This window comes from Cibotium barometz, chromosome 53 (genome assembly GCF_041138505.1).
Source record: "Cibotium barometz isolate CiBa-2024 chromosome 53, ASM4113850v1, whole genome shotgun sequence".
NCBI classification, from domain to species: domain Eukaryota; kingdom Viridiplantae; phylum Streptophyta; class Polypodiopsida; order Cyatheales; family Cibotiaceae; genus Cibotium; species Cibotium barometz.
Window position 1 is genome coordinate 35904440 of NC_141098.1, and position 144179 is coordinate 36048618.

Genomic DNA, 144179 nt, shown 5'->3' on the forward strand with positions numbered 1-144179 from the left:
CTCCTGCCTGCTGTTGTTGGTAGCCAACTCCCATGTTTTGAATCCGAGAGATAAGTCTTGGGCACCAATGCATTCATTGTGGGATCCCCACCCTGCACACACACAAGATTTTTAGGTCTTGACACGATCTCATTTTAAGAAGAAAACATATATCTTACAAACAACAAAGAGCTTTTATGCACCTGTTACAAGAAAGTGTCCCCAGTGTCCTGTTCTCAAATGCCACCAATTGAGCTAGATATCAAGTTTTGCATTGCTCTTATCTATAGCTTTACCTATTTCCCACCAAGCACAAATTTTTATGAACTGTACAAGAGCATCATCTTTTGTCTTACATGTCCTCCACTTTTCACACATTGCAATGTGCACCTCTCTATATTGCAAGACAATATATTTATTAGTATGAACATTAAGGCTATCTCTCATGAAAAATGCATGAGCGTTCTTTTCCAACCATCTTTTTGCCATTGTTTTAAACCTTACGAATATCATTCCAATTGGCTCGTGCCTCATCAACCATAAATCCACAAAAATTTGCTAGCTGCTCAATCATAACTAAATTTAGATTCTCACAAAATAAGACCTGTGTCTCTCCATCTTCTTCCTTGAACTCACATGTGGAAATTGTTAAAAACTCTTGGATACTAAAAATAAAATTAAAATATGAGAGAAGTGTGCAAGGGAGCTATTTGGACACTGAAAACAAAATTAAAATATGAGAGAAGTGTGCAAGGAAACTATTGATCAGGGAAGGCTACTAAAAATGAAACTACTCAAAAGGGGTCATATACATGTGTGGCCATCGTATGCATATTAATCCAATTCTAGGATTAATGAGAGCTACCGTCATTATCTTACATCAAGGAGTCACGGTAGATACACCAAAGGGTCATACATTCGAGATATGAAGCAATAGTTTCCAAAGCTACAACTTGGATGGACGCTTGTAATGGTGTGACAGAGTACTTATTATAGCAATCCTACTTCAAGAGCATGTGGTAGCAAGATAGGATGAATTCCTAAGTGATATACTTCATGGATATATTATGAGAGTAGTCATTGTAATAGCATTAGGCCTCTTATGAGCCTAAAGTGCCCGGCCGACCATAGTTTAAGTGAGTGTGAGCACTTACGGCCATGTATATAAGTGAGTGTGAGCACTTACGGCCATGTATATAAGTGAATTTCTCCCATAATACAACATACTCGCCCATTGTGAAATTGAGTCTTGCTCTTGCTAATCCTCTTGCTAATCTCTCTCCCTAATGCATGCTAGTGAGTGTGTGTGAGTGAAGTGAGGTGAGAGGAGAGACGAGGACCCATAGTGCAACGCAGCCGTGTGACAACGCTTGGGGAGACGTGGTGGAATTTCTTCTCAAGGAGTTGTAGAGATTGGAGACCTCAAGGGTTACGAACTCGGCTATTGGAAAAATCCTCACGACAGTTGCGGTTCACCAGGTAATCTCTTTTTGGATGTGTTTCAAGGAGGGTTAAGGTGAGCCATAACATTTTTGGCGCTGCTGCGCCGCCGGGGAGCCATCCCTTGGCTTTTTCCATCATTTTGCCTCTAATCTATGCATAACCCATTGCCCATTATCTTGATTAATGGTTTCCCATCAAAAAAGATGTGGATTTGATAATGGACTGGTCTTTTTCATATGTTAATTGGGATTTTTGAGTGTTTTGAGAGCATCTAGATGCATCAAAACACCTAATCACATCAATTTTTTGATCAATTGAAGAAATTTGACTCTCTTTGCTTAATTTTACCTTAAAAAGAGGAGACTATAATTAAGAGTCTAATTAATCTTCTAATTTAGATTAATTTACACAATTGTTGATGTACAAAGATTAGTTTTTCCTTGCTCTATCCAATGATGTGCTCAATTGTGTGAATTAATTTTAGGCATTAATGGTTAATTAGAGTCCTTGATTAGTGTAAAAGAGGGAAAGATTAGTGAAAAGATTAATTCTTAATCATTTTTTTATATAACTTATTAAGGCTTCAATGAGTAGATGCTCATGAGTTGTCAATTTGTCCATTTTGGGGGTCATTTATGAAGGGTGTAAGATGTGTCATTAAAAGGTTGACTTTTTTGATTCCCACTTACCTTTTTGGGGAAATGCCCATATCCTTTTCATTTTAAATTCAAAAATATTTTTACCCAAAAAGGAAAATTCATATTTTCCACTAGACTAAAAAAAAGCGTGAAAAGCCAGGTCGTAAAAAGGTCCAGCGTGAAAGTGTAGGACGTGAACGGCTGGCATGTGAATGGTTGGGATGTGAACGGCTAGGACGTGAATGGCTTGGACGTGAACAGCTGGTACAACCCATCGCCTGGAATTTTCCTTTAAATTACAAACCTCTCCAAACAATGCCACAATCTTCACAACTCAATGATTTTCAATCCCTAGTGAAGATCTCTATATTAGCCTCACAAGCTGAAGTAATTCTTTCAATCCTCACCAACAAGTGGCTACTTCAACACAGAGCAATTAAATAAGAGTCTATATGACTCAATTCTTGTACTTCATGAAAATCTACTTCTAAGAGCACTTAAATATACATAAAAGCATCAAAAGCACATGGACGAAAGAAGACATGATCAGGTCCTACTCAACAACATTTGACAAGAATCCTGCCACACAAAGGGACATCATCACAAGCCAATTACTTCAAAGGATGAATGTCGCTTCAATGAGTCAAATGAGGAACTGAGAATCACCATCTCATTCTGCTGATTAAGTCTACGTTCCTCCGAATCCTTCTCTCTCTTCTCTCCCATTAGTAACATCTCTTAGTGTCCCCACTAACACAAATCACATGTAACCTTGTCAATGATTGCCAAAAACAAATTAAGTCCAAAAACAAGAAAAAATAAAAAAATGAAAAAGGGGGACTCACACAAATGTAAAAATGCAATCATTCGCAAAAAACCCCACCTCCCACTCCATTAAAAATTCCCAATAAACCACTAACCTCTTCATTCATTAACTAGCTTTTCTTATTTCCTCTCTGGAGGAACAAAGACCATTGAACGTCATTTAACATCAAAGCCATTGACAAAGCTTGTTCATTCTCCCCGCACAAAGGTCTTCAACGCGATCACACGGACATGATCGTCATTCAGGAAGGGGGGATGTTAATCCAATTCTAGGATTAACAAGAGCTACTGCCATTATCTTACATCAAGGAGTCACGGTAGATACACCAAAGGGTCATACATTCAAGATATGAAGCAATAGTGTCCAAAGCTACAACTTGGATGGGCGCCCATAATGGTGTGAGAGAGTATTTATGGCGATTCCTACTTCAAGAGCGTGTGGTAGAAAGATAGGATGAAGTCCTAAGTGATATACTTCATGGATATATTATGAGAGTAGTCATTATAATAGTATTAGGCCTCTTATGAGCCTAAAGTGCTCGGTCGACTATAGTTTAAGTGAGTGTGAACACTTATAGCCATGTATAAAAGTGAATTTCTCCCATAATACAACATACTCTCCCATTCTGCAATTGAGTCTTGCTCTTGCTAATCCTCTTGCTAATTTCTCTCCCTAATGCATGCTAGTGAGTGTGTGTAAGTGAAGTGAGGTGAGAGGAGGGACGAGTACCCGTAGTGCAATGCGGTGGTGTGACAACGCCTTGGGAGACACGGTGGAATCGCTTCTCAAGGAGTTGTAGAGCTTGGAGACCTCAAGGGTTACAAGCTTGGCCATTGGAAAGATCCTCACGACAGTTGCAGTTCACTAGGTAATCTCTTTTTGGATGTGTTTCAAGGAGGGTTAGGGTGAGCCATAACATTTTTGGCGCTGCTGTCGAGGATTTTTGAGTGTTTTGAGAGCATCTACAAAATTCAGGAATCATCATTTTTCAATCAGAATCCAAATCAGTTCATCAGTTCTCAACCAAAATTTTAAAATCATATCAACCACATTTGAATTCATCATTCGAAAGTAACAAATCTTGTGCAGGGCAGGGCCCCACACTTGGAGCCTCACCCACGGATATCCGGACAAGAGACTAATCCATCGGTTCTTCCAAAACCGAACCCGAAAAAACTTCCCTTGCCCAAAAAGCTCAGGCGATTCCTCCAAAATAAATTTTTCTCTAACGTAGTCAACTCACTAAACTGATCTGACCAAACCCGTAAGTCCCATAGTCAGATCAGGGAAAGATTGCACTTGGATCATAGAGACCAACGCTTTTTTCCTCATTGAGAGGCACAGACGTTGATTCTTTTCCATAGAACAATTTTTGTCAGGGATTTACTTCATCTAGCGTATCATAACAGAATTGAGTCTCAATTTAGGGATCCATCAGTCAAGCCTCTAACCCCATCCAATCCCATGGGTTAGCCAACCACCCAACCACTGTAGTGATGGGAATCCAATTAGAAATTTGGTTAGGTTTTGTCCTGGGTACCAGGGAAAAGAGTTCCCAGGGCCCCTAGCCAGATATTCATGCAAACTTAAAACTAGTCACACCACTTACACACCCAATATGAAATTACCTTTTTCACAGATTCAACTGTCTTTAAAACAATCATTTAATGAAATCATAGTTACTGATAATAATCCTCCAAAAAAATTTGGTTGAATTTTAATTTTCAATCATTCCTTCCCTAGTGTACCTATGGCATCATTGGCAACCAGAACGCTCACCACCTGTCCACTCAAGGGTCTTTTCGATGATTCCTAGCTCATAGTGCTCGGCAATATTCACATATCAAAATAGAATCTTCGTTGAAGATCAGCAAGATCAACCAACAGATCCATATAAAAGAACCATGGACTCATCCGTTGGAGGACTAGCAAGGTCAATCAACCAGATCCATGCCTGAATTTAGAAAACAACTCTTACTCCTTGTTCCAATATCTTCCACGACGCACGTGTGGGAATCGTCGGTGACCTAGAGCCCGAGCACCGTATGGTCAGCACCGTCTAGGATCCTTCGCAGGTGACCTAGCGCTTCACTCATAGGCCGCTTCCTTGGTCCCTCATCCACCATACCGGAAGCTCACCATTTTAATTGAACCGAGGCTGGTCAAGACCTCGGTCGACCTTGCTATGCGAGACATCCTCCAATGACTCTCCATCTGCTGTTGTAACTTTATCAGATTAGGTCTCCACGACCTTATTCATAAGATAGTCAAAATGCTTCTCTAGCATTCTTGACATAAAACAGTCATTTAAAAATAGGTCAAAAATACAGTTTCTATAACGAACTCTCATCTTTCCACATTGCTCCACATCAAACCACATTAATTAATTCTACAACCATTTCATAAGTATTCCTATTCTCATCCAACCACATTAATTAATTCCACAACCATTTCATAAGTACTCCTATTCTCATCCAACCACATCATTTTCATCTCATCACATCTTTCCTCAATTTATCTCATCCACTCGCATCTACCCATATCCACATCTCATCATATCACATTCATTCACATCTCATCCATTCTCAGACCACATCACATTCACTCACATCACATCTCATTAATTTTACCTCACATCTCACTCATTCACATCCTATCACATCACATTCATTCATATCCATCACATTCTCTTTCATTCATATCCATCACATTCATTCTCATCACCATTATATCACATCACTTCTATCCACTTCATATCTCATTCATACACATCTCATCTCATTCATACACATCTCATCTCATCTCATCTCATCACTTCTATCCACTTCATATCTCATTCATACACATCTCATCTCATTCATCCACATCTAATCTCATTCATACACATCTCATCTCATTCATACACATCTCATCTCATTCATCCACATCTAATCTCATTCATACACATCTCATCTCATTCATCCACATCCATCCAATCATTCACATCACCATTATATCACATCACTTCTATCCACATCATATCTCATTCATACACATCTTATCTCATTCATCCACATCCATCCAATCATTCACATGTACGACTACTCACATCTATCCATACATTCATATCTATCACTTCACATCCACATATATTCATGTCACATCTCATCTCTTTACATCACATCACATTCTTTTCACATACACATCTATATCCATTCTTTCACATACATCCACATCCACTCTTTCACATACTCATTCACATCCATTCTTCTCATACACATTCACATCCATTCTTCACATACACATCCTTATCCATTCTTTCACATACTCATTCACATCCATTCTTCACATACACATTCACTCACATCTCATATCTTTCATTTACATTCTGATTCACATGACATGACATCTCATCCATTCATTCACATTTTTTTGATTCACATCACATCTCATCACATCTATTCACCTCACATCTATTCACATCACATCTATTCACCTCACATCTCATCACCTCTATTCACATCACATCCATCCATCCATTCATTCCCATCTATCTGATTCACATCATTTCTCATCACATCTATTCACCTCACGTTCTCATCATCTCTATTCACATCACATCCATCCATTCATTCTTTCCCATCTATCTGATTCACCACATCTCACATCTATTCACCTCACATCTCATCACCTCTATTCACATCTCATCCATCCATTCACATCTATCTAATTCACATCACATCTCATCACATCTATTTACCTCTCATCTCATTACCTCTATTCACATCACACCCATCCATCCATTCATTCACATCTATGTAATTCACATCACATCCATCCATCCATTCGCATCTATCTAATTCACATCACATCCATCCATCCATTCACATCTATCTAATTCACATCACATTCTCATCATCTCTATTCACATCACATCCATCCATTCAATCATCATCTGATTCACATCTTATCTCATTCACATCTATGTAATTCACATCATATCCATCCATTCAATCATCATCTGATTCACATCTTATCTCATCACATCTATTCGCATCATCTGTGATGAGATAAAAATGTGAATGAATGGATGAGATGTGATGTCAAGTGAATCAGAATGTGAATGAAAGATATGAGATGTGAGTGAATCAGAATGTAAATAAAAGATATGAGATGTGAGTGAATCAGAATGTAAATGAAAGATATGAGATGTGAGTGAATGTGTATGTGAAGAATGGATGTGAATGAGTATGTGAAAGAATGGATAAGGATGTGTATGTGAAGAATAGATGTGAATGTGTATGAGAAGAATGGATGTGAATGAGTATGTGAAAGAGTGGATGTGGATGTATGTGAAAGAATGGATATAGATGTGTATGTGAAAGAATGTGATGTGATGTAAAGAGATGAGATGTGACATGAATATATGTGGATGTGAAGTGATAGATATGAATGTATGGATAGATGCGAGTAGTCGTACATGTGAACGATTGGATGGATGTGGAGGATGAATGAGATGAGATGTGTATGAATGAGATATGATGTGGATAGAAGTGATGTGATATAATGGTGATGAGAATGAATGTGATGGATATGAATGAAAGAGAATGTGATGGATATGAATGAAAGAGAATGTGATGGATATGAATGAATGTGATGTGATAGGATGTGAATTGGGATAGATGTGAATGAATGAGATGTGAGGTAAAATGAATGAGATGTGATGTGAGTGAATGTGATGTGGTCTGAATGGATGTGATATGGTGTGAATGTGATGTAGTCTGAATGGATGAGATGTGAATGAATGTGATGTGATGAGATGTGGATATGGGTAGATGCGAGTGGATGAGATCTGATGAGAGGATAAATTGAGGAAAGATGTGATGAGATGAAAATGATGTGGTTGGATGAGAATAGGAATACTTATGAAATGGTTATGAAATTAATTAATGTGGTTTGATGTGGAGCAATGTGGAAAGACGAGAGTTCGTTATAGAAACTGTATTTTTGAATCGTTTTTAAATGACTGTTTTATGTCAAGAATGCTAGAGAAGCATTTTGACCGTCTTGTGAATGAGGTCGTGGAGACCTAATCTGATAAAGTTGCAACACCTGATGGAGAGTCATTGGAGGATGTCTCGCGTAGCAAGGTTTTGGCCGAGGTCTTGACCAACCTCGATTCGATCAAAATGGTGAGCTTCCAGTACGGTGGATGAGGGATCAAGGAAGCGGCCTATGAGTGAAACGCTAGGTCACCTGCGAAGGATCTTAGAGGGTGCTAACCATACGGTGCTCAGGCTCTGGGTCGCCGACGATACCCACACGTGCGTTGTGGAAGATATTGGAACAAGGAGTAAGAGTTGTTTTCTAAATTCGGGCATGGATCTGGTTGACTGACCTTGCTGGTCCTCAATGGTACAACCATTAACATAAAACAGATAAGATAAGAGTACATTCTATAAGAGAAAGTACTCTCCTGTACAATGGTTGGTACATAGTGTGAACCCGACTATATGAGTTGGCATTATAACTCACAAGTGGTTGTTGTCACACAGTGTGTCATCCACTGGCAGCATATCATCGATACCAACCATGCCCAGTGGCAAAAGTATGGAAGCTATCATCAATGTCTACAGCACTAGTTGAGCTTGATATCTCAACACTCTCCCTCAAGCTTAACTCCACACATTGCATTCCAAGCAAGCTCCTAAACTAATGGAGCTTATCTGTACCCAATGCCTTTGTGAAGATGTTAGCCACCTAATCCTCTGTGCTGACATATACCAGATCTACATCACCTACTACTAGAACCTTCTCCCTCATAAAGTGATAATGCACCTCAATGTGCTTTGTTCTAGCATGGTAAATTGGGGACAATTGTATGCTACCATGTTGTCATAATAAATGATAATGGACCTATCCATAGGCTCACCCATATTACCATGTAGCTTATGAAACCAAGCTACCTCACAAGATTCCATAGTGGCACCCCTATACCATGCCTCTATACTCGACAAAGCATACTGTCGATTATTTCTTGCTACTCCAACTCACAGCAACACTCCCACACGAGAACATAGAGCCACTTGTAGATCGCTTGTATGCAACACTACCAACCCAATAATCAGCATCTGTGTACCAATGTAGCTATATCTCTATAAACCTCATAGAAAATTCCATAATTAACTATGGACTTTATGTATCTAAGAACCTGTCTAGTCACATCCAAGTGTGGCTTTCTGGGGGCTTGCATAAACTGACTCATAAGTTTAACAACATAGCTCAAGTCTGACCTAGTATGGTCATGTAGATCAAACTACCACTATGTGCCTGTACATAATGGGGTCCTCCAAAAGCTCACCTGTATCTACAAAAATCTTTGTGTTCTACTCCAATGGTAGTGAAATAGGCTTATAGCTTGTCATACGATACTTAGACAACATGTCCAAGCCATACTGCCTTTGTAATAACAAAATGCCATGAGGTGATCTCACCACCTCAATGCCCAAGAAATATTGTAGCTCACCTAAATCCTTCATCCCAAACTTCTACTTCAAAAGCCTCCTCACATCATGTATATTAGCATCACTATCACCAACTGATAATCAAGTCATCCACATAAATAACTAATAGCATCATCCCTCTATCTATCTTTTTTCATCAAGGTTCTACACGGAGCCATTAGAGTCACCATCCACATATAAGTGACCTGATGTTGTTTCTACTAATAGATCAAGCACAAAAGCAGTTGCTTTTGCTTCTACCCAAAAAATAATCTGGCATATTCTTTTCAAACATCAAGGCACGTGACACTTCTACAATGTGCCTATTTTTTCTTTCTGCACATCAAAGTGTACCTGCATGTAAATTGTCTCTTGATTCCCTGCTTTCTCAAGAAATCACTGAACTAATTGGAGAAATACTCTCCCCCACCATCTTATCTTAGAAATTTTGTTTTCATAACTTTTTCCTTCTTGACCAAGACTTTAAATCTCTGAAAGTGAGAAAATACCTCACTTTTCTTCTTCATAAAATAAATCCATACTTTCCTCATATGATTCATCAATAAATCCATACTTTCCTCATATGATTCATCAATGGAATAACATAATACTTGTAACTTACAATTGCTACAGTCTTGGTTGGCCCCCATATATCTCAATGTATAACATCCAATGGCCTTGCATTGATAGGATTTTCATGCGAGAAAGTTTGGCCTGCATGCCAAGCTAGCATGCTTCACATACTTCATGCATACCATCAACCTTAAACTTTGGTAAACTTGCAAAATAATATTTTGGGTCTACATAGACTTCAACCACCCATCTTCACCACTTCACATTCACATGACCAATGCACTTGTGCCATATATCAATATCTCAATCACACCTGTCCCATGCGCAAACACGGTTGCCTTTACCTCAAGCATGTTCACATCTAAAGTAAACATCATGCATGATTTTTGTTGCCCCCTGTGCAACCAAGTAACACTAGTTTTTTGAAGTCTTCCATAAAACATCCTTGAGGATCAAACCTCACTTTGTAGATGCTACTCAACTATCTATCCAATAGAAACTAGGGTCTTTTTGTAATATTTGGAACAACATGAAGTACATCTACCAAGAACTTCAATTTGCCATCTTGCATAGACAATGACACTTTACCAACATGCGCAATGGGATGCACATGTTTCTATATAACCCGGTTTTTCCTTTGTGTGCATGTCTCTAAATCACTCACCATAACTGGTCATGTGATTAAAGGCACCTAAATCCACATACCAAATATCTTCAGATTTTGATACATCTCCTGTGTGGAATTGAGCATATGCTGCATCACAAACAGCTCTCACTTCTATCATCACCACCCTATTTACTTGATGATGCATAGTTTCTTATTGCAACTTTTCACTTTTAATACCATTCTACTTTTTATAACATTCCTTTGCCATGTGCCCTAGTTTGTCACAATAATAGTACTCTATGATATTTGCACTCAGATTTCTTTGCCAACCATCTTGGCCCCTTTGACTCCCCTTACCTTTAGTGTTTTATTCCCTGGTCAATTGGGTGAAAAGCACCAACCCCATGTGTTCAAAATGTCAACAAAGGGTCCAGGTAGTAGTGGATTGGATTTGGTCAACTATATGCAACCTAGTGGGAATCTCCAAGATATGTGGATTCACTTTGATTATGTTCATAGGGTCTCGGGATGGCCAACAATGTCTGCACATATTTACGACCCATATGTCCGTGAACTTCTAACACTAGCCACCTACGAGTTCAAAGTGGAGGATAGACATGCCCAGATTGAATTTTGGAAGATGTTGAATGACGTTGTAATGAAACAAGGCTATGATAAATCAGAATTTAGAGGTTTCATGGGGGGCAGATGAGGCAAATGCAAACTAGATTGCTATGCGCACTATTTACTTTTGGGGGGGAAACAAAAAGGTGCCTAAGAAGGAGGGATCTTGTGTTTTCCATTGGGAACAAATCATGGTGCATTATACAAACAAGTGTATACAACCATCATACCAAGAGGATCATAAAGTGTTGTGTCAAAAATGGAAAAATGCACCATTAGAGAATGTCGTCAAGATATGCAAAAATGAAATTAGAAAATGCAGTACATAGAGAGATTTCGACCTTGGAGACTTGGTTGGCTTGGTGGGATGTAAGGGTGTCTCATTGGGGTGTGCGTGGTTCATGACTCAAGATGCTTCTAGTGTTTTTGTGCCAACCACAAACCTTACCGAAACTAAATGTGCAAGCATGGGAGCTTCTGTAGGGTACACGTCTCATATCTCATTGTATGAAGCTACGGATGCAGACATGGCATTGGCTGTGTTGCAGAGTGTTAAGCATAATTCATACCTTAAAGGGCTACAAACATCAACTGGACTAGGCATTCATGATTTGGTGGAGATATTTTTCAATCAAAATGTGGGAAGTTCATATGGCAAGAGATTAGTGGACATGACACATTCATCAATGCAGGAGATGGGCATCAATAGTCCAGAGATGAAACGTGCAAGAAAAGACCAATCTTTGCAAGAAAAGACCAAGCTTCATTGATCCTAGTGTGATCTTAGAAGATGATAGTCATAGACTAGAGTACGTGACAATAACAGTGTCCGAAAGGAATGAGGAAACAAGAATGTGCGAGGGATGAAAAAGAGACCTTCTAGCCCAAGACAAAGCTGGTGAAAACAATGTGGGCAATTCAAAGAACTAAGGCAAAGAAAAAAATGACTTGTTTTGGCAAATTGGGAGGGCAAAGTGAGAGATGTGGGAGATACATCAACAAGGATGTAGGTGGTGGTGATCAAGGAGTGGTTGCACCATGCTTTTGGGGCCGTAGAAAGTACCCAGCATCAGGCTCACACCGTGGCGAGGTGGTGGAAGGTTACATCTGGTTTGCAACACTTCAAATACGCATGCATGGGATGTTCATGATACTTTGGTTGGACCACTGGGCCCAGCACCAAGAGTGTGGCCAGTTGAAGAGGGGACGTATTTGCTGCCTTATGAAGTACAATTGTTGTTGCAAGGTAATAGTTTTGTGCTTCAGGGGGGTGGGACCCTTAAGCGGGCTAAGTAATGGGAGGTGGAAGCAAAGTTCTGAATGGTTTTCGTCCAAAGTACAAAGATGGAAAATTTTTCAAGAGGAGATCAAAGTTTACAAAGGAATTTCATGATAGAATTGAGAATGGAAGAACCATGCATGCACAAGTTATTTGTGACGCCATTGTACTAGGCAATGAGTCCCATATCTTCTATGTTAGTACATAGGGATACATTTCTAAGGGTGTGAACTATTCTGTGATAATATCAGATTTTCCACGATGTACCTACAAAGACTTTCAGAGGAGGGATAACAAACGCTTGACATATGCGCACATATGTGCCTTGTAAACATCTCTACTATGTGTTCTTACAAGTTTGGGGGTTGGATTCTGTTGCTCATGAATTCATACACCAGGCATCCCTCACCAATGTTGAATTGTACCAAGCCCTAAGTGGAGAAGATGCAATGTGCATGCATGACAGAGTTGATATGGGATTTGGCTATTGCTGTCAAGTAGATTTTGTTATGGCATGGCATAATCATATGCAGTAGTTTTGCTCAAAAGGCATGGTGGTATGGTTACTTCTTCTTTAGTTAACAACTCTGATGTTATACTAGGTGGAGTGTGCCTTTTGTGAGTGATGACATATCTTTTTTTGCATCGTCTATGTTATTTGTGTTTACTTTCTTTGCAACAATGTAATATTTTGATGAACTATTTTTTGTAATGCGTCTATGTCATATGTTGTCGACACTGTTAGATGAAAATCATTGTGATAAGGCTACAACTTCATCGTTTTGAATTCCAATGTTTTCTGAAATGAAATTATAACAAGTTTAATATTGGTAGAAAACCAAATTTCTCCTTTTGGTGTATTTTGGAATGTTTCGCTCGGAATTTTGGGTTCTCTCAAAAAATCTCGCTCGGGATTTCGCAATCCTCTAGGAGTACTGCACATCTCAAGGTGTATGTGCATGTCATTGGATTCCTTTGCATGTGACTTCATGTCATAAAAAATAACGAATGATACATAATATAGATAATTGTATTCCAAAAGAAATTACATCAAGATCACATACGGTTTCCTAAAAACAACAAACAACTTAAAATTTGACAAGGAAATTAATAAAAATGATAAGGCGAATTATAGTTAAAAGAAGAATTTATTCCGGAAAGGTTGTTACATCATCCTTGTTGCAAGTGAAGACTAAAGACAACATAATAACCTCATGTAACTACATAAGGGTTCCTACAACTAAGTATTGATAAGGGCTACAGCCTTAAATACTATTTACAAAAGACGACCTGCCACATAACTACATAAGGGTTCCTACACTTATTTGCTTTTATGGGCTACTCTATTCTTCAACTCCTCTCAAAGGGACTCCTCATTTTCTTCAGCAACGTACCCATAACTCCACCAAGAATCGATGGCACTGCCAATCTTCATATTCCAAACATATAGATCTCAAGAATCGATGGGCTAATCTACTAGAATCTTGCTCCAAAGATTAGGGGCCTCTATCGTGACTTTCAAATTTTCTTTTTCATCTTCATCTGACTTCGTGCACAAATCTTTACAAACATCAAGGGTATCCTTGAGAGTATAGTTGGGGCCATTTGAACAAGACATAATGAGATCGACAAAAATAGAGGATGATGGTGAGGGTTGGTGAGGTAGAGAATGATGATGAGGGAGAGTGAAGTGAAGAAGGACAGATAGGGAGAGAGAAATACAATAAGAGGGAGAGGGAGGAAATGAGACATGGGAGTGAGGGTTAGAGTAAGAGCCATGGGGGTCATATTTATAGATACATCGTGCTAAAAGCAAAGGTTAGAGTAAGAGCCATGGGGGTCATATTTATAGATACATCATGCTAAAAGCAAAAAGGAGTTTTGCATGGATATTTCCTAAATTTAGAAAAGCAAATGCATGGATAAGTGCTTAGTGTAGAAAAAGTAACTGCATGAATAAGTACTATATTTAAGAAAATTGATGCAGACATCAACGTTGAGAAGACCTTACAATAATAAATGAAGATTTTTCAACCATCAACATACAACCATATTGATTATCTTGCTAAGACATTTAAAAAACAGAAAGTAAATAGACCTTCAAAGAGAGTTGATAGAAACATGATATAAAGGATATTTTACTATCACAAAATGAAGGACATTTTTAAAACAACAGTACAATGTCATCAACAATACAATGTCATCAACAGTACAAGGTCCTTTTCAAATTGTTCTCTTGTTGAACATTCTCATTAGGTCCTCCTTTTTTTAGAGTGGGTTGATCTATAAACATATTATGGTTCGCATCTAACCCAAAAATATGCAAATACACAAAATAAGGATGCTTGCATGCACAATATGGTCTACTAGCCCCTACCCTAATTTGAAAATCAAAACATGTGCATGATGGATTCTTTCCCATAGTCACCCGGTATTTTTCATTGCATAGTAGTGATTCCTCAGTCTCAATTACAAACACTTCCATCTATCCGGCCTTAATGACCAAATTCTCTAAGACTATAGCTATGTTTAAAATTACCGAATCTATTCTCTTGGCTACCATATCTAATATGCCACTTGTCTACTTTGTTAACTGATGGGCTACATCATTTCCTTCTTGGCGTAGTCCCTTTTACAACATAAATCCACCAGCATCTAAATCTTGGATCTCATCCACACAATAAGATTTGTACCTCATCCTATTGACCATACAACCGGGGGTCTAGTAAATGATTAGTACTATAGTATTACATGCTCTCCAAGTATAATCCATGTAGTTGTTATATAAAACCACATGAACTAACACCTCTAGTCCCCTGACCACTGTCTCATACCATAGAAGATGGAGCTGGAACACCTTGCCTGAAGTTCTTGATGCTCTTCTTACACTTGCCATCTTGGCCACCTAACCATCCTTGGCAACAAGTGACCTTGTTGTGCAGTGGTGTTTGGCTCACATTGAGTTGCGTATGTCATTCTCCATAATTTTTTGCATCTTTGCTTCAGTTGCTAATCCTTCTACATTGTGTTGACCACCTTTTGTAGTAGCTGAAGGAATAGTGGGTGGAAAGTTTAATCTCCTACCTTGTTTCTTGTATGGCTTGTTTTCTATGACATACTTTGGACGATGTGATGAGTTATCTTCCTCAAGATTTATAACTTTGGATTTTCAACGTCGACTAACTGTAATGTTATCACCAATATAGTTTGGTTGCACATGCATTGGTGTGCCAATCACACTGCTTCCCCCACCAATCTACTCTAGTGGGTTGACGGACTTGGAGCTTTTGATATTCTAGCCTTCTCCACCATCAACTTTGTTACTGCTACTGTAGGGCCTACTCCATGATATTTACCTTGCATGAATGCATGCTTCTTTTTGGATTGCAAGAGGGAATTAGCGAGATCTGAAATAGCAACATCATATAAAGAGATGGTTCCCTTGAAACCCTCTCATGCTAACCAACTTGCATGTTTTGTTTTTGCTAGATTGGTAGTGGTTGGCATGTGTGACAAAGTGGCATCATCCACATCCTAATATGAGATTAAGTCAATTGATGAGAATCCAAGTTATAAACTCCAACCATCATTAGGACCTCAATGGAAGGCTTCTTGGACCCTTTTATTTGGCAGTTTAAGGGAGTCAAACCTTTTCTCTTAAGAAGAAACGTTTTCTAATTAGAAGCTTCAAAACGGCTACTTTATTCGAATTTGAATTTTGGGGGAAAAATGGAATTTAAAATCTAGCGGATAAAACCATATCATGTAACATATCTATGGAAAGCTCTTGATGCGTAGATCACGGATCTGTAATCTCCGCTCAAATCGGAGCTTGTATGTAGAAGTTATGGAGGTCCGAAAATTGTAAAATTACCCCCCCCCCCCCCCTTTGGGAGAAAAAGTGCACCCTTTGACCACTCTTACACCTCTCTTAAAACCCAACATTTCAGTCCACATGGCAACCCCCCATTTGGCTATTCCTTAATCACCTTGATTAGGCTTGGGCAAATTAAAGGGCCCAAGAAGACCCCATTCACTTCTTAATGATTCCATAACAAAAGATTAACTTAATAATTCGGATTCCAAATGCAAGCTATTGTTTTCAAAACCAAGAAAGTAATACTTACCCCTATAAGGTGCTTCCTCCAATGGGGATATCTAGTATGCCACCAACTAAACCAACGATCCATGGTGGCTGGTAAGTTTTCCGCAGCGACTTTACTATTCATCCACCATGATTTCATGTGTGTGTAATTCAAAAGTTCCTCTTCTTCACTCAATGCACATTGATGGCATAGTCTCTTGTGCTCTTCTTGAAAATTCCTGACTACATATTGTACTGTATGGATGTTCAAGCTTTGTTCCCAATGAAAAAGACAAACGCTCATGACCTTCCAATATATTATTTGGTCCATTGTTATAGATTGTCCTTATTGCCCTCTAGTTGGCTCCAGCCTCATCACAATGAAGCCAAAAAAATTTGGCTTGGGAAAGCCTTTGTGCATACAACATTATTAATCATCTTCTAGAATAGAGGTTGTGCCACTATGTCTTCCTCTTTCATCAATTGTCATACGTTCTTGCAAGCTGCATGCCATCATATAATAGTTGTAAAATATCTAAAACCAAGTTCAAAATTTTTAAGAATTTTACAAGACCAAACTATACCTTGGATCATATCATGTGTAGCCATTGTTGTCCATTCCTGCACCTTCTTGAGGTGATCAAAATAAATCCAAGCCCTTCTCAAATCACCATCTCCTGTTTGGTGCATACAGTTCACTAGATCTAAACCCAATTCACAATTTGACATTTTAAACATGTAACATCACTCTGACTCCAAAGCTTGCCTAGGAAAATGACTACCAACAGGGAAGAACTCAAAATCGCATTATCTCTTCAATTCTAGGATACTGGACTCTACAACTTGCACTGTACCATTGATTCTAGAAGCATGTACCATCCTCCTGAATCTATAAGAGAATTGGACAACTTAACAAACTATGTAAAATTAAGTTGATAAGAATAATAATAAAATTTAAAATCAATATGGAGTTAACATTACCTTTGACATTGAATTAGAGGATGCATGTGTTTTAATAATAGTGACAACTCATTGTTGCTAATATTTGATCCATCCTTCATATGCTTCCTAACAACAACTGCATCCAAATACAAGTTGTTTTTGGTGATATCCATTTGTATCTTCCTTGGACCACTTATTGTAGCCACCTCTGAAATAGCCTCTTGCACAAGTTCTCTTATCTTTTACAATGCTTGTCTTGATGTGCCCCTTGGCACCTCATGCAAATGTTCCCCTTGATGTATCATCAATCTGGTCATATGTGGGTCATCAGGCATACGATAGTACATTGTAGCACCACACATGCTTCTACATATAGGTTTGTTCTTGCAATAGAAACAAGCTAGAGAGCCATATATCCATCTGATGTTAAGCCCAGCGTGAGGGAAGCTTCTGCATAAGCTTACATTTTATTTTAAAATTTATAAATTCTCAATAAATACTCTTATTAATCAAGGTTCACTGAATTGAGCTAAGATAATAAGTTTTCCAATCCATGATGTATTCGGTGTGCCATTCAGAGTTCTACTTCCACACAAGGCATAAGTGCACTCAAACAAGCCTCCACGAGAACTCTTTCTGACTACTCCGGGAAACTTTATGTCTCTCCATAGGTTTCATCCAAAAATGACCATCATGTGCTTGCCCCATTCCTTGCATTGAAGAGGTTGAAGGATCGTGTACATTCGGTAACTCAAAAGCCACATTGCCATTATAAATTTGAGTAATCTCTTCCACCTTCTCAATATGTGTGCTTGCTAATAACATTCTATGAAGAACACCTACATGAGATTCCTTAGATAATAAGTATTTGACCACATTCTTCTAATGGGGTGTACCTGTGGGAGAATCTTCTATTATAAGGTCAATAATGACTTGCTTTGGTGTGCTTGATGTAGTGTTTCTTGACTCTCTTATTAACAACAAGGTATTCTGTTGTTATATCTTTATCAAGGATATAACATGGTTCCTCTTTAGTGGGTCTAGCTGACTGATAGATATGAGATGATCTACACCATCATCTTGTGATTTGATTGCAAAAATTTTCAATCTAGAATGCGTATATAGCATTTCAACATAATCATTAAGTTTAGTAATATAAAAATATCCATGCACAGTAACAATAGGATCTCTCTCTAAACGTCCTATAAAAATGTGAAAAGTTGTGTTCTCCATGTCAATAAAGAAAAACACGGACTAAAAGAAAATAGAAGAGAAAGAGATCTCTATTTGCAAAGTACTATATCTCACAAAAACAACTCACAAACACACAATAAACTAATGAAAATAAATTTGATTTTTAAAAACTAAATCTATACATATTAGAATAAAATTAAAAAAATATATTCATTTTTTAAAAAAAATATTATTTATGATAATCATAAAAACATTATTCAATCATTATAAATAGTACCATTAATATAAAAAATCTAAAATTAGTTTTCCATAATAATATTTAATAATAAATGCTTACATAACTAACTCCCATAAATAAGTATTTGTTTTGCTATCTTGGCATTTCATGACTACATGTAGTTTGAACGTGGTGGCCACATTGTTGTGATTAAAATCATAATTCTTGAACATGGAAAGTCCATTATTCTACTTAGTACATGGAATTTTGGGTGATGGAATGTCCTGTTTTATGATCTCTCTTAATGGATGCTTTGCGAGGCCTAGCATAAGAGTTTGATTTTCCTTGTTAGGCCTTGAGTTTAGATGCAACTATTCTTTAAATGCATTAACTTACTATAGAAATCACACTTGCTAATTAGGAAGTCATGTAACAAGTGTTAATAAATGTCCTCTCTTCACTCTCTAAGTGAAGATCTCTAAGTGAGGTGTCCTCTCTCTCTCTCTCTCTCTCTCTCTCTCTCTCTCTCTCTCTCTCTCTCTCTCTCTCTCTCTCTCTCTCTCTCTCCCTTCTCCTCTCATTTTCCCTCGTCCTCTCTCACCGGATCAATATCTCTCTCTTTCTCTCCTTGTATTTTTTATTTTAAACCATTTAAAATGAAACAAAAATCCGTTAAAAAAATGAATGCTACTCTTTCAAACAAAACAAAAACCCTTTTTTAATTTAAAACAAAGCAAAGAAAAAACTAGTTTTTATCAAAAAATAATACAAATCTTAAAAGATATAATAATTCTATATGTGTCACCCCCCTCACTAAGGGTGACATCGCCCTTAGTGGGGTGGTGTTTCCCCCCTCACTAAGGGTGATTGCCTCACTACACCTTCTCCTCTCCTCTCTCTCTCTCTCTCTCTCTCTCTCTCTCTCTCTCTCTCTCTTCTTCACCTCTCTCTCTCTCTCTCCCTCACTCGTGCGCACCTCTCCTCTTCCCCCTCCTCTCTTTCACCTCTGTTTCTCTCTCAAACTCCTCCCCCCTCTCTCTCTTTTGCCTCTCTCAAACACCCCCCTCTCTCTCAAACACCCCCCTCTCTTTTGCCTCTCTCAAACACCCCCCTCTCTCTCAAACGCCTCCCCCCCCCCCTCTCTCTCTCTCTCTCTCTCTCTCTCTCTCTCTCTCTCTCTCTCTCTCTCTCTCTCTCTCTCTCTCTCTCTCTCTCTCTCTCTCTCTCTCTCCAACCTCGTTACACATCAACTACCAATTTCCTCTCTCAAACCATGTGTAAGAGTCAAAGAAGAAAGCAAAAAAATAGCCGTGTTAAAGAAAGTAGTGTGTTGGAGTTTTCAACAGACAAAGCTTCTACATGACCCCACCTTTTGCCTAATTCCCATGCATGCCACCTGCAATGTATCCACCACGAGCTCTACATGAAATAGACACATAAGCATTGTTCTTTCACAGAGACCTATGTTGAGCCTCATCTCAACCACCGCCCATCAGTTACATTTCTGGATGGGGGGACCATGGCGAGACCAAGCTTGGCCCATGATACAACCCATTTCGTGGACCGTTCTACAATTAGCATGGCCCTTATGTGCCTCGTCTTCAACCACCCCACCCATTCAATGAACCCTACCTCTATCCCAAGTGCTCAACACCATTGAATCCCTCAAGCCATAGGGGCCACCTAGCTCCCTTCCAACAACAGTTATGGGCACCACCATGCACAAAAATCTGATGCCATGCCTCTAACAAGCTATTGATCTTGACTCCCAAGAAAAGGGATATCAAGTAAATAAGAAAGCAACAAAGAGTGTCAAAGAAGTAGTTGTGTTGGAGAAGGTTTTTTTTAGAAGTGCACCCACATGGTTACAACTTCTGCCCATTACCCATGTATGTCACTTGCATATTCATGATGAGCATCACATTTTTTTTCACTTCTCAAGTTTTATGACATGCACAAACACATGTACCTACAATTAACCTCATCAACGCCAATCCCCTAGGTATATCTTTGGATGGGGGGACCATGGTAGGCATAAGCCTAGCCCATGGTACGATGACCCATTGCCTAGAGAACCCTCAACCTTGCAAGTACCTCCCTCAAGCTTCCATGCATATGTCCTCTATTGTGACTCCAATTCACCACCAACAAAACCTCTCCATGTCCGATGTACTCGTTAAGTAAACACCCCATCTCTAGGCATCACGCTATGAGATACCCTGTCGCACCAAGAGGTTCTGAACCTCCATCGACACATGCCCATCATTTCTGGGGTCTTGACACTCATTCTGCCAAACATAGGGTGTGAACAACTTCTACCAACTACCTTATGTTAAAGGGTCTACACCATTTCCACAACTAATGGAGGCCTCCCTAAAAAAAACTCTACATCGCCTATCACTTTCCATACTGCAACAAGTTGCCTACTATCAGGGGGCTACCCAAAGTTTCCCATCACTATGCCTTAAATCTATGTATCTTTGACTATCCACACCATTCACTTCTCTATAGAGCAGTTTCACCACCAACTTGGGTGATGCAAGGATGTAGTCACCATTAGGAAGGGGGTATGTTAACCACTCCATTGGTTAACATGGTCTCGCTCATCTAACCTACCTAAGCTGTTTTTCCATCTTACCTATGGCTTATATCATGAGCTTAATCTCAAAAAAGGACACTTATCTATTGTAAGACGGTGCTAGAATATATATAACCACTCCATTGGTTAACATGGTCTCGCTCCCCCAACCTATCTAAGGCACTTTGCTATCTTACATGTGCTTTACCATGAGCTTAATATCAAATACGTAAAGGGCACTTATCTATTTGTAAGACGGTGCTAGAATATATAAAGAAACCTTGCCATAAGTTTTATATGAAATAGGTAGAATCTATGGAACTAGTGTATATAGTTGCTTAAGACTAGTACTATTGGCTAGACCACTTTTAAGTTTGGCAAACAGTGTGAAAACTAGTCACTTGTATATAACTTATTTTTTACAATAAGCAATACACAAGCATTCACTTGCAATAGTTTACTTGTGGGCTCTTCTTCTTTCCTCTTCTTGTGCTTTTGTGTTCTTACTTGCTTGATGGATGCTTGTTTGTATATAGGTGTGATTGTAGGTCTCCCTCTTGGATTACCTTCTTCTTCCTCTGCTTTTTGTATGAGGGAACCATCATGAAGAACCATCTCATCTTACCCCCATCTAGGCATTTGAGAGATCTCCCTTAACCCCTTTGGCAACAACAAGGATCATTCTAATGTGAAAATGGAGTGAGAACGTGATGATAAGGGAGATCATTCTAGTGCACCCATAATGGGAAGTTGCATTTGTAGTGCTCAAAAGGCAAAATCCAACAACACATGCTTTGATAAGGCTAAGGTAACTTCTTGACTTGAACACAAGCACATCGGTAAAGCCAACAATGATGGTATATCCAAGACCTAGATATTAAACCTTCAAGGGTCAATATTCAAGTGTTGGTGATGGGGTAGAAACACCAACAATAGCATAGATTTAATCGAGCAAGTCACAACTTGATGTCATATGAAACATGGGAAGCCCGAGGTAAGCCATACTTAGCACCAACTAATGCAAAGGCTTGTTATTTTCATGCTAGCTTTCATCGTGGATGGACAAATGGTTCCTTCACTCATTAAGCCCACACGATAAGTCGTAACCCACCTTAATGTAGTCCCTCCAACCAATTGTAGTATACCTGGTATTTGATTGTGTCTATAACCAAATTTTCATTACAATATAAGTGACAATGAAAATAATGTCTTTAACATTACCATTAATTCCTATAAAACCATAGCTATTACCACTGTTATAGAGCTGAGATTTTCCATATACTTTTCCACACATGGATGGATGTTACTATTAATAGCTGATATTCCTTGTCCTTATAAAAAATGGATGGATGCTACTATTGTTATATTTGAGACTTCCCTTTACACTTATCCTCATAAGACAAATGGATGCAAGCACCCTATAAGGAAAACGTTTGACCTCTATTTTGTGTGGTTTTGCAGCCCAATACATTATGTTGATTGTGCCTTGACCCTTAACTCTGATGCTTTCATATCTTTTTTTTAATTTATCAATATTATAAGTACCATATGGCCAAAGTTTTATTGACCACCTCAAATACCCATTTCTTACTTGCAAGTCCATCCTCCATTTATTAAAAACAATGTGGTCTTTTTATTGATTCAAGTGTGCATCCTTATTTATTGTTTGCGTTGGAAATTCAAGTATGTTAGAAAAAAAAATGACATGTTGCAAGTGCTTAATGGAGGAGTAATCATCAAGTGTCAACAAGTAATGCATGAGTATTGTTATGATGGATATTAATTGTGATACTTTGGGTAGGAAGTTCTAGCACATGTAGAAACTTGTGGATATTCTTACACTCTAGAGACTAAACCTTGATTAAAAGGTAATCATTGGAAAAGTAGTGTGATGAGTAGAAGTAAGGATCAATGTTTGGCAATGGGACGAACTCACTAGTAGAACTAAGGATCAATGTTTGGCAATGGGACGAACTCACTAGTAGTCATGTTGGTTCTTACTCGTACCATTAGACCGTTGAGGTATAATTAAGGTGATTACAAGATCTAGACTGATTGTTCAAGGTCATTTACAAGTGAATACCAAAAGATCAAAAAACATTGGCATGAAAACCTGAGTTTTTCTCGCAATGCAATCATGTCAAAATTATTTCATCTGTTTGGATTGCTACGATGACTAAAGTTCAGAGCTTAACTATTAAAGTCCATGGTAAATAAATTGCACTTAACGATCAAGTCCTTCTAACATGAAAAACCAAAGTTTTTCATGGTCATGAGATGACTATCTTAAGTTATTCACACCTCTTAGATACTCATGCGGTGGTTATCTTCTGGAATAGCTCAACTGCACTTAAAGATCAAGTCCTTCTAGCGTTAAAAACCAAACCAAAGTTTTTCATAGTCGTGATGAAGAGTCATGACTATCTCTAGTTATTCATGTGTCTCCTAGATATTCATGCAATGATTATCTTTTAGAATATCTTAATTATGGATGGTGCTTATTCTAATAAATTGTGGAAACAATACTAGTCCATGGAATCACCTTGAACTTGAAGGATAAGATAAATTTTTAGACATGAAAAACTAGAGGTATTCATGCCATGAATAACCGAGTGCTTAAGTAGCCAGAGGCTCATAAACAAAGAAAAGTTGGGTCCTGGTATTGAACTTTGGCCTAATATAACATCTTTACATGCACTTGAGATCCAAAAGTATTCTATGAGAAAAACTTTCTCCATAGAGTATAGCATCTAACTATCTAGAATCTTCCAACCAAAAAAGTGCAACCACTATCCATAGACTTGGTGGCATGACCAAGGGTTGAGTTGTTGCTTTCCTAGATTAGAAAGGCACATGAGAAACAGATGTTGGAATTAGGGTTGCAGGAAAGCACACAAAGCTTGGAGAAGAAGAAGCAATTATGCACACAACACAAAGTGTATTAGATTGTGTCAATGTACAAAAGATAAGTTAGCCCTAGAATGATGGGCGTATATACAAGCCGAGGGAAAAAATCTCCTAAAGAGGAAAAAAGTGCCCCGGCGGTCCTGAGTGTGTTCACACACATCACTGCCTATGTATATGGCAATAAATCCCCCCTGGGAGTGATGGTGTGAACGAGAGCTAGCACTCATGTATAGGGGAGTGCCATGCCCGAAGTAGATCAATCCACAAAGGGGAGCAAGCCCAAAGCTTTGCGGAAAGCTTCGAACTTCTCACGAGGAAGCGCCTTTGTGAAAAGATCGGCGAGGTTGTCCTGTGTTGGCATATAGGCCAAGCTGATCTCTCTTGCTAAGAGTCTCTCCCTGACATAGTGATAATGCACCTCAATGTGCTTTGTGCGAGCATGAAAAACTGGGTTTCTCGCAACTGCCAATGCGCTCTGACTATCAGTGTAGATAGAGGTGGCAGACTCCTGTCCAACACCCAAATCAGCCATAAGCCGTCTAAGCCACACACACTCAACCGTAGCTGTAAAAGCTTCCCTGTACTCAGCTTCACAACTAGAAGTGGCCACAGTAGGTTGCTTCTTGCTCAACCAAGATATGCATGAGCTACCGAGCATGAAACAAAAACCACTTGTGGACACTCTTGTGTCATAGCAACCAGCCCAATCTGAGTCCAAAAAGGCATGTAAATCTGGCGGCAATGATCCCCCCTTGGGATAAAACAACCCAAGATGTATGGTGCCACTCAAGTAGCGAAAGATGCGTTTAACTGCCTTCCAATGCTGAGACCCTGGGCTATGCATAAACCTGCTCACCTGTGAGACTGCAAACTGAATGTCCGGCCTCGTAATGCATACATAAATGCGGCAACCAACAGCTGTCTGATAGAGTGTGACATCAAAGTGATCTCCAGCATCATGAAGACTCAACTTCAAACCTATCTCCATTGGAGTAGCAATAGGCTTGCAGTCTTCAAGGCCAAATCTCCGCAACAATGTCTCAATATACTTTGTCTGACGCAAAGCAATACCTCCATCACACTGCTTAAATTGTATCCCCAAATAATGATTCAAATGCCCCAAATCTGACATCTCAAAAGAGGCATTCAAATCAGCCTTAAAATCAGCAATATGACTTTCATTTGGTCCTGTGAGCAGCATGTCATCGACATAGAGAGCAATGATTAGATGTACATCATCCACACGTTTAACATACAAAGTGCTTTCTGTTGGACTATTCTGAAAACCATGTGCAGTCAAATATGCATGTATCTTTTCATACGAAGCTCGTGGAGCTTGCTTTAAACCATATAAAGCCTTTTTCAACCTACACACTTTGTTTTCCTGCCCTCTTTGAACAAAACCACGAGGCTGCGATACATACACCTCCTCATGCAAATCTCCATTTAAGAACGCAGTCTTTATGTCCAACTGATGTACATTCCAACCATTATGAGCTGCACAAATGCTATGAATGGTAGTCATACGACAAGTGGGAGCAAAGGTCTCATCAAAATCAATGCCCTTTTCTTGAGAATAACCCTTTGCAACAAGTCTAGCCTTATAGCGATCAACACTACCATCTGGCTTTCGTTTTAACTTAAAAACCCACTTACATCCAATGGCCTTTTTACCAATAGGCAAATCACACAAAGACCATGTACCATTCTTCATTATAGCATCATATTCACTTTGCATTGCAGCCAACCAATTTTCTGATTTTTGTGCCTCATCAAATGAAAGAGGTTCTTCCTCTTCACACATACTAGACACAGCCAAAGCATAACAATCTGATGCATAAGAGGCATGCTGAAAACCTGAACGAGTATGACTAGATAGAGGTGCATCAATTTTGCTATCACGCAAGGTTTGCACCAGCCATTTAGGCATACCTCTAGCTTGCTCATTTTCAGCCCTATCCTCAGAAATTACATCCTATAAATCTGCATCAGAAATAGGCTGATCTATGATGTCGTTTGAAATCTGCATAGGCTGAATATTTACCTCATTAGGACTTACATTTGAATTTTCACCTGTAAACAGAGGCAACAATGTATCAAATACATCCCGTGAACTCACACCTATCTCTTTGGTACATGATAACAAAGGCTGCATAGCATCTTCTACAAAAACAACATCTCGACTAATCAAGATACGCTTTGATTGCGGATGATACAATCCGTAACCCTTGCTCTCAGCACTGTAGCCAACAAAAATGCATTTGACAGCTTTATCATCCAATTTTCTGCATTGTTGCACAGGCACTAAAGCATAGGCCAAGCAACCAAAGACACACAAGTGACCAATAGAAGGTTTCCTGCCATACCAAGCTTCATATGGGGGACATCTGTTGAGTACATATGCAACACACATGACAGCCTCAAGCCAAAACGCATGTGGCAAAGCTTGACTCTTGACCATACATCGTGCCATCTCCATAAGTGACACGTTTTTTCTCTCAGCAACACCATTTTGCTGAGGGGTATACGGCACTGTACATTGGTGTTTTATCCCACGACTAGCCAAAAATGCATCAAACTCTTTAGACATGTACTCCCCCCCTCGATCAAAACGGAGGGTGCCCACATTACAATTGGATACATTTTCAACCATAAGCAAAAACTGTTTGAAGCACAAAAATACTTCGAACTTTGCCTTTAGTGGATATACCCATGCATGCCTTGAGTAATCATCAATGAAAGTCACGAAGTACAAGTGTTTACCAAATGACGGAGTTTGCATAGGCCCACATACATCACTATATACAAGTTGCAATTTGCGAGTGGCCCGCATAGAACCATCCTTTGGAAACGTAGAACGCTGTATTTTGCCCAAAATACAGCCTTCACAAACATGTTTTAATGGTGCCTCAAGAGGGGGCAATGAAGCAACCATATCAAATTTCTGTAAACGTAGCAAACTAGCAAAGTTCAGATGACCAAAACGAGCATGCCATAGTTTTGCATCTGAAACTGCCTTTTCATCAGAAACTGCATTTGCTGAATCTTCCACACACTTGTCATAAGAATTGAGCCTACACAGCCCACGAAACAAGGTGCCAGATACAATAATCGTATCACTAGAAGTCAAATCATGAACAGTACATCTGTCATCCACAAATTTGACTACAAGTCCAAGTCTAGCAAGCGCAGAGATAGACAATAGATTCTTCTTTATCCCTGGCACATACAAAGCATCTGAAAGTGTGAAAGCGCTGCCATTTGCAGCCGTAAGCATAATTTTACCAATGCCCTTCACTGGGTAAGAAGCATTATTGGCACATGTGACAGTATTCCCATTAGGGACAGCCTCAAGAGAAGTGAACATATCACGATGTGAGGTAATGTGCTTTGTAGCACCACTGTCAAAATACCAAACATGAGAGTTAAAAAAAACTGCCAAACATGCATCATGTACAGATGGGTCATACTGGCAATACACGCTAAACGCCCATTCTGTATCCTGCACAACATTTGCAGAATCTGCATTTGTAGAAGCATCCGCTATTGTGGCTGCATTTGACTCTTTCTTCGTTGACTCTTTCTTCTTTGCCTCTTTAGCCTTTAGCTTAGGGCAATTCTTAATGACATGATCATTTACCTTACAATAGTTGCACCTGGTCTTTTTCTTGCCTTTATCAAGAGCCTTCTCAGACTTATTGTTGCTACCTGTGGAAGGAGAAGAAGTTGCAGACCTACTAATAGGAGAAGAAACAGTGGAAGGGGCTACCTTACCACTTCTTCTCTGCTGCTGGGCAGCAATAAATGCTTCATCAACTGCACGCTTGCCTGGCCGCCCTGTTTTGCCTGGACTGCACTTCTTGCAAGAGCTTGTTGACTAAAGTATCATACTTGACAGCATTAGGTCTATCCTCAGTAAGAAGTCTCCACGTAGAAGCAAAAGTTGGATATGTCTCAGGTAAAGCATCAAGAACAGTCTGCACAAGAGAATGATTAAGAATAATCTCACCTGTAGAAATCAACTGTTTCTTTAATCTCAGCAAGAAAAACATTCATGTCATCATCTTCCTGCATAATCTTCAATTCTAGCTCTTTACGCAGGTAAGCGATTTTTGCCTCGTTATTACGACTTGCATACAAACCAGCTAGAATATCCCAAGCCTGTTTTGCTGTTTTAGCTGAACGAATATGTGGAGTGATGTTATGTTTAACAGAAAGTGCAATCAAGGCATGAGCCTGCGCATCTTTACCATCCCAACGAGCTTGTTCAGCAGTGGGTAAAACAGCAGCAACAGTAGAGCTGTTAGAACCTACAACATCCTCAATAGATCCTACATCCACAAAACCTGGACATACATCCATACCCTGCACAATGTTCCACACTCCTTTTACAACCAAAACATGCTGCATCATGTATGCCCAAAGTGGGTAGTTGCTGTCTCCATCCAATTTGTCATCAGCAGATAACATGCGAAATACATCATTGTTGTTATCAGCCATGGCCACTGACTGAGACTGATGCAAAAGCTACCTGTAATGAAGCAAAGACTGAACAGAAAACAACTCGTGCTATGTAGCACAGTCCACAATAGAGTACGTATGCCTGTTTTGCAGAAAACTGCACTGTCAAAATTTCTGCAGAAAATGACGAAAACACCTGTGCAGAACTTGAAATGCAAAAACGGAGCCCGAAACGACCTCAGATGCGATTTCTGAGAACGCTAAGTCCTATGGGCTTATTTGCAGAGTATAGGGACGTGCAAGCACTCGTGAAAGCTCACCTCAATCGGAGAACGTGAGTCGGAGGGTGCTGGCGGCATAGCCCTGAGAGCTGATGCCTGCTCTGATACCAATTGTTGGAATTAGGGTTGCAGGAAAGCACACAAATCTTGGAGAAGAAGAAGCAAGAATGCACACAATACAAAGTGTATTAGATTGTGTCAATATACAAAAGATAAGTTAGCCCTAGAATGATGGGCGTATATACAAGTCGGGGAAAAAACCTCCTAAAGAGGAAAAAAGTGCCCCGGCGGTCCTAAGTGTGTTCACACACATCACTACCTATGTATATGGCAACAACAGAGTCTTGGCAAAAGCTATGAACGAGAAGCCGAGAGGATTTTGCCCCAAATAAAGATGATGTAATAGACTTAAGACTAGTCCTTGAACACTATAAATTGTATACATTGGGTGACTGAATAGTTGTTTGTCTCAGGGCTCAACAATCTAAGGAGAGATAAGAAGGTGTTTCATATGATGGGCCCACAGAAGTTAAGAAGGTAGACTTGGTTGAACCTAGGGAATATACCAACCAGTGTTTATTTCCAAGGATCTAATTTCAGATGATAAAAATGGAGCTAGTAGATTAGTTATAAGAGTTAAAGGATTGCTTTCTTTGAAAATACACGCGAGTACCACCCGAGGTGGTCCCTATCATAGAAGGATAAAGACCAACAAGGCAAAGAACTTACCTAACAAATCTCGAGTATTCAGCCATTGTAAAAGAAGAGATTGACAAAATTATTATTGTTGGATTCATTTATGAAATCGATCACATTGATTGGGTATCACCCTTTTTTTGTCATGAAGAAAAATGGAAAGATATGAGTGTCTGTGGACTTGAAAAAGTCATGAGGAAGCCCAGAGCTTCTTGGATGGTTTCTCTCAATACAACCAAGTTTTCATCCCACCTAAAGACTAGCACAAGACCCCATTCACCACTATAGACGGCATATTTGCCTTTCGAGCTCTGCACTTTTTCGACTAACCAATGTCTCCACAGCGTTCACGTGATCAACTTTTGCAGACTATTTGTAGAAGTGGTTGAAAGTTTTCATTGAAAATTTGTGTAAACATTCCAAGTGGAAAGATCACCTAGCTTGCTTAACAAAGGTATTAAGGTGTCAATTGTATCAAATATCCTTAATTTGAAATACCAATTTTGGATAAAGCATGGAATTATACAGGGACATGTATCTAAAAATGCTATCTCCATAGAGAAAAAAAAATTTAAATTGATTTTGGAATCACCTCCATCTACCACCTTCAAAGGAGTACAAAGGTTTTAGGACATGTTAGGTACTATAGAAGGTTCAATGTATTCTACACAAAAATTGCAAGGCCATTGTATAGACTACTAGCAGTCTTTAAATGGCCAAAGGAATGTCAAAAGGCATATGATAAACTAAAGAGAGCTTTGGCAAGTGCAATTACCTTGAGACCCCCAAACTGGGGCATAATATTCCATGTGCATATACTGATGCTTCAAATTTTACCATTGGTTTCATACTAGCACAAATAGACAACACAAATCGGACTACCCTAATTTTATTGTAGTAGGCAACTCAATGAAGCTGAGATGAATTACACAACCACAGAGAGAGAGGGGTTGGCCATGGTCTATGTCGTGAAGAAGTATAAACACTATCTTTTGGCCAATAAATCTGTATTCTATGTGGACCACAAAGCATTGTTTGGCACTCCATAATGGTTAGAGGCATCATGAAAGCGATTCAAAAGTATGATGCTCAAAAGTTTAATTGGTGTGAAAAGCCAATGGATATGGCCATTAGTATCTCGAGTCTTTCACACCTTAAAAAGTTATCGAAAAGGCAATGAAAATCATACCCAACCTATCCAAGGAATAACTTGAACCACAAGATAATCTCAAAAGAAGAAAAATAAAAAGTTTAATTGACGTGAAAAACCAATAAAAGTTCACGATTGTATCTTGAGTTTACCACGTCTAAAAAAATTTGGATCAAAACAATATGAATCATACCAAGGTCTTCACAATGATTAGGTGCTTTAGAAAATCAACTTAGAAATATGAAATTCAAAAGTTTTTTCGGCATGAAAAACAATAGATGTTCACATCCGTGAGAGTATCTCAAGTTTTTTGTGCCCAAAAAGGTGTTTCAATTCTATCAACTAAGGTGACAACAAGCTTCCACAAGGTGTGAGAAAGGCCTACCTCTAATCAAAATCACAAAACATCATACTTCTTTTTACGTGAATATCTAATTCATACATGAATATAATCAAATGATGACATGTCCCCCACCTTATAAATGAGTCAATCGCACATAACCTTCAATTAGTGAGCTCATTTATGCTATTCTCATTCTTTCTTTACTCTTATCTTTTGTCTTTGATTTCATCTTTTCTTTTGACTATTTCTTTGTCGCCCCGTCACCCCCTACATGCTTCATCACAATTACATCGCTTTTTTGAGCTTTGCCTCCTCTTACACACTCCCAATGGTTGGTCCACATCACTTGCAACACCAAGGCGGGGGGGCTCTTGGCTATTTTTTCCCCTTATGTCTGTTGGTTTCATCATCTTCTTGTATGGTCAATATGGTCTCACGCTATCACACAATCAACATGAACGTAAACAATGGCTTCCCATTAGTCAATGTATGCCATAAAAGTGCTCAAGCTCTCTCTTTCTCAGTCAGATTCTATCCTTCTTAGACCCCAAAACTATTTCTTGGTTGTACATATCAATATTTCATTGGATTCTACTTCGCTTATAAGGCAAGCCTTTTGGACCAAGTTTTTGTGAAAACAATCATTTTCTTCGTGGTTGGGTTTCCCATAGAAGTTACAAGCTTCCTTGAGAAATCCTTCTTCACTTGTGCTCCCCTGGTGAAAGTCTTGAACCCAACTTTCTTGAATGAACCACTTTTGTTCTAAAAAGCTCCTTCTTGGATGTTGTGGAGCTGCTTGATTTTCTTTTCTTCCTTTAAAAGTGAAACTTCTATCTCCACAAGCTTTGGAGAGAAGGATTTTTGGTGAGGGTGGTTACTATGTTTCCATAGTCTTCTTGTGGAAGACTCTTTAAGAGCATTGCAATGCATACATCCTCATCCATATTGATTTTTATGCTAGCGAGTTGAGTAAGTAAGCTTTTTATGCTATACCTAGAAGTCTGATGAACATAGCTCTAGGGCCTATTGGGAGTACCCTACCAAAGATGGCAGGAAACTACTCAGACAAAGGCTGAGAGACCACATAAGGGATTTATATTATTTACTTAGAGGCACATGACTACCCAACACATGAACACACTCAAGGATACAATGTTTAAAACAACCCAGCAGTGATAGATTTCTCAAGGAGTGAAAGAAGATGGAGTAGAAGTTAAGCCTAATCTGCATGCCAATGAGGGGATGCTACATCGTATATTTTCTTGGCAAATTGTAAATGTTTTTGGAATTTTTTCAATAATGTAAGTTTTAAAAAAAAGATATGATGAAATTTCTTACTATATAATGTAGCCATTTATATGATAGTGATGTATGGACGTAGGTTAATAATGGCTTGGGTAACTTTTTTCGTCCTTAGGAGGTTTTTTTTCCCTGAGCATGTGTATACACTCTTATGAGTGTGTAAATAACCTTATCATGGCACTTTATTATGGTTTGTTTCTACAACTCTCTCTCATTTATGCATATATTAAGACAAACAATAACGGTCGTGGGATTCTTACCTTGCTTCCGAGCCGAGGATCTCCAAGCTCCATCAGTGGTTTGCTAGCTCCAAGATTTCAAGTCTTCCTCTTACTTTCAACAAAAGGTCTGTTGCACAAGGACTCACTTCACTCTCTACACTCTCTCACACCAAGCATAGCAAGCACATGTGCTAGGAGCCTCTCAATTCTCTCTCTCTCTCTCTCTCTCTCTCTCTCTCTCTCTCTCTCTCTCTCTCAAGCAAGCATATCCTCTCAATTCTCTCTCTCTCTCTCTCTCTCTCTCTCTCTCTCTCTCTCTCTCTCTCTCTCTCTCTCTCTCTCTCTCTCTCTCTCTCTCTCTCACACAGACACACACACACACACACACACACACAAAAGTAAGAGCAAGGGGACAACAAGAGCTCACTTAACAGAAGTGGAGATTGTGTCATTTCATCATGAGAAAGTGTCTTATATACAAATGGTCCTTATTCACATTTGTTGCCCAAAACTTAAAACCTAACTATTAAGCTTAATCATTGGCTAGCTTTTCTCATAATCTTTATAACTTTTATAGTATCTTTTCATGACACTCATTGCTACTCTTGTGTGTAATAGAGAATGCTTTTGTTGATCCCAAAATGGTGCGGTTAACATCCTCCCCTACTTGATGTTAGTTTCGTCCTTGAAACTTTGTTATGGCTTGAAAGCCATATCCCCAAGCTTGAATGTGTATTGGTTCCTTTGTTATGGCTTGAAAGCCATATCCCCAAGCTTGAATGTGTATTGGTTCCTTTGTAATTGTAGCTTCCAAAATGTTCTTTAGAAACCACTTGCATGTGCCTTGTTGAGCTCTTCACGTTCTTCTTCCAAATGTGTTATGACTTTCTTTGAACCTCTTAGACCTTCTAAATCTAAGTCAGTTGCTCTTTGGCCTGTTTGTTGCTAACTTTAAATGCTTCCTCTGTTTGTTGTAGCCTGTCCTTCAGTTCATTAGCTTGGTCGGTCTCCACTTGTAGCCTCTTATCATACTCTTCCTTGGTCTCTTTTAGATTTTCTTCTTATTGGCTCACCTTTGCCAGATTCTTTAGATCATAACCGCAACTCCCTTTGGTTGGAGGTGTACCTTGAGGCTAATAAGTGCATGTTTACATTTAACTCATTCATCTCATCTTCATGCTACTCTCGTTGCTCCTTGAGTGCGTGTTCCGCGTTACTCCTCTTAGAACTCTCCACTATCAGTTTGTCATTTGTCGTCTATAACTTTTCTTCACACAACTTGAGCTCCTTATGGTGGAGATGTTGATTTTGTTCGAGGATGTAACTTGTCAAGATGTGAGAGTTGGAGATGTTGATTTTGGTCGAGGATGTAACTTGTCAAGATGTGAGAGTTGGAGATGTTGATTTTGGTCGAGGATGTAACTTGATAAGTTGTGATAGTTGGAGATAAGATCCTTGCTGACATTATCCTATTTGCTTGGATTTTAAATGTAAATCTTTGACTCGTGGTACCTTTTGGGCAATGCTCCATTGCCCACATGTGACTTACAAAATTCTCCTCAATACCAGTTGGCAATAGGAACAATAGATCCTTAAGGAATGATGAGGTTGGTGGGCCTTGGGCGTGCTTCTGCTTCTTCTACATCCTCACCCCTCTCACGCTTTCTAGATGGCTTTGCTAATTTAGCTCAGTGGGTGTAGGAGTTCTTGTGTTGGAATTCTTCTCCTCATCTTCTAGTAGTACTTCCTCTGCACCCTGTTGGTATCCTCCTTTTTCATCACTACCTTTTTTGGCCTTATCTTTTGTTTTTTATTCTTGTTATTATGGGGAAGGAACCTATGGCTCTATGGATTTCTGGCTATGTGGGCTCTTCTTCTAGAGTCTTTTCAGTGTGCCACTATGGTGAGGAGGGCTTTTGTATTAAACAACAATGTTTCCTGTTGTTGCATTTGTTGAGGTGTTCTAATTGGAGGTGTTTATATGTTCCTCACCTTCATCTTCTATTTCTTCATGTGCACCATGAATTTTATGAGGGGATGGCTTGATAGGGGTGGGGTCTTGGCCTTCTTTTATCTCTCTGTGCTAGCCAAAATCTCTTTGGGCAATGGCTATGAGAATATTTTCCTATTCTAAATCCTCCTGGTTGCAACATCTTAGAGGGTTCTATAACGACTTCTTTTGTAGGAAGTGGGGTGCCTGTGAGAAGACAAGGGTTTACCACCTTGTTTAACTGTTATTTGCGGCAATAGGTATGCATTGATCTTCTTGAAGGTAGTATGCCCAATCATGTATGAGGTTCATATGTATTTTCTAAAGCATATGGAGATCAACGCAGTTATACATATCAATGAGCTTGATTTGCATAATAATAGACATTTCCATGCTTGTAAGTTCATCATCATTTATTTCATGTTTCTGTATTCCATCCCATCATTGTTGTTGAACACTTTTTCCTTAAGCATTGTATTAAAAGGCAAGTCCTTATGCCCTATCCTATGCCCTATCCTATGTGTGTGCTTGTTGTCGGTGGTAGCCATATGGTTTGTCAAATATCATCCTACTTGATCATGACTTTTCTCTTGGTCCCATCCTGCAAGGTTACTTCTCATGTTCCTATTGTCATAGGACTTATAATCTATGTTGTACACTTGTGTGATGATTTGGAAGGGTTTCATTAGGCATGAAAAAGCAAATTGGTTTTTCATGGTCGTGAATATCTTGAGAAATTTACATCAAAAAATGCCATCATCTTGAAGCAAAAACATGAAACATGTTAGAATGGTTCACTAGTGCAAAAGAAGATGACATCAAAAACTAGACTGATTTTTCACAGCGTGTATATCTTTAGATATTGTCAAAAAAATGTTAGCATTCGAAGATAAAAATATGTTAGAATCGTCTAGTAGGTCAAAAGAAGATACAATTAGTGTGTAAGGTGTCATTACTGAACAATTTTTTGAACGTGAAAAATGAGATTTGTTTTTCATGGCATGAATTTTTTGTGATATTAACACCTTTTTTTTTTGTTTTGCCAATTTTTATGCAAGTTAGTAGTACAAATCAAGATGAGGAGAAGTTAGAAGAGCATGCAACTTTTAAGATTTTTGAGACATGAAAAATCAGGGTGGTGTGCATGCGCGACTTTTTTTAAAAAGAAATTCACGTCAACTAAAAATTAGTATTATGATGCAAAATGATGTTACATAGAGGTATTGAGGTTAGAGAAGATGAAAAGTTTGAGAATTGATTGTTGCCTCGAGACACAAACTTGGCATGAAAAACCCGTCTGATTTTTCATGGTAATATCCTAAGATATTGACACCAAAATTTTGATCACTAAAATAAATAAGTACATGGCTTGCTCAAGAAGATGTGAATGTGCAAGTACAAATGTTTCCCCCTTGATTGGAGAAGTTTATTTTGGCATAAAAACCAGATTGGTTTTTCACCAGTGACTTAGTTAACTTTATAGTTCTTTTGGGGATGTTGAAAATATCATAGGGCTAAGGGCATAAATAGCTTTTCTAGCTCTTTTCAAGCCTCAAATGAAGTGTTCTCACCATCGAAGTGATGGATGAATTAGTCATGCAATAATGGTGAGGGCTTTCTCATCTTTGGGAATCCAAAGTGCTTCAGCGTTCCTAGTGATAGGTTTCTTCTCCTTGACATTTTCTACACTCCACAAGCCCTTCTTCATTAAGATGAAATTGATTTTAGTTTGCCATGTGTGGAAGTTCATCCCATCAAACTTAAAATCCACTCATGTTCCCATGATATGTGAATGAAATAGGGTGGTCTTACCACTTGATCTAGTAGGCTAATGGCAGTGTGTCTAAACCATTTATAAATGGTTTTGATTAGTGCTAAATAAATATTAATCAATGAATATCAAACACACTCCCAAAAACCATAAAAACAAAGATTAGGTTAATTTGGAGTGAGTGTTAGGAGCACCAAATCAAAGGGATTTTGCAATGTGAAGGGATAAAAGACTCTAAAAGGTCCCCAATAATATGACTAAACCCTTAATGGTCCCGAATGACTAAGTTTGATAGCAATTAATCATTGATTGATGAAGCGTAATTTTTTAATAAGTTATAAAGCAGAGAAATAACCAAATTTGAGTAATCAAATTTATGCACAAAATAATGGAGTTCTTATGATTTGAAGGGATAGAGGATTGTAGCAGTACCTTATTTTGTAAGAATGCACCACCAATGGTGGGACAATACTAATATTATACTTAATTAATCCTTGATTAGTAAAGATAGTTCATTTTTATGAGAGTAAAGAATGGGACAACTTGGAGTGATGATTTTGAGAAGTTATGGAAATGATGAGCTAAAAAAATTTGGGAATTTAATAATAGGGAGTTATCTTGATTTTGAACTCTTTTAACCAATACATTAGGCAAATTAATCTTTGCTTAATCTCAAAAATACCAAATTGGGTTGTAGAGATGAACACAACTTGAGATCTCATAGTTGGCAACGTTTTTTGCAAAATCTAGCACCAGTAGTGTGTATAGCATGTCGAAAAACCCTTATGGGTAAGTGGAATACCTCGAATTCATCATAGCACAAGATCTGACTTTTTCCAAAATTTGTTTTGTTATCCGCCTACTCCCAATTGTTGACGTGCAATTCGTGACAATTTGGCTATTGGATTGAAGTGCCTAGGAATGGGGAAGAGGTCCCAAGTGATGCTACGAGAAATGCTAGCTTATATAGGGAGATAAAATCAACACTCCATTGGACTGTGGCTATGGGACAGAAAAGAAAATGACTTAATGATGATTTGGCCTAAATAATCTTGATTAAGGAAGCTAATGCAAGTACTAGGATGATGGATCTATGCTCTGATACCAATTATTGGCATTCATGGTGGCTCATATAAGACGAGGATAGTCATGGTGTAAGCATGGAGAGCATCTACGAAAGATGCTTAATGCTAATCATAAAAAGATTGATAAGCATCTAAGAAAGATGCTTAATGCTTAATGCTAATCATAAAAAGATTAAGCTAATAATGTAATCCACCCTAAGGGCATGCAATTCACACGGAAATCCTCAAACCATATTGGATGGAGAATAATGGATAAGGTTGAATTTGATACCGTCAACAATACTCCAATAACTAGCTAATTGAATAGCCGATAAGACAGCCCAACAATAAATCATACATGATAAAGCATAGGCATTGACAGATAGAACATGAATGTAAACTGGAGGAGTACGTGCAAGGGCCACATTGCAATGAATTAATTCATCATTTCCAATCTCTAAAAGACCTTGAACGATTCCTGGCTAGGAGAGGTAATCCCCCAACCAACAAGTCCATGATGACGGAACAACATACTAAAGCAAAACTGAGAGAAACACAAGAGAATTGAACGCAACAAAATCAACCAAAAGTGCTGGTGGATAACCAACACATACGATTTAACATGTTGACACATTGCAATCAAGTGATAACATAACCGAATAATATCAAGACATACTAAACATTTACAAGATGAACACCAATGGCATAACATATCTCTATATTACTGTAATAGCTCTCTCTAACTATTGATGATTTCGTTTCATCCTGAGCTTGCACCTTACGCTATAAGATACAAAGTGACACGCATAGTTCCAATATACCCATTGATATCTAAGTGTGGGAATAATGACTAAGGTGACCAAGGTTTTAATATTATATTGGTAATACTATGGATTGACATAGACTACACCTCTCTATTAGAGGCCATGGTGCAACAAAGAGGATTAAAGGTCGTAAAAGCCAAAAACTAGCATCGACGAGCAACCTCTCCTGTACACTTAATGCTTCATTGTGTCCGTATCCCTCAAAACGATGGCAAGCCATATAGAGAGATGTAGAAGAAGAAGAAGAAGAAAAAAGGTAAAGAGCAAAGCTCGTTACAAAACTACATCGATAGAGCAAAATGCAAAATCGTAGATAAAGATAAAATCGTTCCTGCATCTAAACATAAAATCTTTCAGTGAAGATAAAGCCTTTATACATAGACACTAGGTGAAGGAAAGCAACCAAAAGAGTAAAAGAGCCTTTCTGACATTAGCTCCAGAAGTAATCTATAAATCAATATGCTAATTTCCTCGTGTTGGCTATCCACCACCATGAACTTCCAAGAGTAGGGCCCTAAATGCCATTCCTATGGTAAATTCTTTCATGTAGATACAAGCACACCAAATTCACTAGACACAATTCTTAGAGAATTGCAGCCATGTTCTTCTTTGATAGGTCATTAGACAATTTTTAGTAGAATTGCATCCACATTCTCCTTTGACAACTACACCAAAGCTAGCCGACTATTACATTACGATCTTAAACTTGTTAATGTATCCACTGTAAGATTCTTCAAAGTTCATTTGTATTCTCAAAAATCAAACCTTTAAATTGATTTTAGGAGTTGCATGCTCTAGTGCCTTCCTAATGTCATCCAAGCAACATCAGAAGTTGTTTTAGGTCTGGTTAATGAGTGAATCTGTAAATGCTTATGCAATGAATACCTAAAGTTTTACTCAACACTGCTAAGGAGTTTCCACTTGGTTGTTATGCCCGTAAACTCTCCCACATTATCACAAACATGGTTTTCAATTGTCACATATAAAAACCATATCCCTCAAAGACACCTTGTGGCTCTTGATGACTTCTGCGCACAGCAGGGTCTCACAGTGAACCTTGGGAAAACCAAGGTTATGATCTTCCACACCTCACCCGCAGTCAGGAGCCACACTACTCTCACATTAGCACGAGGGCGGGTCGAGGTGGTGAGCTCTTATGTTTACCTTGGCATCACATTTACTAGCTCAGCTGGACGCTTCGCCATGGCTCAGGCAGTCCGAGACAGAGTGACCCGGGGGTATGCAGCTCTTGCTGGCCTTGAGCGTCAGTGTCATCAGGCACATTTTCAGGAACCCCGCACGAAGGGGTGGCTCTTTGATACATTAGTGACACCAGCCTTGATGTATGCAGCAGCGGTTTGGGCACCAGGGCTTGCAGCCTCCACATGGGTACAGCTAGAGAGACCACAGATCTTGATGCTCTCGAGGATGATACGCAGCAAACCATCCGTCCTGCACAACATTGTTCGAGCTGAGTTTGCTGCACCACCTATGGTAGTGGAGGCATTGTTCCAGACAATCTCCTTTATATACAGGATGAGGGAGATGCCCACGGAGAGATTATCCCGCCGAGCTTTTGAGGCATCTAGACAGCTGGCCGAGGCTGGACACACTGGATCTTGGTATGCATATATGCTACAGTGGTTCTCACATCATGGGATAGACATTGAGCGGTTGCCACCTTTTCAGTATGATCAGTCTGCTCCACGGGGTTACCTCTCTCTCAATGACAGGAACAGAGTGATGAGACAGGACGTATGGCAGCACTACATACAGGAGACATGGACAGCACCAGAGAGCCCACTACCACCGAAGATGCTGTATTACAGAGACAGCTACGAGTCTCATCACATCAGCTAGAGATAGAGGCTGGGAGAGCGGCACGGGTTCCCAGAGCTGAGCGGATATGCAGATTGTGCCGCGAGGAGGTGGAAACTGAGGATCACTTTGTATGTAGATGTAGAGCCCACCAGGGGGTCAGAGATAGATATGCAGGATTGTTTGAGGAGCACTCTTCACTACATCAATTGATGGAGGCCTCGGACCAGCGAGACCGACAGCTTGGCAGACTACTACTAGAGCTTCATAGTTCTCGAGAGAGACTCCTCCAGACACCCGCTCCCACTAGGGGTGGGAGACAGTCCCAGCTCACAGATTTCTTCCAGAGAGCTGTGCCAGTGCCAGCTGATGTACCACGTGGGGTGACCGCACAGAGAGCAGAGGAATTGAAAGTCAGGAGGAGACCTAGACATAGACAGATTGGACATAGAGCACCCCGACTCCGTCACCGAGAGATAGCAGCTATCCGAATGAGACACCAGACGGAGACACAGGAGAGGCTAGCTCGCTTTCATTCAGACTCAGGGTACATGTTCACGCCATTCACAGCCTCAGCATCGGCGATGTATGATATCTTATATACCTCTTATGGCACTGGATGGAGTTAGACATAGATTTGCATAGCATGCTTGTACTACCCCTTCACCATATAGAGATGCATCTTGCCTTAGCACTCCATCCACATCCCCACCCCCCCTTATATTGTTTGTATATGGGCTCCACCGATCCACGATGATTCACAGTTGTATCCAAACACATGCACACTTTTTCTTTTCTTTCTTTTTTTCCGATGACCGGAAGAACATAGTTGTATTATTTTTTGTCTCATAGGTTGACTTTGGCCTCTCATAGACGTTAATCTCTCTCTCTCTCTCTCTCTCTCTCTCTCTCCCTCGCCCGCCTTCCCCACCCACCCCTGCTCACTCTCTCTCTCGCCCGCCTTCCCCACCCACCCCTGCTCACTCTCTCTCTCGCCCGCCTTCTCCACCCACCCCTGCTCAGGCCCCCAAGGCAGCAACATAATGGGGACTTCAATTTCATCCACTTCTTCTCTCCCGCTGCCTATTCTTTGCCTGCTCCTTTCAAACATTCCCTCCCTCTACAATGGGAGGGTCTGTAGATGACAAAATCAGCCAGCTTGATCATATCCTTAGGGATCTTATCAAGGACCAGAAGAAGACATTGGACAGCACCATCACCGCCATCAAGAAGGACTTATTGACGCGCATGGGGAAGCTGGAGGCCGAAGCAGAAATATGGAAGGAAGAGAAGCTTACCATGCAAGAGGAGTGGGAGAAGGAAAAGCTCGCAATGCAGGAGGAAATCAACCTTTTGAAGGGCGAAGTGGCATCCTTACGCGATCGTCCACCACGGGAGGAAGGAGAGACTCTTGAGGTGGACAAAGAGGCGATCAAAGAAGAGATCACCAAAACCCTCACCCACACAATCGAGGGGAAAATGGAGGCGGCCCGCGAAGGATGGGTAGAAGTGATGAAGAAGAACATCAAAAAGGAGGTGCAAGAAGATGTACAAGTGATGAAGAAGAACATCAAGAAGGAGGTACAAGAAGATGTACACATGATGCAGTCTACTCTTGATGAAGAGAAGATGCGACGGATCCGGCGCCTCAACATCCGAGTCACAGGGATACCAAGAGAAGATGCGACGGATCCGGCGCCTCAACATCCGAGTCACAGGGATACCAGAGAGCACTACCTCCATGCCCGAGATTGACGGGCGGAACCTATGTACCAAGCTAGGACTAAAGGAGGATGAGCCGCTCCCATTCACTAGAGTATGGAGGACAACCCCAAAGGACTCCACCAAAGGCAAGGCCTTAGTGCTACAGTTCCCGGACGAGGAGAGTACGATGAGCTTTATGAGAAGACGGGCTATCTTGAGGAGCTTGCCAGGGGACCCCATCTACTTCGATGATGACCTCACATGGATGCAACTGGAGCATAGAAGATTATGCATGCCGAAGATCAAGGCGGCACGCAAAGAAGGGAAGAAGGCACATTATAGGGATGGTCACATCTACATTGATGGGAAGAGGGTCGAATAGCGCCATCTGGCCTATGAGACACGGAGGAAACAACATGAGGACAAAGAGATACACATAGCAATCTGGAACTGTAATGGAGTCCTATGGACACATCCAGGGAGACTTGAGGAGGTGATGGAGGACCGGGATATCATCTTGCTGACAGAGACACATGAGAGCCCGGAGAGGGGCTTACCACGGGTTGAGGGTTATCAGTGGGAGTCAGCTCACCGACAAGGGATGAGACAGGCCACCTCCCGAGGTTCAGGAGGTATTGCACTGCTTTTCAGGCATGGGTTACATGAGCATGTTCGAGTCGTAGCACGAGACTCGGAGGCGAGATACATGTGGATTAGCTTACGCCTCTCGGCGACCAGATGGATTTATATCGCCCTTTGCTACTTTCCTCCGAAGGGGTCGCGGTTTGCCACCACCGAGGAGCCGGGTGGAGGAGAGGCTAGTGAGTCTCCATACTATGTCTTATCTGAGGAGATCTTACACTATTCGACACTAGGAGAAGTCTTCTTGATGGGGGACTTCAATGCACGGACTCAAAGCAGACAGTGCGAGATCTATGACTTTGAGGATCCCCTGAGACTAGAGCCGCTAGCTACAGAGGATACAGGGACCACTCGGATCTCCGCTGATGGAGGAGCTAACAGCACTGGATATGGGCAACATCTGCTGGAGCTTGGGGCCCGACACCATCTCGTTATTTATAATGGGATGACTCAGTGGCCAGATTCAGGTGGGTTGACTTGCTTTCCAATGGGAGGCGGCAGTAGTACAGTGGATTATGTGATGGGATCCCGGGAGGCAGTAGATATGGTGTCTCACTTCACCGTACCACCATGCCCCATTGGGGCGGATCACACATACCTATCCCTCATTTTTAGGAGCTTATTGGAGACCCACCCACCCATCATACAGCCACCACGCACTATTTTTCACTTCACTCAGGACCTAGCCGAGGTGTATGACTATCATGTTCATGATCAGCTATTTGCCTTAGATCCATCGGCACCCATGGCCATGCTCACCTCCCAGCTCTCACATGTACTTCACTCCGCAGCCCGCGAGGAGTTTCCCATACCACATACAGACAGGACGGCCACCTACATCTGGGAGCATGCCCCAGAACCGATGGTATGATGATGAGTGCAGAAACCTTTACCGGCAGTCTTCGAGTGCAGAGGGCTCGCGGGGAGATCACCCGGAGGCAGGCAGGAGGATGCATACTCTCACCCAGAGGCAGGCAGGCAGGAGGATGCATACTCTCACCCGCCGTAAGCGGCGAGCTTATGAGGAGGCTCAGTACTGGGACACATATCACATGCTCATGAGCAGAGATGCTGCAGCTGCTTGGAGGAGACTCAGAGAGCCCCGTCGTCCCACACCTATTGCCGATCCTCAGACCTGGATCCTCAGACCTGGCAGACATATGCAGAGAGACTTTATGATGTGCCTGCACACAGCCCCCTATACCACAGCCCACAGAGCCATGCCCCACAGTCTCCACCTTCTTCACCCCACCTATGGTTAGGAGGGCCATATGCCGACTCCAACATGGACGGGCGACAGATCATACAAGATTACATGGAGAGCATCTCATCTATGCTATTGATACATTGGCACCATTTCTTGCTCATCTCTTCAACAGAGCTCTGTCAGAGGGGTTTCCGACTGAGTGGACGATGCACACTATTGTGCCGATCCATAAAGCGGGAGATGTACTAGACCCCGGGAACTACAGGACCATCATGATTGGCCATATATTGGCCAAACTATACGGGGCAGTTTTGGAGGCAGAGCTGAGCACTCATGCAGAGGTTGGGGGATTGAGAGCAGCAGGCCAGGCAGGCTTCCGTCGAGCCTTCTCGACCATCGACCACATTTTTACATTGAGGTGCCTGATTGATCAGGCCAAGGCACGGAGGCAACGGCTCTATTGTTGCTTTGTGGATTTCCGCAAGGCATTTGATACTGTGCCCAGAGAGCGCCTCTTTCGGCGACTACAGACACTAGGCATACCTTCAGACATGATGTGGGGCATATACAGGCTATATGAGCACGTCTTTGGGAGAGTCCGATGCCCAGGAGGCTTGTCCGACACAGTTGCTAGCACCATTGGTGTGAAGCACCATTGGTGTGAAGCACCATTGGTGTGAAGCAGGGGTGCCCGCTCTCCCCCACGCTCTTTGGGCTCTATATTGATGAGGTGGTCGACTACATCACACAGGGAGGAGGCTCTGGGGTTGAGCTATCAGGTATTACTGTCCATGTTATGCTTTATGCTGATGACATCATCTTGGTATCTGACACGCAGGTTGGGCTTCAAAGACACCTTGTGGCTCTTGATGACTTCTGCGCACAGCAGGGGCTCACAGTGAACCTTGGGAAAACCAAGGTTATGATCTTCCACACTTCACCCGCAGTCAGGAGCCACACTACTCTCACATTAGCAGGAGGGGGGGTCGAGGTGGTGAGCTCTTATGTTTACCTTGGCATCACATTTACTAGCTCAGCTGGACGCTTCTCCATGGCTCAGGCAGTCCGAGACAGAGTGACCCGGGGGTATGCAGCTCTTGCTGGCCTTGAGCGTCAGTGTTATCAGGCACATTTTCAGGAACCCCGCACGAAGGGGTGGCTCTTTGATACATTAGTGACACCAGCCTTGATGTATGCAGCAGCGGTTTGGGCACCAGGGCTTGCAGCCTCCACATGGGTACAGCTGGAGAGACCACAGATCTTGATGCTCTCGAGGATGATACGCAGCAAACCATCCGTCACGCACGACATTGTTCGAGCTGAGTTTGCTGCACCACCTATGGCAGTGAAGGCATTGTTCCAAACGATCTCCTTTATATACAGGATGAGGGAGATGCCCATGGAGAGATTATCCCGCCGAGCTTTTGAGGCATCTAGACAGCTGGCCGAGACTGGACACACTGGATCTTGGTATGCACAGATGCTACAGTGGTTCTCACATCATGGTATAGACATTGAGCAGTTGCCACCTTTTCAATATGATCAGTCTGCTCCACGGGGTTACCTCTCTCTCAATGAGAGGAACAGAGTGATGAGACAGGACATATGGCAGCACTACATACAAGAGACATGGATAGCACCAGAGAGCCCACTACCACCGAAGATGTTGTACTACAGAGACCACTTTATGAGCATCTCAGGGGATGGGTTTATACATCGACCGTGGCACATGGATGTATACATGCCACACAGCTCTCGCGTTGCTATTGGACAGCTACGAGTCTCATCACATCAGCTAGAGATAGAGGCTGGGAGAGCGGCACGGGTTCCTAGAGCTGAGCGGATATGCAGATTGTGCTGCGAGGAGGTGGAGACTAAGGATCACTTTGTATGTAGATGTAGAGCCCACCACGGGGTCAGAGATAGATATGCAGGATTGTTTGAGGAGCACTCTTCACTACATCAGTTGATGGAGGCCTCGGACCAGCGACAGCTTGGCAAACTACTACTAGAGCTTCATAGTTCTCGAGAGAGACTCCTCCAGACACCCGCTCCCACTAGGGGTGGGAGACAGTCCTAGCTCACAGATTTCTTCCAGAGAGCTATGCCAGTGCTAGCTGAGGTACCACGTGGGGTGACCGCACAGAGAGCAGAGGAATTGAGAGCCAGGAGGAGACCTAGACAGACTGGACATAGAGCACCCCGACTCCGTCACCGAGAGATAGCGGCAATCCGAATGAGACACCAGATGGAGATAAAGGAGAGGCTAGCTCGCTTTCATTCAGACTCAGGGTACATGTTCATGCCATTCACAGCCTCAGCATCGGCGATGTATGATATCTTATATCCCTCTTATGGCATTGGATGGAGTTAGACATAGATCTGCATAGCATGCTTGTACCACCCCTTCAGCATATAGAGATGCATCTTGCCTTAGCACTCCATCCACATCCCCACCCCCCTTACATTGTTTGTATATGGGCTCCACCGATCCATGATGATTCACAGTTGTATCCAGACACATGCACACTTTTTCTTTTGTTTCTTTTCTTCCGATGACCGGAAGAACACAGTTGTATTATTTTTTGTCTCATAGGCCGACTTTGGCCTCTCGTAGACGTTAATATATCTTTCTTTCTTTCTTTTCTCTCTCTCTCTACCAAGGGCATATGAGGGCACTCCTCTTCTAGCTAGACCATCAAGGAGTACCTGCTCAACAATTGCAGACCATCGCATGCACATTCAGATCATAACGAGTTGGTGAATCTGAAGCATGTGCAGGCATTAATCTCCCCAAAGCTGATAGGCTAGATCAACCTAGCAAAGGAAGGTGGTAAGGTCTCTTGGCCTCACATCTACATGGCCAACCACATGGGTGTTGGGCATTTCAAGCCTCATGTGCAATGTATACATCTCATGTTTGAGTCATCTTCTATGTGTGTAACCTTATTCATGTGTATGTGTGTAAAGACTTGCTTAGGTGTGAACACCCCATTATATCTGGATAAGATAAGTGTGACATGTCGTGTGTATTTGTGAGTGTGATTTAAAACATCAAGGCCTATGCCAATAAAAACATTGTGCTTGATGAGCTTCAACACATCAATCAAATCCCTATCATTGAGTCGTGCAAATATTCTCATTTAGAGCTTGTTTTCTCTCTCTCCAATCAAAGCAAGGTTTCCCATGCGTCTGACGACGTGGACACCCGACCTTCAGATGAACCCTCATAGTGCCACCACCAGCCACCTGTTTCTATCAGGTGTCGGACGGTGCTTGATTTCTGAGGGCCTTATCCAAAACATGCCATTTTTTCATCATGCACCGCTTCGCCTCCACCCCACCAACACAACTGCTCTCTGAAGCCCAACACCTCCACTCTGAGAGAGAGCTACAATAGCCTTCCCCTCCAAGCCATCATCACTAGCCTTTGAGCTGCCTCTACATCAACAATCATGGCACATCACTCACAACAATCAACAAATTTTCTGGTGCTGGGTTTCATCGCAAACCAAGATGCAGCTCGTGCTTATGTGAGAGGGAGTATCGAAGATAGTTTCGAGAGATGATGACGATCCAAGAGATATTGCTCCAGGTGTGGCGACAGAGAAACGAGAAAGCCATCGCCCTAATTGGCCCAAGTCTCGCAGATTCTTTGGTGCATCACATAAACTTCAAGACCATAGCCAACCAAATTGGGACGAAACTAGAGGACATATTTGGAAACAAAATCACTCACTTTTTCTTGAAGCTCAAGTTTTACAATCTTAAAATGGATAAAAATGATAAGTTAAGTGATTGTTTGGGTCAATAACGCAACAATTAAATGTGACCCCAATGACAAAGACCAGGTGGTGGTACTCTTTTAAGAGTATGAGAGGGGTCACTCGATTTGAGCAGCCTTTGGAAATCCTTGGTGTGGCAACTACAAGCTTTGAAAACCTAGTGGCTTTGCTTCTTGAAAAGGATAGAAACGGGAAGAAAAAAAAACAGCCAGCACCAGTCTTTAGTAAAACAAAGCTTTTGTAGGAGCACAGAAATGGAGTAATAAGAAGATTCAATGCAAGTACTTCAAAAGAATGGGGCACAAGGACGCCAACAGCTTCAAAAAACTGAAAAAAGAGAATAAAAAGCATCACGCAAATCTCATAGCTGAGGATGAGGAGGTACCCACTGAATAAGAAGAAATAGTTACAGCAACAGCCCAAGTCTCCCTCAACGAGGAAGACTATGACTAGGCATTCTAGTTGTTTTTTGAGTGCGACAGTCAATAAGGATTCTCTGCTAGGGACGTCCTCCGAAAAAGATTTGTAATAACTTTGGGTCGAAGGATCCCTCCAAGAGAAAGAAGGGGAATGCTTATAAAGGAGAAGTCAAGGAGGCCAATGCACCATCTCCCCGTTAAAAGTGCTGCAGGAACTGAAAGAGGCAAAGGAGTCTCTAACTCAGCAACTTACAGCGGTAGATGTCTGCAACCACTATGAGGAGAACCACAGCCAGACCTCCTCGCCTTGCCCACCATCATGGATGTCTGCAACCCCCTCCAAAATCTTAAAGACTTGGTGCAAGCACTGCACGATCAGTTGAAGGAATTTACAAAGGACTGTCAGGCTCAAGTTCATGAGTGCCACAAAGCTTATCAGGACCCCTATTGCACTCCTCTCCATAACATCAAGAAAACAAAAATCACAAAAAGGAAGTTAGCCCTGCTCAAGAAAGACCTAAAATGATAAAATAAGGCCCCAGATTTCAACAGATGTCAGTCTTCCCTTGGTCTTCCAATCCGGAGGACAAAACTGCACCATTTCTTTCAACATTCACATGACCGGTTTGGAGAGAAGCAATGAGTACTTCATGCCACCATGGTTAAAATCTGCTTAAACTACTCTAAAATTATCTATTAGCCCAGCAGGCTGAAATTTGACACATCCACGAACTCTAAAAATACCCATCAAATAGATTGGCCAGTTGCTTATCATTGCAAAGAATTACGCAAGATTTCACAATAACTGTTTGTAACACCCACAGTGTGTGTGCCACAATAACTGTTTGTAACACCCACAGTGTGTGTGCGGACTCCTTACACCCCCCCCCCCCCCCCCCCCCACACACACACACACAAAAAGCCAATATGAACCATTAAAATCAAGAAAGTTATACATTTAAAAATACCAGTGATCTTATGCTTAAACATCATGCTCATTTTGTCAATTCGAGTTTCTCGATGTCCACACTATTGTTCCAATTCAGTCCAAGCTGCTTCATCATTTCTTGCAGCCGGCCAGGATTTGTAAGGTATAGGTATCCAATCTGCCAAAAAAGTTAAATATATCAGATTAAAATGTTAGGATTAGGGGGTCAAAGTCCCAACACTGGGACGCGGGTTGCACCCACACTGTAGCCGGGAGCATACATTGAATGCGAGTGATGGGCTATTTAACCCGTGATGAAAATCCCTTTGATTTCTATTTTTTTAAGGGTTGAGCGACATTCGAAACCTGCCTTGCACACCTTGATCTGTCTAAGAGAGATGCAATACCTCGAGATTCAGTGAAAAGATATGACGAAAAAAAAAAAATTTGCGTTTATACTACCTTGGGGACAAATTTCCAAATTATTACACCTTTTTGTTCAGGAACTAGAGAGATTTGAAACATTTGGTGTACCCATCTAAAGGACTCCCTATGAAGGAGTAATTGGGGTTGGAGTTTGAAAAACATTGGGTGAGTTGTAAGCCATAAATAGTAAAAAGCCACAGGAGAATGCACAAGAGAATCTGGAAAGACTTAAGAGGCAATGGCCTACCAGAGTGCCCACCAAGCAACAGATGATGCAAAAGACAGCCTAACAGCATGAACATCCCTAGCTGCCCGGTGATTGTGGGACTGCTTATGTAGAGTTGGCACCATCACCATGCCAAGTAGGATGCATGTAAGTGTGGGTTCATAGACGGCCCTCTTGGTTAGAAGGAGATCTTCCCGTGACACCTTGTCCTCAGGTTGCCGTGGTAAGCAGCCAACAGCATTTACCACCAGCCGACACCATCTTTTGGCATTTATTGTAGTCGTGGAGGTCCCAGTCATCTGGCCAACTGCAATACACTGCCCGACCAGCATCACAACACAGCATATATATAAACTCATCATACATTCAGTCCATATCTCCAGTTCTCTCAGCATTATCATGAAAACGGCGAGCAAATTGCAAAAATGGAGCAGCCGGAACCTACGCGAATGATACCATGTTGGAGAATGCCCAGGCAGAAGCATAAACTGAACAAGAGAGAGAGTAGAGAGACCTTGTGGACAAGATCACCTTTTATAATAGCAATCAGCTTTACAATGGCAATAGCCAGCAAGAGATGTTGAACAATGTGCACGGGATTGGATGGATACAAGTGAATATGAAAAGGCTCCTTATATAGCGGAGATGTGAACCTGGCCAACTGGTCTGGAACAGAACGACCTGCTCACGACTTACAAAACAAGGAGAAAATACATGAATGCCCAATAAATAGGCACAACCCAAATACAGTGAGATGCACTAATTCTAACAGTCGGAAGTGGAGACGAGCCAATGGGGGGTCCACCACTCCTGTGGAATGGCCGAGTTGATAATGTTTCTCCCACCTTTGAGACCTGCAAGTTGCTATATTTATCACACTTCCAAACACTTAAAAAGTATGAAAGCCTACGAATGTAAGATGGTTAAATAATATAAAGTGTGCAGATTCAATGTCAAAGAGCTTTGGACTTACTAGTGTTTCTAAAGATGAAGCCCTGCAATACACAGCAGTCCCAGCACGTTTGGTTGCTCTTTTGTGGTTTGTCTGCACATTCTTTCCCCACCGGACTATATCCCTGATCAAACAAAGAGCAAAGCTGAGCAAGGAGATATGAACTATATGCCCAAAAAAATGAAAATGTAACTTAGATATTACACCTCTCTTCTTCTGAGAGGAAATCATCTTTCAACAATGTCTTGAGAAAGGCATCCTGCATAGAATATAAGATCCCAAACATGAGTACAAAGGAGAAGAGGCACATTTCATTCGATTGTAAGCATAAGTTCCCTTATATACCTGTGCTTCACAGCAAACCAAACCCATGACAAGTATTATACTTGTCGATGCTTTGAGGGGGGGTTAAAAAATGACACCGCACATACAGCTGCAGACCTTCATATAACATCAATAAAGATGAGCAAATGACATGAAAAATTCAAGTGCAAACTAGGCTCCATCGTCAGGCATTTCTTTATTCTACATCCAAAAGCTTTGGCATACACATACATAAATTCAGCCACAAGAATGCAAGCTCGTGTTCATAATCCAAACATTCAAGATAGATCAAAATATTGCAATAAACTCTCAGAAAAAACAGCTCAACTTCATCTCAAGCAGTTCTAAGCAGTGTTCATGCCATCCCAATGAAACCATTGGACAGAAGCATCCATTTAGCACCTCATATATGCAGTCGCCCAGATATGCCAATGATGCTGCATTTTATGATGCTCTTGGTCGCGGCACAGTGGGAGCAGCAGGAAGCCAAACATGACATCCCAGCATTTCACCCTCTTCTTTATCTGCACTCGAGTTATAGCAAGCCATCAAAATCCAAATCACAGAAAAAAAACCTCAACTAAGGCTTTTTTTTACAACAACAAATTCAAAAATTCTGAATAGTAAAACTGACGACAAGGCAACGATGTGTAGCGTGTTTGAGACATCATTCTACCCAGCCTTATTTTTGCCAGATTAAATCCTTTTAGACAGCAAGAAACCCAAAGTAAAATGTCAATAGCAAGACCATGATGATGCAAAATCAGCCTTCCTTGCCCCTCTGCTCTCGTGATGGTGATGATAGACATAACAATTATGAAGCAAAACATTACGGGAATTAAAGGCAGGTACTATTAAAGAAGAATACCAGGTCTTGGCAGGACTAGAGAGAGAATTTAGGGGGAGGGGGTGTGAGGGTCTCTCTCTCTCTCTCTCTCTCTCTCTCTCTCTCTCTCTCTCTCTCAACCTCAACCTCAACCCTAAACTCGCTGCTACATCAAAAATCTAACTATCAAGTCACTGTTGAAAACTTGAATTCTTCTTTTATAACTGGAATATGGAAGATGGAATATACAAAATACAAAACCCAGAAGAGCCTCGCGCGGAGGGGGCACAAAGGCAAACCTTGGGACAAATGGGCGACATTCAAGGCAGGGATCTTCATTTGGGCGGAGCTGTTCGTGGGCGCAGCTTTCTTAAGTGCTGTGATATACTGCTGTCGCTTTTGCTGTTGTGGGTGAGAACTCCATGGCCAATGCAGAGCCTGTGCAGGCGAGAAAGTTGAGGAAGCCAAGCAGATGACACCTCTTCTCACCTTGCAAGCAAATATACTGCTGTCGCTTTTGCTGTTGTGGGTGAGAATTCCATGGCCAATGCAGAGCCTGTGCAGGCGAGAAAGTTGAGGAAGCCAACCAGATGACATCTCTTCTCACCTTGCAACAACAAGAGCACTGTTCAGGCGAGAGTTTCGAGGAAGCCAAGGCGCATTGTTCGCAACTTCAGATCTATCTTCATCTTTTATCTATCTTCTCTATTCTAGCATCTAATCTATCTTCTTTATTCTATTTATCTATCTTCTTTATTCTAGCATCTACTCTAAAACCATTTCCTTAAGGCCTTTTATCTTTTGAATTTTTTTTAGAAAATATTTATATTATAACTAAAAGCTCCTATTTACAGCACAGAGTTTTCTTACAAAGCTTCCACGAAAAGTATTTGGATCCCAAAGCCACTCTAACTCATACTTATTACAATTCAGTAAATTGCAGAGCAAATCCCATCTTTCATCCTCCCAAACAATAGAAGATTGACTCCAGGATACATGATAACCTAACTGCATACAAGCTATCATCATCATCATGGGCTTAGTGGTGAAGCCCTTAGGTGGGAGCTTTTCCAAAACACATTTGCATGGCCAAACCTTAATTACAAGTGTAGTTCCCAAGGGATTCTCCACAAATGCCACAAATGTATAGACTGGATGTTTTTCCTTTAGGTACCATCTTTTGGTCTTGGGCCCAAACTTGGGCAGCTTGATCTTCATCTCCTCAGTTAGGCAAACCTACATACAATCTTATGTTAGGAATTCCTAGTATGTACTAAGGTCTATTGCACTGTATATCATCTCATTCCATCTTAAAGGGATTGAATTGCTTGGAGAGTGTTAGTATCATTAAACTTGTTAATATAATATATAGATCTGCACAAATGAACACATTTATACATTGTTTTAGTGACATTCAAACCAGTTCCCCCCCCCCTATGAAACGCTAAACTATTGCTAGATAACTATATCTCCCATAAACAGCCATATCTAATAATACTAAACAGCCAGTTAGTAACCACTTCAAATTCCACCCCTCTTTCCAAAACCCAATCACCCCATAGCCCCTAAATTCCCAGACACCTAGCCACCCATTTCCCTATCTTGGCCCAAAATCCCTTAATAGCAGGACACCCCCGTAATGTATGTTTCCCATCTTCCAAGGTTGATCTACACCTCGGGCAGCACCCTTTCTTTGAAGTAGTTTGGATCCAACTGATAGTGCTAGCAAGCACACACTCCGTATGAATACTTGGAATTTCAAAGGCATGTTAGACTCCCATATCAGTTTCCATCTCTTTTTCCAAGTCCCTGCTCTCCATTTTACTTTCCAAGCTTTATTGCAATATTCAGCATTTAAATCTATTTATCTCAATTCTAAATGCAAGGCTTTGGCTGACTTTGTCCATCTTAACCCCATTGAACCACATCTAGTCCTTAAGCCAGCAGGAATCATCAAAAGCAATAGAGACCCAAACATTCTGGATTTCCCCCATAATCTGGTTAACCAAGAATCTTTCTCTTGGCTGTATCCCAAATTCAAAGACAAGCTAATCAAGCTCCTTCCAACCTGCCTGAGACTCCCAGCAATCTGCAAGTCTTCTCAATTCTTTGTTATTCAATTTCTCTCCCTACCATAATAGCCAAAGGGGGTTGAAAGTTGTGGGACCACCAAATCCCAAGATCAAAGAAGGAATTCATGTGACCCTTGAGCACCCATCCCACTGTACCAAGGTCGGCATTTCCTTTCACTTACCACATAAAAAGCTACAAAATGGGGAGTTTGAAATCTTAAGGGGGGCAAAGGAAAAAAGCTTGTTTCACCAGTTGAGTCCTATCCACGTTCCCTTCTGAGAGATAGGAGAATCTTCAACCACCTCTCTAAACATTCTGGCCCATATTTCTTCCTGAGATAGGCATTTGGGTAAAAGGAGAGCAATCTTGGCAGAGGCATGAGTGAGAAGATGCAGAATCCCCAACCCACTATCCACTTTAGGCAAACTTATTTTGTCCCAAGCTAACCATCTAGATACTCTTTTGCCATTGGCTTTATTCCTCCACAGGAAGTCTCTAATGGGGCTTATAATCCTGTTCCACTGAGCTTTTCCAAAATTAATCACTGGAGCCAAGAACATGATATAAGCATTCAGCACTGTATTATAGATAACAAGCCTATCATGGAATGGGACTCTCACTCCTTCCCATTTCTTAAGCTTTTGTAGAAATCTTTCAATGGCCCACTCTGAGAGCTGTTTATTGGTAACCTCTACCCCAAAGGCTATACCCAAGTGTCTAATAATCTGACCCCTCCTGAATACCTCACATCCTTACCTATCCAAATCAAAGTCATTATCCTCTGGTAAGCTAATCACTTTAGTTTTCTGAATATTGTATTTGGATCTAAAGGCATCAACAAACTCCTGCACAATGGACAAAGCTTGTCTCATGTTATCCCCATCACCCCTTATAAACAACAGGAAGTCATCAGCAAAGCATTGAATAATGAGTTGCTCCCCATTCCTCAACCTTAGACTAGCAACCCTACCTTTCTCATTGGCTTCTTCCAGAGCTACAATTAAGGGGTGAGAGGTAATGGCAAAAACAAGAGGAGCTAAAAGGACATCCTTACTTGACAGACCTCTTAATTTCAAATCCCCTACTATTCTACCATTTTGGAGGAGACTAGAAAAACCCCCCAAAGATAGAGTGAATATGCAAGAAGCCACCCTGAAACCAAATCCCAATTTCTCCATGACTCTTGCCACAAAGGACCAGTGGATCCTATCATAAGCTTTTTCAAGATCTAGTTGAAGCATGATGCATTTTTTATTGGTTCTTATGGCTACATCTCTCCCTACCATAATAGCCAAGATATTATTATAAATGGATCAGCCTTTTATAAACCCATGTTGTTTCTTTGATATCACCTTCTGTAGAACTAGGGAGATCCTTAAAGCAATAACTTTAGCCATAATTTTGTATACCACTGTTAAAAGAGTAATAGGTCTCAATGATTGAACCTGCTAGGCAATTTGTTTGGGAATAAGTTTCACAACCCCCTCTTTTAAGTCTTTGTTCATTATTCCAAGACTAAATGCATCTCTATAGATTTCGCATATTATATCCTTAATAGACAGCCAGGATGAAATAAAGAATTCTATAGAGAGACCATCCCGCCCTGCAAACTTTTCCTTGCCCATATTAATTAGAGCTACCCATCATTCATCAAGCTCAATATCCCTCTCAAGCCAATTGGATGTTCCAATATCAATACTTTGTTTAACAAGATTAAGCATGTTATTCTCAGCAAACCTAGATCTGGAGCTAAGCTCAGAGTTGCCCCTAAATATTCTATCCATCTCCTGGCCACCACCTCTATATCTTGCATCACTAATCCATTCTCATCCCTAATACTTCCCACTATCTCCCTATTATCTCTTTCTTGAGCCAATTTAAATAAATGTCTATCGTGTTTCTCTTTTGAGGAGAAGGCACTCCTTTTAAGGACACCCAGTCTTTGCCTTAAGGTCTACATTTTCTTTAATTCTTTCTACAATGGTTTGGCTGAGGACCATATTATTGCTTTCTAGCGCTTTATATCTATTCTCTTGCTCCTCCGTGGCCTTCAAGCTTTTCATTTATGATATCTTTATGTGTGGCTTCAACTGATGCCAAGTGGTCCTTTAAGGTTTGCACTTGTGTGTGTGAGTCGTTAACCTACTTCCAAAGGGCAGCATTACGATCATGGAGCATGTGTGTTGTGAGGAGGTGGCAACGCCATACCTTTTGCTCCTTCATTTCCTCTTCCATGGAACCTGCAGGCATGACAAACACCTTCCCAATAAAGAAATTATTTTTGATGGAAATGTTAACACTTAAAAATTCCTTAGCTCTCGTAGTTATCAAATGCACACTACAATGAGTTCAAGGCGTGGTCTATCTAATGATGCTACCGAGGTTTCATATGAGATCTATTAGTGCAGTGCTCGTTGCATGGCCTTTAGTTGTAGTAAGTCCCACCTTGAGTCATGCTGGCTCAATGTTCAGTTCCTCTTCATCCGAGAGAGTCATGGAAGCCATGTTGACATGTATCAGTCTCTTCTGGAGTAATTGTTTAGTTTTGGCCTCCTTGGCCTTAGCTTCTTCTTAAGCTTGATGGATTTCTCCCTTTTAATCACTCTTTCCCCCAAAAGATTATCTTCTTGGATTGCTAACAAAGACAATTTCCACTCTTGGACTAAGCTCCAGAAGGTTGCATTTTTCTTTTTGTCCTTAATGCCTTTTACATTCCAAGTACATCCCCTCATTATATCTTGTTATTCATTGGAGGATAGTTTCAAGGACCATCTCCACCTCTTGGCTACCTCCCTCATCAGGTGCAAGGTTTTGGGCCATCTTCCGAGCTATCTCCACTTGCCAATTGAATTTCTCCATGGAAGAAGTATCCATTCCCCCTAATGAACTAAAAGGATTTGAGTATATCAAGGGTCTGTGGTCCACTAGGAGTACTGCCTGAGCCCTTCTCCTTCTCATGAGATTTAACTTGTGTTTTTTTTTCATCCTGTCCTTAGGCTGGATTTACCTCTGGGTTTTTCTGTTACCTTATTCCAGCCCCCTTCTACAAGTACACTTCCCTGTATTAACCCTTTTCCCTTGTCCTCATATCCCTTGTCAGCAGGCTGTTTCTGGACTGTCTAAATCGTTCTCCCTTCTGAGTCCCTAGCCTCCTTTCTTTCTTAACTCTCTTTCCCTTTTGGGTTGATTACCACAGAATCTAGCTATATGACCAATATCACCGCATTTGAAACAAGCCCCTGGAAAAGGCCCAAACTTGAGATCTAGCTCTATTTTACCCAAATCTCCAAGGTCCCCAAGGTCCACCTCCAAAATCCTAGCATTCCAAGATATGCATTTTGGGGTTTTAACCCTAGTATTTCAATATATGCAAACGTTGTTTGCTTGACAGCCAAAATCCTCAACTTTTGAAATTAACAAAGGTGGACCCAACGATTTCACCAAGCCACCCATAGCAAGCTGAAGCCATGGAGAAAGGCCTACCAACTCAACCCAGACGGGATATGCAGTTTTTAGGCTCTGGTTTACATCAAAGAGAGGATCAAATGGTATTGCATGAACCAATTTGGGGCCCATAAACAGAGGGGCTTTGGAGAACAGGTCACAGACAGCCTGCCCTTTAGAGAAAAGGACATTAAAAAACCCTTTCCCTAGATAAAAGGTCTGAAGCACCACCTTTTCGTGCAACACTTCTTCAAGCCATCTGCCAAGCTCAACCTTAAAGGAGGGCCTACTAGAGCAAAATAATATAACACTACAGAAGGAGAACATATTCACCTGCTTTTTTACCAGGTTAGCAGAGACCTTAGTACATACCTTAGAACTAGCCGAGTAAGTGCACAGAAGAAGTAATGGGGCATAATTTGCTTGCTACCCAATCAGAGTGTATCCTTTTCCTGTCTTCCATCTCGTATTCTCCATCATATGTCCTCTTCATTTCATCAGAGTCGTCTACACCCAATCGCCCCCTAGCTTTGGGCATCTTGATCCCCTAGCTCCCCCATATCTTGTATCCAGTCCGCCATGCCTACATGTCACCTGCTTGCATGCACGACATCAAAGAGGATGAATGAAAATCAAGGTTCATCGCCACTTCATAATTTTTTATACTGAAATAACCAAACCCTTGTACAAGCTCCTCATTATCTTTGAGTGGACCGAGGAGTGTCAGGAAGCATATGATCGACTAAAGCAAGCATTGGGAAGCGCGCCAATTCTACGACCCCCTAATTGGGATCTCATATTTCACGTTCATATTGATGCATCAAATTTTGTTATTGGTTGCGTACTAGCCCACCTGGTGAGTTTAAATTGGACTATCGAGTTTGCTTCACTAGTCCTCGTCAGCTGAATGATGCAGAGTTGAATTACACCACCACAGAGAGAGAAGGATTGGCCATGGTTTACGCCGTCGAAATATCGATATTACCTCTTGGCTAACAAATGGACCATCAAGCCTTACTATACCTAGTAAAATAAACCTTGTACCACGGGGAGAATCACACGATGGTTACTATTATTGTTGGAATTTGACTTTACAGTCATGGTAAGGAAGGGAACACAGCATGTGTTGGCCGACCACATGTCAAGAATTCCAAATGGGGAACTGGCAACAACTGGTGTTGATGGATGACCTTCCTAATGCTTGTTTATTTAAGTTGGACATGGTACCCAAATGGAGTGAAGCTTATGGTTTTTCGCAAGGAAATACCTTTGAATAAAGATAAAATGTGGCGGCTTATCAAGCTGGCTGCACCTTATCAACTGATTTGCGGAAGAACTATATAAAGTAGGAAAAGATAATGTGTTCAGAGACGATGCGTTAGAGAGGATGAGTTCATCACCATATTGGAAGAGGCTCATTCAGGGATAGCAGCGGGCATTTTGCTGGAGAAATCACAGCTCAAAAAGTGCTTCAAGCATGACTATGGTGGCCTACGTTATTCAGAGATGCCATAGAATTTGTCAAAGATGCAAAGAATGTCAACGTTTCGCTATTCCACGGCAAAAAGACAAGATGCCGCTCACCCCTATTATTATAAGACAACCATTTGAGAAATGGGGGATAGATTTTGTGGGACCGATTAGTCCAGCGACACATCCATCCCAAGCCCGATATGTGATCGTGGCCACGGACTATTTCACGAAATGGGCAGAAGCCATAGCCTCAAAGAGAGCTGATGCGCGAACAACTGTAAATTTTTTATATGAGCAAATCATCTCGAGGTTCGGCTGACCATTAGAATTGGTAAGTGATTGTGACACATTTTATCAATGAGGTGATTGATCATTTACTTGCAGGATTCTTAGTGATCCATCGAAAATCATCACCTTATTATCCATAGGCCAATGGTCAAGTAGAGAATACAAACAAGATTTTGTTTACTATCTTGACAAAAACCTTGGAAGCAAGTCAAACAGACTGGGAACATAAGCTGACAGCAGCCCTATGGGCCTATCAAACATTATATAAGGTAGCGCGACAGGTTAGAATCCCTTCCGTCTAGCTTATGGTGTGGAAGCAGTTATGCCTATGGAATACCTAGTCCCAAGCTTAAGGATTGCTGTACAAGAGCATCTAATGGAGGATGCATTAGTTGAAAGGCTAATTGACTTAGAAAAGTTTGATGAGACCAGACTGATAGCATCACATGGACTCATGGTTGAAAATTTACAAAGGAAACATTGGTTTGACAAAAACCTTAAGCAAAAAGAACTGGAAACGGGGGACCTCGTCCTCATGTATGGTGTCGGTAGCGCCAAGAAAAAGAAACTTAAATACCAAGACCTGGGACCATTCCGAGTATCGAAAATCACACCTCAGGGGTCTGTCCGAATTGAGACAATTAACGGCATCCAAATGGAGGGTTATGTCAATGGAAGTAAATTAAAAAAATACTTTGGACCACTGACCCAAGAGATGCTCTTACAAGAATATCTCTTGAAACAATAGAAACAGCTTGCAAAAGAAAAGATACAACAAGCACAAGAAGAGGCTAAGGCTAGAGAGATCAAAGGCAAACAATTACTGCACAAAAAACTGATACATGTCAACATGGCTTCTGTGACCCTTTTGGATGAAGGGGAAATAAACATTGAGCCAGCACGACTCAAGGTGGGACTTACTACAGCTAAAGGCCATGCAACAAGCATTGCATTAATAGATACAGGGTCAAGTCATAACTTGATCTCATATGAAACCTGGGTAGCATTAGGTAAACCCCACCTTAAACCCACTGATGCGCAAGCTCGTAGCATTCACTTGATAGCCATAAAATCCAAGGGATTTTTAAATGTTAACATTTCCATCAAAAATGATTCCTTGGTCGAGAAGGTGTTTGTCATGCCTGCAGGTTCCATGGAAGAAGAGATGATTTTAGGAAGATCTTGGATTTATGCCAGTAAATGCAATATCCAATGGGAAGAATGAACAGCACTGATAAGCACAGGCAAGAAGGTCATGTCCATACCCTTGTGGAGCTCGACAAACAGAGGGAAGCACATCATAACCGATGAGCAAACAACGAGTGCAATGGCAACACCTCAGAGGACAGAACCAGCAACCGTTCCATGACGCTTACCCACACAATACCCGACATCTAAGGGTACATAGAAGTGGGTGCCCAAGAACCAACTAACAGATCAACCAAACAAGATGGACACCATAGATGATAAAAGGAACCCAAGAAGAGCCTACAAACAATTCAAAAGTCAGACCTTGTTGACTCAAACCAATTGGTAGGACTCCAAGCATCCAAAGAGACCTCAAGGAGCCCGTGAGCAATGGGTCTGAAAGGACCTACTGCGAGCATAAGGATACTATCAAGGCAATGCAGCAATATGGGTACCCAAACCCCACTCAGTAGCCAATATCACAAATAGATCGAGTCATCAAAAAGAAGGTGGTAAAAATGTGCAACATCAACTCCCGACTCAAGCAAGCACCACACCAACCCTTGTGTGGAGGAAAAAGCAACCCCAACCAAATGGGTTGGGAATTCTGAGAGAGTAACAAAAGTACCCACTTTGTCTACAGAACTGAACAGGGAACTTAAGGGTAAGAACAAAGAAATTCAGCAAAGCAAATGCAGATGGAAGCCCTCCACAATGAGACGTAGTAACAAAATTGTTCAGTTGGGTGGAAGGAACATTAAAAAACTCCCACATGGAACTAAAACGACTGCATCAAAAATTACCCAAAAGTGCCCAGGTGACCCCTTGGTTCTATCCAATGATTGCACAAATGCGTACAAGGTAAGCAATGTATCATTCACTCATCACCATGTGCATGTTTGACTGCTTGAGCATACAAAAAAAAATGAGAAAAATTCGATCTTATGCATTCGACGTGAAACTGCAAAAAAAGGGTTCACTCCGTGAACAACATTACAGTTGTTCATGTCGTGAACGACCTTTCAGAGTTTCACGCTGTGAAAGAGTTCAAAACAGTTCACGTTGTGAAACGGCAATTTTTCGGCAGCCAATCATGTAGCACCACGTCATTCTTCATTAAGATAGCAGCTGCCTTGTCCGACAGCTGCATTATAAAATTGATTTTCTTTCCTCTTTTTGTCATTTCGCATCGTGTGTGTGGAGTGATCGTTTGCATTCGCTTCCCTATGCATCTTCCGAGCTCGCCATCTCTCTTCAGCGAATCTCGACTATTCCTTCGAGGTGGGAGCTTGATCCTCATTTTTTCTTGTCTTTTTTTTTTTTGGTTGTTTGTTTTGTTTTTGTTTTGTATTCGTCAAAACACAAACACACATTAAGTGGTAACACAAATGATCTGGCCTTTCACGATTGATTCAATCATAAAACTTATAAAAGATTGGTCTCCTCATACACCAAATCAAATGATTAAAAATATTGTCTCCATTTTTACGAAAACTATTCCTGCACTTTCATGCCTGAGCCTTTCACGACCAGAGCATTTCATGAAAACTATTCCTGCACTTTCATGCCTGAGCCTTTCACGACCAGAGCATTTCATGAAAACTATTCCTGCACTTTCATGCCTGAGCCTTTCACGACCAGAGCATTTCATGAAAACTATTCCTACACTTTCACGAAATAGCTTCACGGCCTGAGCCTTTCACGGATAAAGCCCTTCACGAACTGAGCCTTTCACGGCCAAAACCTTTCACACGGACTGAGCCTTTCACGACCAAAACCTTTCATGGCCTGAGCCTTTCACGGCCTAAGCCTTTCACATAAATTGTGCATGCACTTTCATGAAATAGCTTTTCACACGGCCAGAGCCCTTCGCGGACTAACCCTTTCACGACTGACACTTTCACGCCTGAGCCTTTCACAGCCAGAGCATTTCACGGAAACTATTCCAGCACTTTTACAAAAACAATTCCTACACTTTCAAGGCCTCGCCTTTTCACAACCTGCATATTTTCACTCTTACTTTGACATGAGCTGACTATTAACACACCAATAGATTGCTCATACACTAACACTCTCTTCAACCATACTAACCTTTTCCCAATAAATTACTCACCAAAAAAGAAAGAAAGAAAGAAAGATATCAACCCCGCTAGTCATTCGACTGATCCTATGTGCTTGATACATATGTCGGCCTTAGAGTCCGAAGCCCACAAGAACCCATCTACAACTCAAGCAAGTAGTGCCATCGGATCCCCAACTAGCCAGAAAAGATGGGGGACACGGCGACCAAAGCTAAACTTCTTGGATCCTTACGCCCAACCTTTCCATGGGAACATCATCCAGAAGGAAGCCATTATAGCCCATGGAAAGGTAGCCCTCCAGTACCACAGCCCGGAATGTCTACAGATACTGGACGAGGCTGAAGTTAAGGTAAAATTAGACAAAGTCGATCTCGAAAGAATGGCACATATACTCTCCCAGACTATCAACACAGAACTCTGCGCGCGGAGTACCTTAAGACCTATGACAAGGGGACCAAAAGAGGGAGAATCACCAAGGTAGACGGCACTACAGAAGAACTCCTTATCACACAGGACCTAATAAGAGAAGCTCTGCAACTTCCAGTCACAATCAGGGCCCACCAACACAACATTGACAAGATGCCTTTAAAGGACATGCTAAAGAAGGCCTCCTATAATTCCAATGGTGCAAAGTACGAGAATATCCAAGATGAGGCTGCAGAGAAGGCCTGCAGGGCAATGTCGTCAATGATGCAAATAAAGACTGTAGACAGATACAACAGAGTGGGTCTCAACAGAATAGCAAAAGTACATGAAGAGAAAGAATAAGATCGGGCATTATATCTACATAAGGAGATAGAGAACTATTTGAAGGCCCACCAATCTAAAATATCTAACCCTTACCTTCTCACTCAGGTGCTAATTCATGTCGCCACCAAAAAACCTCTCAAGGAGCCTGAACCAGAGGATCACATGCAGTTGGCACTGCTACCAGACCAGCCCACATTAACAGCCAAAGATGTACACGAAGGGCAAGACATCTTAATGGAAACCAAGGATATAATCAAGCAGATGAAGAAAGATCGCAAAAAGAGAACAGATAGATGGATGAGGGGGGTTCTCCACCGATGTTGCTATGGAGTCACAAAGACTAGAAGAAGAAAAGGCCACGGAAATTCGTACTTACCAAGAGGAAATGAAGGAAAATATTCGTAGTCAGGCCACACAGGAACCCTAGCAATAGATTACTCCTCCAACAAGCCCTACCCAACTTATATTTACCGACTTATCTCCTCTCAAGGACTCAAATCTGGCAGACACACCAATAGAAACAGCTCCAGAACCAGCAACGCTCATACAAGCTGAGGAGACAAGATATGTAGAGGTAACCACAGCCCAATTACTGGAACCTGAGATCCCCATGGAAGTAAGTAAATGACAAAGAACTCCAAAGCCGTCAAGTCCAAGCAAGAGGAGAAGATTGGAAGACGAAGAAATACTACCACAGCTTGCCTCCCTGCAAAACATCGATTACCAACAATTCTTGCAGGAGACCGTAGAAGGACTTGACGAGCTACTTAACCAACCACCAACTGGGCTAGAGACAAAATTAGGTACCAATGCAATGTGGGAGTAGGAACAAAAAGTTTGGCGATGCCATCTCCTAGTAGCGCATATGCTCCACGACCGAAACACTGCGCTCTGGAAGCAAGTCAAAGATACATCAGCACAAGTTCAAAAGTTAAAGACAAACCTGGAAGCAGCTGAGACAACCCACAAGGAGGTCATTATGTGAAGAGTTTGAAGGCTACAGAAGAGCAGGAGAAAAGGTACAACTCATTGGAGATAATAACCTTGTATTAAGCCAAACAATAGTACAAAAGATCAAAGAGAATGCTAATCTCAATGCCAAACCCGAACAAGCAAAAGAACAACTCCAGAAAGAAGTCAACTACACAAAAGAACTCACGACACTCCATGCGCATCAAGTACATGACTTCCAAGCCAATGCCAGGGCCAAAGAAGCAGCATTGCAAGACCAAATCACGCAACTAATAGCATAGCTCAAAGTAGAGGAGGAGAGGACAATACATCTACAACATGAAAGAGAACAGACCAACAAGGCTCATGCCGAGAAGATCAGAGGTCTCAATGAAACAATAAGTGCAAGCCAGGCTAAAGCACACAGAAATGAGTTGGCACACAAGAAAGCAGTGTCCCTTTGAGCCCACACGTCGGATCATGCCAGAAGCATACTTCGAAGTCACTCCAACAAAATAGCATAATGTACCATACCCTCTCCGCGCCCCACGACATGACTTAGAAGAACTTCTTCCATTGGCGGGAGAGGGCACCTTATGGGCAAATGTGGCCAAGCACACAAAGCTGGGCAATCCGCAATTAGTTGATTTGTTGGAGATAAGGATAGTAACATTTATGATCAGCTACTGTTTTCGCAGGTGGCAAAAAGCAAACCCCGTGCACACAAGAGGTGGCTATGCCACAATTGTAACTACTGAAGAGCACCCCCGCCTGGAAGATTTCGGAATCCAACCCGACTAGAGGAAAGAGTACTTGGCGATTCCAGAATACAGCCAAGTGTACATGAGCATGCCACCAACACTGTGGGTCAATCCATTATACATGCCAATTAAAAGAAGATGGACACCGTTTGAGTTTCAAGAAGCCAAAAGGCGTGACTCGCATGTGTGCTACAACTTCCCAATCTTTATACTAGCAACATTTTCCCACATTCAGGAACAAAGACAACAGATATTGACATGGATCCGGGCATGGCGCAGCATTCCCGACCCCGCTATTTGTAGCCAATGTCAGATTTTTGAAGTTAGTGGTGGTGCTCATAGACCAACCAAAGGAGTATTATGATGGCGACGAGGCAGAACACTTGAGGTTCGACATGAACCAAGGCCCATTGGATAGGGGAATCATGCTTTATTATTACCACCGGCTTTGATGTCTCCCAGGATACATGTAAGACATGGTGGATACTGGATTATGGAGATCCCATTCAGCTTTCCGACGTACACTTAAGAAGCTCTGATCCAGGAGAAACTTTTATCGACATGAGTTCGGTGACCAGGTCTTCCGACCTCGGTAAACAGGTTCTGCAGACAAAACCTACATCAAGAAGCGGGGGATGTTAATCCCATTTTGAATTAACAAACATGATCCTCAATTGAGGACATTAATAAGTGTCATGAAAGGACACTATAAAAGTTGTACATTACGAGATTATGGCCACCCACGACCTATTAAGTGAGTTTTGGGTGCCCAAGTGTGAATAAGGGCCAAATGTATATAAGGCATTTTCTCATATGAAAAGACACAATCCCCTTTGTGCTATAGAGAGCTCTCCCTTGTGTCTCGAGAGAGGTTGAAGGAGTGAGAGCTCTCCCTTGTGTCTTGAGAGAGATTGAAGGAGTGAGAGCATTCTAGCATTGTGCCTCTCTCATGCGTGTGTGATTCATGCTTGTGTGAGAGAGTGAGAGAGAGAGGGATTGCCTTATGCGACGGTGTGAGCAACTCTACGGTGACAGCATGGAGGTGGAGGTTGGAGGTTGGAGCTTAACAAGTGAGCTTGGAGGCCTCAAAGGACTCAAGTTTGAAGCATTGGTAGTATCCTATGACAATTGTGATCTATTGCTCATCCTTTAGGTGAATGTGTAGAGCTCCCTCTTGGAGGTGTGGTAGCCCATAACAATGTAAAGGAGTTTTGAATATCGATGAGAGCCAGTATGTTAAGGTGTTGTTGAGCCATGAATGCAACATAGTTGCACAAAATTCGAGAGGAGATGGAGGAGCTACACAGACTTAAAGAGGAGGTGGCATGAAGGGAAATATGATTTTGATGTATGAGGTGGAAAACCTGAGTGAGCTAAAGAATGAAAGAATAATCAAGTAAGCAATCAAATAAACATTAATAGTGAAAATGGCCGCACAAAGTGGGTTAAGTGGATGAAAGAACAAGGCAAATAAAACCACCAAAAGGGTAGCATCTCCATGATCTAAGTATAACTAGGATGAGACCATGTAGATGGTTGTAGCACCACAAACTTCAGTCCTTTTCATTACAACTAACTGAGCAAGGTGGTGTGACAAAAATCTAGGGTGGGTGATAGAAAACTAAACAATGGTAGTGTGTGTGTGGGGGGGGGGTGTGCGCTTATGTGCCTGTGTGTGTGTGTGGGGGGGGTGTGCTCTTATGTGACTGTGTGTGTGTGGGGGGGGGAGCATATATTGATACCAAGCACCCACTATTGGGCACTTATGATGTTAGTGGGGATGTCGTAGTATCCAGTCCATACTATGCATAATGGAGTTGATGGTTTATTGTCTTGTGGATGACTACCATGAGGTTATAAATTGCACATTCTTATAAGGTGAATTCGGGCATGTTCTTGGATTCATCTGGGTATATATATATATAAGGGTAGTCTACAAAATAGGTGGCACAAACCATGAGGCGGCAATTAAGAGAATTTAGAGTAGGTGTGAGCAGTTAGCCAAGTGGGTGTGAGTGAAAGACCAAGTGTTCTTAGTCTACACAAGAAGGATTAGTGCATGTTAGTAGGGATAATTGAAAGATAAAATCTTAGTAAGTTGGTTAAGATAAAAATGGTGGAAATTAGAAAGATTAAAAAACGCTTTTGAAAAAATTAGGAGTTCTAAAGAACAAAATGAACTTAATTGAGGGCACACATGCACATAAATAAATTAATAAGTATAAATTATTAAAAAGGATAAGATGACAAGAGAAAAAGAATAATGAAATTAAATAACGAGAGAGAGAGAGAGAGAGAGAGAGAGAGAGAGAGTAATCAAGGAAAATAAATTATATAATAAAAGTAAGTTAAAAATGTTATATAAGAAAAATAGAAATTTGTAAGGAGAGAGAAAAGAGATGATAAAATTAAGGAAATGTAAATATTAAAGAAGGAAAAACATTAAGGAAAGATAATGTGAAGTGAAATTTAAATATTGATAAGAAATAAAGATTTTAACAACAAATAGAAAGTGACTCAACTTAATCTTAAAGTATATAAAGATATATGAGAACCAAAAGTACAATAAAAGGGAAATGGAAAAAGCAAAAAAGAAAAAGAAAAAGAGATGTAAAAAGTATTGAAATATATAAAATATTATCTAAAAGTCAAAGAAATAATCTAAAATTTAGAGAGAACAATAAAGAATAATATATCAAAGGGAGAGATTATTAATCATGAATATATTAAAGGAAAGATGATACAAGGTGAAAATAAAAGGATGCTTTTTTAAATAATTGGGTATGTGTGCACTTGGGTAATGGCTACCAAAAAGGTCTTTTGTTTGTTTGTGTGTGTGTGTGTGTGTGTGTGTGTGTGTGTGTGAGCGAGAGAGAGAGAGAGAGAGAGAGAGAGAGAGAGAGAGAGAGAGAGGGTATTACAACTCACATAGTTCGTATAGAAGGGCTACTATTGTGGCAAGTCTCTTCCTTGCGGTCAACTCATTTGGTGGAGAATGACACGGCTATATATTGGATGAGGGTACTCCAAGCTACACCTGTGGTTTAGAGTAACTAGTGACGGAAAGCTAGTACATCACATAGCGGCCATGTGGCCATTTGTAAAGTAATTTTTGGTAGTATATCTTCTATTACTACGGAGAGAGAGAGAGAGAGAGAGAGAGAGAGAGAGAGAGAGAGAGAGAGAGAGAGAGAGAGAGAGAGAGAGAGAGAGAGAGAGAGAGAGAGAGAGAGAGCGCGCCAAAAGGGCACTTGTGTAATGGCTATTAAATAGGTTTTTTGTGTGTGCGTGCACACATCGAAACATGATTTTTCCACAATGACAAAGAGATGTAGAGAACTGCATTTTCCCATGACTTTGCCCCGTGCTAATACATTGGTGACGTGCATTGGTAACTTCGAGAATTATAATATGTCCCCATTGTATTGCACCATGTTATTAAATTCATGATTTATGATACATAATTAGTGTACAACACATGTACTATTTTTTGGTGTGAAATGCCAATCCTCTTGTGTATGAGGTCAACAACAATTACCATAAGGAAAGCTTGAATTTTTTAAACATAGATATTGTGGCATATTATAAATAGATGTAGATTCATGTCACATGTGCAAACCATGCATGTCTTATGCCACTGCCATCAGTAAATACACTAGATAAATATAAATATAGCCGTGATCTCTCTCTCTCTCTTCTCTCTCTCTCTCTCTCTCTCTCTCTCTCTCTCTCTCTCACACACACACACACACACACACGCACACGCACACGCACACGGTGGTAACTAGGGAGACCGCCACTCTAGAGAGGAGTAGCTGAGCACAACAAAATCAATGGTGTTAACCATGTGTGTGTGTGTACGAGAGAGAGTGTGTAGCATAGTCCATGTCCGAAAGTAATGTAGAATTGGGAATATGAATCATCAAAATTTTAAATATAATAAAGGGAAGGAGGCAAAAGTTGTGTGGCATCCACATGGATTTTTGACCCTATTTTCATGCTTTCCACATTCTTTTATATGTGTGTGTGTGTGTGTAAAGCATAGAGGAGGGGTGCTTGAAAGTGATAATGGTAACATGAAGACATTATAATGGTAGAGCATTGAGGAGGCTTTCCACATTCGCGCGTGTGTGTGTGTGTGTGTGTGTGTAGCATTGAGGAGGGGTGCTTGAAAGTGATAATGGTAGTAGGGAGATGCTATAATGATGGCTAGCAACATTGAGTTGGTCGGAACATTAAGACAAACAATCTCTCTCTCTCTCTCTCTCTCTCTCTCTCTCTCTCTCTCTCTCTCTCTCTCTCTCTCTCTCTCTCTCTCTCTCTCTCTCTCTACTAAGGAAAACGAGATAGTGATTAGAATTAGGCACACTATATGCATTTTGAGACTTGTATTTGATACTTGGAATCATGTCTAAGGCATCTCCTATTTGTCAAGTAATATTGGGGAGAGTATAATTTGTGAATTGAAGGTTAGAATAAAAGGATAAATTATGCACGGTGCTAATTTCTTTTAATGTAGAGAGTACATCCTCAAAGGCAAGCAAATTGATGCAATAATTATAAATGAAAGCTAGCCCTCATAATATACACGTTTATAATGTATAGGTAAGAATTTTACATTCATCCAAGGGACATGACACATAGATTTGAACAATTTTCATGACATTAAATCTGTCCTCCTTCTTTCTCTCTCTCTTTCCATTGAGAAGTTTTATTTGAAAAATTAGCTAAATTGCACATATATTTTTTATGTGAACATCCATACATGCAATTTAAACACTTTCCAAGCATGCATGTATGTATGCTTAAAACAATTTAAGCATGCATGTATGTATGCTAGCTAGAGCCCAGAGCTCCAATTATTTTTAACGCTTTGAAAGAAAAAAGAGAAGACTTGCTTAACATCACATCAAGGGAGACCACTACAAGATAATTGGTTATTAAAATTTACAACATTAGTACTCTTCAAATTAAGAGATATCCTCACCTCCAATAATATTTATAGCTATCAAAATTGCATAATTGCTTGCACATGCAATTGGATAGCTATAAATATTATTGGAGGTTTTTATCCAATTGCACATGCAATTGGATAAAAACCTAAAAAACATAATACAGGTGCAATTTATCACAATCTCAAGAGGTATGCATTAATATTTCTAACATGTGCTTTGTTACTTTCCCTTACGTTTTTAGAGGTTAAAATTTGAACATGGTGTGAATTAAAAAGGTAGGATCTCACCCTTTCCTTGTACTCAAGTGGCTAGTTTGGATTCTTCTATGGTACTATCATATTTATATACATTGGAGCTCTCTCTCTCTCTTTCTCTCTCACGCAAGCGCACACGCTCAAAAAGATTCCAAAGAACAAGATAAACAATGCATGTTGAAGTCACAATCAAAGAGAGAAACCTTCCTTAAAGAGGAACGACCCAATTACATTATAAATTATTGTCTAGATAACTATCAAAATAAAACAGAGCCTTCACACTATCTAGAAGATTACTTAGCCTAGTAGGGTTTTCCATTTGTGAGCTCTTAGTCATTCTTTCAGCTTTTAAACATATGCTTATGCTTATAGATAAATTATTGTCTAGATAACTATCAAAATAAAATAGAGCCTTCACACTATCTAGAAGATCACTTAGCCTAGTAGGGGTTTCCATTTGTGAGCTCTTAGTCATTCTTTCAGCTTTTAAACATATGCTTATGCTTATATATGTACAAATGAAGTCAACCTTTCAAACACATATTTATACATGTAGATTAAGTAGTAGCTCATGTGATACCATTTACATTTATAGGATTGTCATTCCTCCAAAAGTAGATTAAGTAGTAGCTCATGTGATACCATTTACATTTATAGGATTGTCATTCCTCCAAAAGTGATTTTCCATCTCATGAATAAAGGAGTTTGTTTGACTAGGATTGTCTTGAAGCAAGTTGTTTTCGTGTCCAATACCAAAAAGTAGGCTTGATGATTTTCCACAAAGAAGTGGGAGCAAGTGCACAGCCTTTTCTTTATGCTGAAGAGGACTATGGGAAGAGGGTCGCAAAAGTGGCCTTTTTGGTGCAGGATAGTCAAATTTTCCTTTGATTATAGGATTTAATGTTTCATTTAAAGAAACTATGCATCACTAACTTATGGGATTAACATGTAGTAAGGTTAAAATCTATGCGTATTAATACTTTTTATGGTCTTCATCAAATAATCAACATTAGAAGTATTGACGTTGCTTGTTTTAGTATGCATATTCTTAAGAAACCCATCACCATTAGAAGTATTGTGAATGACAACAAATAATCGACATTAGAAGTATTGATGCTCGTTAATGGGGCAGAAAATAAGTGTGTGCACAACCATTTCTTCTTGTTTTAGCTCTCCATAAGACATGGCTTGAAATACAAGAGAAATTTGTGAAAGGTATGATGTTAGTGGGGCCTCATGATAATCATGGACTATGTGTAAGACTCGGCTGTTAGTTGCTAAGAATATGATTCAATTATTCAAAATAAACAAGAATGTGAAAAGAGGGGGATGCCCTCTCTCTCTCTCTCTCTCTCTCTCTCTTTCTCAACCAACCCCCCCCCCCCAAAAAAAACCATAATAGGTCGAGGCTCATTTTAATTTGCATGCAATGTACTGTGCATTTACATAGCCACTAGTTATTCTAGGCTTGTATCCAACGCTTTTGAGTTGCCTTTTTGCCTCAAGGGACTTTGAGATTGTAGAAAAACCACTGGAGACATGACATAACATAGCACGGAAACATACATACCTTTGAGGTGGGGAAAACTTGTGAGCTATAAGAAAGTAATGAGGGAAGAACCATTTGATCTAACCAAAGAGAGGAAAAACTCTCTCTCTCTCTCTCTCTCTCTCTCACACACACACACACACACACACGCACCCACGCACATGTTCTCTCTACCACACACACACACATATGGGGTTAGGAAAAGGATGGTGGGGCGTGGAAGAGTGCATACTTGTCATCTCTATGTTAGATGTGCATATATAAAGGCGGGGAACGGGAGGACCTGGTGTGAATGTAATCTCGAACCGTAGGCAACCATACTATATATAAAGGCCCATGGCCTCACTTCTTCAACTCGCATTTCTTTGTAAAGCCCCCCCCCCCCCTCCCCTTCCCCCCCTCTGCGCTGCTGCTCCCCTTCACTTCCTCCAGTTTCCCCCGGGTCTCACTAACCCTAGTCCGCCTCAGAAGCCTTACTTTCTCTCAGAAGCCCTGATTCTTCTTCTGAAACCCTAAATCCTCACAGAGACCGATTCTGCCCCAGCAAAGTTCATCGCCATAGCCCGCTTGGAGCAGCATCAACACAGGCTTTTTAAGGCGTTGCTCGTGTTGCTTTTCTGGTCCTCTAGCTTAAAAGCACCTTTCGGAGGAGCTTTTTCACTCAAAGGTTGGTGGGAGCAGGGTTTTTCGTTGTCTCATACATGCAATTTCGACATTTTTGAATCTCTCAGAATCTGGCCAGGTCGATTGTTTTTCTGTAACTGAAGTCCTGCTCATATATACGCTTCCCCCCGCATCATTTAGAGGGAATAAACTTTTCAGAAACAGGCTAAATTAAATTTAGCCTCAGTTTAGGCAGCCTTTTCCACAACAAGATCAAGTACTCCAAGATTTATAGGAGGAGGTGCTCTTGGACATATATGAAGTGGTGCTGGATTCAGAGATCTTTGGCTTGTATGTCTTTCCGGCTTCCTTGCATACATCGCCTCATCATCAAAGGATTCGTCACCTTGGAACCCCATATCGGTTGCAGAAATCTGTGCCTCTCCAGGTTTCACATGGTTTGCCTAACATCCCGGGATCCAGTACTGGTTTGTTGCTTGCCATCAAGAGGGGATAGACACAGGAGCTCTTTTTTTAGTCCATACTTCTTGCTAGATGATTTGCGAAGTGGTGCAGATGAGGCGAGATCATGGAGATCATGGCTTTGCCTGTCTGATCCAGTAGTTTCTGGCCTGTCTATTGTTAGCAGGCAGATGCTCATTTGATCCAGTGATTTTTGGAATGCTTATTACCAGGTGAGATTGTGGCTAATTACTTAATCCCATTTGATCCAGGATGGGGACCAAAGGAAAAATGATGTTTGACTTGAACGAACTTCCGGAAGATGAGAGTGATATGCTTCCTTCTAGTGAATTGGAACCCCAGTCAGTGCAGCCATCCAAGGAACCTGAACATCAGTGCATGCAGCCATCGAAGGAACCTGAACCTCAGTTTGTCAGGCCATCCCTCGAGGTAGGGAACACAGAACCGTCTATGGATCCTCCTCCAGCACATCAGGTGGATATAGCGCCCCTTCCATTGGGGCAGCATCCTCTTTCATGTTTCCGTCCTTTTGTGAGGCTGATCTCGAAGGGCATAACTTCAGATGAGCCTATGCTCAATGTGAAGGAAGAGTTTTCCTTCAGGAGTACTCTTGATAAGCAGAACATAAGTGGGGTTACTTCCTCCCCATCTTCAATGTTGAACTTGTCAATCACGAAGCCGGGTGCTCAAAATGGTGAGTTGAAGGATTTGAAAACTGTGAAAGTTGAAGATGCCTCATCAAAAAATACACCAGAAATTGCAATGGGGGATGGTGAACTTGGATGTCCAGGGAAAGTGAACAATGGCCACAACAATTTGGGACTTGAAGGTTGTATTACTTTTTTTTTTAATAACTTTTCTAGTCAGAAGTTTTTTATTTTGAGTTGGGATGGTGTGTATTCAAGGTTTGCAATCCATTGCAGATATTGGCGAGAGCGTGGAAGGGCAGCAAGTTCCTTCAGAGAAGGCCATTTGCAGCACAGATGAAACTTCAGGGAGTCCCCTTTGTGAAGGGTTTGTTAAGGATGCATCAGAGATGCTGGAAATTTCATCTCTTAGTGCAGGCGGGCAAGCTGCAAGAGAGTTACAGGAAAATGTATTGCTCCGATCTGTGCCAATTGATGGTTCTGTCAAAACAGATGTATTAAGGGGAAATCAATCAACTGTGGAAAATAAGCTTTCTTCAAGTTTTGGAAAGAGGGGAAGATCAGACCACAAAGATGCAATGCTTGGGAAGAAGCGTAATCGGCAAACTATGTTTTTGGATGTAAGGGAAGCTGCTAAACAAGCTCCTCCTCCTAAAACTCCCACTACAAAGAAAAGTTCTACATCTTCATTTCCTTTTCGCAATCCCAAAGATGCACCTAAGACTCCACTTGCTCAGTTTACAGTTGACACAAGGCCGAAGGATTTAAAGAACAGTCTTTCGAGTGACGGTGTCAGGGGGCCCATGGGTGCAAGCTCATCGGATTTGAAAGCAAACATCATTACATCCTCGGAAGGATTAATACACGATGGGCTAATGCAAGTGCAAATTCCAGCAAAGAAAATTGTGCCATCTCTTGTAGATAATGCAGTTGAAGGTTCTTCACCAGCACCTACATCCACACCTCTAAGGCATAACTCTTGGAAGCAAGGAGAAGGGGATGATAAACTGAAAGGGTCTCAGTTCTCGAAACCTGTTGTGGGAAAGCATCCTGCAGGAGGGCAGGGGAAGCTAGGAGGAGAGGAGAAGCCAACTAATTATTTAAGGCCACTTGCAAAGAAAAACCCAAATAGTTTCAGGAAACAAGCTGCATATTCTCAGGATTCTTCCATAGAACGCTTACATCGAGAGGCCACTTGTGACAAGCTGTGGAAATCACCTGGTTTGTACTCGAACATGGTGTCTCATGCATTTGAACTCTAGGGCTACTTATTTTGTATTTTTGTACAAACTTGAGGGGTAATCAAATGTGGGATAGGGTTTCATGTGTCCTCACACTCAAGTGGTGGTGATGCAAACACAGCAGCCACTTCAATGCTGAGTCCAGTTGAACGAGGGCTGTGCGTGTGCATCCTTTTGCAATCTGGTATTGCAATTACTTGATCGAGACAGCGCATGTTGATAGGCAACATTGCTGCAAATGGCGTCTGTGAGCACATCTTTGAGGTCAAGGGAATTCCTAAACATGTCAGCAACTGGAATTACTGGATGTACTTGTGGTCAAGTAGCCTTTCTGCCACACATTCAATGCCATCGATGGTTGTAATTGCATGGAGGCTAAGATACCTTCAGGATCACCGAGATATGATTATTCAGTGCACATTCAAGCTGATGTATCTGAGTTTCCGTCTGGTGATTTGGGGTCACAGGGAGTACTACTTGTCTTGAGTGGATGATGTTTGGGTTTTTATTTTAGGCCTGAATTGTAACCTTGCAGTTTTTAGAGCGCATGTGTGTGAAGTGTTTTGAAAATAGGTTAATAGGTTTACTCACAAGTGACAGAACTAACTGAAACAGTATGATTTCCTGTCTATCCATGGGTCACATGTGTAACTACTTTGTAATTCATGCAGGTGAAGCGGAACTTCAGTGTGTTCCTGGTAGTTTTGATTCTGTTCAGGAGTATGTTAATGTGTTTGAGCCACTGCTCTTTGAAGAGTGCAGAGCACAGCTACATAGTACGTGGGAGGAATTGTGTGAGGGAGTAACAAAGGATCCGCATTTCCAAGTCTCTGTGAAGATTGTTGAAAAGCGTGAAAGAGGTAATGCCTTACTGATTGAACAGCTATGCCTTTTAAAGACAAAAGAAACGTAGCATTAATTGATAAATTGGCAGCCCAGAGACAGCTGCCTATCTGTGTTTATTTGTCATGATTTTTTGGTTTTCAGGCTGGTATGATCTGGTGCTTCTTCCTATTGAAAGTCAGGGTAGATTAGGATTTAAAGAGGGCGATGTTGCTGTTTTATCCACCCCAAAGCCTGGGTCAGGTATAACCTTTCACTTTAGGTCCTTGTTATGTGCACACCCTGTCTAGCTGGTTTTTGACTGGGGACCGGTTCAACAGTATTTGTTTTAAGAGGCTCTTTATTTTTTCTCGGGTTTGTAGAGGAGGCTTAGAAGCATGCTTGTTTTACCTTCCCTCCTTAATCTGTCTGTTGACTGTTGTGTTTGTTTTTGATGATTTACCAACAGCTGGGAGAATGAGGCGAATTAACGGTTCTAGTTTAAGTGAATCTCCTGAAACAGAAGTTTCAAGTCGGACAGCTGGCATTATTCGGCGCTATGTGCCTGTCGATGTTCGTGACCTTCATGGAGCCATTCTCCACTTCTATGTAGGTGAAAGGTATGGGCTTCCGTGCTAGCTGTAAATTGAAGATCTGGACTAGGTTGATATGTATGGGTTGTGGTGAAGCTTCCTTTTGACTGAGGAGATGTCTTTTTGCAAGCAGCAGTGCCAGCTCAAGCAATGAAGAATCGATAAAAAAAAAGTATCAATCTAAAGGATCTATGTGGTACTTGACCGTGCTTGGATCTCTTGCGACAACTCAACGTGAATATGTAGCATTGCATGCTTTCCAGCACCTTCAATCTCAGGTTGATGATTGGATTTGTGTTGAAGCCAGCATCTCTTGCTTACATTGATCCTGAATTCTCATATTTTCTTGTCACGGAAATGCGCCTGCTTACCTTTTGCAAAATACCTTGTGCAGATGATCAAAGCCATACTAAATCCTAAGCCAGAGCTTTTTCCTCGCTACGAAGAGGAACCTCCAGCCATGCCTGATTGTTTCACACAGTCTTTTGTGCAGCATCTTCATAGAAACTTCAATAACCCACAACTGGCTGCAATCAAATGGGCAGCTATGCACACTGCAGCAGGTTTGCTTATTTCTAATGGGGCTGGAAAACGCCAGGATTTGTGGCCCTTCACTCTTGTTCAAGGGCCCCCTGGCACTGGTAAAACACACACTGTTTGGGGAATGCTAAATGTAATTCATCTTGTCCAGTATCAGAGGTATTATGCAGCATTATTGAAAAAGCTTGCACCGGATAGTCTGAAAACAGATGAGTCTGCCAATGAAAGTGCCCCAGGTCATGGGGGGGGTTTAGGCTCGATCGATGATGTGTTACAGAAGATGGATCAGAACTTAGCAAGAATACTTCCTAAGCTATGCCCAAAGCCTAGGATGCTAGTGTGTGCTCCTTCCAATGCTGCCACAGATGAGTTGCTTACAAGAGTGTTAGAAAGGGGATTTATTGATGGAGAGATGAAAGTGTATCGACCTGATGTTGCTCGTGTTGGTGTGGATACACAGACGAGGGCCTCACAAGCTGTCTCTGTGGAACGAAGGTCAGACCACCTTTTAGGAATGTCAAGGGATGATGTTTTAGCTTGGTTGCAACAACTTCGTTCTAGAGAAATGGGTTTGGCTCAGCAAATGGCTTCCTTGCAGAAGGAATTAGCCACGGCTGCTGCTGCCCGGTCACAGGGTTCGGTAGGTGTGGATCCAGATGTTCTTGCTGCTCGTGACCAATCCCGAGATACAAAGTTGCAGCAACTGGCTGCTATTGTAGAAGACAGGGATAAAGTGCTGGTTGAAATGTCACGTTTTTTTATTGTAGAAGGTCGCTTCCGAGGTGGCTTTGGATATTCATTGGAGGATGCTCGTGCTAAGTTGGAGGCCAGTTTTGCAAATGAAGCAGAGATTGTATTCACAACAGTTTCAAGTAGCGGCAGACGTCTTTTTAACCATCTTACTCATGGTTTTGACATGGTAGTGATTGATGAGGCTGCTCAAGCTAGTGAAGCAGCTGTTTTACCACCACTGAGCTTGGGTGCTGCGCGCTGTGTTTTGATTGGTGATCCTCAGCAATTGCCAGCCACTGTCATTAGTCGTGCTGCTCATACCTTACAGTATAGTCGAAGCTTGTTTGAGCGATTTCAGCAGGGAGGTTGTCCTACTATGCTGTTGTCTGTCCAATATCGCATGCACCCTCAGATAAGGGATTTTCCCTCAAGGTATTTTTACCAAGGCCGCCTTGTAGATAGTGATAGTGTGTCATCTTTACCAGATGAGCCATATCACGCTGACACTCTCTTAAGGCCATATGTTTTTTATGATATCAGTCATGGCAGGGAGTCACATAAGGGGAATTCTGTCTCTTATCAGAATGTCACGGAAGCCCATTTTGCAGCTCAGTTGTACGAGTATTTACAAAACTTCATAAAAGCAGCAGGAATTGGTAAGGTTTCTGTGGGTGTTATTACACCCTACAAGTTGCAGCTGAAGTGTTTGCAACAGGAGTTTGGTTCTGTTCTGGGTTCTGATGCTGATAGCAAATCAGTGTACATAAACACAGTGGATGCATTTCAAGGACAGGAGCGAGATGTCATTATAATGTCCTGTGTACGTGCATCGAGTCATGGAGTTGGTTTTGTTGCTGATATTCGCAGAATGAATGTGGCTCTTACACGAGCTCGTCGTTGCCTTTGGGTATGCTTTCTTGACCCATCATTTTTATGTATTATGATAAGTAATGACCTCTAGCTATGCTTTTGAGCTCATATTTGAAACCTGGAGCTTTTGTTGAAGATATGCTGTTGGTGTTTATGATGGGGGTGTAAAGTTTGAAGAATTAAATTAGCTATCATGCAAACAGGTATAATGGTAGTAGATATGGCAGGGTACTTTTTTGACATGCATGCGATGAAGTTTATGGTTTGAGGCTTGTAGAGTAGTAATTTTGTAGTTAAAGATTGCTTTCTTGTCAATTTTGGGGAACGAATTGAACTTTCCATTGAGGTAGCATGCAGGGTGTTTTACCCTTGCTTAGGTGCTTCGTATCGAGTTTGGACAGCTTGGGCCAGTGCAGCCCCTCTTGTTTATGCATTTTGAAGCTCTTGTTGTGGGGGACTCTCTTTTGACTTCATGGTAGAGTTTGCGGTGGGATTTAGAAGTGCGTGCAAATGGAACTCTGTAGTAGATTCTTGAATGGGGATCTCCCCCCTTGACAGAATGGGTGCTGCACTTTACATTAGCATTGTGTACTGCACTTTACCTGATAGTACCATGTCGCAATTGCTGCAGAAATTCCATGCATTTCAGTTCATATTTCAATCAAGCTGTAGGGTGGAGGCCAGAATTGTGGGTACAAGTAAACAGCAGCAAGTTAGTGGGTCAATAGCAAAACTCTAGAGAGCAGCAGTAGTGCTATGGGATATCAAGATACCTTTTTTTTTTGTTGCTTGGTTAAATACTTCATTAGTGCTACTGGGATTTTGTTTTGCTTTAACTCTTCAAGCTTGTGTGTGTGTGTGTGTGCGTGAAAAATTGCATTGAAAAGGTTTCAGTACCATACTATGCAAAGTACGGTACATTTCGAATAACTATTAGTACTTGGGACACAGTTTATTTATAATTTCTCTTCTAAAGAATGTAAGGTCATTTATAATTATGATTTTCTTTAATGGCTCATCTCTTATGGGTGCTATACAATTATAATATTGTTTATGTACTCGCAGTACCATAAGGAAAGCTATTTGTTTTTCAAAACCCTGAATTCATTATTCTGGTTCTGTATGGATATGATAGTATGAGCACCACACTGGTGGTGCATGTGTTATGTAGCATCATTAATGTTTTATCTTAATATACAGCATGCTAAATGTTGGTTTACTTCTTCATCAATATTCTCTTACAGGTTGTGGGTAATGCGGCAGCGCTTGTGCAGTCAGAGGACTGGGCTGCCCTGGTTGCTGATGCAAAAGAAAGAGGTTGTTTTGTAAGCATGAACTCTGCCTCCGTGAAAAGTCTTCTTGCTTCTTCACGAAATAATAACACTGCAGCTCCTCCAAACAGAGCTCCTGGATTGCTAAGAGCTCCTAGGCCTCTTGGCCACATAAACAAAAGTGGAACACCTGACTCTGGAGCTGAAACCAAATTGTTAGAAAGTATTGACAACCAAGGCAGTGCTAAAGAGGGTGCTGAGAATCTTGCTGCACAGTCTATTGATTCAGGTGGAGACACTGTGGATGATGCTAAGGACAACAGGAGATTAATTGATCATGCTTATGCAGGGTCTAGTAAGACTTCTACTCAGTCTGCAAGACCTGACAGGAGTTCTGTAAAACAGGTGCGGCGGAGCAAAGGTTTTTGAATCCAGCTGCTCAGTTCCTTCAGGTATTAATTTGGCTTTGACCTTTGTGTAGAAAGAATACCTATTTAAATAACTGGTTTCTGTCTGCAACGCGTGTGTGTGTGATTCTCTCTCTATTAATGTTAGCAGAAGGCCAAGATGACCTATGAGACCAAAGACATGTCATAAAGACCATGCTGATCTAACTAAAATCTGTGGTCTAGCAAAAAGAAAACATTCACAAAAACATTGTTCTAGTCAATTAGTAGGTTTGCTATGCCAAGCATCATGTGTAATCACCTTCACCAAAAATCATTTGGTTTTGGTTTTGGTTTGGACTTACAAAAATTCTTAATGAGAGCGCTACCCTCACAATAGACTGCCCACTTGCCTTCTCTGACTTTGGCTAATCATTCACTCTTGCATCGGAGTTAATTCCTCAATGATCCATATCGTTGCGCCCTTAATTTTGCATGAGAAGTGATTATTGCATGATTATCTTGACGTGAAACGTTCACGATAGTATAGCTCATTGGCATGGCTTCACGTGTAAGCCCAGCTGGGTGTGCAGTGACAGACTCAACCACGTGTCCAAGAGATAAAGATAGAGAGAGGGGAGAGAGAGAAAAGGGAATAGGGATCTTGCAGTATACATCACATTGAGCAGGGAACAAGCCCCCCTCCCTTTCTTGAATTTATTTAGGAATAATCCACGGGCAGGCTGGCTAGGATCAATACAATCAATGAATACAAAACAAAGAGATATGGGGATGTAGGATATCCAAGTCGATGTCGATGTCGAGGCATGAGATCTCTGATGTCAAGCACACCATGGGGATGACCCACAAGTATCTCTTACCGGGCTAGTATCAAATCTAATACCCAAATCCAAATCCAATGAATCCAAGTCCAATGAATCCAAATCCAAGTGCAGATCCTGGTCTAAATTTCATGTTCATGTCCAAGTTCCATGCCCAAGCTCTATGTCCAAGTTCTACATATTCATGTCCAAGTTTCATGTCCAAGCTCTATGTACAAGTTCATATCCAAGTTCCAATCCAAGTTCAAGTAGTCCAAGTTCCAATGAGTAATCTCCACAACTCTTTACAACCTTGTTGATGAAGAAAACCATGGAAAAGCTCGTTTTGGTAAGAAATTTGATATAAAACTTGTTTTGATAGTTTTTGGGCGATAAAAACCTCCAAAAAGCAGTTTTTAGGGTTTCTGAAATTTTTTTTTTGTCCGTACAGCTTTGTACATGTCCGTATAGCTTGGTACATGTGTCTGTATTGCCCGTGCATATATCCATACAAGTCTAGGGCTGATCGTACATACAAGTCTAGGGTTGATCGTACATCTGAAAAGTAAGTTGAAGAAGTTGTTGATAGCGACGAAGAAGCTCTTCATGATCATAATGATGGCCACACACACTCCATGATCTTCTGTAATCTTCAATGATCTTGTTTATGGTACTATAAGAGAAGTCCAATTCTTTTTATACTTGTAAGAGACCTTGCTTTTTGCCAAAAAGCCTTGATGCTTTTGCTTTGCCTTTTTTATGCTTTGCTTTTGCTCTTTTTACTTTTATTAAAATATTACTCAACTTTTGGTGCTTTGCTTTTCTGATTTTAAGGCCTTGCTTTTTGGTCTTAGAGATGCTTTTAGAGAAAGCGTCTTAGCTTTTTGGTCCGGCTCAATCTCCTCTTTCCAATGGTGCCCTTCTTGGCTCACACACAGTCAACCTTGTTTAACTTTTTGCTTGTTCTTGCTTTTTGACTAAGAATGATGCTTTTTCTTAATCAAGCCTTATGGACTCTGTCCCCATGTCTTCTTCCACCTGTTTGGTGTTCGAGCATGAATTTCATCATGTGAAATAGAGCTAGGAGGGCCAAATAGTTACATTCTCTCCCTCTTATATCGTAGTTGTCCTTAACTGCGGGCCGCAAGTGTTCCAAGCATGTCCATATCCTCTAAGTACATCCTTATGTCCTTGGTATATCCATATATTCTTGTACATGTATATGTTTCAAGGTACATAAAGTATATCTATATGTTTCAAGGTACATCAAGTATATCCATATGTTTCAAGGTACATTAAGTACATCCATATGTTTTAAGGTACTAGACCCATCTGGTGAGCTTGTGAATATGATCTTTCCTCATATCTGTGGTGTCATTTGCTCATTTGGCAACATCTCTCTGTCTTATCACATGTGTTAGATAAAATAAATGCATACTCACCTTTTGCAAAAACTAGACACAAGCTAGTCAACAAACAAGTATGCATCATTCGTATCTACTGGGTACTCCAGGTACTAGCCAGGTAGTCTAGAGCCTAGGAGACTCCCACATGTTAAATCCAAGCATTGTCTATACATAAAAAACAACACACAAAGTCAAAGAAATTCAAACATACATCAATATATAATGGACAAGTAATGATCCTCCTATTCATAGATTGTCTTGTCTGTTTTCATCGAAACCGTGTTGAGTCATCTGGCCACTCGGATCGCTCAGACTATTCTCAAGGCCATCTGGTCTCTAGGTGTCAAATCTCCATAGGATCTCCTCGTAGAACGCTCTTGGTACATGACTCGAAACTTGTAAACAATGTTCCCACCGAGCCACGAGCTGAGCTAACTAGATGGACGAACCGACCAATCTCTATCTCGTGACGTCTCATACTGCCATGAAGCTATCCTTGCGAACCTCGAGACTGCTGTCGGCCTTGGCTGCATAAAGCTGGTGCACGTGTGCACTAGATCCAGGCTCTTGAATATAGAGCTCTCACAAAGACATGCGAGACTCTACGAACTAATGACTTACCTTGGCCAGGCACTTGGCCGGTCATCGGACGTCCACACTTGGGTGTCCCCTCGTTCATACTAGGGTGCTCGTCCGTTAGTCTATTCCTAACTCAGCTCGCCAATTAGCCTGCCTAGTTCCAAGCTTCCCCAACACATATGCTCGAAGCATATTTTCCAAAATCTGATTAACTTTTTCAGTCTGGCCATCAGAGTAAGGATGATCTGAGAAACTCAAATTCAAAGTTGTTTCCAACTTCTCAAAAACAAGTTTTTAAAAATCACTTGTAAACTTCACTGACTATGTCCTGTGGTAATCCATACAGTCTAAACAACTGCTTAATAAATTGCCTGGCTAATTGCATAGCTGTAATGGTTTTTCGAGTCGGTAAATATCTAGCCATTTTTGTCAAGCGATCTACCACAACCCAAATAGAATCGTGGCCTTGATGTGTTCTTGGCAATCCGGTAGTAAAACCCATGGAAATACTTTTCTATTTATTACCTGGGATTTGCAAAGGATGCAACATCCCAGTTTGTCTAAAGCGTTTAGCTTTATTTGCTTGACAAACTTTACACTTGGGAATATAATCTTCTACATATCCTTTCATCTTCGGCCAATAAAAAGTGTGTTTCACTAAGGATAATGTCTTGTGTACCCCAGGGTGTCTAGCAGAAGGGGCGTCGTGACACTCCTTAAGAATCTTGGACCTAATGTCGGGGATTTGTGGTACACAAATTTTGTCATTACGGAATAGTAAACCATTTCGAATCATCCACTGACCTCCTGCAGCTTGAATGGTAGGCTGCTCAGTCATTGAGTCTTGGTCAAACAATGAGTTCCCGTCTTGGATCTTTTGCCAAAATGGACCAAAATAACTATCGGTCCTGTAATATTTACACTAAAATGGTAAGCTTTTGAGTCATATTATTAGTTAAGTAGATACAAAATGAGTCATGACTCAAGAGTCAGGACTAAGCCTTAAGGAGACAGAATACATGGACGGACTCAAATGAGTCAATGACAAAAAAGTGTTGAAGACTAGAGGCTAGAGGCTAGAGCTAAGTAGTAAGGCCCATGAAATTTGAATCATGATCCATGAATGATCATCCACGTGAAGTGCTTGCCTCATGGTCATGGGTAGCTTGTGCCAAAGAAGCATCAAGCTCATCCTCAGTCTCATCCTCACTGGCATGCTGTTCTGCTCCTGCACCTCATCATCTGCCTTCTTGGTCACGCTCTTGCAAAGCATTCGCAAGTTCGCGCTGACGAAGACAACCCCGAGTCGGCTCCTCTTCCTAGAGGCAATGTGGTTGTAGGTACTCCAAAGTTGCTACAAGCAAGAGGAGCTGATGGCCTGGCTAAGTCACCTGTGCATCACGACAGCCATAGGAGCCATGAAATGACTTATACATCGAAAGTTGGTCCCTGATCTTGCACCTAACCGATGCATCAGGCACAAGATGATCCAAGAGATCCTCCATCCAGTGCTCACCTCCTGGTCGCTCTCCTACTTGTTGCCTTCGAATTCTAGGTCCACCACATAAGCTGCTACATGCAATGGATAGTAGTAGGAATTCCACCTTCCTAGACACAAGGCATGGATCTCCTCGTATCTGTCTTCGTCAGGCACGAAGTCTTTCAACTTCTCTATCATGCGATCCATGGTCTTGTAGACCTTGCCTATGCATGGTTGTATAGCGTCTACAATCCTCAATAGGTGGACTATGAGTGCCGGATGCATCATGAGATGAGATGAAGTACATCTCTTTGTGGGAATATGCAACCACGCTGTGAATACTCCTCTTGCGGGTGTCACTCCATCCATCCACAATGAGGGAGACTCCGTTCCTCTCCCATTGCCGCTGTGTTGTCGGCCGCTTGCTCTACAATGCGCTTCTCCTTCTCGAGCAATGTAGTGAGCAAGCTCTCGGATGAGGGGGGTGTATAGGTTGAGCCATACTCCCTAATCTTCTTAACCATGACCTTGAAGTATTCCGACCTATTTAAGAAAGTAATTTACTAATGAGAAGGAGACTAGGATGATGAAAACATGAATGATAAATTGGCAATGATCGATTGCACTTACCTAGCCGCTTGAAAGGTAATGTGGTCGTGGAAGAAGAAGCGGGCCACCGCCATATCCACCTCCTCCTTCAACTTGACCAATTCTCTCCAAGTGTAGATTGTCGTCGTGGGCCACGTAATGGTTGAGAGGCCGTGGAGATGGAGGGTGCCGGCGTCGTGAATGGAGTAACATTCGGATTTGATGGTGAAGGTGATGGTGTGCATGATCTCGATCCACCACATGACTCCATTGTAGAGGCTTGAGTTCCTCTCTCCATCGTCGTGGGGTCCACGGCCACTCGTGGTGTCCTTCCTGTCGCTTGGACCGCCTCGTAGACGCTAAGCTTGTTGTCTCTTCTCGGGCGTGACATTCGTGCAAAACCTCACCTCATGCCCACTCTCATGTAAGAGATGGGCTCGCACTTTGTCGGCGCCACCCGTTCGCCGGTACGGGCAAAGCTTCAAACCCATGGTCGAGAACCGCCTCCATGAGCGGATGCGGTGTAGTTAACCTCCTCCCACCATGTCCATCCCGTTGTCCTTCTACGAGAAGCTTCGGCACGTGAGGATGCCATGGTTGAAGATGGCTTGACTCTTGAGCCTTGAGGAATGAGAGAGAGAGAGAGAGAGAGAGAGAGAGAGAGAGAGAGAGTCTAGATATTAGGGCGGCGGCCCGCGGGTCTTGTGTGAGAGGCTTGGAACTTGGAAGTTGGAAGCTAGAAGAAGCTTGAAAGCTTGAAAGTTGTGTGTGCTTGTAGCCTTGTAGAGCAGAGTCACATGGGGAAGTGCCGTCCCGGGGACGGGGAAGTGCCGTCCCGGGGACGGGGTCGGGAACGGCAAAAAAAAACCTCTTTTTTAAAAGCAATTTAGGAGTTGTATGCATGACATACATATAGAGACACACTTTGAACAAAATTTTACACCGAATAGACAAAAAAACAAGAGTCATTTTGAGCAAAATGCGCTAATAAAACATCGATGGCACACTGATTATGTGATTGATAGTCTGATAGATACAAAGAGATAAGTACATGCCTCATGGGCAGTGAGGGTTACAAAAAAGAGTGGGTACAAAATAGGGATACTAGATAGATCACAATAGATCATGGCCATTGGCAGTGGGCACAAAAAAGGTGAGATGGCTCAAGGCTCAAGAGTCAAGCCTCAAGCTCCTGAAGTGCTAGCCTGACGGGAGGCTTGGAAGTCGAAGTCGTCGATGCCATTTGAAGCCTCCTCCTCCCCCTCAGGCTGTAGCTCCTCCTCTACCTTCTCAAGATGCTCCTGACCTGCAGGATCCTGCTGTGCCATCTCCCATTCGGTGAAGGGATCCGCCTTCCCTGTTGCTGTCGCACATAGCATGCGCAAGTTAGCGCTCACAAAAACCAAATCACTTGCCCTTTGCACTTCAAGGCGGTTCCTCTTCTTAGAGGCAATGTGACTGTAAACGCTCCAAAGTTGCTCCAAGCAACTAGAGCTCACAGCCTGGCTAAGGATGCGAATAGCCAAGCGCTGCAACTCCGGCCCATCTGATCCGTAATCCTCCCACCAAAGAGGAGACCCAATCTTGAGGCGGTCAAGCTGTGCATCTAAACATCCAAAAGATCCCTGCCGCGTCCTGTACTGAGATAGCTGGTCTCTGATCTTCCGCCTGATGGTAGGGTCGGGCTCTAAGCGCTCCAAAATGATCCGCCATCCCCTGCTTACTTCCTTGTCGGCCTCTTGCTTTCTGCCCTGGAACTCTGGATCAACCACAAAGGCAGCCGCATGAAGAGGGGAGTAGTAGGAGTTCCACCTGGACTCACATAATGAGTGGATCTCCTCAAACTCGGCCCTGTCTGGCACAAGCTGCTGGAGTGACTCGATCATGCGATCCATGGCCTCATAGACCTTGCCGATACATGGTTCACGGCCGTCAATGACTCGTAGAAGGTGAACAATAGGCTTGACCAAGGCATCAAGTGTCTTCACCTTCTCCCACCAAGCGGCATCATCGGCGCGATCTCGGCACGTTCTCCCTGTTGCCGATTTTGACTGCGGCATGGCAGAAAATTCATCACTAAGGAAAAGCCCTCTTAGGACTCCGCCACATGTAGACAAGCGGCCTAGCATGAGGAAGTTGTATGCAAACCTTGTCTCAGAATACTTGAGGAGGGAAAGAGTGCTCCTTTTAGAGAACTCATGTCGCAGCCTTTGGTGGTTGAGGACAAAGGATACAAGCTGGTTAGCCTCCTCAATGGTGGGTGAAATCCATGGCAAGGCACCTATGTTTTTGAGGAGGTTGTTGAGACAATGGGCCATGCAAAAAGAAACTGTGATGGATGGATACATTGACTCAATAATGCTCCCGGCTGCCCTATTTGACGCCTCTCCATCCGCCACCATGCCGACCACAAGCTCCGGCCCAATGACCTCGATCGTGGACGCCCATTCCGCGGCAAGCACATCCACGGCCTTCCCAGTGCCACTCGCATCATGTGACTCGATGAAGTACACTTTGCCCCTTGAGTAGGCCACCACTCCATGGATGGAGCGCTTGCGCGTGTCACTCCATCCGTCTACAATGAGAGAGACTTCGTTAGTCTCCCATGTTGCCTTTGTATCCGCCGCCGCCTGCTCAACGGCCAACTTCTCCCTATCAAGCAAAGTGGTGCGAATCTTTTCCGATGAAGGTGGCACATAAGAGGGGCCATATTCCCCGATCTTTGCGGCCATCTCACGGAAGTAAGGAAACCTATTTCAAGTAAGGAAAACCATGTAGCATGTTAGCTTTTTTTGGCAATATGACAAATGCTTTGAAGCATGAGACATTAAAAAAAAAAAGAGTGAAGAGAATTGAGTCTCGACTCTCACCGTGCCGCTTGAAACGCAATGTGGTCGTGGTAGAAGAACCTAGCCACTGACCTATCCACCTCATCCTTCAATTTTGGGTTCCAATTCTCGTTAAGAGTGGATTGACGGCGGATGGGAATGGAGGCACCCGATGTGGATGGAGTGGACTTGAATGGTTGAGAGCTTGAAGCAAGATTTGGGTTCCTCTCCACCTCCATTCCCGTCGGTTGCTCTTGTGCTCTCACCACATCATGAGGATCAACGGCAACATGTCGCCCTCTCTTTGCCGCCTCGGCCACCTCATAAACCTTGAGCTTCTCAAGAAGCTCCGCTCGCTTCTCAGGAGTAACACGTGCGCAAAATTGCACTTGATGACCGGCCTCGTGCAAAAAGTGAGCTCGCACTTTGTTGGCGCCGCCACTTCTCTTGTAGGAACAAAGCTTGCAATTCCATGCCCTTGAACCACCGCCCACTCCACGACTAGCGTAGTGGACCTCATCCCACCATGACCATGTGTGCACCGCCGGCCTCCTTCGTGAAGAGCCCGCAACGGAAGATGTGGCGGCGGCGCCTTCACCTTGAGATGCCATGAATGATGAATAGTGTGAGAGAGAGGGAAGAAGGGTGCGAGAGAGAGAGAGAGAGAGAGAGAGAGAGAGAGAGAGAGAGAGAGAGAGAGAGAGATGGCTTGGAAGTTGGAGAGAGAGAGAGATGGCTTGGAGAGAGAGAGAGAGAGAGAGAGAGAGAGAGAGAGAGAGAGAGAGAGAGAGAGAGAGATGGCTTGGAGATAGAGAGATGGCTTGGAGAGAGAGAGAGAGAGAGAGAGAGAGAGAGAGAGATGGCTTGGAAGTTGGAACTTGGCACAACTTGGAGAGAGATGGATTTGGAAGCTTGAGCAATGAGGCTTGAGAAACGAGTGTGGGTGCAATAGAGAGTGTGCCTTTTTTTATAGCTGGAATTCTGCCCGTTTCCTCCCGTTTCTGCCCGTTTCTGGCCGTTTTCTGCTCGTTTCTGGCCGTTGGAGACGTCCCCTCACCGCGTCCCCTGTTTCGGGAACGCGTCCCCGGGACGCCTTCAGGCGTCCCCGTGTTGCACGGCGTCCCCTGCACGTCCCACGCGTCCCCGGCCGTCCGCGTCCCGCGTCCCTACGGCCCGTCCCCGCGTCCCCGTGTGACTCTGTTGTAGAGGCTTGTTCTTATATAGATAGGCAAGAGAGAGAGAGAGAGAGAGAGAGAGAGAGAGAGAGAGAGAGAGAGAGGGCCAAGCCTCAAAGGCTCAAGGGCCAAGGCCCAAGCCATAAACGACCAAGCGGCGACTGCAACAGCTAGAAACGGCGAGCGCAATGACAGAAAAACACGCAACGGCTCCCTGTCGTCCCCCCACCGGCGTCCCCGTCCCTGTTCCCTGTGAGTGACGCTTCTTAGGGGACGTCCGTCCGTCGCTTGTCCTCTCTGTCGTCGGTCCGTTGCGTTTCGGTGTCCCTTCGTTCCAAACACTCGTCTCTGCCGTCTCCTGTGACTGCAAAAGCAACAGGTATACCATCTTGAAATAGAGCAGTCCCGATTGCATAATCATTGGCATCAGTTTCAAGAACATAAGGCCGACTAGGATTGGGTAATGCTAAGATAGGTGCTTCCTTGACTTTATCTTTCAAAAGTCTGAAAGCCATATCCAGATCGTTATTCCAAGTGATACGTTGATTCGACTTACGTCCACGACCTTTCAACAAGTCGGTCACATTGGTAGTGTGAGCTGAGAGTATTCACGTACAGATTCTTGAAGAAAAACAACAAAAGCGAGAAAAGAACGAAGTTGTTTTTTTGTCTGCAGTATAGGCCATGCCAGAACCTTTTGAACTCGGTTATAGTCAATGCTCAATCCATCTCTAGTGATCTTGTGTCCCAAGTAAATGACGTCTGTCATGAAAAACTCACATTTACTTAATTTAGCATACAGTCGATTTTGTCTTAAAATAGTAAAGACAATCGTGAGGTGTCTAACGTGATCCTCAAGAGTACGACTATATATTAAAATATCATTCAGGAACACAACCATAAATTTTTCCAAATGTTCATGAAAAAGATCGTTGATCATTTGCTAGAAAGTGGCTGGAGCATTGGTTAACCCAAAAGGTAATAGGAGAAACTTGTAATGGCCATACCTAGTCCGAAAGGCGGTTCTTTCGACATGCCTTTCATGAATACGTATCTGGTGATAGCTAATACGCAAATCTATCTTTGTGAAATACTTCGTTCCGGCTAACCGATCAATCAAGTCATCTGATCTAGGGAGAGGATAACGGTTCTTAATTGTGAGCTTGTTCAATCTCTTGTAATCGATATACATTCTCTAGGTGTTGTCCTTCTTTCTCTTAAGCAACACAGGTGTATCCCAAGGTGATTTACTTGGATGGAACCGACCTATCCTTAAATAATCTTGGAGTTGTTTGGCCATCTCATCTTCCTTAGCTTGGCTCATCTTGAAAGGTGGAATACTAACAAGGTGAGTACCAGGGACCAGGTTAATACAATGATCTATTGGCCTTTCGGGTGGTAAATCCGATGGTAGTTCCTTAGGAAATACATCTTGAAACAAATCAAGTATCTTCTTTAATTCGTTGCTTTCAAACACACTTAATTCATTAACATCCATAGTAGGTATGAGAAATGAAGAAAGTGGAATCAAGACACAATGGAAAGCAGTATACAAAGAAGAATTCTTTATATTTTTAAAATCAATGTTATTTACAAGAGGTTCTTGAGAGGGATATATACAATCACCTAAGATACTATACTGGGTGTTCTTATGTTCAAAAGAAAAAATATGGCTAGACCAATGTATTTGGACTTGAAGAGTCTTAAACCACTCAATCTCTAATAACAAGTCTACATACTCTAGGTGCATAATATCTTCGTAGTCCTGAATCTGGATCGATAGCGTCTCCACCTTTTGATCCCATACTTGTCGACCCGCAGGTAGGCGTACCTCATAGATATGATCGTTGGGTGTTGTGTCAAGATAAAATTTCTGCACAAGTTTGTAATTAACAAAATTGTGTAAGCTGTCAGGGTTTAGAAGAATGTGAATTCTATGGCCATTCACTTCATAAACTCGGAGAAGATCATGCAAGCCAAAAACTTTAGAGTTGAAGAGACAATCAGAACATGAACTAGGGCGAGAAAGTACAGTAATTGACGTACTTGTCAAAGACAAATGGTTAGTTGCCTTTGGCTTGGGTCCTGCGTTGGTCTTTGCAGCTTTTTACTTCGGGCACTCGTTACGCATATGTCCTTTTTCTTCGCAGATGAAGCAACGTCCCTCCTCCTTGAGCTTCAAATCCTTTAGGAGACGTTTTTTCTTTGCTGGGGTCGAAGTAGAATTCTTCGAAGGTTGGTCCGAAGCTTTTACTTATGTCGTGCTAGCCATCGGTGCGGAGAACTTTCTTTTGTTCTTGTTTCGCTGCTCGGTCACAGGTTTAGACTTGGAAGAGACCATTGTATCATCATAGATACGAGCGGAATGAATGGCCTCGTCCAAAGTTTTGCATTTGTTGTTTTTAACCTGTAAACGGTATGAGTTGGATAAATCGGCTACGAAGAAACTCAAAAGAGTGGTAGAATCCATCTTCATAGCTTTTATCTGCAAGTCCCTAAATTTCTGGAGATAGACCTCATAAGTGAGGTCCTGCGAGGTCATGGTCAAAGTAGCAAACCGGGCAATAATATTAGTCATTCTCTTTCTTGAGGAATTCTTTCTTGAAGACTTCTTCGAATTGTGTCAAAGTCGTTGGTTTAGGGTTGAGTTCTTTCCACCAAAGCAAAGCTTTGGCTCAAAGGAAACCTGTTGCTAATTGGATCTTTTTGCCATCGTCATATGGATGAAACTGAAAATGGACTTGCTACTTATGTAGCCATGTGTCCATTATCTCTTTGGTACGTTGCTTTTGCTCGCTTCCAAACTGTTCCAGAGTAATATGGGAGCCTAAAGTAGATGCCAAAGTATCCATACCCGAAAGAGTAGATAGGGTAGTGGTCAACAAAGAGATGGAGTTTTGTAAAGCTTGCATCTGCGCTGCGATTTGTGCTTGACGTTCCGAGGAAGAAGCTTCGAGAGTAACTTTAAACTCTTGGAAATTTGATTTTGAAACAAAATCGTCGAAAAGATCGCCATCGGTGGTTTCCGTAGCTGGCAGGTCTTCACGTTCGGGAATGGGCTTCAACTCGGATTCTTGGGTCGACATCTTGAAGAGGGCAAGATGAGAGAAAAGTTTGATCTTGCACAAATAAGAGTGCTAGAGAGCTTGAGAGATGTGTGGCAAGAAGCCTCCTTGAGGAGAATTTATAGGCTTCCCCAAAAGCTTACTTAGCTTTTGCTTTTGTGTTTTTTTAATTTAAAAAAATAAAATAAAATTTATTATATATATATATATATATATATATATATATATATATATAAAACACTTATAAAGCAATGCTTGGTTATTTTAAACCCTTTTACTAAGGTTCAGAAAAAAAAACGAAAGCAATGACAAACAAGGCGTGGGTTTTTAAAAAAAAAACAAAAGCTAAATTTATAAAAAAAACCCTCCAGCTGGCGACTTTGCTTTTTGTAAATTCATGCAGCACCTTAGCGCCGCCTTCATGCCACCCGTCGATTGTCCATGTGCGTTGCTTACAGCGATTCTACGGATGATTGGTTCCCACGTGTCTGCATGTATCCGCCTGCGTGCACAAACACACCCAACTGCCCGCGTGCGCCAACGATCACCTATCTGGCGCTGCCGCGTGCGCACATATTTGGCCGCCTGCGCCTGCCTGCTCAAACTAGCCCATGTGCACTTGTTCGCCTGTGTGAGACTGGTTCAAAGGCTGCCTTCTTCCCTCGTAAGGGCTGTGCAACCAAACAGGCTCCACACAGCCACATAATTCCTCTCTCTCTCTCTCTCTCTCTCTCTCTCTCTCTCTCTCTCTTTAACATACAGCTGACTGGCTTGTTCGTTTTCTCTCTCTAACCGTTCATATAGTTACAAAACACATTCAACTCTTCTTCTTTGCAAAGCAAACAACCCATACTAGACCACAATCTTCATCACGGGTTCCTATGATGCAAAAGCAACATGTTGGACTTGAAAAAACAGTAGTATACACAGAAAAACAGCAATCTTCTCGTACTCATACCTTCTTTTGACCTCATCTTCTCTCTACCTACCGACTTGCTCGTTCTCGAGGCTTGCTTTGATACCACTGTCAAATCCCCTTAGGATCTCCTCGTAGAACGCTCCTGGTACAAGACTCGAAACCTGCAAACAAACCAAACAAACGTGAAGGGGGTGCAAGCCTGACTCACCTCCCAACCTTGACAACCGTGGGCAAGCCCACAAGTCTTGGTTGTCCCCACCGAGCCACGAGCTGAGCTAACTAGATGGACGTACCGACTAATCTCTACCTCGTGACATCCCATACTGCGATGAAGCTACCCTTGCGGGCCTCGAGACTACTGCCGGCCTTGGTTGCATAAAGCAGGTGCACGTCTCCACTAGATCCAGGTTCTTGACCATACAACTCTCACAAAGACACGCGAGACTCTATGAACTAATGACTAACCTTGGCCACCCTTTTATAGGCTCTTGGCCGGTCATCGGGAAGTGTGGACGCTCTCTCGTCCATACTAGGGTGTCTGTCCGTTAGTCTATCCCTAACTCAGCTCGCCAATCAGCCTGCCTAGCTCCAAGCTTCCCCAAATCTCGAATCTGGGTCATTTGGTCGCATTGATCGCTTGATTGCGAAATTCAATACAGTCATGTGGGCCATTTGGTCGCAATGACCTTCCGACTGCGAAATACAATCACAGTCACCAGAAACAAAAAATGGGAACAAAAACAATCGAGAAATGGAAATGATCATGTGACAATATCACTTGGGAAATGAGAAACGACCATGGAAACGGATGGGGTCTTGAAACGGAGAAATGCGTTTCTAGGAATTGAAACGGCCGTTTCTTGTGACTATGAATACAGTACAGTTATCTAGGCCATATGGTCGCAAGATATCTGGCTTCGTTGCTGTCCAATGGGTCATTTGCTCTCATATACAAATCTCATTCTATCATCATTGTTGTCCTAATGGGTCATTTGGCATCGTTGCCTCCCATATACAAATCTTGTTGCTTGGGCTATCCGACATCGATGCCACTTACTAGAGCATGTCCAAATAACCATTACAAGCAAAATAATGATCAATTCCAGTCTGGTATACACACACACACACACACACACACACACACACACACACAATGAGGGGGGAGAGAGAGAGAGAGAGAGAGAGAGAGAGAGAGAGAGAGAGAGAGAGAGAGAGAGAGAGAGGCACAATCCCTCCCTCTTGAATCTGTCTTGATCGCAAGACGTCCATATATGTACTCTAAATTCATCTAGACCAACCGCGTTCTCATAAGCCTGAAGAATATTTGGATAGTCCTTGAAGCTTCCTTGAAATCCATTTTGCATCCATAAGCGAATAATTCTCGAAGTCGAAGAGAAACTTTCTGATCTCTGTCTTTCCTCTTTCTCACAGAATGAAACACAATCTATTTTGGCTTTTCCATCCCTAATGGATCCTTCAATGGAAGTTCTTTTGGAGGTAACCCTGTACATGGTTTCCATAAATTGTCATGGAAGGCATCCTCCAATGATGTGAAAGGTCGAGCCAATGACATACATGGTTGATCTTCTTGGTAATCTGAAAGGTCTATATATCATCATTTCTTGACTTTGGAAATCCAAAGATAAAATCCATAGCAATACTCTCCCATGGAATATTCGATGGGTGCACTAATCCTGCTAGCTTTTGTTGGTCAAACTTGTCCTTCTAACAAACCAAACATGCTCGAATATATAACTCAATGTTTTATATAAGGCCAATAAAAGTAGCTTTCCAAAGCTTGAGTTGTAGTCAGTATGCTTCTTTGCCCTGCGTAAGGTGGAGCATGGCTTTTCTTTGTTCACTTTGGTCTCCAAATCTTTGTGTCACATAGATGGGTTTGTATCATAAGAAAAATCCTTTTTGATGACATAGAAAGGTGCCAAATCTTTATTTTGTAATTTGTTCCAAAACATCTTTGAAGTCTTTTGTTGTAGTATAAAGATCCTTTATCAAAATGAAATCCATAAGATAACCTATAGAAACCTCATGGCTCAGGGCTCTTCGAGATAATGCATCTGCTACTTGTCTTTGACGTTTATAGGCCACAGCATGGCCTTTTTGGTTCAAGATTGCTCCAATGCAAGCTCATCATGTTCAACCATGAAAAAGGTCTAGAATATCCAACATTGGTTCTTTGCTACCATAAAGTCTCAATATGCTTCAAAAGGATTTTGTTTCAGCGTTGGTTCACAAAGATTCCATGGCTTTATTTGTCGAAACATGCGATGGGCTAAGGAACACTGCAAACCATTTGTCGAACTTCTTGGCATGATGTCAATCTGATGACCTTCGGATCTCTTTGGCTTCTTTGTCTTTCTTTCCCTTACATGTCATGAGGAAAGTGCATCTGAAAGAGTAGGCCCAAGAGTAGCTTCCTTGTCTCCTCCATGATAAATAGAGTGGATAGCCCTATATTCTCTTGCAATGGTGACTCCTTTGGTTCAAAGATAGCGGTAGCAGCTTCAACTCCTTCGGTTTCGGTGTCTCAATCCTTGATGAAAGGAGAACCATCCTTATTTGGGTGAGACATTATATAGCAATTTTGCTTTGATTAGATGTCACAAGTGGTTCAATCAAGGACTCTTAAGAAATTGAAGAAGAAAAGGTAGAAATTGGGAATGATTAAAGACATTGAAGGAAGAAAAAGGGGAAAGAACAGAGGAGAAGAAGAGAAAAGGAGAAGAAGAGCAAGGAAGAAGAAGAGGAGAGAAGAAGAGAATGAAGGAAAGAGTAGAATTGAAAGAAGTAGCAGAAGATGGAAAAGGGAAGGAGGGAGGGAGGAGAAGAAGAGGGAAGAAAGGTGACGAGGAAGATATGGAAGAAAAACAAAAAAAAATCCTAGAAAAGTCGAGGGACGAAACAAAAAAACAAAACTTGAAATTTGAGCGAAACTGTTGTATTGGAGAGGTTTTGAGGTTTTAAAAAACCGTTTTGAAGTTTCGAAAGCTAGAAACAGGTTTTTTTTGTTACTATGATCCACGGGCACGTGGGCACGTTGCCAAGATCAATACAATCAATGAATACAAAACAAATAGATATGCCGATGTAGGATATCAAAGTCGATGTCGATGTCGATGTCGAGGCACGAGATCTCTGATGTCGAGCACACCACAGGGATGACGGTACAAGTATCTCTCACCGAACTAGTACCGAATCTCAGCAGGATTGTTTTTTTCTTTCTTGCTTTTCCGCTATTCTTGGCGTTTGTGTGATTTTCTTGGCGGACACTCTTCGCTGAGGCTATATAGGGAGGGCCAGGGCCATAGTTGCACATATCGGCCAGGGAGGAGCAAAGCATGGAGCTACCAACGCGGGTTCACCAGGCGGTATGGGACGCCAAGGGTGAGGTATGACTTGTAGGGCTGGCAGTTCCCATGAGGCTCTCTAGCCTGGGCTCAAGGGGATGCTCGGATTATACAGGTTCTGGACTCGTGAGCATCATGGTTGGGGGTGGTGAGTTGTCTGCAGATGATTTTGGTGTTGATGACCATTGTTTCGATAGGGTTCAATCCTGTGAGGACGTGACAGTTGGTTTTAGAGCTGCCCTATTGTGGATGATTTCGATCATGGTTGAAGTGACGCAAGGTATGCTGGAGCGGCGAATTCGAGGTATGTGCAAATTTCGTTTTAGCATGGATATTACTAGAAACTGCCGGATTTCGTCATCAGAGAGATCGGAAGATGATCTGTGTGTGGGGGACTGAGGCTTGGATAGGAAAGGGAATTTGCGCAAGCCAGGAAGAGTGAAAGTTGTGTTGCGTTGGAAAGAGAAGGGGCGATTTGAGAGCAAGTATGGCGCCTGGAATCAGGTGGAGACTTGATGGCGGGTTTAGGGAGGCAGATGCGAGTTTTTTTGGCGAAGCTGAACAGGGTCGATATTCTTGTGATGGAAGCTCGGAGGTGCCCTGTATGAGGCGCCTAGAGGATTCTCAGCCAAACTGAGTTGATTAAGGGGTGAGGGTGAAGGCTAATTTAGAAAAAGCACTCTTGCTTTTAGCTGGAGTAAGCCCCAAGGCAAGATCTAAATTTGGAATTAGCTGGAGTAAGCCCCAAGGCAAGGATCTAAATTTGGTGGGCTTTGCTTTTTTGTAAAGCAAAGGCCCCAGTTTTAGTAAAAGCCCACGAATCCTTTATAGGAGAGGGTGCCCCATGTTTAGAGGCATCTAGCCAGGATTAGACAGGCGCTTGGAACGTGGAGCTTTTGCCTTGCTGATTTACACTCACCCCACTTGTGGATTTTCTCACTTTCCCAACTCGCCATCTCCTCCCTTGGGACCATAGCCACCTCGCAGGTTGAGCACCCGCCTAGATGCTCCGGACAGCATATGCGCAGTCCAAGAATATGCTCATGCTAGCAGACAGAGCCATCGATCAGGCCTTCGAACAGCTCTAATCAGTTCGCAGTTCCCTGCTTTCTAGTTTTGCAACTAGTCGCCTACCCTCCTGCAACAGCCGCCTATTTTGTGGGCTGATCTTTGGCTGTTTGGAAGGTTTTTGGGCATGATTACATTTTCCCACTCAGTTTGCTGTTTTTTAGTACAGCATGGCTGAAAAGAAGTTCCACCCCTATCAGCCATGGATATGATAGAACTAGTCAACCCTTCCATGAGACTTGCAGACGCGTGCTACAAAGATGGACTCTCACCCACCTGGGTTTCTTTGTAGACGGATTATCTCCCACTTGTTTTGTGTCAACACCATGTTCTTTGAAAGCATCAGAGATCTCGGACTTTATTTGTACTCAACCGTTTTTGGACTCTTATTTATTTCTTATGCTTGCCATAAGGTTACCTCCCACTTACTTGTGGATGTAATTATAAGGGTCTAAAGATTTGGGAAACACGCTTAGTTTCCAAGATTTGATGGGTATAGACAGATGCTTCGACTAGGACGCTAGGCAGGGAAGTTTCTAAGTGCACAGATGTTGTCTATTCCCTAGTTTGGAATTGCGTTTCGAGAGTTTTTTTTTCGGTTTGTGGTTTTTGGTTGGCCATTTGTATTTACTATATATAGTTCGCGACAGATCCACAAACTAGTGTTGTAGTAATCATATGTGGGGGCGTATGTGGGGTGGTATGGGACGCCATAATCCATCATATGCTGTGGGGTTATGCCATAGTATCTAGATTTATTTAGGACTCTGCGTCTACGAACATAGGACTATCTTTTACTTTTTTGGAAGATAGATTACTTATATAGACAATTATGAGATGCTAGCTTAAATCATAATGTTTGTTGAAATATTGGTTGCTTATACTCAAAAGTTTATTCTGAGATTGACCGATCAGATTGACTTTGAGTTAGGAACCTAGACTTTGCTTTTCGAGGTTGAAAAGCGGATATTTTGATTGTCAGGATTTGGGACGTCGAATTTACTTTCACTTCCGAGTTTTGGAAGTGAAGATTTGATGAACTTTTCTACTTTGGAACTAACTTCCGAGTTTTGGAAGTGCAGACTAGATCCAAGAAGAGACTACTGTCATGTTGTTATGGTTCAATAGTAGATTTTGGGGGTTTTTCGAGTATTTAGTGGATTTTTCCCAGTAGAAGACATCAAGATTTAAGTATGCAAGTCAAATGGCAAATATTTGGTGGATAACTCTTTAGAACGGTTGTTGCTTACCTTGGGTACTGGTTGCATGTGCCTACCTTGGGTATTGGTAGCATTGTCAGAGTATAGTTGCCAGATGGTTCATTTGCCAGGGATGTGGTTTTCACCGAGACCTCATGCTTATTTGGATGTTTCTACGGACATGGATCTCTTGGTAGGATTGTTCTGGAACCTATTGATTTCGGTCAATAGTGAGCTGTTTCTAGCGACTTGATTACTTCTTTTGAGTTTTATGAGCTCCGGAGTGAGCTCTTTGAAGAAGGGGAGTATGTCATGTGCACGCTTGCACGCTAGGGACAGGCAGGCGGATAACGGGCTAGAGTGCTATCCATGGGAACAAGGGTCAGTAGGATTGTTTTTTACTTTCTTGCTTTTTCGCTATTCTTGGCGTGTGTGCTTTTCTTGGTTTTTCTTGGCAGATACTCTTCCTTGAGGCTATATAGGGAGGGCTAGGGCTAGGGCCATAGTTGCACATATCGGCGAGGGAGGAGCAAAGCATGGAGCTACCAGCGCAGGTTCACCAGGCGGTATGGGACGCTAGGGGTGAGGTATGACTTGCAGGGCTGGCAGTTCCCATGAGGCTCTCTAGCCCGGGCTCGGGGGGATGCTCAGATTCTACGGGTTCTGGACTCGTGAGCATCATGGTTGGGTGTTGGGTGGTGAGTTGCCTGTAGATGATTTTGGTGTTGACGACCATGGTTGCGATAAAGTTCGATCTTGTGAGGACGTGACAAAAAACCTCCAAAAAGCTGTTTTAGGGTTTTTGGAGCAGTTTTAGGGTTTGAAATTTTGAGAGTTTTTGAAATTTTTGTCCGTAAAGCTCTGCACACGCGTCTATATCCCCCATGCATATTCCCATACAAGTATAGCGCTAACTGTACATCTGAAAAGCAAGTTGGAGAAGGTGTTGATGGCGAAGAAGAAGCTCTCCATGATCATAATAATGCCCACACACACTCCACGATCTCCTTCAATCTTCAATGTTCTTGTTCATGGTACTACAAGAGAAGTCCAATCCTTTTTATACTTGTAAGAGACCTTGCTTTTAAAGCCTTCATGCTTTTGCTTTGCTTTTTTATGCTTTGCTTTTCTCTTTTTGCCTTTGCTTTTGCTCTTTTTACTTTTATTAATAAATTATTACTCAACTTTTGGTGCTTTGCTTTTCAAGCTTTAAGGCCTTAGAGTTGCTTTTTGAGAAAGCGCCTTTTAGCTTTTTGGTCCGGCTTAGTCTCCTCTTTCCAATGGTGCCCTTCACCCGCGGTCAACCTTGAATGAGTTTTTGGTTTTGCTTTTTGACCAAGAATGGTGCTTTTTCTTAATCAAACCTATGTACCTTGTCGCCATATCTTCTTCCACTTGTCTGGTGTCCGAGCATGGATTTCAGCATGTGAAATAGAGCTAGGAGGACCAAATAGTTACATCACTTAGCTGATACCTCATCTCCATCCATTTGGCTGTGACTTTTGATTTGATTGTGTTTTCTAATCTTCCTTGACCACCGATTCGATGCTACCGTAGAGAGGGGGAGAAATAAAGAAAGAAAAGATACATTAAACGTTCACTAAAGCCCAATGGGCCTCTGAGACCAAAGTGATAGAGAGAGGGAGAGAGAGCTATATCGAACGCCTTCAAAAGACCCAATGGGTCTATGAGACTAAAAGTGATACAATAATGTCCATCATACTGCCTATGGAACTAACCCCCCGGTAGGAGTGGGCCATCAAGGATATTAAGCATAGGGGTAGCTTGTAGAAGGCTCTGCAGATCTGTTGGGCATGTGAAGGTGGCTTTGTGCCTCTCCAAGATCTCCTCAAGCTGGGCTGATGTCTGTGTAGCTGGCGCATGAGAGAGAGAGAGAGAGAGAGAGAGAGAGAGAGAGAGAGAGAGAGAGTCATTAACAAGTCATGCTTTTTCCTTCACAGTTTAAAGACACCTAAGCACATTGAAAGCTGGAGCAGTCATTGATCAGGTGTGGATCATTTGGCCACAAACAGTGCACTGAGGTAACTGATATGTAATGAGTAGAAGCTGCTGCAGTGAGCTAACATGTTTGAGGATGCACGCATCAAGCTTCACACCAAGGGTTGAGGATGCCTGGCGAAGCAGTTGCACCTCCGGTTGAGATGTTCATCACAAGTCAAGAAACTACTGGTGCCTTCATGATCCAAATATGTCCAAGAAAGACATGCTCAATGTACGAAGCCAAAGCAAGTTTGAGCCATGTTCAAGTTAAAAACCTGGCTAAGATGGTTACTTGATTGATGCGGTACAGGGAGAAGAATGATCAATTTTGGAACATTTGGCCACAAGCAGCATGCCAAGGTGCATTCATGTTGGCAACTTGTACTTTGAGTAGAAGCTTAGGTAGCAGGTTTGACACAAGTCAAAAAACTGCTGGTGCTTTCATGAACCAATTACGTCCAAGAAAGACATTCTCAATGTACGAAGCTGAAGCAAGTTTGAGCTGTTTGATGTGGTGCAGTGAGGAGAGTGATCAGGTGTGGAACATTTGGCCACAAGCAGCACTCCAAGGTGCACTCATGGTGGCAACTGATACTTTTGAGTAGAAACTTAGGTAACAGGTTTGATGATGCCCGTTATCATGGCCTCAAGCTACAAATTGAGGTAAATGAGTTGGTCCAGGATGCCTGGCCTAGCTGCTGTACCAAGATAACAGGTTTGAGATACTTGCCACGAGTAAGGAAACAACTGCTGCTTTCATAAATCAATTATGTCCAAGAGCAAGACATGCTCGTATTATGAAGATATCGCAAGTGCGAGCCTTGTTTAAGTTGCTTTTTGTGAATAAAGAAAGAATCTGGCCTAGCTGTAACAGGTCTGAGGGTGCGGTCCAATGATGCCGAGTTAAATGAGCAGGTCCAGGTATTGCCAGAAGTGCCAAGCTCTACTACACTGAAGTACAGGTGCAGGCAGCCAAACACACCAGATACAAGTCAAGTAATGATATTGCTGCTTTCTTAAACAAATGATTGCTCTCTCATATTCCAGCCACAAAGCTGTGGCAAGTTCAGGGCATTAACATATAGGGATTCCAAACAGGCAGTGATGCACAATGCAGCCCTTGAATCCCACAAGATTGATATGCAAATGGGTGTGAAGCTACTGCATGGCTGGCATCTGGGCGATGTTTCTCAAACAAGTGTACCCTTCCCAAAACTGTGTTTGCATCAACCTGCTGTACATATTTATGTCTTTACATGCTGACATTGAGCTGGGGTAGAAACAAGACATCACTCAACTGTACATGTTCTCTTTTTTGGTGGTTTCATTAGAAGAAAGCTTTACTTTGGGTCTAGTCTTGTCTGACAAGTGATGGTCAGAGCTGCACACTGCTGACAGGATACCACATATGTCATAGTTGCACCTTTTCCCATGCGATTGCATAATTAAAAATATCCTTTCAAGCTTGAGGAAGGATTAGAAACGTGTCAAGACCACTGATAGCCTTGAACTCGTGTACACACTACAAGAAACAGCAGTGCCTAACTTATTCAGAGATATGCAGTAGCTAGGTCGACTGGCAGGTATGAGAAGTCAATTGCCAGCAGATGGTGCAAAATTAACAGTAACAAGACTTATTTACCCAAGTTTCAGAATGCTTATTTGCTTAGTGGAGAGCTTTTTCTATGTATCATCGGGCTTTTACATTTTGAGAAGACCAAGAGTAGAAGCTGAATTTCATTAGGCCTGCTGTGAAAAATATCGAGAGAGTTCAATGATAATTGGAATACATCTCCTTTTCAAGAATAATCCCGTTAATTCAATCAAACAACAAAGTGTCATTCTTTCAGTAGCTTGAACAAGCAGCTTCTTCAGTAGTCAAATGTACCTTATTAACGCCTTCATGTTTCTGCAGGCCTTCTGAATAAAAAGCAATGTGCAGAGAATATATTATTCCATGGCATTCTTGAGCGTTCTAATATCAATACCACAGGGTTTCAGGAAATTTGATTCCTCAGTTTTGTTGTGCAGACAATCTACTGATTTGGCAATTTTTGCATCAGCTATTGATAATTGGTGTAGGTCTACTACCATCATCATGTCTTGGATGTACAACTCTACATCTATTCATATGTTTCTGTAGTGTTATATTTTCACTTTGAACTTTGAACTGTTCGTCCTGCCTTGTTTGCATGCAGTCATCCTCTGTTTGTGTAAGCAAATTGTGTGTTCCCATGGCATTTTGGATCACATGCTTCAAAATATATCGTGTAGAAAAACAAAACAATGAAGGCAGGGTGCTCATATACAATGTTTTAATGATGTTAAATGTTTTCAAGAGTATGATTGATTAGTTTTTTTGCTGCTGAGTTTTTTTGCTGCTTGTGTGTACACTACTGATGGCATGTACCAGAATTGGCCAAGAATTCTGAGCATCCATTCTCTTTAAACTCTGTGGTCCATTGTGTGTTGCAGTGCATCAACATGAAGCCTTCGATCCCATCAAAGGACCAACACTCAGTAGAGTACTCTCATGTTAAGAAGGCTAGACTCCTTCGGATCCACCTCAAGTGAGGAGCTTTGGAAGGATGAGCAAGAACGAAACACAGATGCAAGTGGAGGAATGGAAGGAAATGAGCCAATGTAACAGAGACATGAGTGAAGGAACAATAGAACCCTTGGAAACAGGAGTCGGCCATGGGCCTTCGAACATTCACCAATTTGCTTTGTAAACATCACCTTAAATTTTATGAAGAAAGCATTCAACCGCCTTGTCACTAGACGCAGCTCAAGTGAAGGAGAGAGAGCAAGACCAGGAGCCTCAACAAGAAGTGTTCAAACCATGTTTGACACCACAATGTTCCAAATATTTGGTGTCCATTCTGAGCTAGGTTTATCCTAAGCACACCATGACCAACACGCAACCCAACAACTGTAGACTACGTCAAATGGGGTATTTCTCTTTTGATGTAATGTCAGGGACAAGTGTTCCGTACATAATACACAAGTAGCAAGTGAGTCATGCTCTCTACAAGAACCCATTATAGAAGCACCTCTATGACGGAACTTGGTTCCAGTTCTTCTCTGCTTGGATGCGAAACATGGAACACGGAGAGGAGTAAGGAGCTAGTGTTGGCACTACATCACAAAGGAATCCAAAAGAACAATTACAATTTTATGAAGAAATCGCTTTATCTTTGAATCAACCTCTAGTGAAGGAGTGGAAGCAAGACCAAGAACCTCAAGATTCGTTTCTAGAGGAAGTGTTTAATGTTCCACGCCACAACGTTTCAAATATTTGGTGTGACTCGCGAGCACACCATGACCAACAAGCAGGCTTGTCAACGTGATGTACCACCAGGGCCATGTTCACAATACACACAAGCAGCGCACGTAGCACAAGGAGTGGTCCTTCTCTCCACAGTGTCCAATAGAAGCTCCTTTATCATGAAACCTAGTTCCAGTTGGACGAGAAACATGGAAACATCCAAGGCAATGAAGAAGTAGAGAGTTCAAGCTTTGACCTCGATGTTAACAAACCAAGAGTGAGAGGTTGAAGCCTTAATAGTTGTAGTGTCCTCTAAAAAGACTAATGAACCAAAAGCAGAGGCCTAGAAAAAGACCTTGAAGAGCACGCTAAAACACAATGCATGATCAATTGTCAAGGGTAACAATGTGGTGACCACCATTGAAAGTGGTTCAGACAATAGCTCTGAATCTGTCTCCCTCATGGAGAGACAAGCGATCTCCCATTCAAACTAGCTCTTCCCAAAGAGAAGAAACCAATTGACTACAAGAATCTTCCAGAGAAACCCCAGGATTGCGCCAACTCCGTATTAGAGAAAGAGAGAATGAAGCATCCCAAGAGCTTCAAGCCATACCTCAATACTCGCTTTCATTCCATGCCCAAAACAAAAGAATGAACAAAAGTGCTCGTGAACAAGCTTGGACACTACGAAAGCAATGAAATGAACATCATGGTACCTGTCGTTAATAAATGCACGATTTGTCTCCGCAATCTTGTATAGTGGTGATGGTGTCAAGGGTTGCTGGGAGGCATGGGGGGAAGCCTCCACAACTCATAAACACAAGTCTCATGGTCAAGCTTACTGAAGTGAACCCAATCCTTGGTGATTATGCTGGTCAAGCTAACTGAATGGAACCCAATCCTTGGTGTCAGCATAACCACCAAAGATTGCTAGAAGGCCTGAGGAAGCCCCACAACTCATATACACAAGTCTCGTGATGATCAAGCTTATTGAAGGGAACACGAGGAAACCTTTGGGCTTCTTGGATTAAGACCTTCGGGCTAAGCTCCAATGTGGTGATCCTCTGAAGGCCTTACATGAGAGATGCTAGGCTGGTTCGTGATTGGAAAATCAATCACATTTACACACGCTAGTTCGTGGCATTCTCACCAATGAGTTCGACACAAGTGCTCGGACCGTTTTAGGTGATATTTGAAGAGCGTGCAATAAAGAAGCTTCCACTAGGTCGATTGATATTTGTAGAGTTTGTAACAAGATGTTGGATGGTGAAGATGAGGACCAAGAATATGAGTTCCTTTTGCGAAGCATGTCAATTCCAAGGACTGGTGGATTCACATTCTTATAACCATCGAGACTCTTTCACAAAAGCTCGGGATCATGATTAAACGATACTGAAATCATGTAAGTCATGTCCATGTTGGTATGTGATGGATTTGAGATTGAACCGATGGCGAAACTACCTTGCCTAAGGTTAGCATTTCCCCAAGAAGATCATCTAGCTGCACGGGCCACTTTGGTTGACATCGGGACTGGTCACAATGTGTTGTCTTGGTGGGAGACGTGGACACCCACCCCTCGTGCGATCGGCAACAACTATTATTGTGCGATAGTTAGTTCCCAATCTATGACTATCAATTGTTTTGGAGTAGAGTTTCTAATTGGATCTACACTTGCATCGTGCAAGTTTTATGTGACCCTTATAGGTAAAACTGAAAGGGAGAATCATCCTCAGGAGGGGATAGATCACGGCCATAGATTACATGGTGAGCTAGTGAAGAAGGGATGCTTGAGCTCCCCTTTGGAATAACTACTTCACCCTTGGTGGATGAGGGCCTTCCAAACCTATCAACATTATAAGCCTCGTCCTCCACTTACAAGCTACCACCTTAGGTAACCTCGTACTAAAATCCAAAACCTTGCGGCGGCAAAGATGAAGATCAATCCCCATACGTCAACCTCCTCAACAACCCTTAAATGGAGATCACCAAGAAGGAATAGGTGCGTAGGCTAGCCAAGGTAGACTCAACGTCCAAGCAAAGGCCTGATAGCCACCATTTAGCCTAAAGCCCAACCATGAGTGGAGATCTTCAAAGCAGAAGTCCCATGCAATAGTGTTCTACCAAAATCCCAAGCCCTACTCCTCACCAAGCTGATAGAAGCCCAAGGCGTCTATGAGGGAAACTCGTTCATTTGGGTCCCAGAAATCTCACAGCCCGTACATCCTTGGAAGTGAAAATGATCCAAGCGATGGTCTCAATACGCAGTACCATCCCCAGAGGTCTATGCTTCATTGGATAAGGATAAAATTGCTAGAAGCACAAGGATTCTACAAAGGAAACTTAAACATCTTAGTGAGGAAAATGCAACATGAGAGGCGGCTAAATCTGCTGCTTACAAGGCTGAAAACACAGCATATATAGCTTTCTATAATGCATAATAGTGGATTAGAGGAGGTAGCTTAAGGGGACTGGGCAACAGGACAAAAAACATAAAGATGAGGCATGCATGGGACTGGACAACATAATAAAAAAACACAGAGATGAGGTAGCAACAACAGATCAAAAAACGCAAGGATGAAGCGAGGGAAGCATGGCGATGGAATCAGCCGTGCTTTGATACCATGTAAGAAACCATGGTGGTAGACCCAGGAGGGAGTGGTGTTGTGTGGGAGTATAGACATGGATGCGCATGCGCGCGCGCGGGTGTGTATGTGTATGTGTGTGTGAGAGAGAGAGAGAGAGAGAGAGAGAGAGAGAGAGAGAGAGAGAGATGCATGGGACAACACACAAGAGAGCAAGATTGCATAACACAATGATGAACTAATTATATGCAAACTTCCACATGAATTATATGCATACTTCAACGTGAATTATATGCATTCTTCCGCATGAATGAATTGTATGCATACTTCCACTATGTACATCTATTCTATTACGTACAACACAATGATGAATGAACTATATTCATACTTCCACTATGTACATCTATTCTATTACGTACAACACTGATGAATGAACTATATGCATACTTCCACCATGCACATCAATTCTATTACACACAGGCTTTTCCTTGGCCACGTGTCACTCTCTCCGTTGAGTAACCCCACTACTCAAAAAGATCACCATCACAACACAACACCTATGTGCGCCATGTCGCTACAACAACTCCCAAGCTGGAACTAGAAAGACACAGCTCAATCAAGCACGCCAACAAATTAGGCCATAGTGGCGTCCAAGCTTTCGGCATGGATGGGCAAACAATTCTCTACCCTCGCTCGTTGAGCGCAAGCACGGTAATCCCAAACCCTAATCCCATGTGTACATATGTAACATAGTCCTCTTGTTCACGTGTACAGTTTCTACCTTCTCACTGGTTTGATAAAGAATCCTTAAAAACCCAAAAACATATCAAGGATCGTCAAAAAGTAACTAAAAACATGTACGCGCAGCCACTAAAAACACGCATATGCACCCCTTGCACACATCTTTGCACACACACTTGTACACACATCACATTCACATGCACATGCACACACACCTCCTCACATATGCACCCACATTCGCACTCGCATATTCATGCTCTTACACATTTGCACATGCACATGTGTGTGTGCACATCTTTGCACGTGCACCCTATTATACTTACACCTATGTGTGCACATCCACCCACACACGTGCACATCGCACTCTTACTGTCATGTATGTGCATACACCCTTACACATTTGCACGTATACATCGCACTTTCACCATCACGCGTGTACATACACCGTTATACATTTACACGCATGCACACCCCGTGTGTACCTCGCACTCACGTGTATGTACACGTGTGTGCACATACCTTTGCACATCGTGCACATATGTGCATGCACGTTGGGCACACACACACCCTTTGCATGCACCCATATATTCACACACCTTCACCCATTTACACCCACATGTACAAAAAAATCCCCCATTGCTTTTTTTTTAAAAAACCGTCTATTTTATTTTTCTTTTTTTAAAATACAATTTTATTCTTCTTTTCATTTTTCTCTTGTGTTTTTCTATTCTTCTTTTTCTTATTCCTTTTCTTTTTAACTTTTCTTCTTTCTCCCTTTTCTATCCTTTTTTTTCACCCCTTTTATTTTTCACCCTTGAAAAACTGGTTACCCAAATCATCATTAACAGTGACAAGTGATCGTAGACATGAACTAAGGTACACCTCATCGCTCTCCACGCTGATGCAATGTCGTTGCAGTGTCCTGCATGCTTTAGCCATGGACCTAGTACCAGCAGATCAATCTAGGACAATGTCTCCCCGATTAGTGAACGTCCCGAGTAACCACCTACCATAGTAGAAGTCCACAATTACCATATGAACAAATGGATGACGATGTCTAAGACATTGATTATATAACGATTTCACTACTTAGATCGCCCACATGATTACCTTGGTCGCTACGCTCAACAGTGTATCGGATGGGATCCCCGTCTACATCCAATTGCTATGAGGAGGTTTCCTCCTTACTTTCGGCTCCAAGAAGATATCATTTCCAACCTCAAAACCTCTACTATTTGCAGCTACCTCACCTCCCCACCTATCATACTTTGGACGAGTGGACGTACTCTCACTGGGGTGCATGAAAATAGCGATGACCAGAACAAAGACCTACTTGCACACACTAGTAAGTACATAAGGGAGGGAAATCATTGAGCTTGACTTTCACAAAAACCAAAGAATCATGCATTCACCTCTTCTTGTCCATCTTCTAACATGACATAGAGATATTGCGGGACACGCAAGAACAAAGTCCTTCGCAATGTGAAGTTCCAAGTTCCTGCCTCCCGCACAACAATCCCCAAATGCTCTGCATGTCGAGTGCAGACCATAGTGCCATCGGCATGTAGAAACTCTGCAGAGCAAGCACAAAATTCAGCTCCACAAGTATCTCCCGAAAAACATTCCATTGAGGAACCTCTAAAGCGTCCTTGTGGAGACATGTATCTGTACGACAATAAGCCCACACCAAGCGCACGCATCCAAGGCTATTGAAGGCGTCAATGCTGCCCCACCTCATCAGAGATCCCATGAATTGGTGCAATACTGCAAGATTCCTCGAAAAACAAAGCATGTAAGGCGAGTGCAAGCGCTATAATGATGATGAATGGAGAGAGTCACTCGCACTATTGAGAGATCGTACTTGTGTTTTCGCTTTCCCATAAGCGCGAGATGGAGGTGATCAATGTTCGAGCTCAAAACTAAGTGCAGTGGGTTCACCACCATGGGATGGTAGTCTACATTTACAAAACCCCCAGTACATGTTATGAGCGTTGATGAATAAATGATCTAATGAATGCTTTAACACGTTAAGTTTACTTACTAGATCCCAAGAGGTTTGCCTCATCATCTTTTGAACTCTCTAATCCCTGCTCTTGGGTCTCGCCATGCGAAGGGGTCACCTGCTCTTTGCCCTGTGCATGGGACTGCCGCTCGTCTTCATGCTCATTATCCTTGGAATGGCTGTCCTCAGATTCCTCATCTGAGTCATCCCCTTCCCAGTGTGTCGGACCTTTTTTGGGACGATGGAGGTGTGGATTTCTTACCCTTTTTCTTTTCACGGTGGTCAATTCTTGCTCGGTGTGGCAGGATTCTTGCCCTTTCTGACCACTGCATTCAACCAACATTAGAACTGTAAACTCCCAAAAAACAAGCTTCATACCTTGTACAAATTAAATATTGTGCACAAGGAAACATACTCTAAAACTACTCTGCCTCCTCCGGAGGAAACTCCCCCTCTGGTTAGTCTAACCACCATGGCCAAAATATCCATGTGTCCTTGCCCCGAAGCTCCTTGATCCACTCTTCGGGATACAATCTTGTCTCCTCCACCTCAAACAACACCATGTGTCTGAAGGTGCTCGGGAATGTAGACCCGATCACGTACACTACTTCTCCACCACCTAATACACAGCCATTAGAAAGGTCTAAGAAACCAATACAAGAAGCAGGAGAGCTTCTCCACCATGCAAGGCAAAAAAAAAGAGGTAAGGTACTTTATACTTGTGTAAGAGGAGTCGTGAGGTGCATGGTAGGTGTGGTTGCTGCTGCTGGTCAGGATCCAAGGTAGCACGCATTTGTCCATTCCACCTAACAAATGCCTTCTCAAAATGAGAATTCATGTGAGATTTCAGGGCATCCGTGATACCTACTCCAGAGTCTTCTGTGGCTCTTTCATGCATGCCAGCTACTACTACAAGTGAGTCCGCCGCCTCCAGCTTCGCGTACAATTTGAGCGTGTACTCGGTCAATTGGAACTAGTACACATGACAATGGATCCACATGAAGAAGGCTCTATTACATGGGAGAATCTGCACATCCCTCATATAGCAAACTTGCCACCAGCCAATATGTCAAGTAACCTACATTTCGTGCATTATTGTAAACAAGAATTAGGTTTCTAATAACTTTTTTTAAAAATGTAATCCATCAAGAGAGCTGAAGATCTTATTCTTCATTTGAAACAGGTGCTCGAGCAATCCCGGCTAGCTTCGGTGTAGTGAATTTGCTAGCCTTTTCACCCCACCCTTGGTACGAGATCACTTTTTTAAAGAACTCTTTCCCACAATTAGGGTTGGCAATTTGTGCCAGTTCATGTCCCCTTCTTGTGAAGAGTGCCTCCGTCTCCTTTAGGGCATCCCTATAGTTCTTGTCATACAATTTTGCATCCATCTTGTATTCTCTACTCCCTTGCTCAAGCAAGCCACTGATCTTGGCCTGGAACGTGGCATTGAATTCCGACTGCAATGCATTTATATTTATTTAAGAAACATACTTCGAATTGAAAACTTGAAGAAATATATTTCGAAATCAAAACATATTGCAATGTGCACACACCTTGAAAACTAATTGTGACAAGTGTGCCATGGGAAGCTTCAACCACTTGGATCTGTTGGGTCTCCGATGAGTAGTTGGGCCCATGCACAATCAACATCACTAAACTTTGAAAAGAACGATTGTGGATCGGCAAGACCCACACGTTGCATCATGAATATATCATGTGCCATTGTGTTCGGCACATGAATGGTGGTGACCCTGAAAAATTTGCATGCATTATAAACAAGGCAAAAGATGACACACATATTGTTTCTTCATTTCATATACACACTGTACAATGCACTTACTTGTTGATCATGTGCATCGCCAACAAGAACTCCGCCTCCTCTTCCTCAAGGAACCGGACCACTTTGCAATTCACCTTGGGAATACTCTCTTTTTTGACTCAATTGGTATTCACCCATACTTGCCAAGTTTTGAGTCGATGGTTACCATCCCAAACAATGAACATCCTGCCGACCATGTGTTTCCATCCTTCGGTCTGAAATCCCTCAACGACAATGAATGCCGCCATTGTCGATTGGTACTTGCTCTCCTCGATGCTTATGATCAGCCCCTCGACAGAATCCTCGCTTGTGCGGATTGCTCGGTTTGTAAAGGAGGTGACAAAGCGGCACTCTAGGAAGGTGGTTTTGGTTGTTGACCAAGTGGTCCTCCACCCAATTTGTCAAGATGTGTCGATCAACCACTTGGCCGAAACTTTCTTTCATAGACTCTTCTTCTACAATCATGGCACTACTGGTGGCCACACGATTGTCGACGGCCCCATTGAAGAACCAACTTCCATAGTCAGATGCAATTGTGAGGTTTTTGCCACCTTGCTTGATGTGGCCACTTGTGATATGCCCACATCTTGCGAGAGAATGATCTCATCTTGTGATCCGATGAACCATTTTGATTACAGACGAGTCCATGGAGGCATTTTGTCTTGAATACACATCCATATTACCATCAATACTTCTTAAATCAGTCTTTTGTCATTCAACATGTGATGCAATTATCTTTAATTAGTACTTAAACTGCATTAATTTTTTATTCCAATTACGTATGATGTTATTGGAATTGTTATGCTATCCATATGAAGTCTACTTGGAGAACTTTGATGATTCAGAACTCTTCCTTCGACGTTGAGAACAAGTGAGGACCGTTATTGCTTGAGGACGTTCCAACCTTGAGACCGCTTCCAACCGTTGAGGCGCGCTTGTTGAGACCGCTTCCAACCGTTGAGATCTCAAGTCTATGGGAGGAGTTGAGAAAGAGAGAGACGACCGCTCTTGAGGGGTAGAGGGGAGCGAGGGAAAGAGGAGGGCAAGCGAGACACGGGGAGCACGAGAGAGAGAGAGAGAGAGAGAGAGAGAGAGAGAGAGAGAGAGAGAGAGAGAGAGAGAGAGAGAGAGAGAGAGAGAGAGAGAGAGAGGGAATGAGGAGGGGGGACAAGGGAGGGAGAGGGCGAGTGAGGGGGACAAGAGGGGGAGAGAGGGGAAGTGAGGGGGACAAGAGGGGGAGAGAGAGGGCGAGTGAGAGAGGTGATAGGAGGGGAGCAAGAGAGGGACGAGAGGGGGCGAGCGAGAGGATGTTGTTGAGGGCTTTTGTGAGCCCTCAATAGTCATTGTGCAATGGCTTAATAACCGTTGCACAGCCACCCACATGGCCACACAACGTGGGCGTGGGTGGCCCTCGTTGCATGGACATGTGGCCACGCGGCTGGCCAGTCACGCCAGTGTGGCCATTGTCGTGTGCCACGCATGTGGCAAAGGCCACATGCCTCATGGCCTTTGCCACATGAGCGACAAAGGCCACGAGGTCATCGCGTGTAATGCCTGCATGAGCGACAAAGGCCACGAGGTCATCGCGGGCATTACACGCGACGTCACCACGTGGACTAAATAGTCAACATGTAATGCCCGAGTACAGGCATTACACGTGGCAGTGCCACGTGTAAGCACATGTCCACATGGTGAGCTAAAGGCTCACCACCATGTGGTGGCACACTACGGTGTGCCATGTGGCCAGCACGGCACGCCACGTGTTCCTATCATGGTGCCCACATCGATTGGGTCATCGCGTAGTCCACGTGGATGCCATGTGGGAGGTCCATGATCGTGGGCCTCACATGTGGTTGGAACGTGTAAGGCCCACGATCATGGGCCTCACATGTGGCAGCCAAGTGTTAGCTAAGCCCACGATCGTGGGCCCAACAAGTGGCAGCCATGCGTGGACATGTGCATGGCCACGCATGGCTATTTCAGCCTTATTAGCCCTCTCGGCCCTCCTCTCACGCTCTCTTGGCCCTCCTCTCGCGTCCTCCTCTTGGTCTTCCTCTCATGCCCTCCTTAAGCGTCCCCTCCACTTTGAACCTCTATCAACCGCTCCCTCTTCGAGCGCCCCCTCCTCAAGCGCCTCTTCAACTCCTCCCAGGCACCCATTTCTATGTTTATTTACACGTCATGACCACGCCATCGTTAGAGGAGCTTACCATGGAGTGTATCATTTTGCAAGGATATATGGCGCTTGATGAGATGTACATGAATGACCCAATCACTCTCGACTTGTACCAAGCTAGAGAGATTTTGGGGAGTTTATTATTGGAATTGAAGCAAATAATCCAAGGAAAGGAGAACGATTGGGCACATCAAAGGCACTAACTGATAGGAGCAGGCAAATGGTATCCAGGGTGCTAGGGGTGGATCGCAATGCTGGGGCAAGGAAGGTTCAAATGTTTGTGGATAAAGAAATCCCCATGGCAGTACTAGTGCAAGAAGGTGGTTCCTCTCATTTCATTGTGGGGAACAAGAGTTCATCAACATTGCAGAGGAGATGGGACCACTAGTGGAAGACAATTGGTAGGCTAATTGGTTGGTAAATTTGGTAGGTGTTAAATAGTTAATAAAATATTGATAAGATGCATTATTGTAATATTTGAACAATTTATTTTTTAGGTTTCGGAGGTCAGTCGTCACTGCAGCTCGGCAAGGCCCTTCGAAGGAGAGTTTTGGCTTGGATGCACTTCTGAAGCTAAAGCGAGAGTGCACGTACGACTTCTTCCATGGAAGTAGGTTCCTAGGTCAAGGGTCCTCAGGTGTGAAGTGCTATGTTTTGAAGATGTCCACCATTGGACCCACTTCAGGGTTTTGGCGACCTGCGACATGCATGGATACAGTTGAATACAGTTTGACCACACTCGACGAACATCAGATTGGGTGACCATGACTTGTCATGTATATGATCTAAGGTAGAAAATTACCAATGTAGAGTATTTAGGTGGTTAGAGCAAGCTAATTGTACAACCTCTTTAATGGCTCGTTTTCACGCAGCATGCAGGATCTTCTCACCATTGCAACATGTGAAATGAAAGAAGAGGATATGGATGCCCAATGTCTGTTCTGGGAATGCATTAATGAAGTGATGGACAACCATGGTTGTGAGAGGGTAGATTTCTATGGTTTCATGGTAGATGAGGCTCAGGCAAACTGGAATGCAATTCGACATGTGTTCAATGGTGGAAAAAACAACGTCTTGACAAATAGGGAGAGGTCTTGCCTATTTCATTGTAGCAAAGCATGGTTGCCCACAAAACAAAGTATGTGTGTGTTACATCTCAAGGAGATCACAAAGTAATGTGTGAGAAGTGGTGCATGGCTCCTACCAGTGAAGCTACATCAGTGGAGGCTCGATTGATACGTGAATGATGGCGTGGTGGTCATGTGATGGACAAGAATTTGTCAGCAATGGACTCTTGGTTGAGCTGGTGGAAAGTGCACATAGCACATTGGGGTTCAGTCTCATGAGACAACGATAGAGAGAAGTAATGATGGTCCAAATACCCCAAGAACAAACATAGTAGAAAGCAAGCATGGAAGTTGGATGGCAGGGGAAGGATATAGACGCAAGATTTCTCTTTATGATGCATGTACTATCGATATGGGGCGAATGCAATTTTGCAAAGCATTATAGCCAAGGCAAGAACATAGAAACTAAAAGAACGGTGCTCTACAAGCCCTGCCCAAGTGGTCTAAACAGTCAATCAGGCAACTGAAGGAACACCCATGTACAGGGCGCCTACCCTCTCACTGGTGAGTGACAAAGAGAGTGCACGTCACAAGAGGCCATCAAGGATGGTAATTGATATTGATGATGAGGCCACACATCGACCAGAGTACAACATACATGTAAGAGATCGCAAGTATTATGGGAGGCCACGAAAGATTAATTTCAAAGAACATAATACAAGCAGAACTCCAGAAAGAACTGTAGAAGTCACAGAGGGCAACATCATTGAGTGCAAGGTGAATGAAGCAATGTGGGAAATCCAAAGGAGGACATGCATTGGGTGGCAGCAAGGTCACATGTAGCTGAACGCCTCATGGGGGTAAGAGGTGTGGGCAACACATTGTCAGATCTGCTAAGGGTGTGCCTACACCTTCCTTTGAAGGCTATCGCAAGAACCCCAATGGTCTCATTAAACAATGGATGTGGTTTCACCCTGACCATGTGCTTCATTGCTAAATAGTGGACAACAACATAGACCCAAAGCCCAGTCCACCACCCAAGATATGGCCAGTTGCTATAGGAACAAACCTCACAAACAAGGAGGTATATTCATTGTGGGAAGGCAGATATTAGGTGGAGTGCAAGAATGCAGAAGGTGTTATGCCCACCCCATCGCGTAAGTGGCAGTGGGGCTTCAGGGTTCTTTACAACTGCAACTTCAAAAAATCCACCATATAGGTCCACTAACGGCTGGTGGGTCAAGCATGCGAATGGCATAAGTGTCAAGTACCACACCTCAATATCAGAGGAAGCAGCCAAGAAAATAAAGGTTGCTTTAAAAATGAAAGCTATGGTGGTAGAGAGTGGAGCACAAGTATGAAGTTTTCAGGATTGAATCGTACGTGGATGATGCACACATGGGAAAATATGATGTACATGTGAAAGGTGAACCGTGGGCTTGGAATTTCTGTAATTGGTAGATGTACATTAAAAAACTAGGTTTTATTCTTCAGTTTAAACTAATACCTCAAATGTAGGCCCTCTCTTTCTTGGGAGAGGGGGAAATCTTTTTGGAATCTGCTCGCCTGATTCCCAAAAAGCGCTCGCTCAAAAATGCTCGCCAAAAAAAGTTCCCCTTCAACGCAAGTGACAATTAATGCATTTCTGATGTCCACGTCTTCCCAACAAATTGATAAGTGCAGGTAAAATCTTCACTCTCCTTTTATCGCTTATTTTCGCTCCCCATTGAGTGGGTAGAGTGCTCCCACACAGAGGGTAGAGTTGGTATAACTGGGATTGTACATCGCTTGGATAGCCAATTTGCCAACCACCCCCAAACCCAAGAGAAAATCCTACTACCACCAAACCCATATCAACTTCCACTTTCAGTTAGACCCTTATAATTTTTCATCGTGTAGATAATCTCATATCCTTGTGACACTAGTACTCATGCTCATTTTCTCGGATCCTCCTCCCTACCTTGTGGTCCATATGGCACACATTAATGCACTCATGCCTTTTGCTGCTCGCACTCAATGGTCTCATCCCCATCTTATTAAGACACTCCTTGCATGAAACATCTAGGTCCCATGCCAACTCCTTGCATGTTTGCTTTCCACCAAGTTGTCTTGCATGATGATGGATTGGCCAATTGAGGCTCTTATGGGAGTATGGCTTGTTCTTGGTTTGTGGAAGAAGTTTAAACCTGCCTGTAGAAGCATCTATTGATCTTACCATCAACGGATTTGATGATGGCCTGGTGGAAGAGTTTAGGGGAAAGCTCGACTAAAAAGAAGGAGAAGAAAAACAGGAAGTAGATTTGTTAGAGGATGAGCAAGAGGATTACACTTTGAATGATGTGGAGTTGTATTCAAAATCCAAGCACAAGAGCTGGAAGAAGAAAAGCCAGAAGTTGGAGACGGTCAAAGAACAACTAATGGCAGCATGGGCTAAGCTTCAAGATGCAAGTGTAAGGGGAGATGGAATTGGACTGCAATCTGATGTTTAGTGCACAAAGTGTTTAGATCAAGGTCACACCAAGAAGGAATATAAGCTTACGGGTCTTATTGTGCTATATGTTAGACCACCACTCATGTTATGGAGACTTGTCGGTATAATGGTAGAGTGCAATCAGATGTTTAGTGCACGAAGTGTTTAAATCAAGGTCACACCAAGGAGGAATATAAGCTTATGGGTCTTATTGTGCTATATGTCAGACCACCACTCATGTTATGGAGACTTGTCAGTATAATGGTACAGTGCATTGTCCATAGCATTAGGTGGGGCAAACCCAGACAGTAGTTCCAGTCCAACAGATAGCACCAGTCGACCACACATACTGCAAGCTTGTCCTTATGGACGAGGTCGAGGTCGTAGTGGTGCAACATGTGTACCTTTCTAGTGTTACTGCAAGCTAATTGGTCATTGTAAGATGGAGTGTTCGGTGTGGTAGTGCCATCAAGAGGAACTCTAGAAAACACAAGTAGATGGATCCACTTATGCCAAACCTTCAGCAATCAATCTCGTGCATATTCAGCCATATTTGGATACATTGAGCCTCCACCACAACATGGTAGTCACAAGGGTGCAAGGCCTAGCTGATAACATGTATAACATTTCTGATCCAAAGGATAATAAATGAAGATGCATTTCCTACCTTTGGATCCAATTTCGTTCACTTCATTGGGAATATACACATATAATATACCCAAACACTTTTAAGTGGGACACATATAATATACCCACACTTTCAAGTGGGAGTTTTATGCCTATAAACTTATGCTTATCATCATGAACAGCTATAGTGGGGGTTCTATTCATAATATAAATAATAGTTGTACTATTGCTTCTACCCAAAAATAATGTGGTATATTCTTTTCAAACGTCAAGGCACGTGCCACTTCTAAAATGTGCCTATTTTTCTACCTTGTTTGATAAGCATGGTTGTGGGAATATTTTGTGCCTTATGGAGGGAGTGACAGAGCTCAATTGAGTCTTGGGATTTTATTGGGTTTGCTTGCATTGCTGGCTCTTCTCCCCATTTAGGTTCTCTTTCTGGTTCTCTTTTTGGGGGAGGTTTTCATGCATCCTCTCTCTCTCTCTCTCTCTCTCTCTCTCTCTCTCTCTCTCTCTCTGTTGCTACTTCTCTTATTCTTATTCTTCTTCTTCTTCTTCTTCTTCTTCTTCTTCTTCTTCTTCTTCTTCTCTCTCTCTCTCTCTCTCTCTCTCTCTCTCTCTCTCTCTCTCTCTCTCTCTCTCTCTCTCTCCCTCTCTCTCTCCTCTTTTATATATATGTTTCAAGTTTTTAATCATTCTCAGGTACATGTGTATGTACAATTAATAGGAAGTGCTACATCACATATGTATAATAGGGTTTAACATTCGGCAAATTTTGGACTCAACTTTGGGCCATTTTCCTCTAGAGAGAGAAAGGCTTTCGACGAATAGGAAGAGAGCCACCGTAACGGAACTTTTGATAATTAGACGTTTTTCATATATTCTTTATATGAATTTATTGTTATTAAAGAAATACGAAATGCATTTGACCACACTTTATAATGTCATTTCTTTAATATATATGAAAAATAGAGTGTTGTCAGCTCATTTAATAAATCTCAGCTCATTTAATGAATGGTTTTTAATCTAAAAATTTCCCTTGTTTAGCTCATTTAATAAAAGTGTTTTTTTCCTCTAAAAATTTGAAATGTTATATCCTTCAAACTTGGTTGACTGGCAGCCTATAGATAGTATTGTGGGAATCTTCGATGTTTTTCATGCATCTATCGGTGAGCAGCTATACAAAGAAACATCCAGCAGTTTTTGGTAGAGAGAGAGGAGTTTTCTTTTATAATGAATTTTACACAGCACCTCATAGTGTTACAGGTTATGGATCTTTGAAAGCATTACCACTGCCTTCATTATTCGATAGTCCAGAAATGGCCCATACCAACAGCAAAAACAAGTGAGTGCTTTAGATTAAAGATATGCCAAGACGTGCAAAGGTGTTAAGACCAAATGTAGCAAATCGTCAGGTGAAAATCGTTGTCTTTATGCCATTGCATGTTTTTGTCGACTTCTTTTATGACGAGGAGGTCAAAAAAACATTGTCAATGTTTATCTGTAAATCAGAGAAATGTTTGGATTTCTTAGGTCAAAATTGGGATGTGAAAGAATTAAATGGGGTTACCCGCAAAATCCATAGGAAATCTATTGTCTGTAAATATATGATTGGCTCCCAGAATTTTATTTTGGCCTTTCATTATATGAGATAGCATTATGTCAATGGAAAACTTGTAATTGATCAGGACTTGGAGGATGACATTGAAAATCCATTGATGTTATTAGAGGTATGGTTTGAACATGAGCTCTCTTGACAGTACTCAATATAAAGAAAAAATCTCACTGCGTCAAGTGAGAATAGACTTGGAAAATGAGGATGACCTACAAGTGCTTGATGATTATGTGTTCAAGTGCAACGGCCATAAGGTATGTTATTCAATCTAACCTCGAAAAAGTATTCATTCCAAAACTACGTCATAATCATTATTACTTATATACATTACTTTGATTTTTGGAAATAGGTACCAAGGAGAAAAGAGAGGACCATTCAATGTAAAGACATTACAAGGAAGGAAGTTTTCGTGGTGCAAACAACCATCACACAGAGATAAATGGAGATAAATGTATTTTTGATAGCATGTAGTTACATCAATCATGACAACATTTTGTATTTCTTAGAGCAATAGAAACCAAGACAAATATTCTACATTTTCTTATTGGATGTTTAAAACATTGATAGCATGTTCTCATTTTTTCCTACGAAGCGTGCTATTGTGTGTGGGATGATTCTTGTTGTTGGGGCGGTGAGGCTTATCGTTGAGGGGGTGCTTGCTCTTCAAGACGCTGCTGGGTTGGTTGCTCTTCGGGACGCTCTTGGGGTAGTTACTCTTTCGGACGCTCTTAGGGTGGTTGCTCTTCTGGAACAAACTGAATGTTGTCGTTGTTGCGAGGTTGAAGCTTCCAAATTGATGTCTTCAGATTCATTAGATTCTGGAAGCTTGACAACAAACCTGTCGACTTGTGTTCGGGGGTACTGCCGTGGTGGCGGTGGTCCTATGGTCGCGGGCCGTGGTGGTGGAGGGGGCATAAACGCAACAGGGATATTAGGCGGCATGCTATGAATGTTGACAATAATATGCTCAATGGCCTCTTCCCTAAACATCCCTAAATCCACATCGGAGTTTTCTGATAATCGTGGATTCTACAAAAAGCCAAAAAAAAAGACATGTGCCGTCAAAGAATGAGAAAGGAAAGTAACATATCATTAAAAAAAAGGAGCATGCCTACATTTTTTGCAGATAACGAGAGAACTAAATGTAGCAGCAACTTTTCGTTATAGCACACCCTCCAACCACAACTATGGCCATCCCGTTTTGTTGGCGGGACTCTGCATCTCACAGTCCTTGTGTGTTCTAGTAATGTGTCCTGGATTATGGCCTCAAGAGCAGTTATAAGCTTTCTAACCGATCTGCACGAAACAATATTGTTGTCAATACTGAAAGTTCTCTAACTTTTCCTTCTCTCTCTCTCTCTCTCTCTCTCTCTCTCTCTCTCTCTCTCTCTCTCTCTCTCTACGATATATAAATACTGAATGTATGGACTTACTCTCTCACGGTGCCATGGAATTCTTCACCTGAATTGGCCAAGTAACAAGTCTTGGATTCCATATCGTAAAGGATCAAACTCCAGTGTGAACTACAACATGCAATTAGGAGTATCAGAAGTAACATCAAAATATATAGTAAATATAGGTCACAATACTAGGACTATAAATGAGATTGCATGTCACTTACTCTTCATTGTATGCCATTAGGATTATTTGAGCTACATCGAAATTTATCGAATTAAACCACGGACATACATCAGCCAATGAAGTATGTTGTGCAGTAAGAACCGAGGAAAGAAGGGAATCTACAATACATACATGATTTTGAATATCGAATGGGAGATTTGATATAACCAAGTTGCACAAGATTTGATATAACCAAGCTGCACAAGACTACATTATATTAGTTACTTTGGACAAGCAACCCACTTTACAATCGCAATGATTAAAAGGACATAGCAAACCTTAGAACTGTTATGATAATTCTATCATCGTAAAACATTGGACAAAACATCAATCTCCTCCGCATCGAAAGGGAGAAATTGCGCGGTGCCTCGCACCGGAAGTCTAACGTGAAACGAGGGGACAAAATAACTCAAAGCTCTGACATTCGACCTATGCATTTCCCGAATAGCCGATTTCTTTAACTGTAATTTTTGGAGCTCCTGCATCCTGGCTTAGTCTCGCCAATCCTTTATGCGTTGAGCCTTGTGTCACGTGAATGACTAGCCTCTGTCACTTCTGTGATCTTAACTTTCTTCGTCAAAGGCGGGATTTCCAAAATTCCCTTCATTCTCTTGTCACTAAGTAGGGCGGCCGGCTCTAGCATACAGTCATATCTGAACATGAGCAAACAAAGCGAGTTCATGTCTTTCGGCACATCACAGTGACTCTGTGTGCATGCGCGACAAGGACATAGCTATCCTGAAAAAACTCGACAAGCTAGTCTTCTGCAGCCTCTTGCAAAACATCCTAGGACAGAGGCCTGCCAACGCATATTAATGCCAAAATTCTCGCATATAGACCGGACTACACGCTGGAATGGAAACTTTGGAACCGCGCAATGCATATGTTTCTCCACCTTCCTTAGTTCAAGAAGGACGGATCTATGTTGGTCGTATCTGTGTCTCCTCATTGAGCGCAGTGCAAAAATTTCCTTTCCCGAACTAGCTTCTCTACCTAATTGAGGATCATCTGCTGTAGATGAGAGCCTTGCACTCTTCTTTGTACGCGCCATCTGAAAATAGTCATAATGTTACATGATAAGCTTCTCAATAAATACATAGGACAATAATACAAAAACTACTGAAAAAGTTAACTTAGATAATGAATTGGCTTCAAATCACTACAACGCAACATGGATACTTCAGACAAAATCTACATCAACTCCTCGCGTTGTATTGATTTCTCAAAGAGGCCCTTTCATTTGACAAAATAACACAAGAACAATACACCTAATAACACCTATGACGATAAAATAGGTCCAAATCACTACATCGCGATATAGAGGCATATCATACCTAATCGTCATACCCTCAAGGCGCTGTAGTGATTTCTTGCACAGAGCATTTCATTTCATAAAGTAGGTCATGGAAATAAGTAATAGATAACATACACGACACAGAACAATGTATAGGACAAGAAAGTATATACAAAACACTATAGCGCGATATGGCTACATCAAAAAAATCGTAATTCATTCTTCGTGTCGTGGTGACTTGTTAGACATTGCCTTTCGTTTGACCTAATATAACCTAACAACACCTATGACGATAAAATAGGTCCAAATCACTACATCGCGATAGAGGCATATCAAACCTAATTGTCATACCCTCAACGCGCTGTAGTGATTTCTTGCAGAGAGCGTTTCATTTTACAAAGTAGGTCATGGAAATACGTAATAGATAACATACACGACACATAACAATGTATAGGACAAGAAAGTATGTCCAAAACACTATAACGCGATATGGCTACATCAGAAAAAATCGTAATTCATTCTTTGCGTTGTGGTGACTTGTCAGACATTGCCTTTCGTTTGACCCAATATCTAATGAACGTAGGTAAAACATGATATATATGATTGAATATAACATTTGAGACATTGCCTTTCGTTTGACCCAATATAACCTAACAACACCTATGACGATAAAATAGGTCCAAATCACTACATCGCGATATAGGCATATCAGACTTAATCGTCATACCCTCAACGCGCTGTAGTGATTTCTTGCACAGAGTGTTTCATTTCACAAAGTACGTCATGGAAATAAGTAATAGATAACATACACAACACAGAACAATGTATAGGACAAGAAAGTATGTCCAAAACACTATAACACGATATGGCTACATCAGAAAAAATTGTAATTCCCTCTTCGCGTCGTGGTGACTTGTTAGACATTGCCTTTCATTTGACCCAATATCTAATGAACGTAGGTAAAACATGATATATATGATTGAATTAACATTTAAGACCAGGAGTGATTGCTTGATAACTTACCAAAGAATTACGTAGGGAAAATGTTGAAGTGATGGATGCTTGCTTGATATCATAGAGATGGCATAGATGAGGCATGACGAAGGAATACACGCAACTGAAGGAGGCAGAACGAAACGGCGGCAAAAGACAAGGACACTTGACATTTTACCGAGGACGAGTACCACATTTACCAAGGACAAGCACGACACACGTGCAAAAGAGCATGTCCACACGTGCCAAGGAGGACGTGTAGCCGTATTGATGGATGATTACGATCAATCAAATTTTGACAAGTATCATCATATGTGCGTAGAGCACGTGGTGTGCCATCATGCATGTCTGCCACTTGTACAGATCGTTAGTTTCCGTGGGATAAAGGTGACCAACATTCATTATTCGTTGCTTCTTGCTCTCGTGCAATTTTTCTCGCAGTCATCTCGTGCAATTTTTCTCATCACCTTCACCGTGCTTCTTGCACTCCTACAGTCAACTTCGTTGGTTGCTTCTTGCTCTCCTAGTGAATTTCGTGGTATGTTTTCAAATATTTTCGTGTTTCAATTTGGCCGAAGTTGTATAATTGTTTTATAAATATTCCATCAAAGATTGCTGCTTTTAGATTTTTAAGAATTTAATTTATTTCTCCCAAATATTTCATCAAATCACTACAACGCAAAGAGGGATCTCCGTGAGAACTAACGTACCCATCATATCGCGTTGTAGTGATTTTGCCCACAATGGTAATTTGCTTGTATAAATTTCTTGAAAGCACTACAATGCGAGAAGAGGTCTTGGTGTGAACTCTCTCAAGCATATTGCGTTATAGTGATTTGTCCTACTATCGTTCTTTTTTTACTTTTTCAAAGATTTCATCGTTTAGATTTTTAAAAAATTAATTTTTTCCTTACAAATAATTGATCAAATTACTACAGCGCGAAGAGGGGAGTCAGTGAGAACTCTCCCACACCCATATCGCGTTATAGTGATTGTCCTACTGTCGTTCTTGTAGTGATTTTTCTTACAATCGTCATTGCCTTTGAAATATTGTATCAAATCACTATAACGTGAAGAGAGGACTCCTTGGGAATTCTCCCACACGTATCGTGTTGCAGTGATTTTGGCACATTTTTCCTTGTAATTTCATTTTATCACTAATATTTCATTAAATTACTACAACGCGACTAGAGATGTCAGTGAGATTTCTCCAATGCTTATTGCGTTAGATTGATCTTGGCTAATCCTTTATTATCTTACACAGAACTTTCGTCATCCTGAAATATTTCATGGCTTGTAGATGGAACCTTTCGGGATTGAGGTTGAGTTTGATGCTGGCCTTCAAGAAACCCCAGATGAAAAGTTGTTCGACTTCCTGTATAAAGTTCGTCGACATCATCATCGCCATCCTGAAATCTCACGCATGTTTAATTTTAATTTCTCCATCGAAGACATGATCGTTTCTGCTTGTTCGTATCTTGAGGAGAAAGGGTAGCAATTTCAGCAGACCACTTTGAGTGGTATAGTCATGTTTGACGGCGTCCAGTATGTGCACGTGAATGATATCGTGCCTTCAACAACCCTAAGATAAAAGTTGAACAGGGATGTTTTAAAGGTGCTAGATGATAAGAAGAAGACACACAATAAGTGCCCCATTCACAATCGCAAGTGTCGTCTCGTTGCTTAGCACTATGGATTTATCTGCTACCTGCATGTGCTGCTTAGGGATGACGAAGTTGCAAATGAAAAAATTGAGGAGAAGCCAGAGGAACCTCCAAGAGCAGAAGATGAAGTTCAAGAGATTGCGGAGGAGATAAACTTGGCTGTGCAGAGAGGGACTTAAGTGAGCAGTTGGATATTGATGCGCTCAGAAGAGAAGACACCTTAGTGGTTAGGTGACGAGCAGTCCTCTATGATAGAGGAAGTAGGGGACATTTCAACCCCACTACTCCCCAAATTTCCTATTGGTAACAAAGAATATTTGTTAATTACTGATTATTCAAGCTCTCTTTGACATAAGGGAAGACTAATGTCTGGCCATCATTGCACAGAATCTTGAGGAAGATGAAGATTTTGTGGATCCAGATTTGGATAAGTATCTCTTATTGGATTCAAATGTCAGAGACAGTGAGTTCCATTCTGCTGTGCTGCCGACACATTATCCATGACATAAGGGGACATTCCAACCCTACTACTCCCCACATTTCCTATTGGTAACAAAGAATATTTGTTAATTATAGATATTCAAGCTCTCTTTGACATAAGGGAAGACTACTGGCCATCATTGCTGCACAGAATCTTGAGGAAGACGAAGATTTTGTGGATCCAAATTTGGATACGTATCTCTTATTGGATGCCAATGTCAGGGACAGTGAGTTCCATTCTACTGCCGTGCCGACACATTATCCATGATGTACAAGGATGCAAAAAGCTATTAATCCAACCTTCCCACTGAAGGGGAATTTCAGGCTATTCAGCAAAGACTTAATATTTCACACATGGGAAGGGAAGGGGCGTCCTCATCGATGGTCCAAGACACTAACTCATTAATCAATATATGGACAAATGATTTACTTGTTAATGTGATGAAAATCAGAAGGTGTGTTTACTTGTTAATTACTTTTTATTGTGCTAAGTAGCTTATTCTATTTGTTGTGTTGGCTCATCGATAATATTGTTTTGCAGCTGGTTGTGTTTGGTCACGGAGCAGGCAAATGTGTGTGGGAGGACTCGGAATGGACTCAGCACTGGGAGAGTACACAAACCGATTGAAGTTTCCACAATTCATTATATTCCACAAGAAATTCTCGAAAGACAATGCATAATTTCCTTTGTTTGCAATCAAGACATTATCCAGATACCTTGGGGCATATCGCGTCAGCAGAGCAGGTGGAATGCAAACAAAGTCATGCTTTTGGAGAAGCAGTTAGCATTGCAAATCTTTGGGCAAGGCCCTGGAGTCTATGCACTAAGGAGTAAATATTACTTAGCCTATACTGCTTATGGATTGGCATGTGGGATTAAGGATCCCAATATGCTAAGTGATGATGGCAAAAGGGAGCTTCTGAGATTCACAAAACCGAGGGTTCCTCCAATTTGCTAGTTACAAGATGTTGTAGAGCCATCTTCAAAAAGGGAAAGGCTTCATGCACCTGAGGATGTTAGTGAGCAGGTTAATGTTACCATATTATAGTAGTGATGTGTGTGAACACACTTAGGACCGCCGGGGCACTTTTTCCCTCACTAGGAGGTTTTTTCCCCCGTGCATTGTATATACGCCCATTATCTTCTAGGGCTTGTAATCTTTCATTTTTGGCACTCATAATACACTACTGTGTTGTGCTCAAACTTCCTCATCTTCTTGAAGTTGTGTGTGCATTCCTGCAACCCTAATTCCAACAATTGGTATCAGAGCAGGCTTCCTCCTCCCGGGCAGCATCACCGGCACCTGCCGCTTCATCTCCTCCGATTGCGACGAGGTTTCACGAGCGTCTGCAGGTTAGTATATACCGTGGGAGAGCCCGTAGGACTTGGTCGTTTCAGAATTTTGATCTGAAGTCATTTCGCCCTCCGTTTTTGCATTCCAAGTACTGCGCAGGCAAAATCGTCCTACTGTGCAGATTTTCTGTCAAGATTAAAATCTGCAGGACAGGTGCCCATTCGTCTGTTTTGGGCTGTGCTACATAGCACAGGTCGATTTTATACAGGTTTACCTCTTACAGACAGCATTTACATCTAGTAGTACAGTCATTGGCCATGGCTGACAACAATGATGTATTCCGCATGTTGGCTGCTGAGGATAAGTTGGATGGCACCAACTATCCATTGTGGGCATATATGATGCGACATGTATTGGTAGCAAAGGGGTTATGGAACATTGTGCAGGGTATTGATGCACGTCCTATTGTGGCTGGGAATGCTGCAAACACATCAGAAACAGGTACTGTTGATGATGGTGCAGGCACAAGTGCTGTAGCAGCTGTTCGAGAACCACCACTTTCAGCAGAGCAGATTCGTTGGGATGGTAGAGATGCGCAGGCTCATGCCTTGATTGCGCTGTCTGTCAAACGTACCATTATCCCACATATTCGCTCCTGCAGGACTTCTAAGGATGCTTGGGATGTACTTGCCACATTGTATCAGGCAAGAAATGAGGCTCGTGTTGCTTACCTCCGAAAACAGTTGGAGAGTGAGCATATGAACGAAGGTGATTCTATGGATAGCTTTTTGACAAAGATCAAGGATTTCAAAGAGCAGCTCATTTCTGCAGATGAAATCCTGTCAGACAGTTCACTTGTGCAGACTGTTTTGAATGGTCTACCAGATTCTTATCAGGGTTTTGCTTCCACTCTTCGCTTGATGATGAAAGGCAATCCCAATGCCTTATCATTTGAGGAGTTAGTTTCTGTTTTGCTGCAAGAAGACCAGTCAAGGCAAAACAGGAATATTATGCGTGTCGCAGATCAAGCTTTCGTTGCTAGTCAGAGAAGCGGGAAAGGTAAAGCTGGCTTTTCTTCTAGTAAGCAGAAATCTGCAAATGCTGCGCAACCAAAGAAGGAAGACAAAGATGAGAAGAAGGGTGACAAACAGAAGACATTTTGCAAGTACTGTAAGGGAAATGATCATGTCATCAAAGCGTGTCCTAAGCTGGCTGCGAAAGAGGCTAAGAAGAAAGAGGCTGGTATGGCTGTTGTTGCAGATGCCTCTCCTTCTAACAATGAATCTGCTAATGTTGTGCACGATACAGAATGGGCATTCAATGCGCAGTGCAGTTATGACCCATCTTTGCATGACACATGTATGTCTGCAGTAGATTTAGATGTATGGTACTTTGACAGTGGTGCCACTAAGCATATCACCTCGCAGCGCAGTTTATTCACTTTCCTTGAGTCTGCTCCCACAGGGAATACTGTCACTTGTGCCAATAACTCCTCTTATCCCGTTAAAGGAGTTGGACAGATTGTGCTGAATGTTGCAAATTGCAACACCTTTACACTTTTTGATGCATTGTATGTGCCAGGGATCAAAAAGAATCTGCTGTCAGTCTCCGCATTTGCCAAAACAGGTTTGGTTGTAAAATTTGTGGATGACAGATGTACTGTTCATGATCTCTCTTGTGGTGACATCATTGTAGCATCTGGTTCACTATGTCGAGGGCTGTATAAGCTCAATATGGATGGCAAATGTGTAGAGGATTCAGCATGTGCTATTATGGATACGCAGGCTATTTCAAATGCAAAACTGTGGCATGCACGTTTTGGTCATCTGAATTTTGCAAGTTTGCTGCGCCTGCAGAAATCTGAAATGGTGTCTTCTTTGCCTAAGCTTGAGGCACCTGTCAAGCATGTTTGTGAGGGCTGCATATTGGGTAAAATGCAGCGTGCTTCCTTTCCCAAAGATGGATCAGTGAGAGCTGAACGCAGATTGCAGCTTGTTCACAGTGATGTTTGTGGTCCCATGCAAACTCCATCATTTGGAAACTACCTTTACTTCGTGACTTTCATTGATGATTTTACCAGGCATGCATGGGTATATCCTTTGAAGGCAAAGTCCGAAGTGTTTTTGTGCTTCAAACAGTTTTTGGTTATGGCTGAAAATGTGTCAGAAAGTAAGATGGGCACCCTCCGTTCAGATCGAGGGGGGGAGTATATGTCTTCAGAATTTAATGCATTTCTGGCTGAGCGTGGGATAAAACACCAATGTACAGTGCCGTATACACCACAGCAAAATGGTGTGGCTGAGAGAAAAAACAGGTCTCTCATGGAAATGGCAAGATGTATGGTTAAGAGTCAAAGTCTACCACATGGTTTTTGGCTTGAGGCTGTCATGTGTGCCACTTATGTACTAAACAGGTGTCCCACCAAAGCATTGGCATAGCCGCAAGCCATCTGTTGGCCATTTACGTGTTTTTGGTTGCCTGGCATATGCATTAGTGCCTGTGCAACATCGCAGAAAATTGGATGACAAAGCTGTCAAATGTATTTTTGTTGGATATAGTGCTGAGAGCAAAGGCTATCGTTTGTATCATCCACAGACAAAGCGCATTTTGGTTAGCCGTGATGTTGTATTTGTGGAAGATGCAGTTCAGCCCTTGGTTTCATGTACTAAGGAGACAGATATCAGCTCACGTGATGTCTATGATACATTGTTGCCTCTTTTCAGTGGTGCACAGTCAAGTGCAATACCTCATGAGGCAGTTTTTCAGCCTATGCAGGTTTTAAATGATGGCACAGATCAGCCTATATCTGATGCAGATGTGCATGATGCACTTGAGGATGAGAGACAAGAGATTGAGGGCTCTAGGAATATGCCTAGATGGCTGGTGCAGACTTTGCGTGACAGCAAGTTGGATGCCCCTTTGTCTAGTCGCACTCGTTCTTGCTCTCATGGTGCCTCTTATGCGTCAGATTGTTATGCATTGGCTGTTTCTAGTATGTGCGATGAAAGTGAGCCTGTTTCATTTGATGAGGCACAAAGTTCAGAAAATTGGATGGCTGCTATGCAAGCAGAATACGATGCTATTATGAAGAATGGTACATGGTCTTTATGTGACTTGCCCCCTGGCAAGAAGGCCATTGGCACTAAGTGGGTATACAAATTGAAGCGTAAGCCTGATGGCACAGTGGATCGCCATAAGGCTAGGCTTGTTGCAAAAGGTTATGCTCAAGAGAAGGGCATTGATTTTGATGAGACTTTTGCTCCCACATGTCGTATGACCACTGTTCGTAGCATCTGTGCATTAGCAGCTCATAATGGTTGGAATGTACATCAGCTGGACATAAAGACTGCGTTCTTAAATGGAGATTTGCATGAGGAGGTGTATGTATCGCAGCCTCGTGGTTTTGTTCAAAGAGGGCAGGAAAACAAAGTGTGCAGGTTAAAAAAGGCTTTATATGGTTTAAAGCAAGCTCCACGAGCTTGGTATGAAAAAATACATGCATATTTGACTGCACATGGGTTTCAGAATAGTCCAACAGAAAGCACTTTGTATGTTAAACGTGTGGATGGTGTACATCTAATCATTGCTCTCTATGTCGATGACATGCTGCTCACAGGACCAAATGAGAGTCATATTGCTGATTTTAAGGCTGATTTGAATGCCTCGTTTGAAATGTCAGATTTGGGGCATTTGCATCATTATTTGGGGATACAATTTAAGCAGTGTGATGGAGGTATTGCTTTGTGTCAGACAAAGTATATTGAAACATTGTTGCGGAGATTTGGCCTTGAAGACTGCAAGCCTATTGCTACTCCAATGGAGACAGGTTTGAAGTTGAGTCTTCATGATGCTGGAGATCACTTTGATGTCACACTCTATCAGACAGCTGTTGGTTGCCTCATTTATGTATGCATTACGAGGCCAGACATTCAGTTTGCAGTCTCACAGGTGAGCAGATTTATGCATAGCCCAGGCATTAAGCATTGGCAGGCAGTGAAGCGTATCTTTCGCTATTTGAGTGGTACTCGGCATCTTGGGTTGTTTTATCCCGAGGGGGGATCATTGCCGCCAGATTTACATGCTTTTTCAGATTCTGACTGGGCTGGTTGTTATGACACACGCGTGTCCACGAGTGGTTTTTGCTTCATGCTTGGAAGCTCATGCATATCATGGTTGAGCAAGAAGCAGCCTACTGTGGCCACTTCTAGTTGTGAAGCTGAGTACAGGGCAGCTTTCACAGCTACGGTTGAGTGTGTGTGGCTCAGACGCCTTATGGCTGATTTGGGTGTTGGGCAGCCATCTGCCACCACCATCTTCACTGACAGTCAGAGCGCATTGGCAGTTGCGCGGAACCCAGTGTTCCATGCTCGTACGAAGCACATTGAGGTGCACTACCATTATGTCAGGGAGAGACTCTCTGCAGAAGAGATAAGTTTGGCTTATGTGCCAACACAGGATAACCTTGCAGACCTTTTCACAAAGGCTCTGCCTCGTGAGAAGTTCGAAGCTTTTCGCAAAGCTTTGGGCTTACTCCCTTTTGTGGATTCGTCCACATAGCTAGACACTTCCCTATACATGAGTGCTAGCTCTTGTTCACCGCATCACTCCAGGGGGGATTTGTTACCATATTATAGTAGTGATGTGTGTGAACACACTTAGGACCGCCGGGGCACTTTTTCCCTCACTAGGAGGTTTTTTCCCCCGTGCATTGTATATACGCCCATTATCTTCTAGGGCTTGTAATCTTTCATTTTTGGCACTCATAATACACTACTGTGTTGTGCTCAAACTTCCTCATCTTCTTGAAGTTGTGTGTGCATTCCTGCAACCCTAATTCCAACAGTTAAGGAGTAGTAGTATATTCCTATCTCTTGTAATAATATTCTCTCTCGTGTAATGTCATGACAGTTTTGCATATGATCATTTATGAATTTGAAAAGTTAATCATGGATCTATGGGTATCCAAATCTTCCCATTTCTTTGTTTTGTTACTCGCCATTTTGCATGCTTAATACTTGCATTAGATCTCCTCCATATATCTTGTTTTCTTTCTTTATTCACAAGTTTTACTGCTTGATTTGGGATGCTTTGAACTTTATGTACAAGCTTCCTATATGTCTATTGATGTAATTCCTCTAAACTGTTAGCTTTTTCTGCTCCTCCACCATGTATTGTATGATTGAAATACCCGGAGCGTGCTTGTTGATAATGTGTTTTCTCCATTCCCTGGGTTGACCATATTGATAAACTACCATACTTCTTTGCAAACCAAGGGGTATGATGGTATATAATATGCTTCAAGAGAATAAAAGAATACATTAATTAGTATATTTTTTAATATACAGTATAAAAACTAGTTCAATGCATAATCAATCTAATACCATATAGTGGGTGATGTGTTGATCCGTCCATGCATCAATCATTGATCTCTTGAACTCATCTAGCACTGTTTGAAATATCTCATGGTCCTCCTTCGTCCACACTTTCTTGTCACACAGAACTTAAACATAGTGCCTAGAGATTTCCACACCTTGGTTTTTCGTGTTCTTGCTTGACCATTGTTGTCTGCATGGTCTACTACTGCATTGTGAACGCACTTCCATCTGTTGTAGTTTACGATCTGCACTGATCGTCTTCTTCTACGACCTTCTGGTGTTGGTTCAAATAGAAATCTTCTTGCTTTAACACCCCCAATGGAAGGTTTCTTAGGTACATTCTGTAGAAATATACAAGTGAATAGGGTGTGTGCGGGAACAAGCTCTTGGATAGAGGCTGTAAAAGAGGAGATGTAATTGTGAAAGAACCTGTGAAAAGGTTAGAAGAATCTACTGGGAGAGAATAATGGGTAGCATGAGGGAATTTAGGAGTGTGGAGATATTCTGGGAGATAATCAGGGAAAAGAGAAGAGGTGGAGAGAATCAGGCAAAAGGTGGAGATATTCTGGGAGTGAATCATGGAGAAATCAATGGGATTTGATGCTTGATGTAAACTCTATAAATTGAGGCATAGCCCTAATGAGAATTTGCTGGTTTTTGAGTATCCATGCCTACATTAATCTATTTGCTAATTATTCACTAATTACATCTTAATCATTTACTAATCACCTTGTTAATGATGTTGATTCTAGTGTATGATCCACCATATCTCATCATTATGCTCAAATTTCAACATGGTATCAGAGCCATGCCTAGAATCAATTAGATTTATGAGCCCATTAGTTAATTAATTAGAATTAGTAGATAATTAGCAAAAAAATCAATTTTTAGTGAGTTTTTCACTTTCCCCTTCACTCCCAGCCAGTGGAGGACTCCATTCTTCTTGCACAGTCAACATTAGGTCTTGAGCTTTTAACACAAGCTAGCTAACACCTTTAGCTTCATGCTCAGCAAGACGGCACAGGGCTATGTAGGCTGCATCATCACAGCTCTTCTCAAGAGTCGAGCTGGCCACCATGAGCAACAAGAAGAGCACAAGAAACACAGTCTTGTGATAGTACTGGCGGGTGTTCACATTAGCCAGAGAGAAAGGGAGCAACTCACTAAGCACAGTTCAGCAGCATAGTAACCACTTGGTTGGCCTGGCCAGTTGACTGCCTAGCTAGATACCAAGGCTTGGGGAGGTTCCCTCCTTTCACCATATCAACATTCCTCTTCCACACACAGGCAAGCAAACCCTAGAAAAATGAGAGATGTCAAATAAACAAATTAAGGAAAACAAGATAAGGATTATTGTCTAGTCACATGAGAAGAAGCCAGAGAGCACTACGCTAGATCTGATGGCACTGTTATGTCATTGTAATCACCACCATAGCACAAGAGTGTAGCAAGGAGCTCTAGCGCCACCCCACCATAGAGGAGAAGGTGGATAACACCACACTCACTGATAGGGGCCTACCCACCCATAAGCCTACCTTGCTGTGCTCTGACTTGGGCGCCATCACCCCTAGACCCCGGATGCACCATCCATACATGCTCTGGCATACGGACTTTGCATCCGATTGAGCTCCCATGTGCTGTTACAAGCTACACGACAATTTCTCTTTGTATACTGGGTGGAATTTGGTTCTCAAGTGGGTATGATAATCTCTTTGAAACAACAACCAGGGGCAACGTTCTAGCTAAGGGTTCTCCTTTGGGAAAAGCTTTGCAAAGTCTTTTACCATATGCTATGCTTTAGCTATAGATTCTAGCCAGCTTCAAAAAAAAAATCAGGGCAACCTTCTAGATTAAGGGTTCTCCTTTGGGAAAAGCTTAGCGAAGTCTTTCACCATATGCACAGCTTTAGCTATAGAGTCTAGCTTAGCATTTTTAACTAGATTATCTACTACAGGTGAATCAAGCTTTTTAACAAATTTGTTGAGCAATGTGGTATCATCCATGGATGGAGCAAACCACATCAAATTAGCATAAGCTTGATGATCATCAATAAATTTACCATCTTGATACAATTCTAAGAACTCATGCATCTTATCCTCTTCATATCCTAGTGGGAAATACCTTCAGAGTAAATACATTTTAAAATCAACCCACTTTAGTTGGTCTTGATTAAGATGGTTGGCCTCAACATGATTCTTCCATTTTGAATGAGTCAGACCAATGATCTTAAGACATGCCAAGGCCATTTTGCTTTGTTCATAAATCAATAATATAAAAATACTCATCCATCATGTCAATCAAATTACAAACAATTATGGCCACATTATTTCCTTCATCACACGGAAAGGTCTTGGCTGAGATTTGTGCAAGATTTCACAATAACCCTATCAAGTTCTTCCATTGGGTGGGAAGATTTGCCCACATGACTCATGGTGGTGATGATTTGCCCACATGACTCATGGTGATGATTCTTAAAAGGATAATCATGTATTTAGATTTGAAACTTGGAGATTTGAGTAAAGATAAAAGAAAAGATTTCTTTATTTACTCAAAAACTCTTATTACATTGCAATAGGGAAATCTAATCCCTCCTTCCAAATAAGTGAAAATTTCTATAGTATCCCATAATTACAAAAACTTTTGGTAGGGAAGATACAGACTCAAACGATTTAACCTAAACAAATATTCATCGACAAAGGAGTACTGACTTCTTTCTCTAATCATATATTCTTTTACTAAACCTAATTTCTTGATAATCATGTTGGCTAATCTTAGGTTTGAAGCTAGAATGGGAGAAAATCCAAGCTAATCTCAATGATAAACTTTTCCTCTGCATCATAGTGATGACACACATAAGAAGTTCTTGGTAAGGTTGTCCAAAGTAATATTCTATGAACTTGTGATAATACACAACCATCCTTACTTTATCATTCATCACACATATTGGAAAGCCATGCTAACATCTTGATACTCACAATTGATTTGTTGGATGCTCAGCCATTACTACATCACATAGATATACATTTGACATTTTGAATTTAAAGACAATGCTCAAGCATCTTCTGTCGATATGTAGTGCTGCTCACATATGACAAGTCTTATGCCAGCCCCAAGCTCTAAAAGAGTAGCAAAAGTAGGTGAAAGAAAGCTAAGAAACATCAATATGAATGGAGGACTCTTTTCTAGAAAACCTCTCGATGATCTAGGCATCCCTACAAGCCTATATTAGATAGAAGAGGGGAGATATTGAGCTAATGACTGCTTCAACTCATAAGCAATGGTCTAGCCTTGGGGATCGTGCACTTGTGACATGCAACCAAGTCTATGCAAAGCCATCACATGGAATGCACTAAGAGAAGAGGAGCCCGACACCATCCGTGCAAAAAACCACTGGCCAAAACCATTACCCCATACCACCTACCCAATTACCCACTATACCATGTGTGCAAATCCACTTACCATTTTTCCACTTACCACACTCCTCAAATCCACTTGGTTTTATTATACCATGGTTTTTACCTAAGCCATGGTTTTATTATACCATGGTTTTTACCTAAGCCTTAGAACCTTAGACTATTTAATTAAATTACTCAAGGGTACGCACACTTAGGCTAAACCAAATTAATTTTATTTCCCCAATGTGCTCATAATAGTTTTGCCCATGCCCTTAGCCCTAGGGTAAACCCCACATTTTGGATTTGATTATGGACTCAAATTTTTCAAATTCTCTTTGGATGTAAGTGTTTTCACACAAGGATACACACACATATGTGCACATATGCACCTTTGTAATTTCTTAGGGCAGGTGAACCTTGGCATTTAGAATAAATCTCAAGGTTCCCACTTAAATATTAAATTTTCAAGGGCTTTTACCCCTCTTTCAAAAATTTCTCCATGCATCCACTCTATTAACATATTTTACCTGTCTCAAAAAATACATAATTTTATAATTTTTGGGCTAAAAACCTTTATTTAACAATGCCTTTTTGCATGGGTAGGAGGGATCTTATAGTTTTTCCCAAACCACGGTTTTATAAACCTTAGAAAAACTACCCTTAGTTCAACTAGATTAATTATTATGCACATACACATGGGTACCTATATTAATTAATTTTACCAAGGGGGAACTCTTATAATACTCTAATATTTTAATGAATCACTGGCACTTCACTTAATTATTTATTTTTTTCCTAATTAATTTTAATCATTTCCCTTTTTTATCTAATTTAATTTGGAAAGTGTGCACATGTGTACCTAGGAGTCTTTGCTTTATTTTTGCACATATACCCTTAAAACATTATCTGCTTTATTTTTGCACATATACCCTTAAAACATTATTTGCAAAAAAAGGCTTTAATTGTTTTCATTATTTACACACTTTTTCCAAAAAAAAAATAAACACAAATATTTTTCCATTATCAATTAATTTTTTTATGAGTTACAATATTAGTCACCCAACATTAGTTACCCAACATCCATGAAGGTAGTTCATGTGAAAATGATACAACCCACATACAAGTTCAATAATCATGACAATGATAGATCACATGGTTAGAGTCATGCATTAAGGTTCCTACTATTATGATGACTTTGGAAGAGAAATAGCTGAAGATTTAACCATGAAATTTGGTCGATATAAAAAGATAAAATGGAATACAGCGTAACTTTTACGAAACAGGGTTCTGAGAGAATGCTTGGTTAAGTGAAAGTTTTTCCTTGTTGAAGATGTGACTTGGAAAAAAGAGGAGGATCTAGCCATAGATTATCTCCACTTCACAAGTTGAGGACATCTTAATGCTTAAGTGGGGGAGAATGTAAGATCCCTCCTACTCGTGCAAAAAGACATTCTTAAATAAAAGGTTTTTGGCCCAAAGAATATAAAATTATGTATTTTTAAAGAAAGGTAAATGTATAAATTTAGTTACCCAACATCCATGAAGGTAGTTCATGTGAAAATTATGCATTAGATCTTACAACATTAGTTACCCAACATCCATGAAGGTAGTTCATGTGAAAATGATACAACCCACATATGGGTTCAATAATCATGACAATTAATGATAGATCACATGGTTAGATAGTCATGCATTAAGGTTCCTACTATTATGATGACTTTGGAAAAGAAATAGCTAAAGATTTAACCATGAAATTTGGTTGATATAAAAAGATAAAATGGAATACAGTGTAACTTTTACGAAACATGGTTATGAGAGAATGCTTGGTTACCTAAATGTCAGGGTTCAAATGCCCTTAGAAAATATAAAGGTACACTTGTGCACATGTACACACATGTTTGTCTACCCTTGTGTGAAAGCACTTAGATCCGAAGAGAATTTAAAAAATATGAGTTTATAAATAAATCCAGAATGTGGGGTTCATCCTAGGGCCAAGGGCATGGGCAAAAATATTATGAGCACATTGGGAAATAAAATTAATTTGGTTTATCCTAATGTGTATGCCCTTGTGTAATTTAATTAAATAGTCTAAGTGTGTGTACCTTGGGTAATTTAATTAAATAGTCTACGTGTGTGTACCCTTGGGTAATTTAATTAAATAGTCTAAGTTTCTAAGGCTTGGATAAAAACCATGGATTAATGAAACCAAGTGGATTTGAGGAGTGTGTGTGCCCTTGGGTAATTTAATTAAATAGTCTAAGTTTGTGAGGAGTATGTGTACCCTTGGATATTTAATTAAATAGTCTGCGTGTACCCTTGGGTAATTTAATTAAATAGTCTGCGTGTACCCTTGGGTAATTTAATTAAATAGTATAAGTTTCTAAGGCTTGGGTAAAAAGCATGGCTTAATGAAACCAAGTGGATTTCAGGAGTGTGGAAATGGTAAGTGGATTCGCACACATGGTATTTGCTAGTGGTAATTAGTGGTGGGTGGTATGGGGTAATGGTTTTGGTTAGTGTTTTTTTGCATGGATGGTGTCGGGATCCTCTTCTCTTAGTTACATTAGTTATGCATTGGATATATCCTTAGTGTAGCCCCCAATCGCTTGAGTAAGCATTAGATAATTAATGTGCATGGTGTGCTATATCATATAAGGGTCATTTTCATAAATATAAAGGTTCCCAACCATAAAAGAACTCTGCCATCCCTTCTCTTTTTCATGCCTACTTTTGAGCTCTCCCAAGTTGTCATAATCTTGTCAATACCTCTTTTATAACATGTACATTGAGTACTAGGCCAACATACATAGAAGCTAGCCTAGGAGCTTATGGGCCACAATTCCATAGCAGATGAAGGCGTGGATTTCTTAAGGAAATTAGAGGCTTTCTTACAACACATCAACCTCAAGTTTTTGCAATTCTACAAGTAGGTGATTTCCCCTTCTTTATATTTTTAAACTTTTGGAAGTACAACAATCCTTTTTGTATAATTGAGTGCTTGTATTTTAATTTTAATTATTTCTACCTCTCTGTCAATTGATAATAAATAGAATTGATATTTAAATCAATTAAATATGAACTTTATGACCATAGAAACCCTACATTATATAATCTAATAATTTTAATTCCATTGTATTACAATCAACTTTAGGATAGGATAGGAAATTAAACCATGTGGGGATGACCTTAGAAATAATGTTATACCTTGTAAATAATTGATTGCAGTGAACCATAGGGTAAAAAGTTAAAAAGGGTTTTAGTAACTTTTTTAATGACCTTAGGAAAAGCCTTGTAACTTACCATAAATCCTTTTTGTCCTAGATTACAATAGAAATAAAATTAGGGGGATTAAGATTTGGAAGGGTATATGAGGATAGCTTTTTTTTTTAATGTGTACCCTAAATGTGCACTTAAATGTAATCTTGTTCCTTCTCATATCTAGGACTTGAGACTTTACATAGATTAGCATGTGTAATATTTAAGGAGAAAGGAGTCATAAAATTAGCTTAAAAATCTAGTAAGAGTTTGTGAGAGAAAGAAGTTAAATGAAGCCTTAGAGTGGGTTCAATATAAGCCCTTGTGCATAGGAAACTGCATATTTTATACCCATAGGAGACCCTTAAAGTTTTAGAGATTAAATCTTAGAAGTTTATGATTGCCCTAGGTATTCTCAAATAACCTTGATAAAAGAAGTGTAGTATTATAACCATAAAGAGTTTTTTTCTAGAGAGAGAGTGCTACCCTCTTTTTCGCATAGGAATAGGTAAGAGTGATAAGAAATATCTGGTCAAGTCCTCAAGCAAATTGACTTTATGTGCTAGGAGAAAGAAAATCTATTTTTGATAGATGAATAAGTACAAATAAAGGTACATATTATCTTTAGAAATCAGGACTTCAAACCTCTAAGGAGAGAAACCCCCTTGGGAAAAAAGGGAATAAGTAGTCAAATTACTTTAAGCAAATAGTAAATATATCTAATTTTTGCCTTGAATTGAGAAATTCATCAGTATATAGACTGAGACTTTGAATAAATATCTCAAGATAAAAGTTAAAAAAAATTAACCCTTCTAATGGAACAAAGGGCTCAGTTCTAACCTCACCAATAAAGGATTAGTAACACCTAAGACAAAGTTAAAATTTTTGACCCTTCTAATGGAACAAAGGGCTCAGTTCTAGCCTTACACCAATAAAGGATTAGTAATACGTAAGAATATTCTTAGGTAGGCTTATAGAAAATAATTAAAGGGTAGAAAGGAAAAGATCCTAGTAGATATGACCCTTAGAGACCTCATTGTTCAAAGAAAGGATGGATTCGATTATTTGCTCAAGGACTGTGAAGGCTTAAAACATGATTATTGGATCAGGAAAACACATTGTGCCATCGGATCTTGCAATGGTTTACCCCGTTCCGTGATGCATGCATGAATTGATCATGTTTGAATATTGTTTGTTGAAATATTATTTGTTGTGGATCTTGTGAAGGTACCACATTAGCTAATGTGATACTGAGTGGTGCAGATGTCACATTCGAGTGGTGAATACTATCACAAAGATGGTCGTTAGAGATCTTGACCCATCTCGACATAGATGTGGAAGTGCTCCTAACATACCTAGTGTGAGGACAAAGGTGGCTCTTGAGTGTATTGGGCCAGGTAAGTCTGGCTAGATGTACACATTGACGGTCATGCTTTGGGAAGGATACGGCCATCAGAAGTGTCTCCTATTGATCTCTGATATGAGATTTGTGGGTTCCTCACCATACAATAGCATAAGTTGGAGTGCTTGGGATTAGTGGTGCATATCGTCCTAGTTTGAGGAGAAGAGGCATGGTGTTAGGAGATATTGCATGTGATATTGTTTTGTGACTAGTTGGATGATATTCCAAAGTTTCAATATGATCTTCAGTATATACATGTTTTTTAGTATGTTTGATGTATAAAAGCTTTAAATTCAATGTCAATCTTTCAAAAGATTTAGGAGTGTGTGCATGAACTATTTTTTCATTGCTTTGGTTGAATGTGTGAGTAATGAACCAAGAATATCAATTACGAGTGTGTGAGTTCATGCTGGCTCCATAGGCCGAGTGGTGGTAGGGCAATGGACTAGATCTAGGGGATTGGATGGTGTCTGAAGTAGAAATGGATACGCCCACTAGAAAAAGCGGGTGGCATGATTAAATCAAATAAATGGGTGCCTTCCAAACAAAACCAAAATTCTATTTGAAAATTTTAGAAAAATGGGTGAACTGGGAAATTAGACTCTAAGAAACGATGGAGTTAGTCCAGGGATGTGGAGGCTATTTGCTTCATGATTGAGGAGTAAGAAATTGGTGTGTGTTGTGCGTGATGCACCAATTTCCTCTTACTTGTGAGAATCATGGAGGGACATATTCAAGAGGGAACCAGGAAATTAGACTCTAAGAAACGATGGAGTTAGTCCAGTGATGTGGAGGCTATTTGCTTCATGATTGAGGAGTAAGAAATTTGTTTGTGTTGTGCGTGATGCACTAATTTCCTCTTACTTGTGAGAATCATGGAGGGACATATTCAAGAGGGATCATATACCTTTTTTGGTGTAGGGATTTTTTGGCAGATACAAGACGTATGATGTTAGTTAGCCAGACACTAGGCCATTGTGTAGGATGCCCCCAAATGGGACTCTGTACCCAATATATATAGACATCATTACCATACTTTAGGAAGATGTATTTTATTATACATAAGTGATGGGGGTACTCACAAAAAACCAAGGTGGATTATGGCTGGTAAAGGTGGTGGTGGTTTTGTTGAGATATTGAGCTGAACTAGTGCTGCTGACATTGATGACCCGCTTGGATGATAGCATGTGCACTTATGCCACTGGTAGGGTTGGTGAGATTATGGTTGATATGCCACCAGTGGGGATGACAGGGTGTGTGTGACAACTACATTTGGATTAGTAGATTATGGCATAGTTATAACACTAGCTCATATAATACTTTAGTAGTAGGAGAGTACTTTCCCTTATAGTATATTCTCTTATGTCTTTAGTTTATGGTTATAGAGAAGAGAAGAAGATAGAAGAAAATTCAGCCATCTATCTCTCTTGTGTCTTGATGATAAAAATTCAACCATCGATCTCTCTCTTATGTGATGTTGAAGAAAATTCAGCCACCTATCTCTCTTGTGTCTTGATGATAAAAATTCAACCATCGATCTCTCTCTTATGTGTTGTTGAAGAAAATTCAGCCATCCATCTCTCTCTTTTATCTTGTTCTCTCTTGTGTATATGTGTTTCCTTGCAAGGACTCAAGCTCTTCCTCTCCTCTACATTCTCTTTATGGTAGCTCTGATTCATGTGAGAGCTAGGAAGCAAGCAATAGGTAAGAACAAGGCAAGAAAGGAAGCAGTACATGGGTAAGGGAATTTCCATCTCTTTCTCTCTTTGATTATGGAGCAACAACTTTGTTGGTAGATGTGAGAGCTACATGCAACTAGGGAAGTGATTGTCTTAGATTAAGTAGTTAACTTTGTTAATTGAGTTTTTACGCATTTTGGCGTGATTCGAGAGTGTTTTCGGCCCCATTTCGGCTCTACAAGTTGTCCAAAGGTACTTTGTGAAGCGTTGATGATGTATGCTCAATTTATGATTCGATGCAAACCTACAATAGAAATTTGGTTGCGGGATAGTCCTCCATGTAGAGAATCTAAGTGTTGCAAGTGTTGGTAGATGTATGTTTATATGACTAGTTTACATATAGTGGCATTATAACAGGTTTACAGTACCATTGTTGAAGGTTGTAGATTTGCTGCAATTGCAAAAGGTTTTTTTGCAAGCACTATTTGGTAAGTTGCTATAAAGTAAAGGTGTCTAACAATCTATCATAGATTGTAAGCAGGAAGCTAGACAAGAATAGCTTTCAAGCATGGAAGTTCAAGATGACTAATTTCCTTATGGAAAAAGGATATTGGGAGTTTATCATAGGTGATGAAAAGGAGTTGGAGATTGCTGAAGAAAAATTGACCCCACAACAGGTGCAGGCATATAAAGCATGCCATGAAAGAGCCAAAAAGGTCCTGTAGTATTAGTTGTATGTCAATGTGATAGATTCTATAATTGTGTATATATAAGATGCACAAATGCCTAAAGAGGCTTGGGACACCTTAGTGAAGATGTACAACATAAATACCCAAGCTCAAAAGATGTAGGTAAAGTAGGAGCTGCATAGTGTGACTAGAGAGAAGCTGCATAGTGTGACTAGAGAGAAGCTGAGTACAAATGATTACTTAGTGAAGGTTAAAGGGCTTGCAACACAAATGCCCTTGCTTGTATTGAATCACCACCAGTAGAAGCATAGATGATGATGATATGGAATTGGTGACCTTAAATGGTCTTGGCAAGGAATACAACCAATTTCAGACCTCTATTGGAGTTCAAGAGAACATTCCTAATTTTCAAGGACTGATTACGAGATGAATATTGGGGGAGGTTCATCCTTTGGAAATTCAAACAAGTAGGCCCTCTACTCAAATATAGGTAGAGACAGAGACAAATCATCATCTAAAGGACAAGGTAGAGGGCGTTTTGACAATAGAAATCATGGACAGGAATAATAACACGAATTAAATATATAAACAAGTGGAAGAGGCCACTCTACAGAGTAGGGGGAGTTAAAGAAGCCGAGGTGATTGACAAAGAAATCTAAATTCAAATAACATAGATGCTATTTGTGGTGGAAAACGAGGACACATGGCAAAGGACTACTATAAAAAGTAAAATGATGTCAAAAGTGGAAAGTTGCATCAAGATAACTATACATCACCAAGTAAATAGGGTGGTGATTATAGAACGGAGCAGTTATTTGTAATGCAAAAAATGCTCAATTCCATTGGCAAGAGATGTGTTAGGATTTGGAGATGTTTAGTATGTGTATTTTGGCTCTCTAACTGTTGAAATTTGAGCAAAATGATGAGCTATGGTGGATCATACACTAGAATCAACATGATTAACAAAGTGATTAGCAAATGATTAAGACGTAATTAGTGAATAATTAACAAATAGATTAATGTAGGCATGGATACTCAAAAACCAGCAAATTCTCATTAGGGCTATGCCTCAATTTATAGAGTTTACATCAAGCATCTAATCCCATTGATTTCTCCATGATTCACTCCCAGAATATCTCCACCTTTTGCCTGATTCTCTCCACCTCTTCTCTTTTCCCTGAATATCTCCCAGAATATCTCCACACTCCTAAATTCCCTCATGCTACCCATTATTCTCTCCCAGTAGATTCTTCTCACCTTTTCACAGGTTCTTTCACAATTACATCTCCTCTTTTACAGCCTCTAACCAAGAGCTTGTTCCCACACACACCCTATTCACTTGTATATTTCAACACCTCCCCTCAAGTGAATCCTCCTAGTACACCTAGACCCTATACCAAGTTTGCCTCCCCTTACTTAGTAGTCCGCGACTAGTGTCTACTCCTCCCCTCAAGTTATCTCAGCACACCTGGACCCTGTATCAAGTTTCTTTCTTACTTGACAGTCCGCGACCAGTGCCTCAAGTCCCTAAACTCCATAGTCCTTGACACTCTCTCTCTCTATGTGTCCAAGGCTACTATAAGTGCCCGCGACCTTGACTAAAGTGCTCACACATACATCTACCACGTGGCCTACATCATCGGTGGCTCAGAGGTGGTTTTACTTTATTGGGGCAGGTTACATTGGGTTGTGGGGTCTCTCTCTCTCTCTCTCTCTCTCTCTCTCTCTCTCTCTCTCTCTCTCTCTCTCTCTCTCTCTCTCAGATTTTCACATGGCTCCTCACTCTTTGGAGCCTCACATCTTCTCTTCTCTTCAGTCTTCTTGTCATGGCAGCTTCTCTCCACGCGTCCGTCTCTTCTTTCAGTCTTCTTGGGGCAGCTTCTCTTCTTGTGACAGCTTCTCTTCTCATGTCCATGTCTTCTTTCAGCTTTTCTTCTTGGTGTGGATCCTCTTCTTGGGAAGAGATATTCTTCTTCTTTCATGGCTGGGGCCATGAGCTCGTCCGTCAGGTCATTTTGCTCCATGTGAGTAACATGTTTCAATGTTTTGCTGACAGTTCCTTTGGGCTTTTTATGTTTATCTTGTATCATTATGCAATGCAAACCCAAATTTATGCGGGAGGTCTTACCTCTTGCCTTAATCTGGACAAGGGCAGTGTCTGTTCCCATTTTTACACTGATGCAATGTGCCAAATACATAATGCGTATGGCATTCATTCTCATGCACATTCCAAATGCAACTCTGGCTGTGAATAATCTTGAATTTGAGTGAGATTTACAGGCATTAACCAAGGGTTAAATGCAAAATGATGATTTTCACAAATTTATCAGCATAATTTTTCCAGAAATTACATTAAATTAAGGGTAACCAATTTGTACGGGATGGTTGGAGTATCAAACCAACTCCGATTTGCAATCTTAAGTTATAGGGATCTGTATCAGATACCTAATGGTTAATTTGAACCCTCAATTGCACCAAAATACAGTGAT

At 41.6% G+C, this 144179-nt stretch overlaps 3 protein-coding genes across 19 annotated transcripts; 1 reads left to right on the forward strand and 2 right to left on the reverse strand.

Moving 5' to 3' along the window:
* Positions 1 to 47629: 47629 nt before the first annotated feature.
* LOC147608572 (uncharacterized) lies at positions 47630 to 52434 on the reverse strand. Of its 13 annotated transcripts, XR_015264529.1 has the most exons (8): positions 52033 to 52434; positions 51310 to 51431; positions 50929 to 51016; positions 50790 to 50842; positions 50605 to 50707; positions 49653 to 50485; positions 49020 to 49157; positions 47637 to 48508 (listed from the first exon to the last, which is right to left on the reverse strand). XR_015264529.1 is itself a non-coding variant. In XM_086789491.1 (6 exons), the coding sequence occupies exons 3-6, from the start codon at positions 50953 to 50955 to the stop codon at positions 49047 to 49049; spliced, it is 294 nt and encodes a 97-aa protein (XP_086645617.1). In that variant the 5' UTR covers positions 50956 to 51024; positions 51310 to 51431; positions 52033 to 52434; the 3' UTR covers positions 48980 to 49046. The 13 variants fall into 11 exon arrangements, 8 of the variants coding, with proteins under 8 accessions (XP_086645613.1, XP_086645617.1, XP_086645612.1 ...); XR_015264524.1 differs by lacking the exons at positions 47637 to 48508; positions 49020 to 49157 and having other exon boundaries at positions 50147 to 50485; XR_015264523.1 differs by lacking the exons at positions 50790 to 50842; positions 50929 to 51016 and having other exon boundaries at positions 49020 to 49938; positions 50163 to 50485.
* Positions 52435 to 71852: 19418 nt separating this feature from the next.
* LOC147608573 (uncharacterized) lies at positions 71853 to 102352 on the forward strand. 5 transcript variants are annotated; one of them, XR_015264530.1, is made up of 10 exons: positions 71853 to 73415; positions 73510 to 74454; positions 75146 to 75334; positions 75462 to 75560; positions 75766 to 75916; positions 76023 to 76167; positions 76284 to 78068; positions 79276 to 79754; positions 100143 to 101765; positions 102098 to 102187. XR_015264530.1 is itself a non-coding variant. In XM_086789497.1 (10 exons), the coding sequence occupies exons 1-9, from the start codon at positions 72839 to 72841 to the stop codon at positions 79729 to 79731; spliced, it is 4239 nt and encodes a 1412-aa protein (XP_086645623.1). In that variant the 5' UTR covers positions 71853 to 72838; the 3' UTR covers positions 79732 to 79754; positions 100143 to 102352. The 5 variants fall into 5 exon arrangements, 4 of the variants coding, with proteins under 4 accessions (XP_086645623.1, XP_086645621.1, XP_086645620.1 ...); XM_086789497.1 differs by having other exon boundaries at positions 76284 to 77593; positions 77702 to 78068; positions 100143 to 102352; XM_086789495.1 differs by having other exon boundaries at positions 71853 to 72167; positions 72838 to 73415; positions 100143 to 102352.
* Positions 85548 to 88189, reverse strand: LOC147608574 (uncharacterized). The gene is made up of 2 exons (XM_086789340.1): positions 87433 to 88189; positions 85548 to 87313 (listed from the first exon to the last, which is right to left on the reverse strand). The coding sequence occupies exons 1-2, from the start codon at positions 87999 to 88001 to the stop codon at positions 85747 to 85749; spliced, it is 2136 nt and encodes a 711-aa protein (XP_086645466.1). The 5' UTR covers positions 88002 to 88189; the 3' UTR covers positions 85548 to 85746.
* Positions 102353 to 144179: the final 41827 nt, after the last annotated feature.

Bases quoted from the DNA above. Each gene is read 5' to 3' on its own strand.
- LOC147608573 (XM_086789494.1), top strand. From the start codon at position 72,839: ATGGGGACCAAAGGAAAAATGATGTTTGACTTGAACGAACTTCCGGAA. The intron at 73,416-73,509 runs GTTGTATTACTT...AATCCATTGCAG, and splicing joins CAACAATTTGGGACTTGAAG to ATATTGGCGAGAGCGTGGAA. The intron at 78,069-79,275 runs GTATGCTTTCTT...ATTCTCTTACAG, and splicing joins GAGCTCGTCGTTGCCTTTGG to GTTGTGGGTAATGCGGCAGC.
- LOC147608574 (XM_086789340.1), bottom strand. From the start codon at position 88,001: ATGGCATCTCAAGGTGAAGGCGCCGCCGCCACATCTTCCGTTGCGGGC. The intron at 87,314-87,432 runs GTGAGAGTCGAG...TACTTGAAATAG, and splicing joins ATTGCGTTTCAAGCGGCACG to GTTTCCTTACTTCCGTGAGA.
- LOC147608572 (XM_086789485.1), bottom strand. From the start codon at position 52,053: ATGTCGCCCATTTGTCCCAAG. The intron at 51,432-52,032 runs GTTTGCCTTTGT...ACTCGAGTGCAG, and splicing joins TGTCGCCCATTTGTCCCAAG to ATAAAGAAGAGGGTGAAATG. The intron at 50,708-51,309 runs GTGCTAAATGGA...TTGTTTGATCAG, and splicing joins TGGGCGACTGCATATATGAG to GGATATAGTCCGGTGGGGAA.